At 45.5% G+C, this 136,734-nt stretch overlaps 18 protein-coding genes across 30 annotated transcripts; 9 read left to right on the plus strand and 9 right to left on the minus strand.

Annotated features, from left to right (window-relative positions):
• Positions 1–1,772: 1,772 nt before the first annotated feature.
• Positions 1,773–6,049, plus strand: LOC117186492 (salivary glue protein Sgs-3-like). The gene is made up of 3 exons (XM_033387373.1): positions 1,773–1,947; positions 4,871–5,730; positions 5,798–6,049. The coding sequence occupies exons 1-3, from the start codon at positions 1,773–1,775 to the stop codon at positions 6,047–6,049; spliced, it is 1,287 nt and encodes a 428-aa protein (XP_033243264.1).
• Positions 6,050–7,706: 1,657 nt separating this feature from the next.
• Positions 7,707–13,214, minus strand: LOC108153455 (myrosinase 1). Its single transcript, XM_017283475.2, has 4 exons — positions 13,002–13,214; positions 12,143–12,344; positions 9,059–9,952; positions 7,707–8,391 (listed from the first exon to the last, which is right to left on the minus strand). Exons 1-4 carry the CDS (start codon positions 13,040–13,042, stop codon positions 7,897–7,899), a joined length of 1,632 nt encoding a protein of 543 aa, XP_017138964.1. The 5' UTR covers positions 13,043–13,214; the 3' UTR covers positions 7,707–7,896.
• Positions 13,215–15,861: 2,647 nt separating this feature from the next.
• On the plus strand, positions 15,862–18,433 carry LOC108152885 (probable ATP-dependent RNA helicase Dbp73D). Its single transcript, XM_017282524.2, has 3 exons — positions 15,862–16,160; positions 16,214–17,049; positions 17,109–18,433. The coding sequence occupies exons 1-3, from the start codon at positions 16,138–16,140 to the stop codon at positions 18,341–18,343; spliced, it is 2,094 nt and encodes a 697-aa protein (XP_017138013.1). The 5' UTR covers positions 15,862–16,137; the 3' UTR covers positions 18,344–18,433.
• A 427-nt stretch (positions 18,434–18,860) lies between these two features.
• Positions 18,861–19,633, plus strand: LOC108152886 (peptidoglycan-recognition protein SB1; the record flags this gene model as incomplete). Its single annotated transcript, XM_017282525.2, has 2 exons — positions 18,861–18,972; positions 19,045–19,633. Coding segments are annotated over 2 exons (630 nt in total), but the record flags the coding sequence as incomplete, so codon positions are not given.
• LOC108152887 (peptidoglycan-recognition protein SB2) lies at positions 19,558–20,301 on the minus strand. Its single transcript, XM_017282526.2, has 2 exons — positions 19,906–20,301; positions 19,558–19,834 (listed from the first exon to the last, which is right to left on the minus strand). Exons 1-2 carry the CDS (start codon positions 20,267–20,269, stop codon positions 19,650–19,652), a joined length of 549 nt encoding a protein of 182 aa, XP_017138015.1. The 5' UTR covers positions 20,270–20,301; the 3' UTR covers positions 19,558–19,649.
• Positions 20,302–20,628: 327 nt separating this feature from the next.
• LOC108152888 lies at positions 20,629–21,259 on the plus strand. The gene is made up of 2 exons (XM_017282527.2): positions 20,629–20,727; positions 20,793–21,259. Exons 1-2 carry the CDS (start codon positions 20,719–20,721, stop codon positions 21,156–21,158), a joined length of 375 nt encoding a protein of 124 aa, XP_017138016.1. The 5' UTR covers positions 20,629–20,718; the 3' UTR covers positions 21,159–21,259.
• Positions 21,260–21,335: 76 nt separating this feature from the next.
• Positions 21,336–21,899, minus strand: LOC108150901 (cuticlin-2). The gene has a single exon (XM_017279210.2). It carries the CDS (start codon positions 21,859–21,861, stop codon positions 21,421–21,423), a length of 441 nt encoding a protein of 146 aa, XP_017134699.1. The 5' UTR covers positions 21,862–21,899; the 3' UTR covers positions 21,336–21,420.
• A 1,429-nt stretch (positions 21,900–23,328) lies between these two features.
• On the minus strand, positions 23,329–24,707 carry LOC108152337. Its single transcript, XM_017281599.2, has one exon. The coding sequence runs from the start codon at positions 24,612–24,614 to the stop codon at positions 24,183–24,185; it is 432 nt and encodes a 143-aa protein (XP_017137088.1). The 5' UTR covers positions 24,615–24,707; the 3' UTR covers positions 23,329–24,182.
• On the minus strand, positions 24,613–34,282 carry LOC108152336 (protein disabled). 3 transcript variants are annotated; one of them, XM_033386283.1, is made up of 9 exons: positions 33,326–33,968; positions 32,570–33,216; positions 31,873–32,518; positions 30,685–30,951; positions 27,204–30,504; positions 27,020–27,117; positions 26,139–26,951; positions 25,943–26,072; positions 24,613–25,863 (listed from the first exon to the last, which is right to left on the minus strand). In XM_033386283.1, the coding sequence occupies exons 1-9, from the start codon at positions 33,444–33,446 to the stop codon at positions 24,639–24,641; spliced, it is 7,248 nt and encodes a 2,415-aa protein (XP_033242174.1). In that variant the 5' UTR covers positions 33,447–33,968; the 3' UTR covers positions 24,613–24,638. The 3 variants fall into 3 exon arrangements, with proteins under 3 accessions (XP_033242174.1, XP_033242175.1, XP_017137087.1); XM_033386284.1 differs by lacking the exons at positions 30,685–30,951; positions 33,326–33,968 and adding an exon at positions 34,246–34,282 and having other exon boundaries at positions 24,639–25,863; positions 27,204–30,156; XM_017281598.2 differs by lacking the exon at positions 30,685–30,951 and having other exon boundaries at positions 24,639–25,863; positions 27,204–30,156; positions 33,326–33,446.
• A 3,161-nt stretch (positions 34,283–37,443) lies between these two features.
• On the plus strand, positions 37,444–64,714 carry LOC108152450 (LIM and SH3 domain protein Lasp). 4 transcript variants are annotated; one of them, XM_017281809.2, is made up of 7 exons: positions 37,444–38,070; positions 52,690–52,784; positions 61,184–61,316; positions 61,431–61,566; positions 62,664–64,025; positions 64,186–64,448; positions 64,511–64,714. In XM_017281809.2, exons 1-7 carry the CDS (start codon positions 38,002–38,004, stop codon positions 64,688–64,690), a joined length of 2,238 nt encoding a protein of 745 aa, XP_017137298.1. In that variant the 5' UTR covers positions 37,444–38,001; the 3' UTR covers positions 64,691–64,714. The 4 variants fall into 4 exon arrangements, with proteins under 4 accessions (XP_017137298.1, XP_017137299.1, XP_017137300.1 ...); XM_017281810.2 differs by having other exon boundaries at positions 62,727–64,025; XM_017281811.2 differs by having other exon boundaries at positions 37,447–38,070; positions 63,234–64,025.
• On the plus strand, positions 64,674–66,145 carry LOC108152452 (POU domain, class 3, transcription factor 2). Its single transcript, XM_017281813.2, has one exon. The coding sequence runs from the start codon at positions 64,697–64,699 to the stop codon at positions 65,105–65,107; it is 411 nt and encodes a 136-aa protein (XP_017137302.1). The 5' UTR covers positions 64,674–64,696; the 3' UTR covers positions 65,108–66,145.
• A 662-nt stretch (positions 66,146–66,807) lies between these two features.
• LOC108153669 (coiled-coil domain-containing protein 13) lies at positions 66,808–69,203 on the minus strand. Of its 3 annotated transcripts, XM_033386324.1 has the most exons (4): positions 67,688–69,201; positions 67,229–67,605; positions 66,930–67,166; positions 66,828–66,897 (listed from the first exon to the last, which is right to left on the minus strand). In XM_033386324.1, the coding sequence occupies exons 1-3, from the start codon at positions 69,056–69,058 to the stop codon at positions 66,935–66,937; spliced, it is 1,980 nt and encodes a 659-aa protein (XP_033242215.1). In that variant the 5' UTR covers positions 69,059–69,201; the 3' UTR covers positions 66,828–66,897; positions 66,930–66,934. The 3 variants fall into 3 exon arrangements, with proteins under 3 accessions (XP_017139272.1, XP_033242215.1, XP_017139273.1); XM_017283783.2 differs by having other exon boundaries at positions 66,808–67,166; XM_017283784.2 differs by lacking the exons at positions 66,828–66,897; positions 66,930–67,166 and having other exon boundaries at positions 67,551–67,632; positions 67,688–69,203.
• Positions 69,204–69,923: 720 nt separating this feature from the next.
• On the plus strand, positions 69,924–71,200 carry LOC108153371 (coatomer subunit zeta-1). The gene is made up of 4 exons (XM_017283341.2): positions 69,924–70,033; positions 70,092–70,459; positions 70,527–70,617; positions 71,005–71,200. Exons 1-4 carry the CDS (start codon positions 70,016–70,018, stop codon positions 71,050–71,052), a joined length of 525 nt encoding a protein of 174 aa, XP_017138830.1. The 5' UTR covers positions 69,924–70,015; the 3' UTR covers positions 71,053–71,200.
• Positions 71,201–73,319: 2,119 nt separating this feature from the next.
• Positions 73,320–80,100, plus strand: LOC108153522 (guanine nucleotide-binding protein G(f) subunit alpha). 2 transcript variants are annotated; one of them, XM_033386325.1, is made up of 5 exons: positions 73,320–73,497; positions 77,885–78,094; positions 78,167–78,335; positions 79,009–79,106; positions 79,181–80,100. In XM_033386325.1, the coding sequence occupies exons 1-5, from the start codon at positions 73,475–73,477 to the stop codon at positions 79,878–79,880; spliced, it is 1,200 nt and encodes a 399-aa protein (XP_033242216.1). In that variant the 5' UTR covers positions 73,320–73,474; the 3' UTR covers positions 79,881–80,100. The 2 variants fall into 2 exon arrangements, with proteins under 2 accessions (XP_033242216.1, XP_017139069.1); XM_017283580.2 differs by lacking the exon at positions 73,320–73,497 and adding an exon at positions 75,068–75,468.
• A 1,209-nt stretch (positions 80,101–81,309) lies between these two features.
• Positions 81,310–82,566, minus strand: LOC108153688. Its single transcript, XM_017283812.2, has 2 exons — positions 82,341–82,566; positions 81,310–82,271 (listed from the first exon to the last, which is right to left on the minus strand). Exons 1-2 carry the CDS (start codon positions 82,507–82,509, stop codon positions 81,385–81,387), a joined length of 1,056 nt encoding a protein of 351 aa, XP_017139301.1. The 5' UTR covers positions 82,510–82,566; the 3' UTR covers positions 81,310–81,384.
• Positions 82,567–83,272: 706 nt separating this feature from the next.
• Positions 83,273–89,546, plus strand: LOC108152216 (ATP-dependent RNA helicase dbp2). Its single transcript, XM_017281392.2, has 4 exons — positions 83,273–83,395; positions 83,617–84,968; positions 87,574–87,752; positions 87,832–89,546. The coding sequence occupies exons 1-4, from the start codon at positions 83,388–83,390 to the stop codon at positions 88,675–88,677; spliced, it is 2,385 nt and encodes a 794-aa protein (XP_017136881.1). The 5' UTR covers positions 83,273–83,387; the 3' UTR covers positions 88,678–89,546.
• A 3,884-nt stretch (positions 89,547–93,430) lies between these two features.
• On the minus strand, positions 93,431–99,014 carry LOC108152217 (mediator of RNA polymerase II transcription subunit 15). 5 transcript variants are annotated; one of them, XM_017281394.2, is made up of 6 exons: positions 98,692–99,014; positions 96,677–97,404; positions 95,198–95,381; positions 95,073–95,130; positions 94,103–95,017; positions 93,431–94,031 (listed from the first exon to the last, which is right to left on the minus strand). In XM_017281394.2, exons 2-6 carry the CDS (start codon positions 96,753–96,755, stop codon positions 93,804–93,806), a joined length of 1,464 nt encoding a protein of 487 aa, XP_017136883.1. In that variant the 5' UTR covers positions 96,756–97,404; positions 98,692–99,014; the 3' UTR covers positions 93,431–93,803. The 5 variants fall into 5 exon arrangements, with proteins under 5 accessions (XP_017136883.1, XP_033243456.1, XP_033243455.1 ...); XM_033387565.1 differs by having other exon boundaries at positions 93,431–94,034; positions 98,796–99,010; XM_033387564.1 differs by having other exon boundaries at positions 93,431–94,034; positions 98,692–99,010.
• Positions 99,015–108,810: 9,796 nt separating this feature from the next.
• LOC108152218 (zinc carboxypeptidase) lies at positions 108,811–110,436 on the minus strand. The gene is made up of 5 exons (XM_017281396.2): positions 110,257–110,436; positions 109,688–110,203; positions 109,458–109,551; positions 109,099–109,395; positions 108,811–109,039 (listed from the first exon to the last, which is right to left on the minus strand). Exons 1-5 carry the CDS (start codon positions 110,404–110,406, stop codon positions 108,846–108,848), a joined length of 1,251 nt encoding a protein of 416 aa, XP_017136885.1. The 5' UTR covers positions 110,407–110,436; the 3' UTR covers positions 108,811–108,845.
• Between the last annotated feature and the right edge of the window lie 26,298 nt (positions 110,437–136,734).

The following is a 136,734-nucleotide window of genomic DNA, read 5'->3' on the forward strand; positions in this document are numbered from 1 at the left end:
TAATGTCAGTACAATAGACCCGCTTCAACCAGTCGTTCGTCTTTCTGTATTTTATGTAAGCCCAGGTCTGAACAAAAGCTTGACTTGGGCTGCGCTCTGGCAGCTGCCTCGTGTGATATGTTGCCTGTTCTAACGATACATCATTGTGATATATATGTATTCGTATAAGCCACGAGGTGTGTGTACCTTTAGGTGTGCCATAAATTAACACTAGATGTCCCAGTGGGCGGTTCTTTTGCCTCATAAATGCAGCAGTGCCAGCGAAAGGAGAAAACAATTAACCATTGCATGTAGGACGGACTCTCTCTCCAGCCCTCTCTGGTTCTCTCCGGTGGTCAGAGGGTGCGTGAGATCGTCAGTGGGTGATAATCACCGCATGGGCATTGGGTTACAAATGAGGCGATCGTTTATCTAAATGGGTTACATGATCATGAAATGCGTTTATTGCAGACGAGAGGAGAGTGAAAACTAAACAAATTTGGGTGTAAATGGGAGGGAAATTTCAGATGTAATATCTTCCCCATTCAGATCCCATCTAAAGCTTCTTTTGGTTAGATTTTCGCTCACATTTCTCATCTGTGAGCCCTTCCTGCCACAACTCTCGCTCTTAAGTCCAATAAATCTTCAAAACAAATCTCTGGATAAGCTACAATAGCAGTTAAGTGTGGAAAAACATGCAAAAAATCAATGAACTTGATGTGGTTTTCCCTTTGGAATCAAAATTTACAAAAAGTAATACAAATAAGGGAACATTTTGCTAATGGTGAGAAGATGTGCAGTCCACAAAAATGAAACCCGAGTCCCGGACTCTAGAGTCTAGAGTAAATTGCTGCCTATTTCCCAGGCGATGATAATCGAAATGGTAGTAGCTAAGGGTTGATCCAAAAAGCTACCCTCCGCAATGAGTAACATTAAAACTGCAATTGCACTAAAGGAGAAGCAACCCCCGGAATGAAGTAAAAGCAGAAAAACCCTTGGAACAATGACCCATCCCATCCCATCCCATCCCATACCCATCCTTCGCCGCCCTCCTTCGCCCCTTTTGTTGCCGTTTCTGCTGCTGCTGCTGCTTCTGCTTGATGGTGGCGCATTCTGGAATGACAAACAACAATAAAAATTCGATATCGAGTCGATCGATCAATAAGCAGTTACATACACACGCACACACACACACACTAGACATCCCGCTCGCTCTCCATTGCGTGAAATTACAGACAAAGAGGCGACACATAATACCCGTAGAGAAGGAGACAGACAGATGGAGTGCGTCGTGCTCCCTAGATTTGGAGAGGTAGGAGTGCGAGAGCAGCAGCAGCTGCGCAGGCGCCACAGTTGTCGCTTGGATCAGACCAGAGTCCAGGGTTGTCATCCCATTCGGGAGTAGCTGTGGCAGCAGCAGCCTCCTGCATTTGGTGGTGGATTGAAAACAACCGAACCCCGAGTACAGTAGCGCACGCCATCAAATGGAGAGTTTATGCGGACATAATGATTGAGATTTGAGCAAGAAGATACGTTCAGAAAATCCGGAATGAACAGCCTTTAAAACACATTCAATTCATAAAGTTCAAGATAATTACAATATAGCTAGTACTCAAGGCTAAACTTGAGAGGAAAACCCTCAAAAAATCCCCAGAGTAAGCTTGAACTTCTCTTCATAGTTTCCCTGACGTGCAGAGTTCTGGTAATCTCCAAACGCATAAACATTAGAGCCTCACGCACAATATCTCGTCCTCATTGCATTTGAGTTTCAAACATTTGTCACTGTCTCAAATATGGCCTGTGTGATGGCTCTAACTGTGTTTTCCATCCTTAAAAGGGGTGACATGCGTCGTTTGTCCAATTTGTTGCGCAATCATGATGGCAGGCCGCACAACGCCTGCCACTGCCTGGACTACGTGCCCCAAAAAGACCATGCAAGTCCATGTCCAAGTTCCAGGTCTTTTACTGGTAATTGGTTTGTCATTATAGCTTAAACAGAGACGGGGACGGAGACGGAGAGGCAGAGAAAGCCATGGAACGAGAGAGGACATTGAACCCTAACTTTAAGGAGTAAGATTTTGATTCGAAGAAATGGTTTTTCAGCTGCCGATCTTGACACGTACTACGCAACGGGAAGGGAGAACCTGAAGGGAAACCATCCCTTTCTTTTACCTTTCACACCTTTCATTCCCGAACAATATTTTCTGGCTAATTTATGGCTTGGACCACAGCTGACGATAGGGAGTTCCTTTCTAGAGTTCCTTTCTGATTTCTGGCAGTACTGTAATTATAAGGGGTACGCAGATCTAAAGGATCATTTCCGATACACATATTCCCATGATTTAAATGAAAGATTTATGTGAAAACTTTATCTCATTCAATGGGGGGCTCTATAAACCATTTCCATGCCGAACAGTTGCATTTCTAATGCGATGAGGGTGCCTCCTTAAGCTTTTGTTCTCGTAGCCAATTACTAAACGTCACCAGGGGGAGTTCGTAAGAGGGGGAATGATGGTTCATTCCATAGAACTATCGACCCCACAAAAAGCACAAAATATTCAATGGATTCAATGATACTTTATCGCCAAACTTAATCTACTCTTGAGGCAATGGGGGAATGGACTCTCATGACATGTGGCAAGTGGCATGGGGAACGGAAGGGAGGAATGGCTGATGTTGCACAGAACCCAACGATGAGGGCAACGATGTTTCAATCAGTGCGCAGCATTTTTATGAAATTTCTATTGGAATATGATGTAATTTAATATTGATTTCAGAAAGGGTTAAATCATTTGTTGGCTGCTTGTAATTGCAGTGTGATATACGGGAAGGAGGGGCTATAATTAATCCAATCAAGAAAACAGTCGAAGGAGCCTCCCTTTGAGGACCTCTCCGAGTATTCAGGATATACATACATACATATATCATCTAAATGGCCTCTCCAGCATTCGAAGGCTATTCCGATTCGTTTACCCGCATTCCCTGAAATTGTGTTTTAGTGTTGTTGTAGAAATCTTAATCGAATTAACCACAGGGCCACAGAAATCCGTGTACACATTATTCATTTGATTTCCATTTGCTTGATTTGTTGCTATTGAAATGTAATTTTTCTCAATTAAAAGGAAAGTATATGAAATCTGATGATGGGAAATACCAGAAATATATTGATTCTAAGGGGAAGTGGAGCTTTAGGTGAAAGGTACCTACTTTGCACAGCCATAAATCTTTTGCTGATTTCTGATCAAATTTAGCAATCGCATATTGTTATTTAATCCTTTTTTTCATCCACAGACAGATGTCTGCTGAGTTTATATCCCCCTCTGTCTGCTCTAAATGCCTTGTTCGCGGGATTATCGTTAGAGAAGGAACAGAGATGGAGAGAGTGAGAGAGAGAGGGGTGGATATATGGGAGTGGGAAGCCGGGAGCATGTGTGCTGATTTCTGCACTGTTGTGGGATTTAAAGCCGTATTAATTTTCAATAAGTGCAATGAGCTCTATGAATTGTTTGATAAATGGCACAGCGGGTTAATCCTGGGCTCATTGATGCGTATGGGAGTGTGGAATCGGGAGAAAAAAGGCTGAAGATCTCATCAAGCACGTGTTTGCCACGAAACTACAACGTGACAAGGCATATTGAACCACAAATTTGTTAATCTATGAGTTTGAGGGAAAAGGGTAATGGTAGATCTATTAACTATGAATGGAATATACTCGTACCTTTACCGTAATTGAGATTTTGGCTGCCGATCATTAGGCTGGATGCCTCATGATCCTGGGAGAGTATCTGATCATGAGATCACAGCACACCCAACTCGGCCCACAAATAGCATAGCAAACAAGTTTCATATAATGAAAAAAATATCCTTCATCCTTGATCTTTGTTAAACATACTATGAAATGAGGAATTTTCTTCCAATCACAGGCAGAAAATCAGTACAGAAAGCTAAAATAGTTCACATTTGAACTCCGCGCCTCAGAGATGACCTGGGATCGATACCATTCCATACTTAAATAAAAGACTGATATCGAATATTTCAGGTTCCATTTATTGCCGCCATTAGTGGCGCCATTTATTTTCCGTAGCAAAAGTAGGCAACATCATTTTTTTATTGATTTCAGCCTTAGCCAAGACAGCCACCGCGGAGTTGATCATTATATAATTATTGAATGAATGAATGAATAATCTCTGATCTCTCCTGATCTTCAAATTAAAATTTCAACAACATTCAGAATGTGCTCCCAAATGGTCTCTCAGTATTACGGTGTCTCTTCGTCCTCCAGGCATCTCCTCGATAATTCATTTTCTACTGTTTCTTGTATTTTAGGTAGAAAGTGTGGCCATAAGCAGTCCTGTGATGACCGAAAGATAGTTTGATTTTGAATGAGCAATTAGTCTCTTCTTTATTTTTGTTCTTTATTCTGAGGGAATGAGTGAATATTACAGGAAATCATTGCGCTTCCAAAGTACATAAACGTAAAATCTATAGCTGGAAAAAACGTTTTGGTGCCTCATTGATAAGAAAACAATGCCCTGGGAAAGCTGAGCTTTCTTCACTTACGGAAATACCTTTCCTTTATGGAATTTTAGTTGCACAGACGTCTTAAAAACTAATCTTAAAGGCATGTATGGCTCCATTCAACCTTTGTTGAACCTTAATCTTGAACCATAGACAGAGCTTATCAGAGAAATGACATACCAACTCCCATGGCACTTCCTATATAAGCACTCGGCTTGAGCTCAAGAAATAAATCGTTTCTCTGAAACCGTCCCAATGGTAAGTCAGGAATCCCTCGCATAACGACACTATATATCCCCTCCTTTCCTTTCGCAAATATAGAATATCCTGAGAAGTTTGCTTTTTCTTGCCCTGCACTGTGCTGCCCATGCAGATCGGGAAGGAAGTGGCGCTAGGCAAATCGTTGACGAGACGGACACGGCTGGCATAACATATCCATTCTATTGTGCCCTCGAACCTTTCCTGCCGGGATGCCCACTGGCTCCTACAACAGCAAAGACAACTCCTGAACCGACAACACCGACAACAACAACCGTGGAGACTACAACAGTAAAGACGACTCCTGAACCGACAACTCCGAAAACAACCACCGTTAAGACTACAACGGTAAAGACAACACCTGAGCCGACAACTCCGAAAACAACTACAGTGAAGACTACAACAGTAAAGACGACTCCTAAACCGACAACTCCGAAAACAACCACCGTTAAGACTACAACAGTAAAGACGACTCCAGAGCCGACAACTCCGAAAACAACTACAGTGAAGACTACAACAGTAAAGACGACTCCTAAACCGACAACTCTGAAAACGACAACCGTTAAGACTACAACGGTAAAGACGACTGCAGAGCCGACAACTCCGAAAACAACTACAGTGAAGACTACAACAGTAAAGACAACTCCCAAGCCGACAACTCCGAAAACAACTACAGTGAAGACTTCAACAGTAAAGACAACTCCTAAGCCGACAACTCCGAAAACAACTACTGTGAAGACTACAACAGTAAAGACAACTCCTAAGCCGACAACTCCAAAAACAACTACAGTGAAGACTACAACAGTAAAGACAACTCCCATGCCGACAACTCCGAAAACAACAACAGTGAAGACTACAACAGTAAAGACAACTCCCATGCCGACAACTCCGAAAACAACAACAGTGAAGACTACAACAGTAGAGACAACTCCCAAGCCGACAACTCCAAAAACAACTACAGTGAAGACTACAACAGTGAAGACAACTCCGAAAACAACAACCGAAAAAACAACGCCGACGACAACATCTGGGCTCCCCACAGATCCGACAACGTTACGACCAACCACGAGACCATCAACTTCTACTACTCCTAGGGGCCAACATGACATCCATAAGCACCATCACGTTCATTATCATGATTCTTATGATCCTGGCTGGCCGCTCCTTCCGCTGCCAGCGCTTCCTCCTCTGCCAGAACTTCCTCCTCTCCCAGCGCTTCCTGTTCCACCATTTGCGTTGCCTCTGCCTCTACCATTTCCTCTTCCGCTTCTATTGCCGCTATTGCCAAAGGTAAACTTAACCAAAGTTGAATTGCCACAGGTTTCATTACCAGAAGTTTCATTACCCGCTTTTCCTTCTTTGCCACAATTGCCGAGTCCCTTTGGTGGATTTCCAAGCTTTTTTTGGAAATCGGAGCCAAATGAAAACTAAGCGATAGATATCTGTAATCTACCTATGGATGTCTATATGTTTATTCTGGATTTCTCTGTTCGAATCACGCTCTGACCTTTTTCCAAGAACAAACACAACACATTCATCATTTCCCGCATTGCAATTTCGCAAAGTTCGTGCTGGGGGAAACTCAACTCAAAACTTTGGCTGATGCAATGCCCTGTAGAAATTACATCAGCAAATAAACAGAAACCTCAGGAAAAAAAACATCGGAACTTTCAACTCCAGAAGTCAACACCCCCTTGTGTTTGTTTGTTTGTTGTTTTCGCAAAGTTATAACATTATTTGTAGAGTTTTTTTTAAGGGAATTGCACTTAAAACAGTGGACAGTGGCAGTGTCGGCAGTGTCAGAGGGGTTTCCAATGCTGAAACGGATCTGTTTATTATTATTATTTTATATTCTCATAGATTTGATTGACTTTTGTTCACTCATTAGGCAATCATCAATCATAGTTAATCAAATTTATGACGCTATTTGGTGTTAGAATGGTTTATGACTTTGGAGAGGCTCTCGAAAGTTTAAAGAACTTTAAATTTCTAGAGATACGAGCCGTAAGCATCAGTGTTCAGATCTCCCCAGACGATGGCTGATAAATTATGAATGCCCTGGCACTGGGGCTCGTGACTCAAACAGGTGCAGAGGCAACTCTATAGACTGGAGACTAGACTGGAGTGGAGTGTGTATGAGCCTCCTCCCCTGAACCGACATGGTCGTGAAATGTTTCCTACAAAAGCACTACACAAAAGTTTAATTTATTCAAGACATTTCGTGTGACGACTGGAAGGCACTGCTGAACCGAAACAATAAATCCAAGTAAATGCATAAAAAATAAGTATAATTAAGGAAAAAAGCATTACCCAAAATGAAAGGTAACTGGTTCTGAACACGATATATATACCTGTATATTCTAGACATAAGTTAAGCCAACTTTCAATTCCGTTTCTGTTTAGAGGTTCGAGAAGCGGATATTGTGAGAAAGATACTATTACTATTGCTATTCTGTGATCATGTTATATGCATAAGCAAATGAGATAATCAGGGTGATTACTAGGGATTTTAATATTCAGATTCATGCTGGAACCACTAGACTAGACCCCTACAATTATCAACCAGCTGCTACTGCTGCCTCTAAATGAACCTCTACCACATCCCATGATAATGGTGATATAATAAACAGAGGGAGATCTCTCAGGCATCGGGGCTCATTGTGCTCTAAAAAGATCATTGGATCTCGGATCATTGGTTCCATTGTGTGGATTTACTTGCGGAAATATCAACATCACAGACAGCTCAAGGAATTGGTTCGGTTCGGCTTGGCTCGGTTTGGGTTCCTACTAGATGTAAATGTCACAACGATCTATACAGATCTGTTGATCTGCTTAACATTTGAATGACTTTGGAAGTGAATGGAAGTTTAGTTCTTCCATCAATACAAAAACCCTCCACAAGGTTATCTTTTTTAATATCACAAAATGTTTTATTCAGGTTTTGAGTCTTTAAGTTTAAGTACAAATTAGAGTTTTTATACATATAAGTAGATTATATTAAACTTTTAGACAAAACTTAGGGACTACGAGTAGCAACAAAAAAAACGTTTAGAAAAGACTTAGGGGCTACGAGTAGCAAAAAAAAAATACATGGCAAGCCTCCACTACACTCTACACCCTCTTTTTCTCTCTCTACTTCTCTCATCTGAGAAAAGTCAACAGAACGATGGAAAGCAGACTCCAGCCTACAATATTAGAGGCTCCACTCGATCGAGGATCTAATTCTTCAGCGGGTAACTGCGCCAAGGCCACCAATTGCTGATCATCGAGTGTCGGCCGGTAGCTCCAGTCGATCTCATTCGTCTTGCAGATCTGGGCAAATACTCGCGCTGAAATCTTGGGCGTACGCGTGCGCTTCGGCGATGTAAAATCCACATGATAGAGCCCGAACTTCTCCGTAAAGCCAGCCTTCCACTCGTAGCTGTCCATCAGGCTCCAGGCAATGTAGCCACTAATATTAACACCATCCTCGATGGCATTTAGAATGGCATCTAGATACGAATTGTAGTAGTCTACACGGGCATAATCATCCAAGCCCCCACGATCGCTCACGCCATTCTCAGTGACAATTATTTCGGGTGCATTGTACTCGCGGTGAATCCACTTGAGCAGGTTGTACATGCCCTTGGGATACGCCTAGAAAGATAAATAGAAATGGAAGCCACATGTTAGTAGAGTTCGTTGAACCACCTGTGTCAGAGCCAACCCCCCATTTGATTCCTTAGACCATAATTCAAACTGCAAATGGGATAAGTCACCCTCGAGCCTCAAGCCGCAAACCTCACTTCTCCCCCAGTTAATTACCTCATCCCCAGACCCTGCGGCCACAAGGGGGTTCTCATCTCCAGAGAGAACAATCAATTTGCTCAACTAATCCACAAAAAATTACTTTTCTAAGTTTAGAGAAGTTTAACGACTGATAGATACTTACTAAGGCCTGGGTTTTATGGTTCTAAGAAGTATATAATCCTAATGAAACTTGGAATTTAGGTGGAAATAAGTATGATAAATTAATCTTCTAATTTAGAGTGATGTATCTTCATAAGTATCCAGTCGTAAGTAAAGTTAGAATTTAATTTATAATATTGTACAAATTTTAATTTGGAAAGAATTACTATAAATAAATTGATCTATGAAATTTAAGAGCTTTATCTTTGAAAATGTGAAAGACACGGGCATTCGAATGAAAGTTCCAATTTAGGTAGAAATCCTTCTATCAGATTTGAGGCCTAAACGAACACATGAACATATTTATCTACATAGATTCGGTAAGGAATGCCTTCAGTAATGAACTAAAACTTACCTTTAGCCAAACAGAACCCGAACCGGGCCAATCGACACCCTCCTGACTCTCCACCACGCCCATGTCGTGATTGAACGAAGGCACTGGGAACTTTCCTGTGTTATTGTGACCATTACTCGTGACGAGATTACTCGTGTAGGAGTTAATGCCGAAGAAGTCGGCTGTACCACGGATGCGGCGGATTTCCTCTTGCGTGAACTCTGGCAGGCGGGAGCGGACACCGAAGCCCTGCTCTTTGCTGAGATTGCGGATGCGTTCGATCATCACTTTCGGATAGTTTCCATGCTTCGAGAAGATGGGGTGACCGAACCAACCCACATAGAACTGCATGGCACGCTCGGAGGCCTCGCGATCCTCGGCGGAATCGGCATTCTTTGGCTCTGGCCACGAAGTGTCCAGGGTGATGCCAATGCGTCCCTTCTGCCGCTGCTGGAAGAGATCCCGGTACATGTGCACTACCTCCGCGTGGGCCTTGAGCAGATTGTGACCACACAGGTAGGCGGGAATCCCCGGATAATTGAATGATGGTGCCATGTAATCCGCACCATAGCCGTGCTCACATACGTGCCAGGGCTCATTGATGGTGGTCCACATCTTCACTCGATCCCCATACATCTCCATCACCAGTCGGGCGTAGTCCTTGAACAGGGGAATGATCTCCGGATTGGTCCATCCACCCAGCTCCTGCAGCCGCTGCGGCAGCTCCCAGTGATAGATCGTCACCATGGGAGTGATGTTGTACCGCAGGAGTTCATCTATCAAATTGGAGTAGTACTTGATGCCGGCGGTGCTCACGTGATTCATATATCCGCCAGGCATTATTCGTGGCCATGACAACGAAAAACGGTACGTCCCCACATGGAGTTCTTTGGCCATTTGGACATCGCGGCGCCACTGCAAAACAAGAGAGCAACGAAAAATGGTTAAAAATTTGGAAACCAGTTGGAAGGCAGAGAGACATTCCATCGTTGCGGCGGCCTCCGGTTCTCGGGGGGCTATGACTTTGGACATGGCTTCGGGCTAATTGTCGTATGACTTTGGACATTGAGAACGATTCGGGGGCAGATACTTCTACTTCTAGACTGTAATGCGATCGTTGGGAAGGAAGGGGCGTTTAGCGTTGTATGGTTGTTCCAACATTTGATTCATTTATCAAGCCGTCTGACAACAATACTTGTACTCGTACTCGTACTCGTACTCGTATTCGTATGAATAACTAGATGGACAACCACCTGCCACTGACACTGCCACATGCTGCCACATTCAGGGGCTGCCTAACACCTGTAGTTCGTAGTTGAGGCTGTCTCCGAGTCTCTCTATTGATTGGCATTAGGTGGCGAATTATGACACAATTAATGTACGAGTATACGTACAAATACTCCAACACATGCTAATCGATAAATTATATCTAAATTATGGCAAATATTTCAATGCAAATTCCTTTTAAATAATTTCTTGGGGGAGGGAGAGAAAAGAGGAGCAACTACAGAAGGATAGCAACTAAATTAGATGTAGATTTAGATTAATATAACTATGAGATATCGATATATAAGCACTTCTTCTACTAGAAGATAAACTAAACATTTGCCAGCTTAAACTTTGATAAAGATAACTTAAACATCGATTGAGAACAATATTTTCCATAGAAGGAAAGCACCTAAAAGATCTCTTCTCTAAGCATTTAACGTTCCTTCAAGTTTAAAGACTTTTTAACATCTTAAATATCAACAAATAGGAGAAAGAAAGATCTGACTCTATAGACACAAAACCTTATCTTGAGACGTATCTTTATCGACATTATAAAAATATTTATCTTGAAAATGGGTCAGCTGTGCAGCCATTGAAGCCTTTTTTGCATAGATAACAAACAGCTCTCAAAGGTCATACTACCGAAGAACAGATCTACTCACAGCAGGTTATTCCAGATCTATATGCAAAGTATCCACAATAAATACTAATAAGAATAAAAAGATATTCCACTAATCTGAATCTGAATGGAATCTACGGCAGTACCCGAGTTCCGTTTAGCATTTAGTCACCGGCACGCCCTTAAAGTCTGCCCTTTGGCAGTGTCAGATCATTAATTAATTAATAAATTATAAATAAATGAAGAGCGATTAATCATGGCGTTAAAGCCTAGGCGCTGAAAGCGACAGATGGTAGACAAGTTGATCATGTCACCTGTAGAGGCATGGCATCTACTACCCGTAGAAGTGGTTATCAAACAGGTGGTGCTGCTGGCCCCAACCATGATCATTCATGATTTATGGAAGTCTCTGCTTGAAGATTTGTGGCATGAACTATGCAAATTAGTTTGTAATTGGAGGCTACTATGAGTGCCGTGCCAGTGGTGGCATCGCATGTCCACACTTGTACGCATTACCCCAGTACCCCTGCTCGTACTCTTAATCGTATTCGCATTCGCGTATCAATATGTTGTATGGCTACTTAATATGCTTAATATTTATACTGTAATTGCTTCAAGTCATGCCATTAAACATAATTGCCAAATGATCTTGGCTTTAAAAGTTATTGGGGGCAGAGGCTAGAGATCGAAGAAGATCTCTGGTAGCGTTCTTAAACTTCAGTCAGAGAAGGGTCTATTGAAGAGATAAATATCTAATAGATTGATGTGTTCGTAATCCAATCCTAAGAAGTAATCAAGTTTTAAGCCTCTGGATCTGTTAGTGATCATATTTCTGTTTGAAATAAAGCTATCATAGATCTCTGATTACTGATATTTTAATGAAGTACTTTAGGACTTGTCTTTAAAGAGATCCTTTGACCTAATACACTTGAAGGTTAGGACCATGCCGTACCCTTAAATGAGAGAAGACTCTCTTCTAAATCGTTCTGTTCAAACTCGCAAGTAATTATCCATAAATCCTAACATCGGAACCGACATCAAAGTGCATCGACTGTAATGTGGTCATATATTTTCCACGCGATTACCTCAGCGGTTTGCACCGTCTGTCTGCCTGGCTGCTTGTTTACTCAAAAGATCTTGAACTCTTTGCATAACTTCCACTCAAATGGTGATTCCACTCGATTGGGGATTGGGTCTGCTGTGTGCTGTCTGCTTACCTGATGATAGCTATCCGCAGTGATATCAGCACTCGAACCATCGACTATCTTCTCGGGATGTGTGTGGGTGAGAAAGTCCCAGATGGATTCACCCTTGTCGTCCGCATTCCATCCTCCCTCGATCTGATACGAGGAGGAGCCAACGCCCCAGAGAAAGTCATTGGGGAAGCGGCGATTGTTGCTCACTGGACTCCCCAGACATCTGCAGAAAAAAAACGATATGCCAAAGTGTTAATCAATATTATATTGTTTGATTATCTTCTGCCCCTCGCGAATCTCCCGCTAATCAAATGACATTCAAAACGTTGGCAAATATTACGACAATTTTTGTGAACTTTTTGGAGTTTGTTTAAATTTATACGTATGATCTAGTGATATCTACAACAATTACTGATCGATCGATCTGCCCAAGGTCTTCCCCAAATTAATCCAATTTCGGGGCTTTCTTTAGGCCAAGTTTTTGGGGAGTTTTGGCAGCTCAAGGCACTCCAAATGCTGTTTTTGTCTGGTAGCTGTTTTTGTCGCTTGTTTCTTATTTCATGTCTGTTATTTCACGCGTTTCTATAGCTGTTTTTGTCGTTAGTTTTCTCTGGTTTTACGTGCGCTTTGTGTCGTTGGGTTGTTTCGTATTTATTTAAATTAATGTCAAAGTATTTTTAGAACGATTTTGGTTATGAAGTATTTTAAATTTAACTACTGTTTTTATTGTTTCTTAAAATGCTACGCGTTTCTTGAGCTGCTTTTGTCGCTAGTCTTTGCCAAATTTTTGAAGTGTTCCCTTGCGACTTTTATCGCTTATTTTCTTTTCGTTTTTCTTTGATTTTTTCCATAGTTTTCCACCATTTTATTGCACACTTACGAGGCAATTAACACAACTGCAGGCAAACAAATTTTAAACATTTTTCTTATATCCTTAGACACGAAACTAGGTATTTTTTTTGTTATTGAACGAAAACTTTGGGCGTTTTAGGCGGCCTTAAACTTTTTCGTTCCGTTTCAAACTTTTCGCGCGTCTTGTGCGAGTTTTCTCGCGAGCGTTTTGAGCCCGATCACAAAACGTAAACGTTGGCAAATGAACGCTGGTCGCTTTAAGTCCTAGCGTTATAAAGCGTACGGCTGCGGAGCGGTTTCGAGGCCTCAGCAGCAGCAGCAGCAGCGGCGGCAGCGGCTGGCTGTCCGAGTGGCGGCGTTAACGTCAGCGTGCGTACCAGTCATAGACGTGTTCTTACTCTCCCACTCTCCATCTTTCCCTCTTTCTATTCCTATCTCTTGGAGAGGCTTAGCAGGTGTTGCAATCAGGGTGCATTTCGGGTGGGGTGAGGAATGCAAATGGACACAATTTCAGACCTTCATATTCCTTGGGATCGTCATAAATAGTACCCATAGAATTAAATCTGTAATGATTTTCAATTACTAAGTAATAATAAATACCCCACCTACTTCTTTATTATTATCTGATCAATCTTCATTGATAACCAATTATGAGATCGATATGCGTGAGGATGCAGATGATATTTTATCGTTTAGAGCACTCGTTGTCGAAGCCTTACCTTATCTGTTATTCACCTTGGTGTTGTTAAGATCTCTGTTTTGTTTTTTTGGCTTTTACCGGTTAAGTACGAACTTATGACAGATGGAACTTTTTGCCGCGAGAAGAATTCCCCTTCTTATGACGCGCACCTATATACGAGCACATACGAGTATATCACGCATTGGGAATCATGTCTTGGCAAAAAGTATTCAAATTTGTAGCAATCAACCGCTGGATAATGATAAATTCCAATCCCAATACCGATTGTACCCAATGAACCATAAAATATGGCCACAAAGGGCACGATTAGGCCGTAAACAAGTCGAAAATCGCTTTTATTTATAAGTATAGGGCGGAACTATTCCACTGTTACGAGCACATACTTTCTTTCAAGAGTCTTTTCAATTAAATTTCTACAATCGATGTCTGTTTAAATACAAGTGGAAGTACAAACAACAAGATACGCTAGGCGACTGTCTTTCCCAGAACAATGATAAGGAGAGAGTTCCTACAAGGGGGAAGCAAAGAAGCGATAGAAATCATATAGTATAATTAGATCGAAAATAACAGATAGCAAACTTTCCAGTTATAAACGTCAGTTACACGAAAAAACTTTGATTGGATCTGCCATCAGAATCGAAAGCCACCAAAACCAAAAACTCGTTCGGATCTTGGGGAATGCCCTCAAAAAAATAGAACAATGACTGTTTTGCCTTACAATAACCATTTTTCATATCCGCAATCGTTTCATACGACCCGAAGCCCCGGATCCAGTTCAACGTTTATGATATTTTAAGCCAAATATGTGCTAAACGAAAGAACGCGGACTGAAATGATCCGATGCGAATGGAACTGAAAGTCGTATATACTATATACGCAATACGTTCCAGCGTTACGAGGGAGTGTCACCATACCAGGTGTTCAGGTGCTACTGCTGCTCCTAAGAGGTTCAGAACTGGACCGCACTGAAAGCAATACATAAAATTACCACAGCAATTACCACATTTTACGATTAAAAATACAAATTTACAGACGGAAATGCTTTGGAAAATAATTAAAACTCTCCAAGACAGACAGATAGACAGACTCTCGTTCTCATATTATCTTTCACTTCATTTACATGATTCATTTTTCGAGCAGAACCAAGTTTCGGTGTTTTCTAGCAGCACGATGAAACGCATTGAACCGGTTTTGGCTCATAATCATTAATTATTTTTGTGTGGTTTGATTTTTGCATTTCTCGCTCACGTGGACTGGAGTGGGTCAATTGTGTGAATCACTGGCAGGCTTCAAGTGTAAAAATCCCCAAGATGTTGTGGGGGCACTTTGAATACGCATCAACGCATCGCATCGCATCTGTCTGGAAACCGAAACCCGACCAAAAACCCAGGGGAAAAGAAAAACCCCCGCAAGGAAACTGGTATTTGAAACATGACTATTTCCGTTCTTGATTTATTTGCTTTTGCGGTTGGAGGAATATTTGTAATTATTCCATAGGCTAGGGAGAATTGAACCTTTTCTGGTATTCATTTGAATTTGGCGCCCTTTTTGAAGTTGCTTCAGAGATGGAAGATACTGTTTAGGTATTTTTATGTTTTCCTGATCTATTGCTTCTATAAAAAAAAGGTTAAGTTTGTAATTTTTTTTTTAAATTTAAATTTAGTTTTACATCTCAATGTAGTTGCTACGTAGCAATGAATGGCACAGTGGCGCTTCGCAGCATCTTACGAATTGCGGACAAAGGCTGAAATGTATGAAAGTACTATGTATATTTTACATTTTACGCAAAACGAATTTTTTACATATTCGTTTTTGTTAACTTTTTGCCAGTTCAGTTCTAGCCAGGGATTTGCTCTCTATTTTGTGATGGGATATCCTCTCTTCGTGGAGGGACTTTTCCTCGCCATGTCCTTTTCAGCTCAACGTGTTATTTGTTTGACCTTTTTCGTTAAAGCGTTTCTTTAGACAAAATCCAATAAAAGTAAGTATTTAAATGAAGCCAGTCAAGTAGGAAATTGATTTATTAATCGGATAAAATTATGTGGGCATGGCTAAATGTTCTATATGGCTAGTAATATTCGACGGAATATCAAAAACAAGGAATATGTATGATAGAACTTGAATTTGTCAGTATATTTACGGTACATTTCTAAAATGAGACAGTATATTTCGGTATATTTCTGAGGGTCGGTAGTTCGTGTAATTTTATTTGTTTTTGATTAAACATTTAATTTATAATCGACCAAATGAAAATAAGTGCTTTAAATTGGCAAATCTTATAGAAAATTTGATACATTTAACGAATAAAATTAAACGATCAGTGGTGAGGGTTCTAAGCCGAATACGAAAACCGCAATCATATGTGATTCAAGAAGAAGAAGAACGTCAACAAATATTTGGGTGTTGGGGGCAACACGTGCGCCTCCTTTTTCGACGACTTATTGAATAAAAAACAGCTAAAACAATGGAATTGTTCACAGTTAATCGGTGAGTTATATAGCACACACAACAAACTGTGATATTAACCCAAAAAACCGCAGATATACAGAGGATCTAAGGACTCCCAAAGACAAGGAACAAAAGACATCAAATGAAGATGAAATTCTGCAAAAACTGCTCCAAAAGGCAGCCAAACGGAAGAGGAAACATGAGAAAGCTGAGACCAGAAAGCAGGAGGAAGCGCCTCCAGAAGAGAAACCACAAGTGGAGGACACAAAAGTAGAAGAAGAAGAGCCGGCGGCAAAAGAAACTCGAAAAGAAGAAGCCACAGCAGTGGAGGATCCAACTAATTCACAAGACTTCAAAATACTTGGCGACGATGTTTCTGCCATGCGCAAGAAAGTGACAGAGGTGCTGCCCCCCTGGCTGGCATATCCCACGATCATCGAAGGGGGCAGCCTCCTGCCAGACGACGACTTGGAGGCTGGCAAAGACGAAGCTTCCATCGAGAATCTAAGCTACCTGAAGGATCACACACGACAGGCCCTTAAGCAGATGAAGATCAAGCGCCTGTTCCCCGTGCAGCGGACCGTCATACCATGGATCCTGGAGGCACAGGGCCAGCCGGCGCCCCTGCGCCCACGGGATATTTGTGTGTCGGCTCCCACGGGTAGCGGCAAGACCCTGGCCTTTGCCATACCCATTGTCCAGCTGCTGAACAACCGAGTACGTTGCAAGGTGCGCGCTCTGGTGGTGCTGCCAGTGGCCGAGCTGGCGCTGCAGGTCTTCAAGGTGATTCGTGCGTTGTGCAGCAAAACGGAGCTAGAGGTCTGCCTCCTTTCTAAGCAGCACCGCCTGGAGGACGAGCAGGAGAAGCTGGTGGAGGTCTACAAAGGACAGATCTACAGCAAGGCTGACATTGTGGTCACAACACCAGGTGGGGGATTCGGAGTCAATCTTTAGAGCATCTTTTATTGTTCATCTCTCGCTTTGCAGGTCGTCTGGTGGATCATCTGCATGCCACCAAGGGTTTCTGCCTGAAGAGCTTGAAGTTTCTGGTCATTGACGAGGCGGATCGCATCATGGATGCCTTCTTCCAGAACTGGCTCTACCATTTGGACAACCATGTGCGGGAGACCGCAAATCAGCTGCTGGCTGGCACACAGCCTCCACTTTGCCTAAAAGAGCTATATGCCACTTATGGGAAGGTGCCCCATAAGCTATTATTCTCTGCAACGATGTCGCAGGATCCCGAGAAGCTGCAGAATCTGAGACTCTTTCAGCCCAAGCTCTTTACCACGGTGTTTGCACTGCCCGTTCCCAGGAGTGAGGAGCAGGCGGATGGAGACGAAGAGACCACTCCAAACACTGGACACTTTGCGGGCAAATACACCACTCCGGCGGAGCTGACAGAGCAATTCTGTGTGACGGAGCTGCGCATCAAGCCGCTGACACTGTTTGCTCTCGTGGAGAAGTACCAGTGGAAGCGATTCCTCTGCTTCACCAACAGCACGGAGACGGCCAATCGATTGGCATTTGTGATGGGCAAACTCTTCTCCACGGGCCCCACCAAAGTGGCCGAGCTATCCGGCAAACTGTCTGCCCTAGTGCGGACCAAAACCCTGACGGACTTTGCCAGAGGCCGCATCAACGGCCTGATCTGCTCCGATGCTTTGGCTCGTGGTATCGATGTGGCCGATGTGGATGTGGTGCTCTCCTACGAGACGCCGCGTCACATCAAGACCTACATCCATCGTGTGGGTCGTACGGCTCGTGCCGGAAGAAAAGGCACAGCCGTCACATTGCTCACGGAACAGGAGCAGGCGCAGTTCAAGAAGATGCTCAACGAAGTGGGCAAGGCGCTGGGCGAGGAGGTCAGCGTTTCCGCAGACACTGAGGTCCGTCATGCGGATATCTACAAGCAGGCAATGGAGGAGCTGCGCAAGCGACAGGAGAAGGAAAAGACCATTAAGATTGTGCAGAAGCGCCGCGTGGCCCAGCAAACAGTGCTCCACAAAAAACAAGAGGAAGCTGCCGTAAATCCCAGTCGCCCTCTGACTTTTATGCAAAAGCTACAGTTGAAGGCAGGAGGAGCACGACATGTTGCGGATGAACCCCACCAGAAGGAGAACAAATCCAAACCTACAGCGCAAAAGGGAAAAGGAAAATCAAAGCCCAAGGAGACCAAGAAGCAACGTTTGGCCAAGCAGCGAAAGGCCATCGAGGAGTGAACTTAAGCTTAGAAATGATTGTGTATATAGGTCTCTATATTATACGTTATATATGTACCCGTATGTGCTTCTGTATGTGGGTTTTTTCAATTTGTTTGTTGTGTGCTTTAAGCGGGAGCAGTGTCTTATCTCTTTGGGGGCGCTAGTGATTCCCCCGAGGGTTCTTCACCGTGTTGTTTGTTGGTTTACTCTCACTTGAGGGCACAAACGACTTGTGAAAGGCTTTGAATTGTAATTTAGATGGGAATTTAGAGGATAATCTAGGCATAGAACAGACTTCCATTACTAAAAGTGAGAGTTGAAGGATTAAGGCCATAGATGGAAATGTTTTCCATCGATTCAACCATGCCTCGACATCAAGATATCCCTATAAAACCACACTAATCCAAGGTATGATGTCCCGACCTTGTAGACCTCTTAAAAATGCTTTATTTATGGACAAATCCTTTTGACCTTCTCCTGCAGTGAGTGTATCTCCAGCTTCGACTAGCCATCAGTCCACGAATCTACTATTTAAGCAGCTTCCGAGTGCCAGAAGATCTCACAGTTTAGCGAAAGATCGAAAGAGCAGCAACATACGATGACGACAAACAAGTTTCTGGCAGCTCTAATGGCACTCTGCGCCATAGGTAATCATCAATCAATCTGTGACAAAAGTGTGCTTGGAGATAACCTAATCGTAATCTCTCCCTCCTTTGCAGCTCTCTCCGCTGAGGCCCTGAACATTGAGCCGCGCAGCAGTTGGGGTGCAGTGGCTGCCCGTTCGCCGGCCAGGATAAGTGGCGCCGTGGATTATGTGATCATACATCATTCGGACAATCCCAATGGCTGCTCCACTTCGGATCAGTGCCAGCGAATGATCAAGGCCATACAGACGGACCACAAGGGCAGGCGAAACTTCAGCGACATTGGTTACAACTTCATTGTCGCCGGCGATGGGAAGGTGTACGAGGGACGAGGCTTTGGCCTGCAGGGCTCCCATGCCCCCAACTATAATCGCAACAGCATTGGCATTGTATTTATTGGAAACTTTGAGAGCACCAAGCCATCCTCGCAGATGCTGCAGAATGCCAAGGATCTGATTGCCAAGGCCAAGCAGGGGGGATACCTAAAGGACACCTACACGCTGCTGGGACATCGCCAGACCAAAGCCACCGCCTGCCCGGGCACGGCGCTCTTCAATGAGATCAAGACATGGCCCAACTGGAGGAGCATTTAAGAGGGGACTCTCATCAGTTCTTTATTAGTTTTAAGTTTTCTGCTAGAATACATTTTGTACAAAGAGAAGCACTCGGATCTCTCTATTCTATGGCTTTGGCTGCCAGCGCGGCCACTTGCGTAGTTCGTCCAGGAGCTGGCGCCCTGGGCAGGCAGTGGCCTTCGTCTGGCAGTGGCCGACGAGGGAATAATTGGGCAGGACCTGGCGCCGCTGGACTGCAATTGTGATGAGTGTACGCGCTGCCTGTAACATCTGTGGCGAGGGCAGGGTGCCTACAGGAAGGAGAAGAAGGAGTATCAGAGATTAGCGAGAGCCTCAATGGGAAGAACCGATCCCAACGTACGCTGGAAATTCCCAATGAATGCCACGCCTATCGACTGGCTGTTGTAGTGCGGTGAATGCTCTCCACGAATGCCAAAGCCCAGGCCCTCGTAGATGCGTCCATCGCCGCCAATCAGGAAATTGTAGCCAATATCCCGGAACTTTCTCAGCAGATGCCCCGTTCGGATCTGCTGGAGAGCCGCCTGGCAGTGCTGGGGCGTGTAGCAGGGCGCACTAGCCGTATGATGGATGATGATCAGGCGCACGGGCACCGCAAGACGTGGCATGCGAGGGGACAATGGCTGCCGGCACCAGGCTTGCCGAGGGACAATCTGAGCAAAGGCACAGCCAGCGAAGGAGAGCAGAAGAAGGAGTGGGAGCTTCATGGTTGCTTCTTCATTGATTGATGGAAACGGGAATCGTTGCTCTATTTATACTCGTAGTAGTACGCCCCCCAACAGATTCGATTCCCTTTTGTTGATTCAGCTGCTGCTTTCAATTGCTTGGCAGCTGCCTTCAGTGGTTTCAACAAAATGCAGACGCCGGAGCTTTTGTCTTCGTGTGGATTCCGCTTGCGTCATCGTCATCCCTTTCAGAGCCCATCTATAATCGAAAGGTTTTTGCATTACAAATCTGCCCTTGGGCGGTCGATCGGTGGGTGGTGGCCCAAACATGGCATCCGATCCCCCTAAAAGGGCAACTGCATTTGAAATTCAAATCCATCGAGCGATGCACTGTGCAGTGGGTGGTATATAAGCCGCTTGGTTGAGGCACGAGTGGACAGTGACCAGCGATCGAGTGGCCCAGGCAGTTCCTCCATCTCACAAAACACACCATGAAGATCGTAAGTTGGAAGGATATATCGAAAAGATCTAGCCCTGATCTACCTCCTTATCTATTCTCTTTCAGCAATTGGTATCCATTTTGGGGTATCTCCTGGTGGGATGTGCTGTTCTCTCCGAGGCCAGCTTTGTTCCTGCCACTACTCTGGGAGTTCCCGCTGCAGTGGCTCCCGCACTGGTGCCACCTCCCACCAGCTATCAGTTTGTGGCACGCAATTGGAATCGTTTCTATGTGCCAACATCCACTGGTGTGGCCACCTATCACCCACCAGCCACAACGTACTACAAGTACAGTGGTGGCTATCCAGCGTATCCAGCATATCCTTCTGTCTATCCATCGGCCTATCCCTCGGTCTATCCTGCGGCATATCCCTATGGCTATGGCTATTACCCCAACTATAATTATGGCCATGGCTACAAGAGTGTCTGGTGATCATCGAGGAAGCATTCATTGATAATATTGTGATAATATTCAACACCAAATCAACGTATTATAATACAAATATACGAGTATAACCCATCTATTACACACCATACGAGTGATGACTGTACTGTTGGGCAAGGGCCAGAAAGCCGCGACCAAACCAAAGGCAAACGTGGGCCTGCTCTTGACACCATTGTGGAATGTGGTTAACCATTTTGTACTTTTATTTGTTACGGGGAAAATCTATGAAATGGAAATGAGTTTTACCAGGTTAAAAGAAGAATGCGCCTGGAGCAATCAATCGTGTGGGCTGGATCTGGAATCGAGAAGCTGGAAATGGTGGAGCATTCAGAGCAGCAACTCCCGCAGGACCAGCGGCCAGGAGACGTCCGGCAGCAGGCGGACCGAAGGCGGCATTGAACTGATTGAAGTAATCCAAACGCTGACTGCTAGAGACAGCCAAAGGAGCAGCACCCAGAGGAGCATTAACCAAAGGAGCAGCAGCACCAAATGGAGCCCCAGGAAAAGCAGCGGCTCCAAAGGGGACACCAACAAAGGAAGCGGCGCTACCAAAAGGACCACCAAACGGTCCATTTGTGTAGGCAGCAAAGGGAGCAGCAGCAGATCCAGGAAACACGCCAAACGAAGAGCCAGACGCTGCGGGAAACACTGCAGGACCCACGGCTGGCATCGCTCCGGCACAGGCCAACATCAAACCCAGCGACAGAATCACCAACTGTGGAGGCACAGAACGAAGCCTTTAAGTTCTAGCCGGGGGATTCCGATGACAAAATCCCACTCACCATTTGCTGCATTTTGATTTACTTCTGCGTCTGTGAGCACGAACTGACTTATGTCTGGGACTCAATCGATGGCTCGGTTTTATAGTTGGCCAGAGCTTCAGACCGAGAAGGAGACCAGAGAGCTGGCTAATTGCCGCTCCAAATTGTCACACATTTGGCTACGAAAATGGGCCCAAAATTACATACATGCCCTGGCAAAGAGGTAACAAAATTTGCATACGATCTGATATGGCTATACGTGTTGTGTTACGACATTCGGATGTGGCTTTGCACAGATATTGGGGTTTGTGGGTGAAAGATATGGTGTGAAAAGTGGGAGAATTATCAGAAAGATGTGAAAAGAGATTTTTCATTCTTTCCTGAATCAATCAGAATATTATGTAAATGCTAAATAACTAGCAGACCCGGCAGAGCATTTGCCACAGCACTATTGCCGTGAACTATTCGGATTCATGAATGAATAATGAGCGCATGATTTCAGGAACAGGTTTGAATCTGGATCTGTGCCAATGAGCAAGCCATTCAACGGTTCCGGAGGTGTCTCAATTATAGCTAGCTGTACTTTTTCCCGATGAGTTATGCCACGTTGTGACTTAGTTTAAATTTAAGCGCATGAAAATGTGAACATTCCTGGTCCACAGCACAAATCATTAATTTTGGATGAGCGGAATATTCAATATCTGGTTCGTACTCGAATGCGAGACGAAGAAAAGAAGCGGGTTTCAATGCTCGATGTATTTGTTGGCGTTATCCAATCCTCCGTTCCAATTGTCTTTGTTGATTTCGTTCACCTCGTGCCATTTGTGATTGAGAATCACCCAATTGCGACATGCTCACACGCACATTTTTGGTATCTTGTTGGATTCGTTCGCATGTTCTTTCTGCTCTACCATTCCGCATGTTTCTTGCTTTATGCGTTCAACCACAAAACCCAAGGACAGGAGATTCTTCTGTATGAGATACGATGCTTTAAGCATCGCTGGAACTATGTGGATCCCTGAGGGAATTCAATGATTTGTATCTTGAGATCTTCTAGTTATTTCCACAGCAACGAAAAATGCAAAGGAACTTGAAAAGTACCAGGAACTATTAGAAAGATACTACGAGAATATTTGATACTCTTTCGTTTCTTCTAAGAGAATTATCGTAAATGGCTTCTACTCGTATAATCTTCCATACGTTTCTGATAGATATTAATAGGAATCTTCCATCATTGTAAATGTTTAACGATCCTTCAATCCTGATAGCGCTTATCTGAATGATTGTCGCGTGACATGCCATAGTGCCCCTCGGTTGGGATACGCATGTAGCAAGCGTTGGCTTCTCACCAATTCAATAGATACATTTAGACGCAGTAGAGAGGTTGATAATAATAATAACTATTGTATTCGTATAATTGCATTACATATAAGTATGTATTAATATTAATATTAATATTAATTATGGTTTAGTATAATATGTACGATATAGCTGCTTAGGGGTTCCTGGGGGGAAGGACTTGCTTGATCGTTCAGTTTGTTGTCAGTTTGTTCGTTCAGTTACGTATAAATATGTGTGTAATATGTATGTAGGATATCATATATTAAAAAAACCCTTCTGATGTGCCAAATCGAGTGGACATCAAACTAATTTTAGTCGTTTTTTAGTTATTTAACTAGACACTCAATCGAATCATACGATTTATACATATATGTACGAGTATGATGTATAGGATCGTATTATTTCTATATCCTATATGCACTTTGGATAAACTTTATACGAAGGGGAGTGGGCTAAGGGGGGTTAAAGGTTTAACGGCTAGACATTTAGCATAGGCATTTGTTTAGTTGCTTTTCGTTAGTAAATCCATCGATTTATTGATGATTAAAGTGCCTCCTCTGAGTATTCTGCAATTTGTTCGCTTTTTTTTTGTTGGAGGGGGAGGGGCGTGGGGCGGTTGTTTATGGGAGGAGTAACATTAACAAACGTTTTCGTTTCTTATATACAATCTCTGGCTGGGCATGGGACATGGGACATGGGGCACGGGGCACGGGGCATGGGGAGTGAGCCTCAAAGCATAGTCCCTAGAGGGTAGGGAGAGACTCTAGCGAGATTACAATATTTTTGTATGGCAATTGGGAGCTTTTGACTAGATATATAGCATGTGTGTGTGTGTGTGTGTGTGTGTGCGTGTGCGGATATATCGTTACTGGCGATGCTCCTACTCCTCCCTCTACTCCTCCTCCTCCTCCTACCACAGCACATCGTAGTCGAGGACATGCTCCGAGGAGGCAATAATCATCACCTTTACAATATCATCCACGGCACGGGTTACCCTCCACTTTTTGGGATTCCTCAGCACTTGTAATGTGGGCTTGCTTTTGGGCGGATCCTCCTTGGGCTCATGCTCATGCCAGGGACTCGTCGAAGTGGCTGTCGTCTTCATCTCCGGCAGGGAAGGCATACCTCGGCGTAGGGCATTGAGGCGCTGCTCCTGGTAGTAATTGTTGAGATTCGTTAGGTAGCAAAAGTCCGAGTCATTGACCACATCGATCTCTGCATAATTGTGACCATCGATGCTGTCCCGCTCTGGCTCTCGCTCCCGTTCCTGTTCCCGCTCCCTCTTCTGCTCCTGCTCCACGCCAAGTCCCAGACCCAAGTCTGGTCCCATCTTCGGGGCCATGGCCTGGGCAAAGAGTTGATCAAATCACATATTTTCATCGAATTTCGCAAAGTTCTCATTCTCGTTCCATTGGAATTTATTGTTCGCAGTGACTGCGGCCTCTCCATCATTGTCCTTCTGCTGGTCCTGGTCGGGTGACTTGAAGAACTCATCATCCTCGAAGGGATCCTCTTGCTTTTTGGCAAATATATTAACAGATTCCGATTTCTTGATGAGCTCCTGCCGCTGTTGCAGCTTTGTGGTGCGCATATTTTGTTTTCTGGTCAAAGCAACAGATCCTCCAGCTGCTGCTGTGGCGCCACCTCCTCCTGCACTCGTCTGCTCCTTTTCAAAGTCAAACGAGGCCTTGGCAAAATCGTCCTCAAAGGCAGCATCATCGAACTGCGAGATCTTGACATTATCATCGAATCGCAGCTTTTGGGTTATGGGTGGCGTTGAAGTCGCCGGAGGATCCATCTCAAAGTGCTCCCTCTTCTCGCCGCCCTTCTCCGAAAAGTCATTGGAGAAGCGAAACAGAGACTTGGAGCCGCCACTGGCCACGCTGCCACCCGAGATGGGGCCCGCGGGCGTTGAATTACAGCTGGAGGCCGTGCCAGCGGGCGCTGGCGGTGGGGAGCTCTGATTGAAGTCCGATTCGAAGCCATCGTCAAAGTTAAACTTGCCACCGCCAACGCCTGCAGAGGACTCCCCGCCGCTGCCCAGCATGCCGCTGCTCATCAATCCGGCGGGCGTGCTGCTGGCATTCGATCGGGGCGTCGGTGTGGGCGTCTGCTCGTAGCTATCCACAAAGCCATAGTCACTGTTGACCCCCGGGGGGGCTACGGCACCTCCGCCGCCGCGAGAACGATTCTGCGTTGACTGCAGCTTCGACAGCGTGGGATGTCGCTCCATTTGACGGCGCTCGCTCTCCAGCATTCGCTGGTGCATCTCGTGGCGCCTGCGATTCAATCGCTCGAACTTATCCTCATCCGTAGGCGGCTCATCATCCGCATAATCCTCATCATCGTCATCGTCGTCGTCGGCCACATCGTCGTCGTCCACATCCACATCTTTGCGCTGCTGCATCTGCTTCTGCAGCTGCTGCTGATGGCTGCTCATATAATCGTAGTTATCCCGAATGCCACGCCCACTGCCGCCCACATAGCGAGGGGGTGGGGGATTCACAATCGAGGAGGAGCCAGAGCCAGGGCCAGGGCCGCCAACAGAGGCCAAGTCTTTGGCACTGCGTGCACGAGTTTTCTTGCGGAATCTAAAGGGGGATAGAATCATATGTTTTTAGGCCTTCTCTCTCTCTCTCTCTCTCTCTCTCTCTGTCCCTGTCTTGTTACCTTCTCTCTTTTTCCCCATCGGAGGGGGTCTGTCCCAAGGCCACGGCCCGACGACTCTCCGCCAGACGTCGCTCTGTCTCGGCAGCACTTGCCGGACGCTTCCAGGACTTTTGGCCAGGCAAAGCAGGTTCTGCAAAATGGAAATAAAACGATTTTATGAGCCCCGATGAACGAAAGCTTTGGGGAAGGGACGTACCCTCGCCATCCCAGGGACTGGAGCCACTGCTCTTGCGCAGTCGCTGGGAACCGCCAACGCCGCCACCTCCTCCTCCGCCGATGGGCAGCACCACGTCGGCTCCCAGCTGACTGGGACGCTGCAGACTCCTCACCGATGCACGCTCGCGCTGCTGGAAGTCCTGCTCCGAATCCTGTTCGTAGTCAATGTCCCCGCTGATGCGCAGCTTCCCCGAGGTGGTGGTGGGCTTCCTCAGGGAACGCGTCTTCATTTGCTCGCGATCCCGTTCGCCCCTGTCGCGCTCTCGGTCCACGCCCCCACGATACTCGTCGCGGCTGTCGAGGCTTCCGTACACATCGTTGCCGCTGCCAAAGCTACGTCTGCGCCGCGTGGCGCTCTCAAAGGACTCCAGGCTCTCGCGATCGAAGGACTTGCGATCCCTGTCCCTGTCCCGCTCCCTCTCCCTCTCGTACAGATAGTCGCCTCCTCCTCCGCCGCGGCCACTCGATTTGTAGGCCATGGGCGAGCGTCCACCGCGCTGCTCCTCGTACACGTTCTCGTAGTCAAAGTCGTAGCTGGGACGCGCATAGTCCCTGTACTCGCGCTCCCTCTCGCGCTCTCGATCGCGGTCCCGCTCTCGCTCCCCCCGATACTTGCTCCGCAGCTGCTGCTGCTGCTGCTGTCCGCCCCGCTTGTCCGCGTACATGGGTGGCCCATAGCTGGAGCGCTCGTAGGCGCTGCGCTCAAACGATCGGCCACTCGATCGCACTCCTTGTTCGATTTCCTGCGGCGACCAGGTGTGATGTGTGGGATGATGATACCAACTGGGGGAATCTATAAGGGGAGAGGAGCGGAAAAGGTTAAGGAGGATAAAGGAAGAATCCTCACAGACGGAGACTCACCCAGATCAAAGTTATCCCTGCTGCGGGAGAGGCCATGCTTGAACTTCCTTTGCTGCAGCTGTTCTCTTTCCCTGCGAGCCATCAGCTCTGCATCGTAGCTGTGCCAAAGAAAAGGAAAAGGAATAGGAAAAAGAGAATCCATCAGTAATCCGCAAAGAAAAGGCATCGATTGCCCCGCACTCACTCGTAATCCTCATCGCAGGAGTTCATTCTTCTGGCATGCCTCATATAGTAACCATGACGATCCGTCTGCGGCTGTACCTGCGGATGTGGCATTTGCTGCCGTCTCTTCAGATACTCTGGCGTCTCGTCGTCCCAAGGACTCAGATCCCTCGACGAGGACGAAGTCTGATGGCGCTCCTTCTTGGCCCAACGGCGCTGCTGCTTCGACCAGCCATCGTCGCGGGGATCCGAGCTGCACGGCGACTCTGCGGTGTCCTGCTGCGAGGTATTGGAGGCAGGCGGCGGCGGCGGTGGCAGCGTGAGGCGTGCCTTGCCCTTGCCCGTGGCCTTGGGGGAGTCAAAGGTGGCCCACGATTGTTTCTCTCTTTCGCGATCGCGCTCGCGTTCGCGTTCGCTCATCATCTGCTTGGTGGCGGTGTCTATCAGCTGAGAGACGGCCGACAGATGCGATGGCACGGGCGAGGGCTGCAGTGCAGCTGGCGATTGCGATTTCTGTAGCGGAATGGGCGAAGTGCTGACATCGTTGAACTGCTGCTGCGAGGGCGTGTGCACGCCCAGACTCTGTGCTCCTCTGGAGGGTGCCGCCGAGGAGGTGGCCGGAGAGAGGCGCTCCCGCGAGTCCAGCGACAGATTGGAGATGGCGCGATGCATCAGCTCATCGATTTCGATGTCATCTTTCGCACTGCCACTGCCACTGCCGCCTCCTGGGGGGGCCGTCAGCACAGACAGGAACTTGTGATCCTGCTTGGGACAGCGGAGAGGCAGCGGAACGGAGGAGGATTCCTCCTCCAAAAGAGAAGCAGGAACCACTGCATCCAGCTGCTGTGTGGAGGTGGACAGCTTCTCGTACTGATCCTGTCCGCTCACCGGCTCCTCTCCGTCCTTTTCGTTGCTGTCCATGCTGCTCTCTCCCCCCGCATCTGCATCCTCGTCCTCGTCATCGTCGTCCACGGTCAGAGCAGAGGACGAGGGCTCTGCGGGGAAGCCGCGACTGTCCACAAGGCCGTGCCGATCCTGCGGATGCTGCTGCTCGGCGAGTGGCAGGTCCATGATCTGCCGCAGGTCCTGATCCTCGTTGAATTCGTCACTGAATTCGGGAAAGTCCTGTAGCAGATCCTTCTCCGGCGGCGCCTTGGAGGCCTGCGCCTGCGCCGGCGGCTGCGGCTTGTCGAAGAGATTCTCCACCAGAATGATGTCCCTGAGGGCGGCATAGCGATCCTTGGCCTGGGCCACCACTTCGGTGATTTTTGTGTCGATCTTTGGCAGCGGCGGCGGCGGGGCAGACGGTGGCGCGGTTCTCGTGCCAATGGAATCGATCAGCGGAATCTCCGTGTGCGCCTCCAAGCCCAGGCCCAGGGAGGACGGCTCTGGCGCCGCCTCCTGCTCGTCGACGGGGGGCGGCGTGAGATCCCCCATGAGATCCGTTTCCTGCTGCTGCTGTTGCAGCTCCTGGTCGATGATCTCGCGAAAGACCGCATAGCGATCCGCCGAGGGCACAGCCACCGCTGCAGCCGCCGCCGGTATCGGAGCCTCGTTGAAATTCGCAAAGTTCGCCTCAAAAATGGGCGCCTCCTTGGGCGGCGAGGACACTCGCGCCGTTGCTTCGTCCTCGCCAAAGGTGTCGTCAAAGGAGGCCACAAAGGATGTTTGCTGATCGAAGCTCACTTTGAACACCGCCGCAGAGGAGGAGGAGGAGGCTGTGGCGCTGGCGGCGGCGGCGACTGTGGCTGGTGGTGGGGCGACAGGAGCCGGAGCCGCGGGGGCAGCCAGGGATTGGCTGGTCTTCTCGCTGGACGACAAGTACTCCGATAGGTAGGACGTCAGCTGCACAAGGGTCATTGTGCTCAGCTTTGTGGCGGGAACATTCAGCTTCACGGCCAGATCATCAATTCCCAAAGTGAGCAACTGCGTCAGCGTGATGTCAGGAGCCAGAGCGGGGCCTGCCGGGCCCTCGTGGGCTACTGCCTGCGCCAGGATCTCCGCCTTGTTCTCGTAAATGTCCTGCGGCCTTCCCAGCGATTGCTGCCGCTGGGGACGCGCCCTGGCCGTGGACGATGATGCTGCCGATGATGCCTGATTCGGAGGCGGCAGCAGTGGTGGCGGCGGTCCCAGCGGCATCATATAGTCATCCTCCGTCTGATGGGGCTTCCTTGGGCGGCCGGGACCCGGAAAGCAGGCATCCGTGCGTCCCACGCGACGCGAGGGCAATGGAATCGGCGGCGCGTCCGGCAGAGAGTGCGCGAGGGTGCGTCGCGTCGAAGAGGAACTGCTGTTCAGATACTCATACCGACCGGCAGTCGGCGGAGCGGGACTCGGCCGGATCACCAGGTCGCTGAACTGTTTCTTGGGCGGCAGTGGCGGTGGCCCAGAACAGGGGGCCGAGTCCGGACGAGGCGGGGGCTCCGGGGCAGCCTCCGTTTCGCTGAGGGAATCGCTCTCCTGCAGGCGCCGCATATTGACGCTGGAACCGATCTCCGAGGAGGAGGAGTCGCCGCGCTTGGAGAAGCCCCTCGCCTGGCCAAACAGATGCGGCATCTTCTTGTTGCTGATGCTGGAGATGACATCCAGGGGTCCCCCTCCTCCGCCTCCGCCTCCGCCCAGAGGATTGGGCAGCGAGGAGGCGGAGACAGTAGGCCGATTCCTCACGGTGCTCATCTGCTGCTCCCCTTTCTCCGGGGGAAGCTGCACTTGAAGCGGTCCATTAAAAGCGTTGCTCCTGGCTCCGTCGGGTGCAACTGGGACTGCGGCGGCCACTGCGACAGCCACGGGGGCAGGTGCATCGAACTCGAAGGCATCCAGCTTGGCGAAGAGATCACCCTCCTGGAAGGGATCCGGGTCGCTCTTCTTGCGCGTCGGCGAGAAGGGATCGGTGTCGCGGGGCAGCAGCACCGGATTCGCCGTCTCCTGATGATCCTCCAGCGTCGTCGTCGCGTTGATGGAGGACGGCAGCGGTTCTGTGGTATAATAGGTGGACCCACAGGTGGGGGGATAAGTGGGTATTGGCGGTGGTGGTGGATTAGTGAGGGGCGATCTTCTAAGCAAAAGTTTCAGCTTTGCGGACGAAAAGTCTTCGGCGCTGGCGGATAAAATGGGAAAAGATAGAGCGGACGTGGGAATGGGAGCAGGAGCAGGAACGGAGGTGGGATTGGTTGTGGGTGTGGGTGTGGGTGTGGGTGCGGGACCGGGAGCGGAAGCGGCGCTGGAGCTGGTTAGTAGCAGGTGGTGATGGTGGTGCTGCTGGTGGCTGCCGCCCAAGCGGCCACTGGTGGCTGCAGCGGTGGTTAGTAGCGGATCGGAATTCCCTGCGGCGGTGCAAGTGCATTGATTAGAGTTATTCTGTGGCTGTGGCTGTGACTGTGACTGTGGCTGTGACTGTGGCTGTGACTGTGGCTGTGCCTGTGACTGTTGCTGGTGCGGTGGATCGGTGGTGGTGGTGGTAGTGTTGGATGCTAGTGTTTGATGGTGGTGGTGTTGGTTAGTACCTGCTGTGATGTTAGTAGCTGCTGTGGTGGTGGTCATGGTAGCGATGGCAGTGGTGCTGCTGGCACCACCCGCACCCGCACCCGAACCCGTTTCCTCTTCCGTGGAAAAGAGACTGCCGGTGTCCAAACCCAAACCGACGGCACCCGCACCACTGAGCTCCTTGAGCAGCTTCTTGGGTGGATTCTTAAGCTCTTGGAAGAAGTATTTCTTATCGACATACGGCCGGGTGCGACCGGTGCCCAGCGGATCCAGATCCGTGAATGCATCTGCAGCAGTAGCATAATGGAATAACACAGAGAAAACGGATGGAATACAGACAGAGGCAGAGAGAATGCATCTCGAATGCACTGGGAGGCACAAGACTCCTCCTCCTCCTCCCCGAATGGAAGAAGGCAGACAAATCATAATCTTTGAGAGGGGGAGATCTACGGTGCCAGAAAGTAAGTTTTCTACCAAAAACAAAATCAAAAAAGTGGTTCGGGAACACAAAAGATCTATGAAAAGAAATCACAGAGAAGGAAACTCTATCCTGCCTCTTCTGCTGTACGATTTAAGGTTAGATTTGGCGGGATACAAGGATACTCGTATGGAGCCACGGAAAGAGCTGCCTGTGCGACGATAGGGGAGATAAAAAGGATCATATATGTAATGTGTACAGGCTAAAAGGAGGAAAGAATAACTTAAACCAAGGATTTCAATCATTTTTGAATACATCTGTGAACGAAACAAAGGCCTGGCAAGAACCTAAACTAAAGACTTCGATCAATTCTTTGTGGTTCGAGAATCGTACATCTCTGATCTATGAAATGCATCTTTGACAGAGAGACAGAGAAAAGGCGACAGATCTAACCTTAAACCTACTCTACGAAAAACCTAAAGTTAAATCCGATCTATGGGGAAGAGAAAAGCTGCCAGACGTATTGCAGCCCATAGATTAAGTTTCAGTTCAATTGATTTGACCCTTGAATTCTTTCCGATTGTGGCGTTCCCTTTTGTGGCGGCATGCCATCGCTTGCGAGTACAGCATCTGCCCATTACAGCCACTCCCATCGTGCCTCACAGACAGCTCTTTCATCACTTTCAATGGGGATGACGACATACAAATCCTACAACAAAGCAGAGGAGAGACACTCTCCTCTCCTCTTGCTCTCTCTCTCTCTCTCTCTCTTCTCTCTTTTGGGACTCACCCAGCGACATGATTGCTGGCTCCTCTGCTGTTGCTGTTGCTGTGCCCGTAATGCCCGCCAGTCCGCCCATGTCGAGATCCGCCAGAGACGCAGATGCTGTAGCTACTGCTGCAGCGGACATTTCCGTTAACTGTTGCGTGGGCGTGGCCGTGGATTCGCTGGCCGCCAGAGGAGCCATCGACAGGACAGCGGCCACCACATTGGTGGTGTCAAAGACATCGTTCTGCTGGTCCAACTCGTTCAGCCAGCTGTCGTCGTCATTGTCCACGCCAGAGGCCTGACTGGCAACGCCCGGGGCTGGGGAGGAACGCACCCCGGGAGGAGGAGGCGAGAGGATGGCATCCAGGGCGGCAGCAGACTCGGGTGTCTTCTGGGGCTTGTGTCGGTTACGGCCCGATTCAGGCGGCGGCGGCAAGATGCTGTACGATGGCACACAGATGAAGGAGTCCCCGAAGGGATCGTCCTCGCTGGCGGATTTGGCCAGGCTGCCGGGATGCCCGCCGCCGCCGCCGCCACCTCCGCCGCTGGAGGGATGGTGCATGCCCGGCTCGCTGGGCGTAATCCTCTCCATTTGGGTGATGCCGCGCTGCAGGGAGGTCAACTCCTGCTCCAGATCCACCAGATCCGCCACAGATTCGGGAGAGATCTACAAGAGCGGGGCAGATTAGTAGAGATCATGGACATATGGAGTGGTTACTTCTTTGGCTGCTGCTCCCGAAGTCTTGGCCACGTCCAGATTGACGCCCAGCCGCGCGGTTCCATTCGAGTAGGCATCCTGACCGCAGAGGGAGCTCAGGGTGAGGGAGTGGCCGCCACTGGCGAGATCTGCATGACCCGCTGCTCCAGCTCTCAGTGCGGATAAGGAGGCCAGCTGGCTGGCGTGCTCATGCAGGGACTTGCCCTGGATCTGCTGGCGGGCCATCTCGATCTCCTTCTTCTTCAGCTCGAAGACAACCTGAAAGAGGTCGCGCATGGCCAGCACCACCTGGCTGGCCGCCTTGTCCGTCTTGATGCCAAAGAACCGATGCCCGCTGTCCGGCGAGCCAAAGATGTAGCCGAACGCCCGCGAATCGGTCATGTCCTGGGCGATGAAGGATATCTTGTGCACCGGATGGTGATACAGCGAGTCGCCTGTTTTCTCGTCCCGCAGCCTCAGCCCGTCGATCGTCACATGGATGGTTATCCGTTGCTTGTGCTCCCCCGCCGCACGGATGGCCATCTTGAGGTCCTGCAACGCCTCCTGGCACATGCGATCGCCCCGGGCCTCGCCCACTTCCAATATTCCAATGAGTTTGGCCTTGAATTGAACGCCATCGCCGAAAAATCGTCCCGGATCATTGCGATCTGGAAAATAGAATGCGCACAAGCGTATATGTACATATATAAGTCACGTGTGTGTGTGTGTGTGTGTGTATGCGATTCAGATTTTTGTTTGCTTTTTTTTTGCGCTAACGTTTTGCGTAATTTGTTTCCTCTGCCGCGCTGCTGCTGTGGCTGCTGCCGACGCCGAAGGTGCTGGCCAGAGAGAGATTTGAGGAGGCTGTCGACAGCTTGGAAACCAGAGATTTGACCATCTTCTCGGATCGAATCCTGAAGGAATCGCTGATCGCACACTAACACAGCCTCACAATCTTAGCCAGAATCTGCATGTTCATGTGATATTTTCATGGCCCACACACACACAGACACACACGAAATCAAGAGCGGGAAGAACAGAATAGGACGGGACGGACGGGTGCACACAATGATTTTTCGCGACTTTATGTATGTTGTTGCCATACAATTAATTAAATTCAAAAAAACAACAATATAAAAAAAAAAACAAGAGACAACAAATAATGACGACACACACACAGAGGCAAACGAGAAGCACCCGCCGCTACCGAAAACGATCCGTGATCATGGAATGAATGAGAGCGATTGAGAGAGCGCTGCCCAGCCGCTGTTGTTGCTTTTGGACTTTTGCCGCAATTTGTTTAACAAATAAACAAACACAAATTTCACTCTATTATTTTGTGATTCTCATTCAGAATGATAAAAAACACGACAGTCTCTCAGTGTCACTCGGACGCTCTCTTTGTTGTTGTCTTGAGCATCGGCTACCACCTGCCAAGGTGCAGTCAAAAAAGGTGAGGCTCAGTCACGCTCTCCTGGGGTGCCTAATTTGGCTTGGCACTCCAATGGCCGGCTTTTTTGAGAGCGCACTCGTGCAATGACGCACCCTAGGTAGAACACACTTTGCACCTAACGAGAACATTGACGGCGCAGCAGCTGCCAGGGGGACTAGGCACGTTCAATCCGATCGATCATTCATGATCACAAGCACCATTCTCACGTTGAATTTTTAAAAGTTATACACTCGGGACTACTCACATTTACAAGGACTCGTTTTCTTGCGCAGCGTCTGCATGGTGCTCACAAAAAGCAGATTGGCATTCGGAAGACGTCTAATGCTGATGATTGTGCCTGCTCCTTGCTAATAGGAGGGGTGAGGAATTTGAATCTTCTTCTTCCGTTCGTTACTTTCCTATCGAACGCAACTGTAAAGCTCTCGTTCTCTTTGTTTACACTTGTATTAATCGTATCCTTTGCTCTCGCACGTTTTGTTGTTATTGTGCCACTCGGCCGATACTACGCGCCGGCATTTAATCGTAGTACACACACACAAACACGTACAAGCCTCCCTCCCACCTAGCCACCCACACAAACACCGAATGTGATTATTGATTTTTCAATTGTGTGGGTGTTTTCATTTTCACTTTGCCTACTTTAAGGCGTCGCTAAAGTCCTGTAAAGCATACATAATGGTAGCATGATTTTTAAATTTGAGTTCTCCCCACTAATTGGAAAATGTCCCTGTCTAACCACAAAAATTCGCCAGAGAACAAAGACACACTGAAACACTTTCGTTTTTGCTGGTGAAAACCACACTTTTTAAGATATTTCCACTAGGAACCTTAAGCACACACGCCCGGCTTACTAACTAATCATTTGCTTTAAAGAAATCGCTTAAAAGAAAATTTATTCACTCCTACGCCCTGGAAGCAGGAGCAGAGGAACACACAACACACACCAAAAACAAAATTCGACTGTAAGGATACCACCGTAGGGTAAAGGTGGGTGGGCGGAGGGTGGTTGTTTTAGGGTGCTTTCTAACCCGATATCGATATCTAGCTATCGATGAGTCAGTATCGATGCGATATCTGACAAAAGCTCGCCGCCACATATAAGCTATCGGTTTGTCACTTGACAAAAGCTGAAATGTATAGATGATCGATAAAACTATCAATAAATTATCGACGATAATTCTGTCGATAACCACTTTACGTTAGACATGAGCACAGCATCAAGCAACATTGTCCCTCAACATGACGGATTAAGGATATTATAGAATTGAGGAAGTGTTTGTCATCTAAGGCGCCAATATATGCTCTGTTTTAAAGCTACTACAATTTATTGTCTCTTTATAGATATTTGATTTCCTTTATTGATTTCCTGTATATATACAGGAAACCAATCAATGCATGAATGGGTCTTGAAATATTCCACGGAATATCAAAATTGCGGAATATGAATAATTCGTCAGTATATTTTCAAAATGAGACCGTATATTTCGGTATTTATTTGAATCGGATCGGTTGACAACAATCCTGGGGGAAATGGATGTTATAGAATTGTGAATATGTTTGTCATCCCAAGCTCCAAAGAAGTCTCTGTTTTAAACATATTTCAACGATATTTGAAGCTTATTTTTTTCTTACAGGGACCAAGAATAGGTATCAGGATCGAGATTTACATATATATCCAATATCCTAATAATAAACATGAATATGTCTAAAAAAATGTCAATTTGAGAAAAGGTCTTTATTAGTTACGTTTTATCTTCATATGAATATTTATACTTTCATATAAAATTAACAAAATAGGGTATACAAAGACCTATACTACGGCTTACACGCAATATAGCCACTCTTTTTTTGTTGAACTTTTTCGTTTAAACATTTTTTTACAATAAATAAAATAAAAGCAAGGATTAAAAACTATCCAATCTTGTAGAAAATTCATTCATCAATGGGATAAAACTATGTGGGCATTGCTAAAAGATTTAGTTAGTCAGCATTATTCAATGGAATATCAAAATTGAGCAATTTCCTTTTTCGTTTGTTTTGATTGACCTATTTCGCTACTTGTTTTTTGTTTGACTTATTTCGCTAAAACCTCTTTTTACGCAAAATGCAATAAAAGCAAGTATTAAATAGAAAATTGATTCATCAATCGTACAAAATTGAGTGGGCATGGCTAAATGTTCTATATAGATAGTATTATTCAACGGAACAAAGAATATGAGGAATTGGTCGTTTTTTGAATCGAATTTGAATTCGCGGCAGTTCGCTTTTGCAACAATGAGTCCCATTCCATACACAAACATGTTGCTAATTCCATGCACACATACCCTGGGGAAAATGGATGTTATAGAATTGGGGAAATGTGTTTCATCCCATGCTCTAATTAATGCAGAAACAAGTCAGTATCTATTTTAAACGATATTTTGCAATTAGTGGTCTTCTTACAGAGACAAAGAATCGCTACAGGGATCAGGTTTTATAAACAAATAACTAATCAAATGCATGAAAAGACCAAAAAAATGCAATCTAAAACAAGGCCTTTATTAATTACATTTGAAAGCAGCTTGGAAAACAGTATCTTTATATAATATTCACGAAATAGGGTATACAAACGCCCATACCCTGGTTGACAAGAAATGAGTCTGCAAATACCAGCAACATTGACGTCACAACCTGCGACTATTGAACATTTTTGTTGAAATCGTGTTTTTGTCAAAACAAAAAACATGCAAGTACTTAAAAATAATTAATCTTGATCAAAATTGTTTCAACAATCATATAAAATTATCTGGGCAAAAATAAGAGATCTATATAGCTGAGAATATTCGACGGAAGAAAGATTAACCAAGAGTTAGTCGTCATAGCCGGTTCAGAACAATGAGTCCCATTCCATGCACACATACCCTGGGGGAAATGGATGATATAGAATTGAGAAAATGTTTGTCTTCCAAGGCTCAGTAGGTATCAGGATCGAGATAAATATATACAAGATACTAATAATACACATGAATAAGTCAAAAACATATCAATTTGAGAAAAGGTCTTAATAAATTGCGTTTAAACTACATATAAAATTAACGAAATAGGGTGCACAAAGGCATATACACGCATCATGTCTTCAAATACCAGCAACATTGCGACTCTTTTTTTGTTGAACTATTTTGCTTAAACCTTGTTTTAGTCAAAATACAATAAAAGCAAGGACTAAAAACTAACCAATTGTGTAGAAAACTTATTCATCAATGGGATAAAATTATGTGGGCAGTGCTAAATGTTCTATATAGCTAGTAATATTCGACCGAATATCAAAAACGAGGAATATGTATAACAGACATTGACTCGTCAGTATATTTACGGTATATTTTTAAAACGAGACGGTATATGTCGGTATATTTCTGAGGGTCTTATCCATAAGCGGCGGCCACACTGCTCCCCATTTTTTTCCGAACGGTCGCACACTGCTTGATTGCCGCCCAACTGCCCCCCAATTGCCGCCCAATTTTTTTTCCGAACGGTCGACCTCGCGGACAGGCGTGAATTTTCCGGGGAATACAAGCAGAAAACAGAAGACACAAGTGCGTCTCTGCGCGCGTCGCTTACCTGCAGCGCAGTCTCAACAGCCGTGGAAAAAAACAGAATTAGAGATTTGTGACTAGTGTCAGAGCTACGAAAATTTCAGTTTCGATTAATCAGATTTGAGCCTTGAGCCACAACACAACATATTTTTTGTAATATTTTTGTTTCATATCCCCTGTAATCGGTGATGCCGTCGCCGCTACCAGCACCAACCGCCTAGATCGTAATGCAAAATTGAGGGGAAGTTGAGTGGAAGAAACGTGATAGAGAGCTGTGCAAAATTTCAGAGTTTTCCAGCGGTCCTGTGGCTCCATAGTTCGGTGTAAATAAAAGTGCTTATACATACACACAGCCCCGCAAATCGGTTGCTGGATCGTCGAAAGAAAGAGAGGCAGTAGGAGAAGAAGAAGCAGAGCGAGGATTGAAGATGAATAAAACCTGTGCCCGTTGCCAGAAGGTGGTGTACCCCATCGAGGAGCTCAAGTGTCTGGATAAGGTGAGTTTTGTGTTTTGTTCAGTTATTTTCAGTTTTTTAAAGGAAAAATGCATATTTTTCCATTCCGTTTTTCCACTATTCCGATGCTGTTGCTCCTTTTGTTTTATGCCGCTGCTTCTTCGCACTTGTTAAGGTGCGGCGAGCGTTAGAGCGAGACGGCTATCTAGCACATGGCGAGCTGGATCTGATCTCTCTGTGCTCTCTCTCTCTCTCTCGCTCTCTACCCCCCATTGATCATGCGTGCCTTTTGCTCTGTTTTCGGTTTATTATCCTATGAATTCGTAAAAAAAAAGCTGTTGGTTTGCCTTTCGCTTCTTGGAAATAACGGCACAGCTGCTGTCTGTGTGTGTGTGTGGGTGAAGCAACAAATTTATTCGCCAACTCAGGAAATTGAAATTTGCTGCTTCCGCTAGCAGAATTATGCTCCCTCTCTCTGGCGCCCTGTTTTGTGATCTTTCTGTTGCTTTTCTGCTGCTGCGGCTGCTTGGTCGAAAAAGAGCAACAAAAGCAAATCCGTTGACCGACCTTGAGCGCATATTTTTGAGCGAGTCTTGGGACCAGTTTTGTTTTTTCTTCTACTGCGTTCTCACTCACACTCGAACATGAGGGGGGCTTGCTTTCTTTCCCGTCGTACCGCTTATTGGTTTATGCTTAATTCCAGTTTATTTTTATTGAACTGTTGTTTGTATTTCTCTTGAACCACCATCACCCCACCGCCCCGACTCTTCTTCATTTCTCGCCCTTGGCTTGTCGGCTGTCGCTGTTCCATGTTTTGTTTAAATTTCGACTCTGCCGCTGATAACGGGAATACGAGACGCCGCAACCAGACACAAACATTTACAGAGCACAACCGCAGCGCCGTCTCCCCCTTTTTTCGAATCCATCATCAGATTCCAATTGGCATTCCGCCGCCTAGTTCTTGTTGCAATCAGCCGCTGGAACGTGTCAATCTCGAAACCAGCCCCCTCCCGCTCTAACATCCTAATTGTGGGAAAGACACATCTTGTAGAAGGTATGGATGTCTCGATCTTCAGGTTTGCTACTGCCTTACCTTTTACTTACATACCTTGAGTTTAGCGCTACTCTCTGGCTAGATGCTGGATCTTTACAGCTGCTGCTTGCTCGCTCTCTCCTACCTACATATGTATGTACATATGTATGAGAGGTACCTCTCCAGCAGATTTTTTTCTTCCTCCCCTTCCCACACGCAGCAGCTTCTAATTATAGACAATGGAGTAATAGAGAAGACGAAATGAAGTCAGTTATAAAATATTTATGCTATTCTGTCTCCGTCTGGTGCGTATGTACTTACGGGTGTGTGTGTGTGTTTTGGCTAATGGAAATGTTGAAACCTGTAAATACACAAAACAGCAGACAGGCCGACGGAGGAGATAGTGGGAAAAAGATTGGAAGTAAGTGTAAGAGATAGTGGGATTGGGTTTGGGAGGGGGAGTGGGAGGAGGAGGGGGATAGCTAGACGTGTTTACCTTTACATGAAATTGCATTAGTTTTCTTCTTCTTTTGCAAGACGTTGCGTGTCTTGTTAGGGTGTGTCATGTGCACCCCGATTGCAAAATATTAATGTATGTACACGAGCTCTACTCGTATTTCATAATAATACGTAAAGAAAACGTTGACCAATAGGAAAGAATAACAAAATGATTGTTTAGCGGGGGAAGGGCAATCAAAGCTTAATTATCATGTGACTTGCTTGCTGTGGGATATTTTTTTAGCTTTGAATATTAGTCAGAAATCATTAGCTCATCTAAGTCTGTTTTTTATTCAATAATAGTTGTAGTAAGGCTATTATTTCGAACAATTTTCAAAAGAAACACGCTAAACAAAAAAATACAAAACAAATTATATTATCTTTATAAGGTAGAATCCCCCTAATGTTAGAGAATAGACTGGGGAAGGGAGAGCGGTGCTCTTTCCATTAGGATTTGCTTTGGTTCCTGTTTCCACTGCTATCTGCACGTGACACATCCTGATATAGAAATCGATACGCCTGACAGCAATAAACGGGCATTTTATACCAATTATCGTATCTCTGGTATCTCTGTCGTCTTTCTACACACACACACACAGACGATGTGGCACGCGAATGCATTTGAAAGAAATGGCTTTTTGAAATGTCCCGTTAAAGTTTTGCGGCTCTGTGCCGCCGCATCGCTGCCGGCGCTTTGTTAATCGATTTTTGATACCGAAAAATTAAAAAAAAATAAAATGAAAAGTAGAAAAAGAAGCAGAAGCAAAAGCAGTAAGAGAGAAGTCAACTTGTTCCGTTTGTAGCTGTCGCTGTGGCCTGTCGCTTCTGTTGCCAATTTCATTTATCTCTGAGTTTTATTTGTGTGTTCCTTCCTGTTCCTGTTCCTTTTCCTGTTCCTTGTCGTCTGTTGTTCTTGTTGCTGATGTTGCGGCCTATACCCTATAATCGTAAGGGGGAGAGCCTGTGGCTCAGTAGATTCTCCTTCGACACAGATTATGGGCTCGTTCATAAGAGAGATCTGCCTAAATTAAAGGGTATCCCTATATATGTAGATACTCGACCAATCATAGCACTCTTCTTTGTTGTTGCATTTGAGTTTTATTTTGCACGAAATTTGTGGAGTTCAGTTTGACTTTTGCTTTGGGCTGGCTGGCTGGCTTTGTTTGGGTTTCCAGCCACACTTCGATGGAGGATGAGTGGCGTAGGGCAGGGGGCAGGGGGGCAGTAAGGAAAGTAAATGACCTCTTTGTTGCTTTTGTTGCTGCTGTTGTCACGTTGTCATGGGCATCCGCCGTGGGGAGGGCAGGGGGATCGGTTAAGAGAGAGAGAGAGAGAGAGAGAGAGAGAGAGACACATAGGAACGTGCCAGTTTTTTGGCCAGCTTTTTCTGGCCAATTTCGTTGAGCACGAGTCGTCGTAGTCATCGTTGGCAGCAGGCAGCAGGCAGCGGCAGAGATGCAGAGAGCGACACAATGAGAGGCAGCGAAGCATCAAACATAAAAGCCGTCCGCCATTTGACTTGGTTTTCCACTTAACGAGAAGGGGGGGTCGCGGCCCCCTTCCGTCCGTCCGTCCTGTCATGGCACACATTTTGCCACCAAAATGGGCAGCACTAATGCTAGAGCAGGCAGGCATTGCCCTCTATTGCTATTGCCCTCTTAGTGGTATTAATTTTTGCATCCTTTCGAGTGACAAATGACTACAGCAACAAACTTTAAAGAAAAGAGAGAGAGAGAGAGTGAGAGAGAGAGAGCGCTACTGTGAGGCAGGGAAACCTCTCTAGAGGTATATTGCGGTACCAGGTGAAGCAGTGCCGCCCTGCTTGCTCCAAGTCTGGCCCACCTTCTCTGGTTAATATACCTTTCTGTGGCGCATCTTCTGGGAGGAAGGAGAACAAGTAGAGGGCAGACGAAATGGAAGAATGACAATAACTTTATATGTATTTATTTATTTGCATACTCGTATATTTTCTCTTCACTCTTGACTGAGCGCAAGCAAGAAATGGAGGGACAAGGAGAGGGAGGGAGCCTCAGCCTGAGCCTCTTCACCCCACTCACTCTGTTGAAGAGACAACTTCAAAACTAAAGTTCACTTTTGCATGACAATCAATTTTTCACTCCGCTGCTGTCGGGGGCATGGGCTTTGTGCAGTCGGAACGGGGTAAGGGTGGAAAACTGACGTGAGGAATATGCGAGTGGAAGGAGAGAGGGTGCATCAAGTGAGGCATGAAAATAAAAGTGGTCAAGAAGCAACAGCAGCAGCGGCGGCAGCGACAGTGGAACGAGTGACAGATGGGAAGGGGAGAGAATCATGTTTTGACTTATCGCTGTCTTTGCATCTCCTTATCGTCATTTCCTTTTCTTTGCTGGGTAGAGAGGGTACTCCGTACTCCTCTCTCACTCTGAGAGAGTGCCCACTTCATTGTCTTTTTTTGTGTGAGAACTTTTGTGGCCTGCGGGCCTCGACGATTATGCAATTGTCTGGGACGACCGTCGCTCCTTCCCTCTCCCTTGACTCACTTTCGTTTTACTTTAATCTCCCTCTGCCCTCCGCCCGCTCCCCGCTCCACTCACTTTCGTTGCAGTCTAATCTGCCGTTAGTTTTCTCTCTCTTTTTCTGCTCCCATTCCACTCATTGACATAATGTTCCAATTAGACGTTTGGCTTTCATGAGCTTTTTGGCTTGCCAATTGGGAAGATGACAGAAAATCAAAGGCAGAGCCAGAGCCGAAGCCGAAGCCAAAGAAAGAGAGAGACAGAATTTGGTCTGCTTCAAGATTTCGCTTTTTTTTTTGTACCAAAAATAAAATCAGACTCGACTTTTGTTCAATTCTGAAAGTGGATTGTAAGTTGTTGTTGGGAAACTTTAAAAAGAGCTTCTGGCTGTGGCTGTGGCTGTGCCTGTGGCTGTGCTTTCCCTCCAATTAAACGTTTCCTATTGTTGGTTTTTGGTTTTTTCTTCTTTTTGTGTATTGTATAATTAATTTTGATGCTTAAATTTTGACTAATGACCGAAAGAGGGAGACGGAACACAATGATTGAAGAGCGAGCTCTCTTTTTGGGGTTAGTTGCTGTTTTTTCTCTCTTCTTCTACGTCTTCCTTTGCTCTCTCTCTCTATGCCTCGTCTCTGTCCCTCTCTGATGGCTTCCTGTCGCATCTTTAATTGTGTGTTTTGCCGTCGGGAATTACAATTCCATTTATGTATGTAAATGCGTATTTTCTTGTAATTTGTTGTGCTCTCCTTCCACCCCATCTTTTGTCTCCACCTCTTCCTTTGTCACTTGTGATCACAAGAGTGGGAAGAACGGACGATCCAAGCGACAGCGACAGCGACGCACTTACTTGACTCTCTCTTGACCTCTTTCCAGATCAGAGAGCACTCCAAAAGAGAGGGGAGACGGTGCCGGTGCCGGAGCCTCCTCAAAAAATTGCTTTGTTTAAATTCAATTGATCTTTATTAACTCTTCAGAGCGCGGGGGGAGAGGGAGGAGGATCACTCAACGACTCGTGTAATGTCCGCAGAGGGGAAACAACTTGAACTCGCTCGCGCTCGCGCTCTCTTCTCTTTTGCGTTCTCTTCTCGCAGAGAGTCTTGTGATTTGGCGTGGCAGTCGGCCGCCAGGGAAGGAAGTCGGAGATGGAAGGGTGTTTATGGTTTCGGTGCAGCAGCAATGTTATTTTTATTGGAACCATTTGCATGGCATGACTTTTCGTCATCAGCCAATTGATCCCTGCATGGGGTTGCAGTGGGGCAGGGCTGGCGGGAGGGGGATAGATGGGTGGGGATATGCGTGTGGCTATGTTTAGCTCTTTTATTGCATCTGTCTTTTTCTATGGATCGTGAGAGAGGGAAGGGAGTTGGAGAAGTTCAAGTGGTTGCTTGACTCTTGTGCTGCTGCCTTGCACTTGAGGTTCCCCCCCCCTCTCGATACCTCTCTCCTTTTTTTTTTACTTCCTCCCCTCTTCTCTTTTGCTCTAGTTGTCACTTAAATAGCGCTTCCTCTTGCAGCGAAATCTCTTCTATTATTCAGTTTTGCTCTACATTTAACCTCAAGCCGCATTCGGTTGCTCTCTGTGCTCCACATCCAAAAGTTTCGCTTGTTCTCATTGTGTGCTCCCCCTCCGCTTCGCCCTCCCCTCTCTCTGCGCTCCTTCTCTGTCCTAATTAATAATTAAATGGCAAGCTTTATTCCAATATTAAGTTCTCTGATTGGATTGGACAACTTTTAACCACTTTGCTAATCTTTTGGGCAGAATTCAAATAGGTTCCTTCGGAAGGAGGTGGAAAAGAGGGCAAGGGACAGTCTCTCTGCGTGTGTGTGTGTGTGTGTGTGCGCTTCCAGGGAAACATGTGACAATCCAATTCGAAGTTTGAACAGAGATAGAGGCCACGAGAGGCAATGCAAATGTGTGAAGTTTTGACGTTTATAAATTAAACAAAACAGAATGTTGAAACGTCAGCAGAATATAGAGAGATACAGAGAGAAGAGGAGCACAGAAAAGCAAAGCCAGCGGACCAGCGGACCAGCTACCAGCGGCATTTAGTATTGACTTTGCTAATTGAGTGAAGCGAAGGGCAAATGTGCGATGGTGTGTGTGGAGGGCGAGAGGGGCAAACCACGTTTCTGTATCTTGTGGCCGTGCTCTCCTGCACTCCCGCTCTCTTGAGCGATCCCCCAACAATAGTTTTGAAACACAAATCACTCTCCAATTCGGCTTTTCCCCCCCTCATCTTAGACTCTTTGAGTGACTTCTTCTATAGAACTGTGAGAGGAACAGCATATGGTATTCGTTAGACTTTTGATCCGCCTTCACAGATGGAGTATGCATCCATCCATCCATATATCAATATGCCTCTGCTGCGAATGAAACAAGTTGGTAATTCCCTATTTGAGTAGCGCTAGCGAGAAGAGCAAACAGACATCATTTGATTGCAAATGCAGGAGGAAGGGGCTGCCATCGAGTCTGTGAGAGTGCATTAGAGTATGGGGGGGAGGAGTGATTTCCTCTCTATGTCTGTCTCACTCCCCCCACGTGAAATCAAAACCCACTTGCATTTGGCAGCTGCTGCTGTCGCTTCTTCCTCTGCACACAGCACTGCTTCGTCCCATGAAACTGCTTCTTCCCATGAAACTGCTTCTACGGCTGCTTCTTCCCCGTACACCCCCTGCCCACATATCCATTGCTTTTGCCTCTGAAATGGCTTCTTCTTTTACTCCCACTCCCACTTTTGCCTACTAATGACGCTGACTGCGATATTTGGAAGTTGTAAATGATGAGGGTAGGCGGGGCACACACACACATGCACACACATACGCTTGATAGGGGAGCACAGCTGATGAGGCGGAAGTGAAAGCGACCAAGCAGAATTAAACTGCTTCTTCTCGCTCTTAAGCTTAAGCTTTCATGCCAAAGCTCTCACACACTGCCATCGCCACTGCTGCTCTTCTCTCTCTTTCTCTTCTTTTGTTTTTTTTGGCATAAAGTTCAAGTTTTTGGTCAATTTAACACGCTCTGAATGTGGCTTTGGATCTGCGCCTTTCCACGCTCTGCTTGCCACACGAATCTCTGCTGTATTTACCACAAGTCTCTACTGACTGTCTATAAGGTCAAGGTGGGACACGCACGCACACATATGCACATAATATAAATATAAATATAAATGGAAATGGGAATGTTTTAAAATGCCAATTGTCATTTCACTGGACGGTGGAATGAGTGTGCAGTAAACGGTAAAGCAGAGTTCAGTAAGCAGTTCACTTGGTGACTCATGCAGTTGATCTCTCTCTCCCTCCCTCTCTCTCTCGCGCTTATTCTTGTCTGTTTGTCGCACATTTGCAATGCCAGACGACTGGCTATCCATCGGTCTCTGTCTCTGTCTCACTTTCACAGCTGATTGATCTGTCGCTCTGTCCCATTTGCACCGCCTTATATGGTGGCCTCCACACACACATGACATAATTGTCATTATCAACAACAATAGCAATAACAACTGTACTTTTGACGAGCGTTGAGCAAATGCCTGAAAATGGTTTTAATTGTTGGTTTTCCATGAGCAGACCCAGACCCCGTTTTGCCGTTTAAAGACCAAATTTGGTCAAAGTCTCTAATTGAATGTTTATCTAACATTTTGTTCGAATAAGTGTGTGAGTGCGAGTCGAGTGTTTGCTTATGCAATTCCCTTGCTCTTGCGGCTCTTCATGTTTTCCCATTTTCACACGCTGGCTGGTAAATGCGGGAAACGGAAGGGAGGAGAGGTGCAGTAGATCTTTCCATTGATGGGGGATCCGATCCGATTCGATCCGATCCGATCCGTCCATTTCATTCAATTGAGTTGTTTTTCGGGGGTTTTTCTTCGGGAGGGGGGGAGGAGTGCCTCTTTGGGAGGGTGTCATAAATTGAATTTTATAGCCAGACAAAGTTTTTGGCTCGACTTGGGGCCCGCCTTTGTCTTTCGAGTTTGAGTTTGAGTTTGTGGAATGAAAACTGGAACTTTTGCATGTGAATTTGTGCAATTATTATGCACATAACAACACTCACACACACACACACACACAGACAGACAACACCCAACATTCATCTACATCTCCATAGAAAGAGTACAGACAGTCGCTCGTCATATGCATACAAGGCCTGGGCCTGAATCAAAAAAAAAGGGGGGGAACAAAAAGTGACGCAATCCCATACAGGCAGCGGAGAGATTAACTGCAATTGGAGACACGGGAAACACTCGAAATAATGAACAGAAATCAGTGGGGGGATTGCTTATAAGGTGGGTCCCGCAAGGCGTTGCAATCTTATGGATTGGAAATCCATCGTTTTTGCCAGACATTCCTCAGATCTTGGAGTCCCGTTCCCACTTCATAATTTCTAAGAGTTCTCAAGTAAATCTCACTTTTTATTTTTCTGAAGAATTTCTAAAGTTTATTTAGTACCGAGATAAAAGATAAGGCCATTCGAGAATGTGAAATTATTTATTATATCATTTATGATGAAGGCTAGGATGGGTTGGGTATGGCGCAAAAAAAAAAAGAAAAAAACATTCCTAGCATCTGAAGTCATTCCTCGAGATAAAGGTCTCTTCGTATTGTGTGCTGTGGTGGTTCCCAAGTAGAAAAATCTCCATGAAATGAAAACATATGTATCATGTTCGCCTTCAACCTCATTCCACAGTCCACATACACTCCACACTCCACAGTCCACCCCTCGCTCTGTCACACCACTCTAGCGGTAAATGAGATATAAACAAAAGCAAAAATTGATTAGAATCGCATGGCTTTTTTGATGGTTATTATTGTTCTCTCTCCCCTCCCCCTCCCCACACATTTTCACATTTTCGCGCACTCGAATCGTATCTGAGAAAATAACCAAATAATTTGTTTGTTTATTAATTTCGTGTATTGTTTGTTGCCCAGAGATGGGTAGAGGTGGGGGTAGAGCAGCGTCTCAATTTGCTTAAGATTCGCTTTTTTTGTGGCTACTTCTTGATTAGAGAGCGAGTCGCAGAGCGGATGATTCACTCTCCAGCAATGCTGCTGGTGTGCGTGTGTGGAAGGAGGGAGTGGGAATTGTTGTTTTTAGTCAATGGAAATGGCGACAACTTCGTTTGTTCTTTGCCTCTGCTGCTCTCTTTCGACTGCTTTCTTTGTGTGGTAGCTGTTGCTGCTCTCGCTCTCTCTCTCTTTCCTCCTACTGATTTGATTGCCACTTTTTCTACACTGCTTGTTCTTCCTACTGCTTTACCATATACAGCTTCGCTTCTGCCCACTGTTTTGACTGGCACTGCTCTTGCCTCCCTCTCGCTCTCCCTCTCCCCTTTGACCATTACCATGGCTGCTACTTCTTTCTCTACTCTTCTCTCTTTAACTGTGTCTTCTGGCTGTTTTCATTAGTCGCTCTATTGATGCCATGGCTACGCATAAAAAGAGAAAGAGGTGAAAAACAACAGGGAGAACGACTTTAAATCATGATTAATCTCGCATGTAAAGTTGTAGAGAGGAGATTCAACTGCTTGCCTAACCCCTTTCGCCTGCTACTGCTTCCACTTCATTCGGTTGATGTGGTTCATAACGGTACCAGCTATACATAACAGCATTTTAAATGTTGTTCTCTACCCCCCCTCCCCCATCCCCACTCTCCACCAGCGCCATCGAACGTCAAAGTTTAATTTGTGCTTAAAGAAAAGTGGGAATTCGGACAATGGACCCATTCCTCTGCCTCCTCTGCCTCTCTCCCTCTTTAGTGTCCCGCTGAATGGCCATAGAATTCTTGTCTTTTCTTTTGTCTCCCTCTCTTGACCAAACAATAAAAGAACAACAACTAGTACGCCGGGAGAGTACCTAACAATGCGAATCCTGGACTTGCAGTTTGCTCTCGTGTCTCGTGTCTAGTGTCGTGTTTGCCATTTTTCCATTTGAAATGTTTATTGTCTAAAAAGTTTGGACAATTCGCTTTAGGAATACCCCTTTTACTCGCGGGTATACTCGATTTGAGAGGACCCAGAGCCTGATCAGTGGGGGAGGAAAATCATCGGAAATGTGATATTTAGTGGATTATGTATTTTTGGAAAGGGCTTTGCTTTTGTTTTTGGGGTTTTTTGTTACCTATAGGGTATTTTTCAGCTGTCATTCTTCTCTTGTGCCTGCTCCCTGGAACAATCGATTGTGAAAACCATTCAGGAGACAAGACAAAAAATAGAGTAGCCTTCAATTGCACTTCAAATGCCACAAAACGGTTAAAGGACAAAGGCCAAAGGGCACAAGGATTTATTGCCTATAAATGGTGTTGAAAAGGTTCTTGGAAATCGTAAAACAACAAAACATGAAACCCTTTACGAAAATCCCTCTCCTCGGAGTGGAAAATCTCCATCTCCACTTAAAGGTGCAGATACTTCCTGCCTCCACCCCCCGCCTTCTCCAGCGAAAGGTAGTACTTCCTACACTATGCCTTTTGCTATGCCAAAAAGTAGTTCCCATTTATCACCAAAAGTTCATCGGCTTCCAACAACAACAAATGAAATCTTTGCTCCCATTTGGAGGTGTTTTTTGTTGGTTTGCTCCAGTTCCCTGTTTCCTATGCAAATTAAAGAAATCACTTTGACACTTGAAGAGTCTACGTTTTTTTTATTTTTTATTTGGACTTTTATAAATAGGTTTTTTTTTTTCTCTTTGTTACCAATTTTTGTGGTTTTTTCTGTGGTTCCTTTTGTTCGTGTGCCTCTTGTTGTTGTTGTTGTTGTTGCTGCTCATTGCCCTCATTTGTCATTCGGTTTTCTTTTGCCCCGCTCCCCCTCCCCCTACCAACCGCAACCCTCCCTCCCAAAAGGTAGTAATCCGAGCGTCGTCAATCCGGGCAACCCCCCGCCCACCTTTCGGGCCATTGTCTTTGACCATTCCGTCGTGGCTCATGCCAATTGTTTTTATCATTGTTGTCCGCCGTCCGCCGTCCGCCGTTGAAAGCGTGCAAATTCGAATGCAAATTTAACACCTCCTCGTCGTCGTCGTGGCTGACAAAAAAAAAAAAACACAAAAAATGTAACGAAAAACACAACAACAATAGCCCCAAAAGAGGCAACAATAACAATTGCAACAGCAATCCAACAACAGAAATACAACACCCAAAACGGGACGAGTAGCGAAGCATTTGTTACCCCGTTTTGGGACAACAGGAAACCGATGAAGGAAGGCACGGAGACAGACTGTTTCTCTTGCAGATTACTTCCTTGGGAGATTCTTCATTCCTAGGAAGATTCTTCCTTCCTGTGGAGACTCTTTCCTCCTTGGGAGATTCTTCCTTCCGGTGGAGATCCTTCCTTTCTTGGGAGCTTCTTCCTTTCTTGGGAGATTCTTCCTTCCGGTGCAGATTCTTCCCTTCTTGGGAGATTCTTCCTTCTCCTCAATCCCTTCCTTTTTCTGAGATTTTTCTTTAGAATATACTTCTTGATGGAAATTATACCATTAGAAGAATCTTCCAGCGGGAAATATTCCTTCAGCAAATGCTTCCATTCCTCCTCCATTCCTCCTCCATTACTCCTCCATACCTCCTCCATTCCTCCTCCATACCTCCTCCATACCTCCTCCATACCTCCTCTACTCCTCCTCCATACCTCCTCCATACCTCCTCCACTCCTCCTCCACTCCTCCTCCACTCCTCCTCCATTCCTCCTCCATTCCTCCTCCATTCCTCCTCCATTCCTCCTCCATTCCTCCTCCATTCCTCCTCCATTCCTCCTCCATTCCTCCACCATTCCTCCAGCATTCCTCCACCATTCCTCCTGCATTCCTCCTTCATTCCTCCTTCATTCCTCCTCCATTCCTCCTTCATTCCTCCTCCATTCCTCCCCCATTCCTCCCCCATTCCTCCTCCATTCCTCGATGCATCAAAATCATCATACCCTGCTGCCAGTGCAACGAAAACAGGGTATTCCAAGAGTAAAAACAGCACAAAACATTTAACTTGTGTGAAAATTGAGCCGCAAATTGAAAATCAAGACGAGAAGCACAAAAATGTTGGGGCACAAAAAGTGGGTTAAAGCGAGCATTGAATGCATCGGAGGGAGACGGGGAGACAGAGAGAGAGAGGGAGAGGGATAGAGATGGAGATAATACCCTGTAACGACAAGAGGGTGTGCCGTGGGGGGGGGGGGGGGGGGGGGGGGGGTGGGAGTGAGTGACCAACAGCCAAAGCGATTACCTCACTGCACCCATGCATGCACACACACACATGCACACTCCTACAAATGGAAACGATAATGTCATCCATCTGTATCTGTATCTGTGGGGAGGGGGAGGAGGGGGGCCTGTGACTGTGACTGCATTTTGTTGCGTTGTGAAAGTGAAAATGAAATTGAAATTTTCATGTGGTCAAGCACCCAGCAGCAGTAGCAGCCCCACCACCACCACTAAAACGAGAGAGAAAGGGGCAACAGTGCCATGGGGTATACCCTTTGGAAAGTGATCGTTTCTATGGGATGTATAAATGAATGGTAGATGGGTTTACCCGGTTTCTCTTGCGATCTGTATGAATGGTTAGCGGGTATATGGATCATAATTCGATCTATCGCTACGATTGTGAATATTCTTCGAAGATTCCTCCACTTGGAGGTGATTTGTTTCAAAGATTCCTTTCCTTCTTTCTTCAGCGATGAATTCTTTGAGAGATTCCTTCTCCGTGGATTGTTCCTTGAAGACATATATTCCCTTTAGGAGATTGCTTATCCGATTTATATCTAAAATGCAGGGAAATTGTTCAGATTTCTGTTGCAAAAAAATGCTGGAACGGAGGTGGACTTTTCACCTTCAAAAATTCCCCCCATAAGGGGATTCCTTTTATTTCTTTCTTTCGAAATTGTGTCCTCGTTGATTCCTTAGGCGTTTGTTTCTTCAGTCCTTTTCCTTTCGTTTCGGAGATGCTTCTTATTAGATTGTTTCTTTCTTAAAAATAAACAAAGTTTTACGAATCGAAATGCTCGAGATATCAACTGTAGAGCACTCTCTCTGTGGCAGGGCATGCGTTTCTCTCCCTCGCTCATTCTCTCTGTGGAATTCCCAACGGTAGTTGCCTCATATTTAACCCCTGTTACGCATGCGCCGAGCCCCTGAGCCCCTGAGCTGGAGCCCAAATCTGGAAAAGAAAAGAAAAATCTGATGATTTATTTGTGGGGCTCCTCGACGTTTGGCGGAGTGGAGGTCAAAAGATTGTTTCGCTTTCAGCTTTCTGTCTGTCGGCAGGGGGCCAGGGGGCTGTGCGGGGGGAGTCTCTTGCCCCTGGGTGTGGAATGTGGAATGTGGTATGTGGCGGCCAGCTTTTGCTTACTATCAAAATAACAATTAACTATCACATGGGGTTTTTTTTTGTTTGTGGTCCACACTTTTAATTGTGGCTTAAACTGGTTTGCTGCCGTTTTTTTTTTGCGACAGCTTCCAGACAGAGAGCCGCGCGTTGAAAGCCAATTAGGAAATATATCTTTCTCTCTGTGGCTGCCACTGCCACTGCCTCTCTCTCTCTCTCTCTTTAATCCGCAGACAAGTTAATCGTTTGTTGACCTCCCATCCCCCCCCTCCCATCTAGGATCCAATGCGGTTTTCGAGAGTGTTTTCTTTGGCAGAAATTTGCATAACGCATTGCACAGGCAGCAGTTGCCGCATGCCACATGCCACACACTACATTCAGGCCAAGAACTCCATCAGAATTATCTCTCTCTCTCTGGCTCTCTCTTTGTGTGTGTGCCAGTTGTCGGGCTCTGTGGCAAGTTCCTTGGAGATTCATCTGCCAAGAAGTCACCACAAATCATGCAACATACGACTGCGCTTATCTGAACAGTTATCTCAATGGAACGGTACTACTGTCTGAGACATCTGTCTTACGGGAATGGGTAGATGGGTAGGGGTACTACCATCTCGGATGTCTGCCATGAGAAGTACTATCTGCTGCTGGTTAGCCTTTTACTGGCTGTTTCACACCTTGATCTATGCCTTATCCAGGGTCTATACACCATCCAAACATCTGCTTGTCTAAGGCTTCCGTTTATCTCCACTCTACTGAAGGTTACAGCCATAACTACGGGCTTATCTGTCTTTTATCTAGAAGCCTTGATCGTAGCTGAACTTGATTTTGGCCAAACTCTGCTCGAAGATGCGCCTTCAAGGGTGTCTCCTTGCTGAAGCTGTTGTTGGTAGAGTCTGGCCCTGATCATTTTTGATCTCTGGGAAAAACGTTTCCCCAGATGAAAGTCTGGAGACTTTTCTGTATGGTTTCACTCACTCTTTCTCTCGTTTTTCTATTCTACTCCCTTCTCTTCTCCTCTCCTCTCATTTCGTTTCGTTTTTTGCCAATTAAATTTTTGGAAAAATATACCATTCGAGTGGAGTTTTGTTCTTCTCGAGCTTCTGGCGCTTCTTGTGCTTCAGAGTTGGCTTTAAGTTTGCGCCAATTTGGGCTAACAAGCAGCAAAACGGCAGAGACGGCAGCTGAGACGGCGGTGACGGCGGAGGGCCCAAAGCCAAAGCGAAAGACTAATAATAATATTGCATTGCATTCTCATCAGTTTCTCTTCTTCTGTTGTGCTTTTCTTCTCTCTTTCATTTCATTTCATTTCGTTTCATTTGTCCGTTTCTTTCTTTTTCTTTCAGACATGGCACAAAACGTGTTTCAGATGCACAGAATGCGGCATGACGCTCAATATGAAAACCTACAAGGGCTACAACAAGATGCCCTACTGCGAGGCGTAAGTACAGCACAGAAACGACCCCCAAATCCCGTGAAAACAGGCTCCCCCCCCCCCCCCCCCTCCCCCCCCCCTGCCAGCACAGCCCCCAAATCAACACCACGCCACACACACCGTTGGGGCAATCACGTCCTCCAGCCCCCGAGGGTCTTCTTATCGCCCGGGAATGTGTCACAAGGCATGGGGGTAGGGGGTTGGGGGGAGCGGCCTTGATTTACTGTACCTCCTCCATGCCTTTCTGCCTTTCTCCTCCCCCCAATCTTCATTAGTGTCGTTTATCTAATCGCTAAAGAGAGAGAGGAGGAGGAGGAGGAGGTGCGAGGGCTGTTGGGGGAGCTATAGAGGTGGCTACAGATAAGGTACCGACTGAATTCGCTGGAAAATTGCAAAGCCCAACTCTCCTTCGGGCGGGGGGCAGGCGCCTCCTTCAGCAGATTGTTCACCCACAGTCGGAGAGGGAGAACTCTGTGTGGGAGTGACGGTGATTGGAATGCGGAAATGCAGCTGTTGAGATTCGAATCTAGAGAGAGACACAGAGAGAGAGAGAGACCGCTTGCCTGGATTTTGGAACGTGTGCCTCGACAAAAACGTTGTGGATTCCATTCAAATGTACTTTGGAATGTGTTTTCTGGATTGATTGCAAATGGAATTTAAAATGTCATCGAATCATCGGATCCTTCCGCTTGCAGGAACCGTTTAGGGACGGTCTTGTGGTCTACCATCTATCCTAAAGATCTGTGCTGTTCCTCTCTTATAGAGTATAAAGAACTAGTTCCGCTCTTTCATAAAATACAGAGAACTAGTTGTTGAGTGGGCTTCCCCGCCCTCAGTCGCTGAGTTTTCACACGCGAACAGCAGGGGCTTTCCCGTGACACACAGAAGGCGGATTTTCCTGAAGGAGTGTTTCCCTTGCTTCCTCCTCCTGGTGCTCCTCCTGCTGCTGCTGCACTTTTCAAATCGCGATTCCCCCCCCGCTGGGAATGTGTGCCACATGGGGAGTGTTCTGGCTTGCCCCCTGCTCCTCGGTCATGTTTATTGTTGCCACACACACTCGACTCACGTGCCGTCCTGGACACAGCGACGGGGGCAAGTGTTTTGCTTTGTATTCGGACAAAACTTTGACTCTGGACTCCTTTTCCTCTCTGCTTTTTTCCCCCTTTTTTTTTTTGCTGCAGTGCGTGGCAGTTGCTGCTGCATTTGTTGGCCTTGAGCCAAAGGCCCGAGGGGGGCTAGGGGGGGGGCATGACGACCAGAAATTGGTTGTATCCTCCTGGGAGAGAGGTCCTGCCACCGATCGCTGCTAGTCCTCCTCCTGCTGCTACTGCTGCTGCTACTCTAATGCAGATTTATTGTGGATGCCACCGCTGCGGGAATAAAAATTCCATGCGGATTGAGTTATGCGTCCGTTAGCTCCATTGCGCCGCAGTGTGTGCCCCCGCCCCACCGCCCCACTCTGTGTTTGTGCAACATTTCAGTGATGTCATCGCCTGCTGCATAAATTCTGCAATGTGGCTGGCTGGCAGGCAGGAAAAGCTTGTGGCCGCTTTGGCGGTAACGCCCCATTTTCCGTTTGGCACTTTCACTGCATTTCCTCGAACCGCTTTGCACCTTCTATCAACCGAATGTTGTCTCTGGTGCATGCCCCACAGAGGCCCCCTCTCCCCCTCCCTCTCCCTCTGCCCCACAGAGCCGCTTCTTCGCTGCTCCCCGATTACGTGACGCCACGTACACACACCACTCCACCGTCTGTCCGTCTTTCTTCCTGTCTTTCTGTCTTCGACTTGCCTCTTTTTAACCGCTCTTCTGGCCCTCGTCTGTCCCTCTTCTGTCCCTCTTCTGTCCCTCTTCTGTCCCTCTTCTCGCCCTCTTCTATCCCTCTTCTATCCCTCTTCTTTTCCCCATATCTTTGGTCTAGATTTTCCCTGGAACCGAACCGAACCTGCAGCCCAACTTGGAGTTGCATTTCGGTTTGCATTTTATAATTGCTGGAGAAGTTTCTTCTTCGGTTCTTCCCGCTTCTTAAGAGATTCCAATTTCCAAGCAAAGTTTTCATACTTTTCCATACGTCTCATGGGGTCAAAGGGGTTCACAGAGGGGGACCGGGCCGGGCCGGTCCGTTCCCTTTGGGGATAACACGATGGCCATAAATTATGAACTCTATTCGCAGGATACGAGTAAATGAGGGAAACATGCAATTAAACTTTGGGCCACACACACACACACACACTCGTACCTTGCCCCTTGCCCCCTGCCCCCTGCCCCCTGCCTCCACAGAAGTGCCAGCAGACGCTACTGTGATTGGTAATTGGATTGAAGATGGATGGAAGACAGTGGACAGCAGGAAGATGGAATGGGAGGTGCCCGAGGAATAATAGAATGCAAAGGAAAGGCACTGCCTGGCGCGAGGGAACAGGGAAGCCTCCTCTTGGATGGATAGAGGCGGGAATAGTGCTCGAAAATTTGTGAATATTTTTTTTTTTGTATACATTTCGAGCGAGGAAGAAAAAGATTAGAGTGGATTAGATCCTATGAGTGGCGACTTTTTGCCATTGACTTACCTTGGAAAATTCCAACAGAATCTACTCTTTCTTTGGAGCCTTCCTCTGGAGCCTTCCTCTGGGGCCTTCCTCTGAGGCCTTTCTCTAGAATTTTCCTTTAGAACCTTCCTCTAGAATCTTCCGTTTTTCCCGTAAGATCTCTGAAATACTAAAACTCCTAAAAGATCCTACGGACAAACAGTTTCCTTCAAACTTTATCCAAAATTTTACTCCAGAATCTTCCTTTAAACTCTTCGAGAGTTTCTCCTTTAAACTTCGACCTCAAATCTCTAGTTTGCCGGCTCATTGTTAGAGAAAGATCTTCGTAAAGATCGCTGAATAAAATATAAAAGTACAACCAATCAATGTATATTGATAATTCCACCAAATAAATCATAAATCTCTTGAGACTACTGATTGGATCGTATTCCCTCCTAATTCCTCAAGAAAATGCCAAAAAGACCATCATTTTCTTGGCATAAAAAATCCTTCAAGAACTCACAAAATCCAAAGAAAGGCTTTGCCCATTTTCCGGCAATTGCAAAGCAACTTTGAACTTTGAACATTAAACATGTGATGGATCCGAAATTTCGTTGTCGTTTTCCAACAAACTAAACTTTCTCTATGCCCCAATTGCATCTTGAAGCCACAGTCCGAGTCGCAGAGTCACAGAGTCTCGGGGGCTCCAGAGTCTGGGAGTCTCGGAGTTTCGTCTCCCAAGCCTAAGCCTTTTGTCAGTGTTTTGTTTGTGTTGCCACTTGAAGAGGGGCACGGACGGGGCAGGAAAGGACATGCCCGGACATGCCAGGAACACACACACAGAGGCACACACACTCGCAGATGTGGCATTCATTCGGTACAATATATTACATTACATTACCTTCGAAAGGGGGTAGGGGGGAGGCAGGCCACGGCTGAGAGGCCACCTCCACGTTTTAGTTGTGGAATTGAACTAGAAAATAACGAGTGACGGAGGGAGGGGGGGGGGGGGGGGGAGGATGAGAGCGGAAGAGACACAGATGTTTACAATGTCCTCTTTTTCCGGGCCTTTCATTGGGGGAAAGCCCAAACACAAAAAAAAATGGAAAAAAATGCAGGAATAAGAACATGAACTCTTTTTTTCGAATGATGGGTGGAATCCTACATATATCATTGGCATTTATTTATTAACATAAAAACCCAGTGAACCATGGTCAGGCCCCACCCCTTACCCCTTCCCCCTCCCCCTGTGCCACATTCCTTGTCTTCTCTTCTGTTCATTCATTTCATTTGTGGGGGGATATTTTTTTTTGTTACTTTCGTTTTGAAATGCGGCTTAAAAGAGCCACCAAACAATGGTGTTACGAGGTCTATGCATGTGTCTGTGGGATATGTGTATTATATAGGGTATTACCTATATATTCGCTTGATTACTTAAGCCTCTCCCTCGCGCTCCCCCTCCCTCCCTCCCTCTCTCACTCTTTTCAATTACCCAAAAAACCGAAACCGAAACAGAGACAGGGCTTTGTCTTTTGTTTAATTTTTGTGTTTTTGTTTTTTGTTGGTTTTTTTTTATGCAAAAATAAAACGAAATTTGTAGAGTGTCGTCGTCGCTTCCGAAATATTGAAATGTGAGATGTGGGAGTGGTCCGGTCCGACGGGTCGTGCCTCCTCTTTTTCCCTTTCTTTAAACATGCCCCCCCCCCCGCACTCCAACTTTTGTATTCACTTTGATTGAGTCTCCTGCAACGGATTATGAATACAGAATGAATGAACCCGACGATGATGAGGTTTTATGGATGCGTTGTTGATGGGCCAATGCCAAAAAAAAAAAAAAACAAAACCAAAAACTTTTTGCACACAAAACGAGGGGGAGGAGCGGGAGGGGGGGCTCGTGGAGCACTGGATAATCGCATTGGGGAATGGACATGCATTTAATTTTCAATTTTGAACGCTTTTCGCGTAAATTATGTGTGAAATGATTTCTCTTTTAGTTATGCAATGAGATTCGTGAATGGGAATTAAGGGAATTAAGACAAAGGGGGGGATACAAGGGTGTGGAGAGATTGGGTGAGAGAAAAACATTCTCCACTCATTTCAAAGAAGTTTTGTTCACTCGCGCGTCATGCAGCAGCTCCCCTCGGTCATTATCCACTAATTGAAATGAATTATAGCCGCATTCCCTCAACTTTTCTTGGCCAGAAACGTGGAGTAGTCCAGGAGACCCTTCGTTCCCCTCTTTGGTGGTAAATCTTTTATCATTAGATGGTCCCCTCCTTCCGCTCCTCCCTCCGCTCCACCCTCCCTGCTGCAGTTTAGATGTTGATCCCTTGCACAAGAACAATGACAACAAAAGACTGTCATGGATGGATGGATGGGGGGTCCGTGACCGGGGGGGTTATGATAACTGGTGTGGTAACTGGACACCAATCGGGATTGTGTTCCACATGCAACAACAACAAATAAAAAATAAACTAAAACTGAAAACTGAAAACTGAAAACTAGAAAACCAGAAAAAATATGTTGACATCCAATGAATGTCCAAACAGTTTTCATTCCCCACAAGAGGCGTAAACGGGGCGGGGCGTTGGGTCTGGGTTTCCGTTTGGATGGATGGATGGATGGATGGATGGATGGATGGATGTTGTTCATGGTGTGGTCTGCAACCGCACCACATGATGTAGTCTGTCCAGCGCTTGCTTGATGGGGAATCCAGGTCTGGTCTCTCCTTCAAACATCAACAGCAATTTGCGTTGGGAAATCATTAACAGGCCGGTCGGTAGATGCAAATGGAAATGCTAAAGATTGCGAATAGATTGGACTACGGAATACCCTCGAGAGGAGGGCCTAGTGTGCCCCCTAGTATATATTGTCCTTCTCAAGCGAATATTTCTTCCAGGAGAGGGTATTCTTGGGGGAATGAGAGATGGGAAGACATTGTACACAAGGATTTTCTTCCAAGCACATAGGACCGTATTTATGTCCTTAAATGCGTGTCCGCTGGAAGGAGATGTTGGAGAATATATGTATGTATGTACATATTGCAAAACAAACACAACAAAAACTGTTGTTGTTGCTCTTGTTGCTTCTCTTTCGTTTCTCTTGTGCTTTTTGTTGCTGTGTCCATTGTTTGTGTATTGTTTACAAATAAATTAAACTTCTTTTGATAATAAAAAAAAAGAAAAAAAAAGGGGAGCAGCAAAAACAATTGCATCACACACATGGACACGCCTCTGCTGTGTCTGTGGCATGAATGCATGTTGCACCACGATGTGCCCGCGTTGTTGCAGCAGCAGCTGGTTGATCTATTGGGAACGTGCTGAGACATCCGCTGCTGCTCTTGCTGCTGCTGTCCGCCAATGTCGCCGGCGGGCGCTTAAGCATTGTTATGTCATCATTACCAGAGTTGCCACCAACAGCAGCAGCAGCAGCAGCAGCAGAAATGTGTGCCACAAGCAGCAGCAGCAACAAGAACAACAGTGTGTGACCGGACCAAATGTGCAACGGCAATGCGGCGGACGCTGCACTCTGCGGTGGCTACTGCGTTTGGCTTTGTACTTATTTATGCCCCCACCCCGCCACTCCACTCCACTCCACTTACCAATCCCCTACCATCTATGGCACCCCTCACCATATCTTGTTCTCTCTCCTTCTCTCCTTGTTGCTCTTCTTGGTACTATTAGAGGGTAGAGCAGGGGGTATCTGTGCCTTGTAGGTACGTGCCAGGGTATCAAAGCTTCGACTATTCGAATCTTATATGGTTGGTCTCTCTTTGGCCCCTCCCAGGCCCCCCCCCTTTACCACTGCTGCTGCTGCTCACACGCTTTGGTCACATTAAACGGCCTTGTACTACAATCCACTATCTATCACTGGTCACCTTTTGTGGTGCCATATGCGTGCCATACACGTATCTCTGTATCTGTGTGTGTGTGTGTGTGTCTCAATGTAATGCCTACATTCCAATGCAATTTCAGCTTATTGTCTCGCCCCTACCTTCCGCCGGTACTTCTCTCCCCCTCCCCTCCCCTACTTATCAGCAGCACTTGACGACGCTTAGAGCGGCGCCAGCTGTGGCGGCGATTAGAAGAGAGAGAGAGACGGAGAACTTTGGTAAAATAGCCATAAATATTATATAAAGCCAATTGACTTGCATGCAATTACGTTTACAGTGCGGCCTAGCGGGGGTGGCACGGGGCATGGGGCATGGGGCATGGGGCATGGGGGTGTGCGTTCACACAGAAACAAACACTCTATAAAGGTTTATCAACCTCTCGGCTGGGGCTGTGTGTGTGTGTGTGTGTGGCTATCGTTCTGTTCAGTTATCAGTTCCGTTGATTTTGTACTTTTTTTTTTTTTTCTCTGCAGCAATCGATCGATCCATCGATCGATTAGACCACTGATGGGTTAAAGTACTCTCTGCATTCGCGCGCACAGTGGGGCCCTCGAAAAGAACAAAACAAAAAGAAAAACAGAAAGAAAAAGGGTCGGGTCGGGTCTCGTATGAGTGGATGAATGGCCTCTGCCTGCATGTTCGTGCATGTCGCTGCTTGCATGGTGCGTGCGTGTGTGTGTGTGTGTGTTTGTTTGTCCATTATGATTACTTTTGTATAACACATGCGAAATGCTGCCCCGTGCCCTTTGCTGCGGCTGCCACTCTGCCGCTCTGCCACTCTGCCGCTGACAATAACAATAATTAAATTGATGTATTAGTCTGTGGGGCCAATGCTGTTGTATTCTGCGTGTGTGTGTGTGTGTGTGTTTGTGTGTGGCACGCATAAAATATCACAGCTTTTGTGCTTGTACGTTTTTTTTCTCTCTCATCAATTTCGATTAAGATAACAGTAAAGTAAGTAAACAGTAAACACACAGTGTGCGCTAAAAGTTTATGAATTATGGTGCTATCTCTGTCTTTGTGTGTGTGTGTGTGTGTGCTAAATGATTGTAGCATACTTCTGGGAACACTAGAATGTCCATAATTTAGTTGTAATTAAAGTGCAAGTTAATGCGTTCTCGATTTCCTCTATCCCCTGGGCCGCCCTTGAGTTCACTCTCTTAGCTTTTTAGCTTTTAAGCTTCTCTTCTGCCAGACACCGCTTCCATCGCCTCTCTCTCTCTCGCTCTATGCTGATCAAAAGAGAGCCACAAATGCAAGCAAAACCTCACAGGTAGCGCTTTCCTCTCTTCTGCTTGCTCTTGCAGCTGCACTTAAGCTTATCTTCTCTCTCTCTCTCCTTTTGTCCCTTTTTACTGGCTCTCTTTGATTGGGCACTCCTCCTGCCGCTCCGCTCTATTCGAATAAGCTTCTTCTGAGACATAATATCTCTGCAGATCTTGGCTTATAGTAAAACCTCAAAACTATTCTACGGTTTTGGTTGTTGTATTTTTTTGATAAATTCCAATTAGCCACAGGGGAATCTCTGGCATTGGGACCGTTATTAGCCAGCGGGTGAAAGAAGTTCAGCATCAAGCCACACAAAAATTGTGGCTGTTGCTGTTTTAATTGATAAAAAAAAAAAAACCTTCTCTGCTGTGGCAGCTGCTGCTGCAGGGGGGGGCTGGGGAGCAGCGACTATGCGCAGCGAGAGGTCAGAGGTTTTCACACGAATAAAACAGAAATCAGAGACTAGCGAACGGAGACCAGATGGATGGTCTCAAGCCCCGGAGCAGCGGACTGCAGGTCCCCACTACCATGGCTCTGAAATCCGAGTGAATCTCCAGCTGCATAGAAAATTGTTCAGCGCATTGGGATGATTTCCCCCGGGGGCAGAATTCCGAACACATTTTATCTGTGTGGCATGCCACAACAGTACACAGTAACAGCCCACATCCCAGCCCACTTTATCATTCTCCTCCTTCTTTCTCGCTCTCCATTTCGGACGACAGGCATATACCCAAGGCCAAGGCAACGGCAATCGCTGATACGCCCGAACTGAAGCGCATTGCGGAGAATACGAAGATCCAATCGAATGTGAAATACCATGCGGACTTTGAGAAGGCCAAAGGCAAATTTACACAGGTACCTCGCCCCCACATCCAGAGTATGAGAGGTTTTAACTGTACTAATTGTTGCCCTGTCTCCCCCCATCTTCCATCTCCCATTCCCATTCCCATTCCCATGAACCTCTGACAGGTGGCCGATGACCCGGAAACGCTGAGAATCAAACAGAACACGAAGCACATATCGAATGTTGCATATCACGGGGATCTGGAGAAGAAGGCTGCGATGGAACGGCAACGCGGCTCGGCTGAGGTCTCCGATAGCAGCAGTAAGTACCGTTTCGTTCTTCTCTCTCTTCCTTCCTTTCCTTCCTTCCATCCATTATCTATCTCTATATATATATATATATATATCTCATTCACACACTCCCAGTGTTCCTGTATCTGTATCTATCTACTAAATGCTTTATTCTTTGTGCCTGCTCGCTCGCTCACTCGTGTGCAATAATAATTGTTTGTTAGCTTAAGTTTTTCTCTTGGAATTAATTTATGTTTGGAATTCAATTGATTTAATGTGTTTATAATTGTCAATTGACGTCATCTGCATGCACAAGCAATGCACTGAGACATAACTAATGGTTAAATAGCAATATAATAGAGCGTTACAGTGGTTCAAAAGTGTTCAAAAAAAGGAACAGTGTTCCGGTGAGAATCGATGGAAAAGTGTCTTGAAATCCTACAGATCCGTGGTGCATGAGTTCAACACTAGTGTTATTTCCAGTGTTACAAAATGATCAAAATTATTGAAAGTTATTCCTGGTGTTCGATAAAAATTAATTGATTATTCCTAAAATTATGCCCTAAACCTACTCGTTTTCCAACTTTCCAACACTACTTTTGCACATTCACTAGGCAACACTGTACCTGCGTTTCTCATTTGTGGTTCTCTCATCATTGCACCACTGTTCAACACTCATACACGCATATCCCTACTGTATGTGTATGTGCATTTTGCAACAATGCAATGTATCTATCATTTCCATCACAACTGTCACACATTGTAAAAAATATTAATTATAATTATGTTTTATTTTTTATATATTTTTTTTTTGTTTTGTTGTGGATTTTATTGCATATCATTTGTTGTGCCCCCCCACCTCCCATCCATCCATCCATATCTACAACAACAACAACAACAACAATCATCGAACAACCACCGACAACTGTCGCATAATTTGTGTGCTTTTCTGAACTACCGTTAACCCAACGACAACACACGCACACGCTACACAACACTACACTGCATTATACAACACTAACAAACAAATGTGGAACTCTGTGTGGAACGTACATAAAAACCCAACTAAAACAACTAAAAAAAAAAAAAACGAAAACAAAAACAAAAAAAAACCCATCGAAATCATAGATGAATCGGAATATTTCTCTGAGCAATTGGCAGCTGAACAATTCTCGCAATATGCACCCACAGCCACATCACCCATACCGCCAGCAGTAGCAGCAACAGTGCAACACCACCAGCAACAGTTGCAACAGCAGCAGCAACACCACTACCAGCAACAACAGCAGCTGCAACACCAACAGCAGCACCAGCAGCAGCTGCAACACCAACAGCAGCAACAACAACACTTTCTACAACAGCAGCAGCAACAGACACTGCCACCGCCACCCATACAACATCAGCAATACAATACAGCGGCCATAACGCCCACATACCAACAGTTACAACAACAACAACAACAACAGCAACACCAACAACAGCTGCAACAACACCAACAAAAACAGGGCAACAATCAGAGGCAGCAACAACAGGCACAGGCACAAGCACAGGGACAGGCGCAACAACAACAGCAACAACACGATCCCTATGCACACTACCAGCAACCACAGGCACTGCGCCAACAGCAACACCAGCAACAGTTGCAACAGCAACAGCAACAGCAAGCCATTAAACAGTCGTCACATCTGTATCCCACAGCACAATCGCAGCAACAGCAGCAGCAGCCCCAACAGCAACAGCAGCAGCCACAGCAGGTGAATCCCTACAATGAGATGCGCTCGGCCATACTCCAGAATTCGCATCATCCCAGTGGCAATGCTGCGGATCAGGCGGCACAAATGCATCCTCAGGTGCAGCAGCAGCACCAGCAGCATCACCAGCAGCAGCACCAGCCGCAGCAGCAGCACAATCCCACTCCAGTGGCAGCAGTGGCTGCTGTGGTGCCACAGCATAGCCACCTGAATAATAATCCCAGCAATGGCAGTGTCACCACCTATCATAGTTTCAATAGCAACAACAACGGATCCCAGCAGATGCTGCCACCGCAGATGCGTCGACCGGGGGCCAACACTAGTGTCTACGATGGCAGCACCAATACCAACAACGACATAGGCCAACAGCAGCTGCCACAGCAACAACAGCAGCAGCAGCAGCAGCAGCAGCAGCAGCAGATGAGGAGCAAGCACAGCGGACCGGCAACTGGATCAGCAGGGGGAGCGGGATCAGCCATACAGCAGCTGTATTCCTCGCCCAATTATCAATCGGTGACGCCCTCGGAGAACGCCCTAAATGTGGTCAATGGACACGTGTCAAATCATCAGCAAAAGATGATCCCTGGAGGCAGCGGCAACATTGGAAAGATCGCCGACTATGATCCCCTGACCGATGGCCCACGGGTGGTGCAGGGCTCTGGGCGATCCAGTACCACTCTGGTCTACAGCTCCGATACGCAGCAACAGCAGCAACAGCAGCAGCAGCAGCAGCGAGGCGGTAAGTAAACGGCGACGGAGGCGGCGGAAGGCTAGCTGGTAGTTCAATAGTCCGCTTGATGTGTGAACCCATCATCTCAGTCATTTGTGTCCTTGTCCCAGACAGACTCCTCTCAAAGAACACCCTTCAAATCACAACATTTGTGTATCTTTATCTGTAGGCAACAGTGTGTATCCGAAGAGGATTGGCTCTGTGACGGACATTGATCCTGCAAACGGGATCTATGGTTCCCTGAGTGGCGCCGAGCAGGCCCATGCCCAGAAGCATCAGCAGTACTACGCTCAGGTGCAGAAGATGCAGCAACAGGAGCAGCAGTTGCAGCTGCAGCAGCAACAAATACAGCAGCAGCAGATGCGCCAGCAGCCCTCGTACGATAACTCGGTGCAGGCGAATCAATCGCGCCAGAGCGCGGCTTCAAATTCTGTAAGTAGAATCTCTTCTAGAGGAAGCGAAAAGAAATGTATCTTAAATGTATTCCTTTGCAGCGTCTGTATAAGGCCATCTATGACTATGAGGCGCAGGACGTCGATGAGGTGAGCTTCCGCGAGGGCGACATCATCTACGAGGTGGAGTCCATCGACTCCGGTTGGATGACGGGTCGCGTGGAGCGGACGGGAAAGACCGGCATGCTGCCTGCCAACTATGTGGAGCATGCGGTTATATAATAGGGAATGTTCTACTACTGCTGCTGCCGCCAGCAGTTTGTGGTGATCCTCGTCTGCCTGCTCTACATCCTCCTTGTACTCGTGTTCTTTGTGAATGTGTTTCTCGCCGACCGGAATATGCACACCCATCTCATGATGAAGAATGCAGGACACCACGGACACGGAGGGCATGGAGGAGGGGGAGGAGGAGGAGCGGGTGCGGGTGCGGGTGCGGGTCCGCCTGTGGGAGGACATCACAATCCCTACGACATGCATGGCTATCCACACTACAACAACTATCATCCGCAAATGGATCCTAAACAGCAGCAGCAGCAGCAGGAGCTGCTACGGAAGACACCGCCCAATCCGAACCAGCAGCAGCCCGAGCAGGACATTTACTCGTATTTCAATCACGTATTCAGGCGGCGACGTCGATGAGGAGGGAGAGACGACACAGAAGTAGGAGCGACGCTGATCCTATCCAAAATTTGTACCACATTAAATTATTATTCCGATAAAACATGAATATATATAGATTATATATACAGCCAAAAGCAGATTGTGTAAAAACTGAAATGGAAAACGGATCAGACCAGAACCACGAGAAAACAAGAGACAGAGACATGCAACAATAAAAGCGAGCCACAGCTTTGTTTCAGCTATGAATCGGGCGAGGGTGGATATAAATCTATTCCACACATTTGATCCGATTCCAATACGATGCGGAACTTTTTTTTGTAATTTCTAAAATCTAGCGAGCGACCAAGCCACGAGCCAACAGTTTGCATTTATCTACAGCAAATGAATCCCTTCAACGGAATCAGAAATCTATTAGATACAACAGATATTTATTGATCGATATATATACAGCTGATTAATCAGATAATTAGATATGGTATATGGCCAGCCCAATCAGCAAATGCAACAGATATCACCAGATATATCTACTATATAGATAGCTAAAATAATGCTTCGGTAAAGAAAGCAAAAAAAAAACTACAAATTTCTAATAATTCTAATTTAATTAGAAATTCTCTTAAAAAAACAAAAATGAAAATAATCAAATAAAAATGTTTTTCCCTGGGGCTTTTTAAAAGCTTCGTCTTTTGCTATATGCTATAGCCTGATCGTTCAGATTGCGCATATCGTTATCCCTACAATTTTTGTCAATTTATCCGAAAGAAAAAGGAAAGCAACGGATAAACCTGTTCTTGTTTTTCTTCGTGTTTTTTTTTTTAGTAATGGGATAAATGTATGTTTTGTTGAGTATATAAATATTGTTTATGTTTCTATATACTACACATTATATATATATATTTATATGTATATTCCGATCTACGAGTATATGTTGTATTCTAGTATTAAAAAAGTGTTGCGTTTCACATGAGAAGAAGAATATTTGAAGAAGTGCCTTTAATTTGCTAAAAGATGTTTTTTTAGATACAAACCAATTTACTAATAAATCAATTAAATATATATATACTATACCATAGCTTATACAGACCATAAATCTACATATATGCTACATAGCATCGATAATACGAATTTTCAATAACGAAGCGAAACAAGAATTCTGTATACGAAATACAACAACTTTATCCATGTGATTTGAGAAGAGCAGCAATTGGAGTCACGCTACATATTTATACGATGCTGATATACAGATACAGATACAGATATTTGTATTATTAACGAAACTCACAAACAACACACCACAACACACATGAATAGTAGCTATAGACAGCAACGCAACCATTAAAACTAATAACAATTTCATACATACTACTCGTATATGCTTCGGAGAGAGACAGAGAGAGAGAGGGAGAGTCGAAGTATCGCCTAACAATTAAATGAATTAATCTAATCGCAAAATGGAAATGGAAAGCGGAAAGCAGAAGCAGAAGCAGCGCCAAAGGCTTCCTTTTTATTGTTTGTGAATGTGTTACAAATCAAATAAAAATCTATACAAATAATTGAATATTTTGTGCTATTAATAATTCAAAACTATGCCTTCTGGGTGGATACATACCCTTTCAAATGCCCCACAGGACAAAAGGCGGCAGCTTCTTCATTTAACGATAACCAACCGAGAGGTTCTGCTGTATAACCGAACAAGAAAGAAGGAAAATTGCAACACTCGGTGTTTTTTTTTTGGCTTCCAACATTTTCTTTCATTTTCCCATAAACAGAACTAAACAATCAAACTAAAGAAATCATGTGGAGGTCTCCTCGTTTAGAGGCTACCGCTGGTGGAGGTCTCCTCGTTTAGAGGCTATCGCTGGTGGAGGACTCAGACAAGCAAGCCATCAGCTTTTGGGGTGCTCCAACGTCTCCACCAGAGATGGTACCCTCGTGGACACTCATAATGGTCTCCAGAATGATGGTCTTGGAGTTCTGCATGGTTTCCTCAAATAATTTGGCATCTGCTATCTTTTCCTCGGTGATATAATCAAGTTTCTCCGTCAACATGGCGATCTTCTCTTGGGCGAGCTCCAATCTGCACGAAAATGAAGCAAGGATTGGAAATATAGATGATAGATGATGCACTGATACACATACTGATTCCTCAGATCCTCGGTCTTGGGTTCCGTGTAGATGTTCAGGCTGTTCAAGGAGCTAGCCGATTGATAGAGGGATTGGTTGTCGAAAGAGAACGACCCGATGGATCCGTTAAGAGAAGTGCGACTCAGCGAATTGGCATACTCGGCCATTCGATGGGTGCGCTTCTTCTTATCGGACTGGACGTCCAGCTCCTTCTCCATTTCCCGGATCTTCGCCTCCATGCGGCTGAGGCGGGCCTTGAGCTTGACATTCTGCTCCTGGATGCCCTCGTTCTTGGTACGCTCCACTGCGATACGCTCGTTAAGGCTCTTGGTGAGGAGCATTAGCTGATTCTTCTCCACCTCCAGGGCATCCAGAATGCCCACAAATTCTTCCTACCATCAAAGAAACAGATTTTAGAGCTAGCAGATTTAAGTTAGCAGAGAGAAAGTAACATAGCGGGAGAGCTGCGATTACCTTGCGAAACTCGCGACATGAAAACAGGAATCCCCCGGATAATGCACGCAAATCCATCTCCAGCTTCTTTACCATATCCTGAAGACTCGTCAGAGCCACGTCCTTCTGCTTGAGTGTAGTCTCCAGCTCCAGATGCATGCCACTCAGTTCCTCCAGCTGTCGACGGGCATTGTCCCTCTCCTCCGTCATGCGTGCCAGATCTGCGCGCATGTCGTCTAGACGCGTCTCGTACTGGAATCGCTGGCGGTCGAGTTTCTCGCCCATGGTGCTGATATTGATGCCATTGTAGTCGGTCTGCTCCTCCAGCTCCGAGGAGCGCATCTTGTACTTGACCACCTCCTCGTTCAGCGTCTTGTTGCGCACCTTGAGGGCCAGGGTGCGGCTGCGCTGCTCCTCCAGCTGCGACTGCAACTCTATGATGTTCTTCTCCAATGCCTCCACCTTGGCCTGGTGCCGGATCTCGTTTTTGCGTACCCCAGGCGTGAAGCGGTCAAAGGTAGCACTACCGCAGAGGCCATCAACATTGAACCTGCTGGCGCTAGTGCTGCCATTGACCGTGCGTGGGGTCCGCGAATAGCCAGAGGAACTATCCAGCTCCAAACCTACTGGAATGGGCGCATATTCGGAGCGATCGGACACCCGTTCCTCGTAGTACTCCACGCGGGCCCGCAACTCCTGCACCTTCTGCTGCAGATTGAGAATCTGCTGGGCCCGTCCGCGCCAATTGGCGTGATTGAGATTATTGGCCAGAATGTTGATGTTACAGCTCTCGCCGATCTCGTGCTGGAGACACTTCTGGGCGAGTTTCAGTTGGTTCTGCAGCTCTGTGTTCTTGTTGCGCGACTCGAAAAGCTTCTGCTGAATGCCATTCATCTTCGCCTGCAGTTCTTCCGCCGAGCTGCACTTCTTGAGCAACTCCTGGTGGTGATGGATCTTCTCCTCGCTGGCCTTGAGCTCCCGCGCCATCTTTCCGATCAGCTGGTCCTTCTTCTCCACCCGATTCTTCATCTGCTCCAACTCGGCGCGCATCTGTCGATTCTTCTTGCTCAGTTCCAGTATCTTGGTGCCGGCTATCGAGGAGTTGCACCGTAGTTCGTCAATGGGCACCGAATTGAGGACATCGTTGAGCGAGTCCACGGATCTCTTCAGTGCCGTAATCTCCTTGTTTTTGTCACTGATAGCCTTGTTCAGCGACTGATTCTCGCTCTCGAACAGCTCTAGTTTTTTCTTCAATTTTTTTGATCCTTCCGTTTTGGGCGCTTTGGGCTTCACGGGCGTTGTGGCGACCACCACTGCGCAGTCCATTGGGCCACGCGGACGACGCAGCTTGCCGGGTGGCTCCTGGGCCACCGTATCGGGCAGCGTGTCCATGGCGCAAATCTTTTTATATAAAATATATAAACTTAAATATGTCTGTGTCTTGGGCGTGTTACGAATATTCTTAATTTTGCTGGCGACGCGACGAAAAGTCGTTTCCTATGTTTACAAAGTACGTTCTCCTTAAAATGAAGTTTACGGAACTTTCATGGCAAACCAACTTTCACAATTAAATTCAAATTCAAACAACGCTCGCCGCCAGCTCCCAATGGTTCGCACGGAACCAGTTCACTGAGCAGATTACAGCTTCCAGCACAAGCCGAAGCACAGATGTGAAACCTCGATTTTCAATGGAACTGGTCGACAATGGGTTAAGCGTAAATCATATTCCTGGATTTTTATATTCGTTTTAATATTAATAGTTAGCTGAGATCCTCAGCACTGAATATATAAATTATTCGACTAACAAATCACTTTCCTACAAGACTTGCTAATTTAAAGTTCTCATCTTTATTGGATTGTTTATAAAATAAGGTTTAAGTAAAAAGAGGTGAACAACAACTTTCACAAAAACTTCAAAGATGACAAGATTGAGTCATCCTTCGATATTAGTATGACGTCCGTTAATAAGATGTTCCATGATCACCTAGTGTTAATAAAAAGGTGAGTTTGCGTTGGAAACCACACAATTTAAAAATCGATATAAAAAATGCTGTTGTGGAATTGAGGAAAACGAGGAAAATACGGATTGTACTTTTTATTTTTGTTGTTTTTTTTTAAGTAAAGATGAACAAGAAGAATTTAACGTATTAAACTAAGTAAATAAAGGTGGTTTAAGACGGAATATCAAAAACGAGGAATATGTAAAATATGACTTGAATTCGTCGGTATATTTTTAAAATGAGATGGTATATTTTGGTATATTTTGGTATATTTCTGAGGGTATATTTTATCGATAAACATAACTATACATCTCTAATTGTGACGTGTAAAACACGAAAACAAGCAAAAATGAACGGATTTATGATGGTAAATGTTGAAATAAAGCAAATAATTGACTATTCCTAACAATGCCGGTGTGCTGCAGGACATTATTAAGGGCATGTGCATCATGGACAACGACGGCAACCGCATTCTGGCCAAATACTACGACAAAAACATTCTGTCCACGTTGAAGGAGCAGAAGGCCTTTGAGAAGAATCTGTTCAACAAGACGCACCGCTCCAACACAGAGATCATTATGCTGGACGGCCTCACCTGTGTCTACAAGAGCAACGTCGATCTGTTCTTTTATGTGATGGGCAACGCCTACGAGAATGAGCTCATTCTGCTGTCGGTGCTGAATTGCTTGTACGACTCCATCAGCCTTATACTGAAGAAGAATGTCGAGAAGCGCCTGGTGCTGGAGAACCTGGAGATCATAATGCTGGCCTTTGACGAGATCTGTGATGGGGGGTGAGTATAATGCATATAAAAGTAGCTTCTGCTCAAGCGAAATATGGCTAATGTGTCTATATTTTAGAATCATCCTGGATGCGGATCCCTCGTCGGTTGTAAAACGCGTCGATCTGCGCAACGATGATATTCCCATTGCCGAACAGACCGTTGCTCAGGTAACTAGCACACTAAATGGTCTTTTTTGGTAGCCCCCAGACCCCCTCTATCTCTTAGTATCTCTATTAATTAGTCTGTAGGCTCTTCAAGCAGTAATCGATCAACCAAGAACTCTAATTTGCTCGTTATTTATAAGTAGTATGGGTACAAGTCGACTATATTTTTAGTTTCTTTATGTTTCAACGTTCGTTGCAATTCCTTAAAGTCCCTAGATATTTGCCACCCTTGCGTTTGTACTTATGATCAAATAAATATTGTTTTTAATGTCTTGAACTTTTGCTCATTGGCTCTGTGAAGTGAATTTTTGATTTCATTAGCTAATTGATCGACCATTCTCTGTATCTCTGTGTATCTGCCATTCTATATGTGTATGTGATATCTTTCAGGTACTGCAATCGGCGCGCGAACAACTCAAATGGTCCATTCTGAAGTAAAGGGGCGCGCGGGAGGCGGAGACGAAGGCGGCACTTCCGCATCGTGTCTGTCGCAATACATTCGATACGTTCCCCCCCCCCCCCCCCACAATTTTTCCCGCCTAGATGTAAAGATACTATAATACAGATTTATATATTTAACTACAGAGTCTTGTGCATGTTTTTAATGGGATTCATCTAATCGAAATGTTGTAGTACTCCTGGCTGCGGACTGCGGGCTGCGTAGTTATTAGCTTAAAAATCGCTGTATCATAGTAGACCATTAAAAGTAGAGCTAACCAATGAATTATCAAAGCTATAAATCACATGTAGTACAAGGCTTTCGCTTTAATAATGCTCTCATGTAAGGGGAACCCCTCTTGATACTCATCATTTGTTTAACATAACTTAAAGATAAAGTAATACAGATATTACTGTTCTGGCTGGGAGCGACAAGAGGCTAATATCCTCTGATTACATGCTTATCATTGGGCGCTTGAGAAGGCGCATTCTTTCTTGGCTTTATCTAAAGGTATCGCATGCAGTTAGCCAATGACACAACTGACCCAGTCGCAGTCCCGTGATCCCAGCCATCATTATCAGCACTAGTATCTCTGAATGCAAATTGCAAATTGTGTTGTGTGGGATGTTGTAATGCCATCTATCATTGGCAGTCGCATTTATGGCACTCGTAAAGTAAATCTTGCAAACAAAGCCCAGAAGTACGTCATAAACACGTGACCAGACGATGCCGCCATATAACAATAAGTAATCCTGAGCGGTATACAGTGCTCTCCACCATCTATACGATGTGTATGGCGTGTTTGTGTGTGTGAGGCGATTATAAAGCGATTAAGTATTGATTATCTCGAAATCTTTATTATGCCGCATTTTAATACAAGAAATTTTTTTCCGAAAACTTTTTCAACAATTTTGTTTTTTGTCCAACTCGAGATCATGAGTGCAATGCCATTACTTATAGAAACTGCTGGCTTAGGTTCAGTAGCAGGGATTAGTAGTAGTCACCTTTGAAACGTTTGCTTTTGCGTCTCAGAAATTGAAGTTATCGAGAAATTTGTTGGTTTGCGGACGTACACCAACGGAAGAGGAGGAGGACGAGCCGCCATTACATCATCATTCGTTTCGGACTCCATTTCGCAACTCCTCAAAATATTTTTGATATCTATGATTCAGTTGTTTTTTTGCCATCCAGCCATCCAGCCAGCCAGCCAGCCAGCCAGAGCATGGCAATCATTCAACTTCAACCCGCTGCTCATCTATCATTAGTACCTTGTACATACCGCCGTACCACCCATGAACCACAGACGTGCTCCACCTATACTCTGGTCCGCCCACCCCGCATTCATGTACCACCCTCCCAATCGCCAGCCACTCTTTAATCAAATGCTTGTCAACATTTTAGTGCAAAAAATAAAACCAGGAATGAACCAGGGTACCTTCAGAGGACCGAGCCGAAACATTTGATACCCTTGTGCAGCGATCGTTGAGAGGAGATCAACCAACGATTATGAAAAATCGAATACAACTATAATCTGATGTACGAAACCTAAAACTCCTTCGTTCTGTGTGGATTATCTCGAGAAGGAAGAGAGTGTTCAAACATTTTTACTAATCCGATAATACCCACACTCTTTGAGAGTATAACAACCAACCCCAATATTAAGCTCGCACCCACTTGGGAGTTCGTTCAGGTTTATCTGCTCGTATTTTGTTGTTGAATTAGACAAACAACAGCTATGTGAAGAGCAGGAGCTATAGAGCTATATCTATCAGGTGTACACTGTTCATATACATATACGTACTGTATGTGTTATGGTGATATCATGGCCAGAGCCGTACGTGATGGATTGCCCAGATCACGTTTCAGTCAAGACGCCGGGGATTCGGGTGCTGACGTGGTTGTTTGAATTAGTTCATCCTAAAACTGAAACCCAAGATAGGGAGGGCCTGTCATGCTATGCCTATTGTTAAGAATCCAAAAGTACAGTTGGTACAGTCGCCTTCTCCTACTAATTTATACCCGATATCGGGTTCTGAAGTATGCGCCAAGTATTGTATTATCAACAGCAGATTACTTGGAAAGGAATGAAATGTTCCACATGATTAGCGCCACCGATCGCTCCGCGCGATCCACATGCGTTCCAATCGAATCACAATTTATGATCCCCTCCGAAATCAGATTTATATAAGCCCAAGAAATTGCCATGTGTTGGGGGAGGACTCTATTCGGCAGTCAGTTGTCGTTGTCGCCTCGAACGATACGATAGATTTGTGTGTTGTTTTTGCCTCGAAGTCTTCCGTTGGAGCCGTGAGGGGAAGTCGAAATTCCAGACGGAAATCAGCAGAACACACCACCGACGACATCCGTCTGATCTAGAATCCAATATCAATATCAATATCAAATCGCGACTGATACTGGGAAATGAATGCACACTTGTTTTTCGGGTCTGTATATCTGTACATCAAGTCTCGATTGGCAGGAATTCTTTGAATTCATTCATCTCTCTCTCTCTCTCTCTCTCTCTTTCTTTCTCATGTGGTTATTTCTCGTAAACAAAATGGTTAACATTCCATTCTGAAAAATGTCAACCTAAGTAATTCTTCAGTATCGCTTGAAAGTACATATTGTTGCAAACTAATCGAGTTATTGGGAAATGTTTGTGGTACAAAGTATCATGCTTTCTTTCACTGTGGCGCTTACGTATGGTCGTGTGTGTGTGTGGGGGGGCTCGATCCATAAAACCGCTTTACGACTCTCAATTTGTAGGAAAATTTTCGCTGGCAATTTCGCTGACATGAGACAGGGCCATGCCCAAATATCACACTCGGTGACTCCTACGGTGTCTCCCTGCCAGACGGTTGTGCAAACAAACAAATAAATCTATAAAGTGGGTCTCTATAGAGAAGGAGAAGTAGAAATCAGAATCATAATCACAGAAATCAGCGAAATCAGAAAAATCATACTCGTGCGACTGTCCGATAAGTGGGTGGCTCGAACAGTTAACGACCTTGGGGCTGGCAGAAGGGGGGCGACTTATGAAACCCACCCCCCCCAGTGACCGTAGGGTTCAATGTTTCAAGAACAAAGATGGCCACGAACTCCCTTGAACCAGCCCCATCCCAAGAACCGGCCGCAGGCACAGCTGCATCCTTTGGGTTCCCGTAGCAACAAACCTCTGGAGATCTCTGGTCACCGGGTGCCCTGCTGCCCTGATCTATCGACAAAACCCTTAAGCTGGAACACAATTTACGAGCCCCAGCCACAGGGAGTGGGTCAAATCCCCAGTGGTTATGAGCCATCAACATCATCGAAGGTTGATAAGAGTTCGAATGGGCTTAAGTAGTGGCGCTGTTTTTGGATGAGTTGCTGGAGTTTGGGAATGGGAATGGGGATGGGAATGGGAATGGGGCATTGTATTTTAATTACATGTTCACTCGAGTGTTTTGTTTGAAGTGCTGGACGGTGGGGGGAACCCACTGGTTGCGTGGTCGCTTGGTTGCAAAACAGTTGCCGCAGCAGTATGCAAACCGTTTACTGCGTTGCACTGCTTAGCTCTCCCGATCCTTGACTTGTTTGTCAAATGGAGTGGTGTTTGGGTTGTCAAGGGCTGTCCTGGTGAGAGGCCCTCAACAAAGGGTTAAATTCCATTTGACAGTGACACAGAGGTGTGTGAGAATTGTGCACTTGATGGTCATATGATGTACAGTGCATTCCACTCTTTCGCTTTTAAGAGCTTCCAGTTTTCTCTTAGCTGGCTCTCTTTGTCGCGTGTGTTTTTTTCGTGTGCGACAGGGAGTGTGCGTGTCAGGGTTCTCATGGCGCTATCTTATCAATGATATTGTACATTCTTACTTTGAACACCCGTACAAGCAATTAACAAACGATTCGGACTGCCATCGGCTCCCACCTCCCACCTCCCACCGCCCTCTCTCTCTCTCTCTTTATCTCTCCCTCTGTCAGTATTATCGCTCGTACCGCTCTCGACAACGAACTGATATTTAAGAAATCGCTCCATTCGATTCGACTTTCAGTGCTGTGTGAACCATAAAACGGTGTTAGACGTGTTCGGAACACCTTTAAAAAAGAAAACAGAAAGGGAACCGCATCCCAGATCCCCCCAGAGTGACAAATGGATATTATTTTTGCAGTGACAAGAACTCAAGTGCTCGATAAACAGTATTGCAGATCCGAAGAGCTGCTATCAAGAACCAAAGGAATTCAAAGTATTTAACAAACACAACAACAACAAAACCAATAGTACCGCTAATCGTATCGTGCGTGTGTGCTGCAGAGAATCAACAAATCGCACAGAAATCGCACAGATATCGTACTACCGTCGTCGTTACCGCAGACACTGTCAGCGGAAACATAATCAATCGCACAATTGATACAACACTCAGAAACATGAAATTAAGGTTAGTATTAGTTAAGTTCTGTTCTGGGAATCCGATTCTTCCCCCATCCTGTCCTATCAGTGGAGACTTTCCGTGCCAGTTGCCGCAAATCTAAGTTTCCCCAGGCCCCAAAGCCCAGTGGTGGGGCCACCAATCAGTATGATTAGCCAAACAGAACCGAACCCAGTCAACCCACTAAATGAGCTCTTTCCATTAAAAAAAAAAAGCTTTCTGACTGTTCGTACTGCTATCAGCGAAAGGAGTACGTGATTAATGATATCGTGTCGATGTTAATATTGGATATTCCCTATTCCCCCCAATTTCTATATTTGGATTAATCACACTCTGCTTTTAGGAAGTCCCCAATCAGTCTGCCAGTCTGACTTTCTGCCAGTTAGATAGCGGAAATTAGCTTTTTGGATGGAGTGGGAAGTGGCGAGGGAAGACCATCCATCAACACCGTTTGACCTTTTCAAAATCAATTTGGTGTCCAATATATGTCCATATGAATTTAATTCTATTAAAGGCATATTATCTTTATGACTTGATGGCCCGCCAAAGGTCAGGGCTTATTGAGACTACACTGGGGGCATGTCCTTTCGCTAGCGAAGGCTCTTCCAACCACGATCCTTTCTCTGGCCGTCTCATATCTTTTTGCTGATGCAATTCCTTCTTTGTTGTGCTCATAATTCCATAATTGCTCGCCTCCCCCAACTTAATTACTTACAGCTGGCGTGTAATCTCTGAATAAATTATACCATTTTATGGTTATTTGCCTTGATTAGCAGCCCACGTTTCCCCGTTTCCACGCTTCCATGTTTCCACGTTTCCAAGTTTCCATTTGACACCTGTCACGACGGCCAGTGTTTATTTGTTTCCCTTCACGGCGATGGATATAGTGTTCTGTTGCCAGGCAAGCGCATGGGTATGAGGTCAACGGACCACCGATTGGGTTTCCTTTTTCTGGTTTGTCTTTTCTTTTTTCTGTAAACAGCCATAAATTCGCTATTGGCTACATTTATGAAGGCCCCCGTTAAAATCAAGTATGAAATTACAGTGAGTACCGTAAAGATAGCCACACCAACGCCCACCTAGAAATTCCCAATTTTTCCCTGTTTCCAATGAAAGTGGGTGGGGGCCGATATTTATGATTCATCAGAAAGATCGACCTTTTTGGTGGATAGGTTATGGTTAAATTAAACATACAAATGAAGGAAGGTTTCATCATGCATCGCGGAGCTTGTGGGTCGGATGGGATGGTGCATTCGATGTCGAATGCCTTGATAACGCCTTGGGTCCCGTATCTCTGGAGTGGCGGGCGCCTTGATAAGCTCGAAATCCATCCAGCGCCAGAGCCAAAGCCATTGGTCTTGAGTAAGTTTTGGCAATCGCCCAATTAGAATTGCCCCTCATAAAATTTGCAAACGCCCTGCCCAGCCATTCCCCAGCCACATCCCTCCCCCAATGAATCGAATCGATTCGATTGTGGCGTGAACGATTTCAACCTGACTCAAATGGCGCTATATAAACCAGATACTCGTATAATAATGCTCTGGTGCCAAAGTGCGTCTGGTTTTTGGGGCTTGCAGAACGTTTCCACTCCACTGCCAATTACTGCAATTAGTTCCCCAAATTAAAAGTGGATATGGGCCATGTTTTTTTCGGGGCAATCTGGCTGTCTGGAATGCGAACACCGCACTATTGATACGAGTATCTTCATTCATGTTCAAGCCCCAATCGTCCCAATTAATCACGAGGTACGCTAGATGCTGAATTAACTTGATTCTTGTATTATTTCATCATCGATTCCATGTGATTTGTAGAAGAGACTTTGTTCAATATCCTTTTCGATATAATAATGCCTGAACGCTGCTCGTGAACACTCGAGCTTCAGTATCTATATCTTCTGATCAGCACCCTCTTCCTAATTAAAGTTTGTAGTTCTGGTTCTCGGTTCTAGGGGAGGGAATACTCGCATTGGCAAAAAAAAGCCGCCGCCAATGCGTCAGATTCGCTTTCAGACCGTCACTAAGCAGCAGCACCCACTCCGATTCGGGTCCATTGCGGTTTTATCTATTGCGTATTCTCCGTCGGTTGTAGCACCGCACCGCACCGCACCCCACCGCTCCGCACCATCCAGCAGTATCTGTGTCTACTCTGTATCGGCTCTGTGTGCTTTTAATTAAACATACATCAGGGCCAAGCGCATCGTTAGAGCCCGTAGTTGGGGGAATGGTATGGTATGGTATGGTATCGTTTGGGTATCTGTGTGCCTCTTTCGGGGTGTATGCAAACATTTACCATTCCTATATATAGATCTGTTCTTTTCCCGCTAGCTAGCACTGATCGTGTTGACCGTGTCGCGTGTTTTCCTTAGAAGTCGCAAAACAAGTCGCTAAGTAAATTTGCCTTCTGTTTTTTTTTTTTTTTTTTGCAGACCTCTCCGATGGTTGCGCCAGCCGTCGGCTAAGCAATCAACCGCCCAGAAGGAGGAGCTCCAAGTGGTGCGCAATCACATGATCAAGGACATGCAGAAGCGATTCAGTGACTCCCCCGTGAAGATACTGCTGCTGGGTACTGCCGAGTCCGGCAAGACCACCATCTTCAAACAGATGAGAATATTGCATATCAATGGCTTTACGGATGAGTAAGTTTCTCCCTTGATTCTCACTTCTACCTAATGCTCAAGGATCTCCTCTCTCTCTCTCTCTCTCTGTAGTGAGCGTCGCGATCGTATCCCTGAAATCTATCAGAACATCCACGACTCGATCCACCAGCTAGTGCTGCAGATGGGCCTCCTGGGCCTGGACTTTGGCAGCTGCACCAGCGAACGCAGTGCCGACTATATCCTGTCGCTGCCCGGAGGTGCTCCGGAGTACATGAATGAGGTGAGCAGGCGGCGTCTGTCTTAGGTGGCCTCAAGTGGGGGGCTTTGACATGGGGACTGTCAAAGTGCTAGTGCTGTATCTTATCCCTGCTCGCTGCACTTCAGAATGTTTTGTCGCAGTTGGTATCAAGCAAACGACTTTGACGGTGCCACAAGCAATAGACTTGCGTCAAATCTCCTCCAGCTCGCTGAATCGATTTTTCTGTTATCTCTCTCCATGTATCTGGCGGTGTGATTGATTACCATTACCATTACCATCCATTAAGTTGCGTTCTGGAATGTCTAAAAACTTTCCAAGCAAGTGTTTCTGGTGTTTGTCCGATCGAAAAATCGGACTTCCTCGAAACGACTTTTGATTTTACGTGAATAGCGGCGCACAGCTGCAATTGTCCGGATGAATGGCCTTTGATCATCGCCCGCCGGCTGAATCATCGTCGTAGTCCACTGTTAAGAGAGCGAGAGCCAGCGTCTATCTATCTTTTATTCTCTGGTCATTATATGGCTTATACGATACGATACGATAAGATTAAGACAAGACTTTTTTGAGGGTAGTGGGTAGTGGGTGGGCGGGGCGTTTGTTGGAGGCCACATGCCAGTCATTCATGGTTTTATGCTTTACTCAATGACTAATACCAAATATGTATACTAAAGCAAATTGTTTATTTGCATTTTAGGAGTACTGTGACCACGTCATGACTCTGTGGAACGATGTCGGTATCCGTGCCTGCTACGATCGCTCGAATGAATTCCCCCTGCTGGACAGTGCCAAATAGTAAGTTATCTTCAGGGCCACAAATCTTAAAGGATTATGCCTTACTAAATGATTATTTTCTCTCCATTCTACAGCTTTCTCGACAACTTTGTGAGGATCAGCGATTGCGAGTATATACCCAGCACTGAGGACATCTTACACAGTCGGAAGATCACCACTGGCATCTCGCAAATCACCTTCCGGGTGCCCGTGCCCAAGAGCTTGGGCGGGGGCGAGCAGGAGTTCCGCATGTACGATGTGGGGGGACAGAGAGATCAGCGCAACAAATGGATCCAGGTGTTCGAGGGCATACAGGCAGTGCTGTTTCTTGTCTCGTGCAGCGAATTCGATCAGAATCTGCGCGAGGATCCCAACCAGAACCGCCTGGAGGAGGCCCTCAAGCTGTTCCGGCGCGTCTGGCAGAACCGTTTCCTCGCCTCCGCCGGCCTGATTGTGTTTATCAATAAGTACGACATCATGGAGCGGAAGATCAGGGCTGGAAAGCACATCGTCGACTATTTCCCAGAGTACGAGGAGTTCTGCAAGCGGCCGCAGCAGGATAATTGCTTTGATGAGTGCGACTGGACGAAGATGTTCATTAAGCAGAAGCTCGTGGATATCACCCAGGAGCCCTTCAAGCGTCATTCGCGCAACAACAGCGATCTGATCACCTCCGAGCGGGAGTGCTACTACCACTTCACCGTGGCCACTGACACACGCTGCATCCGCGAGGTATTCAGCGATGTCCAGAAGATGATCCTCTCCGAGAATATGGCCGGATTGGGTCTATTCTAGAGCGGAACTCTCTCTACCGCACTCTCTCTCTCTCAGAAAGGGGGTGGTGCTCCCTGTACCAACTGTGATCTTGCTTAAGTAGGAATTTAGAACCTTAGATCATACGAGTATGACTTGTAGTCATTATACGTTAATTGTATAGTGTGCATATAGCAGAGACAGCTTTAATATGATTATTTTAAAGGAGTATAGTATTCCTAAGTAAACCCTATAAAACACACATTTAAAAACAAATGCTCTCATTATTCTTTCAACTAAATTACCTCTCAACATGTAAATTATATGTAAGAGTAATAAAATCAAACCCCCTACCTAGAATGTCAAATGCAATGTGGTACTGTGTGGCATGTTGGATTTCATGCTCACGACACTCCATTGGTTCCATGGATGCCGTCTGCCTTCGAAGAAGGGGGGAATCGGCAAAGCGCTTTGAAACTTTAGCCTTGCCAATGGACCCGTACCCTCAATCATCGTTTTAGTCGAGTCAGCTCCTCATCGATGCTGCCACTCCTCCCTCCCATTGGGCTTTATCCGAGCAAAGATTGCTTAAGTCAGCAGTATTGTGGGAACAACAAGCAGAATCTGTAGGGAATCTGTTAATGTTTCAGAGCAGAAATTATTTATGGTATGTTTTCTGTGATCAGCATGAATATGACATCGGATTACGCCATGTCCGTAGGTTTCTGCATATGGGCATTTCCGCCAAAAAGTCCACCAGGCCAAAAAAACATTCAAAGTCAATAAAAACAGATTTCCACATACTTTTGTCCTGATGTTTTATTTAAATTTATTGAAAGTAAACTAATTTACCGAATTTACACATAATTGTCTTAGAAATTCATTCAAAGCAGCAAAAGTTCACTTTTCGGTATTTTATTTTTCGTATTTTTCTCGATTAATTTATACTACAAGAAAGATGATTCTTGAGAAAAGATTTTTCACAATGTGTCTCTTACATATTGAATTATCTGAAAAAATTGCCAGAAAATGTACCTAATCTCCGCTAACGTAACTTTTTTAGGCGTATTATTTCTTCATTATCTTCTTATTATCTCCACAAAGGTTCGCAGTACCTGTTTATCGATTGCTAACGTTGCATTTATAGTTCGGGACATCCCAGAATATACTTAAATTGAACAAAAATTCGTCATAGGGAGATCGAAAGCGCATGAGCATAGAAATGGAGACGTTTGACTGTACAACCTACATAAGTAGTCTTATCAGTATTGAAGCTATTTCCATAAAATGTTCCTTATTATTATTTAATTAATAGACAGATCATTCGTGAATCGGTCTGATCGGACCACCATATGAAACATACATCTGGAAGGGTATTAGACGCTTCGACCCCCAATGTGAAGAATTCTTTCGTGTTGATAAAAGAAGAAACGAAGCTGGAAAAATAAGCTGATATTTTGCAAGGCAAGCATTTCCGGCGAAGATATGAATTTATTTGGAAGAATAGAACACAAATACAAAATGTTAAATGTATACAAATGTTGTCTTAATCAAAAACTTTAAAGAGTTTAGCGATTTCGTCGTAGTTTCCATTAAGATTGACATAATGAAGCTCCGCAAGTAAGCCTGAAGCTGTAGAGTAGCACGTGTGGACTTCCCCACGACTCATCCGATCAAAAATGTTATGGCCACTTGCCAAAAAATAATTCATTTCGCCAATTAGTAGATAAGCTACCAAACAATTCCACATCTTTATAAAGAGAGTCGGCAAATCCATTGTCCATTTAACTCTTCCCAGTTGATGGAGCAAGACAGTTTTTATCATGTAGCTTGATAGATGAGGAAAATCGGTCGCGTGAGCGTCGCGCAATCCCTTCATCAGGCGCAACACATTTTTGAAGTTATCCATATCCTGCGTTACCTGGCGTTCCCAATGGGGGGCACATACCATAAAGGTTCGCTGATCGTCCCTTAAGCCCGGCTTGTGTTGCGGTACAGCGAACCATGGGAATATACGCATATTTTTCTTACGGCTGTTATAAATGCCTGGATTGCCGCACGGCCACTGGGCCGAAGCGAACTCGAATGCTGGCACCATATCGAACGATATGGAACGAGTCTCCCCCTCAGCTTCAATGGTGTGGGCACATCCGTAGCCCTTGGCCGTGTACATTACGTCATATACCTCTCCAGTCTGGCATCGAAGACTTACTTTTGATTTGAACGCCCTATCGAATGCAACGCGTAACCAATCTTGAAGATTCTTTCGATTTATGTAATTGTCGGCTACGATAGGATGATTGTGATAATTTGCACACAAGAGCACGAATCCCTTCCCGTCATTCTCCGGGGTGATTGGGAATAGAAACTTCAGCTTCATATGCAAATCAAATTCATCAGGAGTTTTCAATTTCACCCTATCCAAGTAGCTTCCTAGAAAAAAAGCAATTATTACTCATTTGGCTGACAAACCCTAAGGTTTCCGCTAGCCCCATAACCTACCTCCAAGACTAAGTCCATCAAATGCCTTGCGGAAATTATCGTCTGCCAACTTTAATTTCTCAATCACATGATTTTGGATTTCTATAGCATCCTTAGTGTAGTTGGCGCGATCACTGTCGGAAATACGCAACTCATCCAAAATATTTTGCAATTCCTTTGCAAAGCCCATGATTCATCAACGTCTGAGACAGCAGTCGACTGATCGAAATAAGAACAATCTGTTAAGCTTTGTCGAACCAATCAGAAAATAATATTCGTATGATATTCGAACGATTAATACTGGAAAAGCAACCGATGGTATTTCCTGGGAACGAGCACTAACCATACAGTATACAGTATATTGTATGGTTAGTGGAACGAGCAAATATAAAAATATTCGATCTTTCGTCGACGAACAGCAGGAAGGAAGCAATCGATCAAGTGCCAGCCGGCTAAAAATCTAATCAATCGAATGAAAGCCAGTTATATTTTAATTTTATTAATTGATAAGGAGATAAGAACATGATGTCTATTGTAGTCCTCCAGTTCCACAGCGCCCGCACATGATATATTCCTGCTTGATATCATACAAAATTTCAATTTCTAACCGATTTTATTCGTAAGCAAGCAAAAAACAGTGTAACCCTAGAGCATGTGCACCTGGTCACACTCTGCCCCTAATTAAATTTTTCACACGTTTAGTCGACCGCATATTTCGTCGATCTGAGTACTGGGCTTTAAGAAAAGAGAGGGGTGGATATACAAGGAGAATTTACATACAGTATCATTTTCCGTTTTTTTTTACTGAAGATGTTCACCTGTTTAAATAGAGGGGGGCTAAGTGGGCTAAGTTCGTTTTCCCCATCGGTATTTTTAGGTATATTCTCAAAATGACACGGAATATTTCGATATATATCTGAACGTCCGGTGGTATATTTTATTCACAAATCTGCGGGCACACTTCATTTACAAGGCTGGAAAATTTTGTGAAGTGAAAACGCAGAAAAAAAAACGTACAATAAAAATTTATAATTTCGCGAAGAATTGTACATTAAACATCACAAAACCATGAACATGTAAGTGCACAAGTATTTCCCAAGCTAGTTTTGCGTTTTTTACGCGTTTTTTCGGACATGCGGCGGCACTCGGCGAAGCAGTCAAAAATCAATAAATTCAAAATGGCAGTAAATCATGAAAAAAATTACATAAAAAAAGAACCTTTACATTTCTTTTCAAAATTTAGCTTTGAATTGTAAGGATCTAAATTTGTATTCATGATAAACCACGATCGTTCCAGGTATAACGGACAGGTTAATGCCTACGGAGGAGGGGCAGGTGCAATAGGCGGCATGCCCCCCAATCGCATGGGCGGCCCCGGCGGCGGAGCTGCTGGCGTTGGCATGTTCCAGCGCAACCGCTCTGCCCCTTATCCCGGCTTTGCCGGACCCAGCAATGGCGGGCCACGTCGCATGAACGGCACTGGACAAGGTCCACGCATGGATCACGGCTTCGGCGGCAACCAGAATAACCGCACCTCCACACACGGCGCTCATCTGCCGAAGATAATCTGGTCCGAGGTAAATCTGACTCCGTTCCGCAAGAACTTCTACAAGCCGTGCGATACGGTTCTAGCCAGGACACAGGGGGAAACCGAGAGTTTCCTCACAAACAACGAAATCACTATCAAGGGGGATCAGGTGCCTACACCCAGTATTGACTTCGAGGAGGGCGGCTTCCCAGACTACGTGATGAACGAGATCCGTAAGCAGGGCTTTGCCAAGCCAACTGCCATCCAGGCCCAAGGTTGGCCAATCGCCTTGAGTGGACGCGATCTGGTGGGTGTGGCCCAGACTGGGTCAGGCAAGACCCTGGCCTACGTGCTGCCCGCTGTAGTGCACATCAACAACCAGCCGCGCCTGGAGCGTGGTGATGGACCCATTGCCTTGGTTCTGGCTCCCACTCGCGAGCTGGCCCAACAGATACAGCAGGTGGCCATTGAGTTCGGCAGCAACACCCATGTGCGCAATACATGCATCTTCGGTGGAGCCCCCAAGGGACAGCAGGCCAGGGACTTAGAGCGTGGCGTGGAGATCGTGATTGCCACACCGGGACGGCTGATCGACTTCCTCGAGCGTGGAACCACTACGCTGAAGCGATGCACCTACCTGGTGCTGGATGAGGCCGATCGCATGCTGGACATGGGATTCGAGCCTCAGATTAGGAAGATCATGCAGCAGATTCGTCCGGATCGTCAGGTGCTGATGTGGTCAGCCACCTGGCCCAAGGAAGTGCGCCAGCTGGCCGAGGAGTTCCTCACAAACTACATACAGGTCAACATCGGGTCGCTCACGCTGAGCGCCAACCACAACATACTGCAAATCGTTGATGTCTGCGACGAGAGCGAAAAGCTGGGGAAGCTGATCAAGCTTCTGTCGGACATCTCGGCCGAAAACGAGACCAAGACCATCATCTTCGTGGAGACCAAGAAGCGAGTTGACGAGATCACTCGCAATATCTCGCGTCAGGGATGGCGTGCATGCGCCATTCACGGCGACAAGTCGCAGCAGGAGCGCGACTTTGTCTTGTCCAGCTTCCGTAATGGACGTCACTCGATCTTGGTCGCCACAGATGTGGCTGCTCGCGGACTGGGTGAGTAGACATATTTTGGTCGGCACTGAGCCACCTCTTGTTTCTCTCTCCATAACCAAGCAATTGTTGCCTGTGGATCGATCAAGCATCCCGTGGGGTTTCTTTCATTATTTTGTGATTCGTCGTCGACGCCTCCTGGTTCGTCCCAGAGCATCCGTCAGCGATGAATCGGCCAACACCGACCCAGCCTCTTGCTCTTCCTTCACGCTCTCAATCTGAATCTGAATCTGAATCTATTACTCCATCTCTTGTCTCTCACTTGTCCCGAAGTGAGGGAGCTTGACCTTTTTGCATTTATAGGTTAAGTTATTTTTACGTTTATATGTTGCATGTTAAGTTATTCGACTCTCTTCCAGCTTCTGTTGGCATCCGAAGCATCCAAAGTCCAATAATCCCAGATTATTATTATTTAGCAGGGATGCGAGCTGGTCCAGACCAGGTTTATATTGTACTCCGGCTACAGCTTCAGCTCCGGCTGAGACGGAACCAAAATCTAATAACAGATCCGAGATAATCAGATCATTTGTTATTGCGATCATTTTTGTTTTTTGTTGAACGGTTGTACGGTTCCACGGTTCCACGGTTTCACGATTTCACGGTTCCTTCCGAGGCGAGCCGCCGCTTAGCATCCCGATTCGCGATACACCTCCAAATCCGATTCCTCATCCGATTTCAATTCCCTAGAAGACCTAGAAGACCCTTTGCGAATGTCAAAGGGTGTGTGAAGAACTGGTGTGGGCTCAAATAATGAGGGGAATGTGTTTGCTCTCCATGCATTGCTGGTTATATGATGTTTGATTACTACTTTTAGTTCGTTAGTTTGTTGCTCTCTCTCTCTCTTGCTCATAGTCTTTAGTTGTGTCTCGTCGAATCACGTTTTGAGTAACCCTAACATGTACTCGTAATGCAATTTACTGTCAGTCAAGGAGTCAGCGGCCAGCAAAATACTCTAAAACCAAACAAAACTCGAAACTCGAAACTGTAGTGACTAATTCCAGTGCACCTTCAAATCTTAAATCAAAGAACAAAATAATCCCTTAATGCAAGGAAACAATCTTTAAACTCAGCCTAAAAAAAATATCTATATATATATATATTTTGTTGAATTTTTTTTTATTGTTGTTTAAGTTATTTAAATAATCAATAACGTTGAGTAATTGCAACATTTTGCTGCGGCCAACGAGTTTTTTGACTGATGCTAATTTTCCTTAGCTTATTTATGTACCATAAAGTATTCTATATTTATATTACGTCGCTCCTTACTCTATGTATAAAACCGAAATTTGTGTGTGAACAAAAATATCATCAGCACTTTACGAAATGGACTTCGATTTTTAAAAATGGCAAAAAGAAAATGAACAAAAACGAAAAGAAACAAAACTAAAAACTAAAAACAAAACGAAAGAAATGAAAAGTTTAAAGTTGAAAAAGTTGAAACATATACACAAAGAAGATAAAGTTAATGAGAAAAAAGCTATACATATATACAAGTTGAGGGTTGAGTTATTAAGTTTCTAGCAGATCGGAGATCGGCGACCCAGTCCAGATAGCCAGGACACGGATAGGCACAGAGATAGCCACAGGCACAGGCACAGGCAGAGTCACAGGCAGAGGGACAGGATCAACAGGGACACTCACTTGAGCGTAAGCCTATCTATCTCTCTAACCCAATCTAAACCCTAGGTCGCTGTCAGGGTAAGTACTAGGCTAATTTAGTGCTTCCTAAGCATAGCTATACGATCCCCTTCCTTCACCCTTCAACCGTCACCCTTCACCCTTCAGCCTTCAAACTTTAAACTTCACCCCCTCCCCCAAGAATCCATAAAACCCCAATTCAGCCCCCACCCCGCACCCCTTGAATAATCATTCCCAGTGAAACTAATCAAATCCAGAGAGCACCCTCTATCTATCATAAGCTTATAACCATACCGTACCCAAGCCGTATGCCGTATGTGTGTTCCTTATATTAACTATAATCATAATTTTTAATCAAGCCGTCTCTCTTGTATGCATTAAGCTTTAAGAAAAACATTTATATTACGATTTGTGTATTGAAAAGAAAGAACATAAGAAGAAACATATTTAAGAATGATGAGAAGACAAAGGTCGAGGTCCACATTTCTGCAGTATAGAAAAAACATATATCTAATTGCCAAAGATGTATAGTTATTAATATACGCTAATAGTATTGATGGCGAAATTTTTGTTCAAAGTACAAAACCAACTAAAAAAAAAAAACAAACAAAAAAGAAAGAAAGATAAAACAGAAATACAGAACGACAAAATCCATTGACCGATTCGATAAAGTATGTATTTTAAGTTCAATTAACCAACACACTTACACACACACACATACACACACTATGTACACTCGAACGGACACAACAAACACACACACACACACAAATAGACTATAACACACACACACACACACACATGAATAAGTTTCCGTTTTTGTTAAATAGTTTTTTGAGTAAATATTGAGAAAGAATCCTATTTTCGCCCCCGCATATTGGAAAGATTCGATATTTTTAACATTTTCTTTCATACTTCTTCAATTTTCAAATTCGAAATGAAAAATGTAAATGAAATGAAATGAAAACAGACGTTGACGATGTCAAGTTCGTTATAAACTACGATTATCCTTCGAACTCTGAGGACTATGTGCACCGCATCGGGCGCACCGGAAGATCGAATAACACGGGCACAGCATACACCTTGTTCACGCACTCGAATGCCAACAAGGCCAATGATCTGATCCAAGTCCTCCGCGAGGCCAATCAGGTGAGTCTTCTTGCATTGGAGTTGCATTCTCGTTGCATTTGCCCATTTCTTACACACTTTTCGTTCAATCTCTGTGCAGGAGATTAATCCAAAGCTGCTGAGCATGTCCATGAGCGGAGGCTACAAGCGCGGAGGTGGAATGGGCGGCGGTTACCGCGGCGGCAATGGCTATCAAGGTCGCAATCAGCAGATGGGCGGAGGCTACAACGGCGGCAATAACTACCGCAACAACAACGCCAGCAGCGGCAACATGAATCGCAATGGTTTCAACGGCGGCGGTGGCGCCCCACGCTTCGATCAGAAGCCGCGCACATCGCCACCCAATCCGGGCAGCAATGGCGGCTATCGTCCCCAGGGCTACCAGGGGTATCAGGGACAGCAGCAACAACATCAGCAGCAGCAGCAGAACGGAGCTGCCTTCTCGCGCTTCAACCCCAATGCCGCTTGTTTCGAACCGAAGGCACAGAGCGGCCCAGGTGCACCGCAGCAAGCAAATCCACAACAGCAGCAGCAACAGCCGCTGCTGCCCGACGCAGTTGCCCATGCAGCCATGGCAGCGGCTGCCAACTACGGCATTGACCAGAAGCGCTCCCGTTTCTCGCCGTATAACATGAACTTCTCCAACATGCCGCCGCCACCAGTGAACCAGCAGCAGCATCCGCAGCAGCAGGCTCAGCAACCACATCAGCAGCAACAGGCAGCGGTGGCTGCCGGAGCCGCAGGAGGTATGCCTCCTCAGGCGTATGGACAGTATTCCTCAATGTCCTCCAGCATGGCGACAGTTTCCCTCAACGGCGGACCGACAAGCATGCCCAACTCCTACCGCCCCCAGTATGCTGTGCCCACACAGGCGGCACCCTACATGATGGCCAACAGCGGCGACATCTACGCCTACCCTCCGCCACCGTTGCCCGTACAAAACTAAATCACACAGACAAAGCCATTTCTAAAGAAGCTATCAAAACGTAGACCCGGCTCTGCTGTATTTAATTTAGCTTACAAACACACACATTACAAACAAACAAAAAACACCAACACCCCACACATCCCCCACACACAGAAAACCACACCTTTTTGGAGGACGCACACTGACCAGAGATCCGCGATCCAGAGATTCTGGTCTAGAGCGACGACATTGATACGTTCTTCTGTGTAGATCTCCGCCCACGTCTTAGCTATATAATATGGTTTAAACTGAAATCAAACACGCTTTTAATTTGATAAATCTCATCGTTTTCCTTAACCCAATTAGTTGATAAGATTTTGGTTTAGTCAAATTTGTAGGGCATTCGAGTGCCGATCAGCAATATTGATGGCATTTATATTTCCACGGCCCTGGGCGTGTTTGATTTCAATATACAATTCTCGAATATTGTATGTAACATTCATTCGACACTACACACACCACTCACTGCAAGCAAATGTTTGCAATGCTCTCCAAACAACCAAAAACAATCAACATACAAATTCGGAAAGGTTTATACCCACAAGGAACTGGGTATAAACCGAAGACATTAACAATTTTCACACTCACGGACACAAAACAAAAAATGTCAATTTCTTAGAATCAAACGCGTATTATATCATCTTAAACCATATTATGTGACTAGTCTAATTAATTGCCTATCGGCGTACTTCAAACTAAATAACAAAATCAAATAAAACAACTAACAACAAACAGCCACAAAATGAATGTCTAACACCCAATAATACAGAATGAAATTCCATTTTATGTGAGCCTTTGAGCAAGAATTGATTGATACAACAGATATGAATAAAGGAATTAATTAGACATTCGAATGCGTTCTTCCTTTCTCCTTTCTCCGATCGATCCCACTGGCAACAAACTTCATAAAAATTAAAGGTATGTCTGCTTTCCATTCTCTTTAAGGTTTAAACTTAATTGATTTTCTTTTATTTTTCATTTAAATATACATATACATACAATATATATATTCATATAAGAAAAACTATTATACATCCAAAATTATCATAATAATCAATAGAACTAAATTATACAAATATTACAAGACAAGACAGCTTCATACGCTAATGGTTAATCATCTCCAACGAACGTTCCATCGCTGACACCATTTCGAGAATTGGACAGAAAAATATTTGATCGGTAAAAAATTACACCATGACAATTATGAATAACAAAATTTTTGTATGAGACTGTTTCATTGCAATATAGAATTATTTACTCGTACTTTGTATGATTTGTGTTTGCTTTGTTCTCGGGGGCTTCCTCTCCCTTCATTTGTGGCATTTGCATATATTGTATATCGCTTTATGACGCTATACTCGATTCCTAAATCTATTAACCCCTTGCGCTTTCTCCTACCCTATCCTCTTCTTTAATAATCCTTTGGCTGCCTCGTGAATATTATTTTTTGTCTAGTTTTAATGCTTGTTGTATTTGTTGCTTCGCATAAGTTTAGTAGTTGTTTTCACAGTTGCCACTTGAAATAGGTTTTGGAGACCAAAAACTGACCTTTCTTGAGCCGCTTTAAAGCCACGATACCTTTCTCTTCGTCAAGATATCGGTTGCCGAACATTTGTCTGGATTTTCACGATCCTGGGAAAGTATCAATCCCCATAGAAAAGGATATTTTTGGGATTTCAGGAAGCCATGGACCGCCCAGATCTCCAAAACAGGAAATGGTAGAGAAAACTTAATATGTATGAGGGGAAGTATTTTTGATCCTTGATAAGTAATCCTTCAAGGACATTCTTACGATTACAGGAAGCCAAATCAGCCCAAGTCGGCACACACATAGCAGAGAAGATTTCATATGTTTGACTTGGGAAGAAAATGTATCCTTTACAAGGACTCTATAAAGGAAAGGATGTTCTCCACGTGACAGGAAACCATAGAACGCCTGGATCGGGCCACAAATAGCAAAAAAAGAAAATGTAATTGTATTACTGGGTCAAGTATCCTTAGTAAGGACTCCATCAAGGATAATCGCCTGGTATCGCCCATTTGACGTCAGATTTAATTTTTTCTTTGGCTATATATCGACTATTTATGAGCCGATCGGCGCGTGGCATGTCATTTCGTGACCGGGAGAGTCCTGCCAAGCGATTGGCACCAGAAAAAAGGACATCCGAGTCCTCACGATTTTCGCAAAAAATCATGATGTAACCATCATTAAATTTGCCAAAAATCGACCCCGTCTTCCTAGTCGAGATTTTGATGCCGTTCGACGGGCTGGATCCTCGCGATCCTGGAAAAGTTGGTCCTTCACCGATCTGACCCTATTTGTCTAAGATATAGCCTTCCGAAGATTTGGATTTACACATCATGCAAATAATGGTTTTTTCTGTTCGCTATATTTGGACTATTTATGGGCCGATCGGAGCGTGGCATGTCATTTCGTGACCGGGAGAGTCCTGCCAAGCGATTGGCACCAGAAAAAAGGACATCCGAGTCCTCACGATTTTCGCAAAAAATCATGATGTAACCATCATTAAATTTGCCAAAAATCGACCCCGTCTTCCTAGTCGAGATTTTGATGCCGTTCGACGGGCTGGATCCTCGCGATCCTGGAAAAGTTGGTCCTTCACCGATCTGACCCTATTTGTCTAAGATATAGCCTTCCGAAGATTTGGATTTACACATCATGCAAATAATGGTTTTTTCTGTTCGCTATATTTGGACTATTTATGGGCCGATCGGAGCGTGGCATGTCATTTCGTGACCGGGAGAGTCCTGCCAAGCGATTGGCACCAGAAAAAAGGACATCCGAGTCCTCACGATTTTCGCAAAAAATCATGATGTAACCATCATTAAATTTGCCAAAAATCGACCCCGTCTTCCTAGTCGAGATTTTGATGCCGTTCGACGGGCTGGATCCTCGCGATCCTGGAAAAGTTGGTCCTTCACCGATCTGACCCTATTTTTCTAAGATATAGCCTTCGAAAGATTCTGATTTTCACACCATTAAAATACTGGTTTCTTCTGCACGCTATATCTCTGCCAAATGGCATCCTATCGGGTCGTGGCATGTCATTTCGTGACCGGGAGAGTCCTGCCAAGCGATTGGCACCAGAAAAAAGGACATCCGAGTCCTCACGATTTTCGCAAAAAATCATGATGTAACCATCATTAAATTTGCCAAAAATCGACCCCGTCTTCCTAGTCGAGATTTTGATGCCGTTCGACGGGCTGGATCCTCGCGATCCTGGAAAAGTTGGTCCTTCACCGATCTGACCCTATTTGTCTAAAATATAGCCTTCCGAAGATTTGGATTTACACATCATGCAAATAATGGTTTTTTCTGTTCGCTATATTTGGACTATTTATGGGCCGATCGGAGCGTGGCATGTCATTTCGTGACCGGGAGAGTCCTGCCAAGCGATTGGCACCAGAAAAAAGGACATCCGAGTCCTCACGATTTTCGCAAAAAATCATGATGTAACCATCATTAAATTTGCCAAAAATCGACCCCGTCTTCCTAGTCGAGATTTTGATGCCGTTCGACGGGCTGGATCCTCGCGATCCTGGAAAAGTTGGTCCTTTACCGATCTGGCCCTATTTGTCTAAGATATAGCCTTCGAAAGATTCTGATTTTCACACCATTAAAATACTGGTTTCTTCTGCACGCTATATCTCTGCCAAATGGCATCCTATCGGGTCGTGGCATGTCATTTCGTGACCGGGAGAGTCCTGCCAAGCGATTGGCACCAGAAAAAAGGACATCCGAGTCCTCACGATTTTCGCAAAAAATCATGATGTAACCATCATTAAATTTGCCAAAAATCGACCCCGTCTTCCTAGTCGAGATTTTGATGCCGTTCGACGGGCTGGATCCTCGCGATCCTGGAAAAGTTTGTCCTTCACCGATCTGACCCTATTTGTCTAAAATATAGCCTTCCGAAGATTTGGATTTACACATCATGCAAATAATGGTTTTTTCTGTACGCTATATTTGGACTATTTATGGGCCGATCGGGGCGTGGCATGTCATTTCGTGACCGGGAGAGTCCTGCCAAGCGATTTGCACCAAAAAAAAGGACATCCGAGTCCTCACGATTTTCGCAAAAAATTATGATGTAACCATCAGATATCTCTCGGCATCCAATCGGGGCGTGGCATGTCATTTCGTGACCGGGAGGACATCTACTTTTCAACTACAGCTCCGCCCAAAAGTATGCCAAGATTTCTGTAATCAGTAGCAATCATACTTTACTAGCGCCATTAGAAGGCCATTCTGGGCGTGCCACGACTTCTTGTGATCGGAAAAGTATACTTGATTGCTTGGGTTCGGATGAGACCTCAAGTTATTTAAGGACTTATGCTTAACAGTGAAAGAGGAACCCCAAAAGTATGCCTGATTGTTTTTTTTTTGTGTTGCTTTTGGAAAACGAGCTTGTTAAGGATTTCATAGAAATGCCATGGGACCAGCCTCGAATTTGGGGTCGATTGACTTCTTTTTGGCATCAGAAAATAGGACATCAATTTCGCAAACGATCATCATTAAATTTGGTAAAAGTCGACCTCACATTTGTATGTCGTTATGGCTGTATTGAGCGTTCTTGTGATCGGTGGAAATATTGGTATCGATTGACCGACATTATACCTATAAAACGACGTTTTTATAATAGCTTTTGTCATTGTACAAAATCTTTATGTAATAATATCGAATTAAAACTATGAATAGAAGCAAAAAAAAGGGACCATTTGGTGGAAAAGTGGGCCAGCGATCAAAAAGAGGACCAGTTTTGGTGTTTTGGGACTAATAGTGGCAACCGTGGTTTTAGTAATTAATACGCGTATAGTTTTGTCGTATATGGGGGGCACAATCTACCCGGTTCGGGAGGGGTCTGAAACATCGAGTGCAGTTTTACAATTTCTTAATTGATTTTCTTCGATTTTTTTTTGGCTTTTCGCGTTTTTTTTTCTTGTAGTATTTTATAGTTTTGGTTAATTAGTTCTTCCTGTTCTTTGGCTGCGGTTTATCTAACTCTGATTCTGTTCAGAATGTGGTTTTATCCTTTGCTACGGTTGCGTTTGCGTTTGCTTGCTGTTTGTTACATATATAGATATCACGATAGTTCCTGCGAGAACTGGGTCTCCAGGGTGGGTCTAGTTCTAGTTGGATTTCTGCTGGGATTGCGTATCGGTGGTCCTGGGCTGCCATAGCCCGCGGCATACAGCTGCGGGCACGAGTCTTTTATGAGTTCCTGCGTCTCGCGCAGCTGCCGCTGCACTTGCGGCGCCAATCGCTGAACGCTAATGGCCGCTGGAAACTTGTATTCCGCAGCGGGTGCGGCCTGCTGGGAAGACATACAGAACAGAAAAATCTATTAGGATCTATTGTGAGTTAAGTTCGTTTTGATCCTACCTGCACTCCGTGCATGATCTCGCCGTAGTAGCCACCCGGAGGCGGTGGCGGTGGCGGCTGCTTTTGCTGTTGCTGACTTTGGCTGTGTGGAGCGGTTTGTATTTCGTACGTTTCGGGGGCATTCAGGGAAGCCGATGTCGCAGCTCCCTGTGGGGGAGTGCTCGGTGCGCCGTAGTAGGCCAGCTGCAAAGGCGCTCGTCCTACTCCCACTCCCACCCCGCTGGCGCCGGCGCCATTGAGGAAACCCGCTGCACCCGGCTGCTGCATGAGTTGGGAGCCGGCTGTGATATACTGAACGGAAGGAGGGGCTGCGGATACAGGGCAGGAGCTGATCGGCGGCGAGGGCGCCGCTCCATACATCAGTCGCTTGGGACTGACGCTCTGCTGCATGACTCCGGCGGGAAGGGACAGCATATACTGCTGCTGTTGTTGGTACAGTTGCTGCTGTTGCTGTTGGAGCTGCTGCTGATGGATCTGTTGCTGCTGTTGGAGCTGCTGCTGCTGTTGGAGCTGGGCAAGCTGCGCTGCGGCTGCAGCAGTGGACGTATGGACGATGTTGGCATCCATCTGGGGCAGGAGGATAAGCTGCTGTTGCTGCTGCTGTTGTTGCTGGTAGAGAACGGCGGCCTGCTGCTGGTGCTGCTGTTGTCGCCCCGCCAAAACATGCTGAGGTAGATACTCCGTCGCGGCCATCGTACCACATGCCGCTGAGGGCTGGAGTAGGAGCCCTGCGCTTCGCGGTGGCTGCTTCAGCGGCACCTGCACCTGTCGGATGGGCGTGGTCTGCAGCGAGCGGCTGGCGGAGGAGCAAATGGAGGCGGTGAGGCTGGCGGATTCCCAATGCTGGCGCAGGGCATTCAGACGTGCCTCCTCCAAGGCGACTTCCGTCTCGCTGGCCGAGTCGTAGTCGGGACCCTGCAGGGGTCATAGGTTACTAGAGTGTTTTGCCGGAATAATTTGCAGTACTCACCTCATCGATCTTTCTGTCCAGCATGCGGAAAAAGTTCTGTTGGCTTGAGGATATTTCCCTGGAAATGGGGAGAACATTGTTAGCGGGGCATTCAGAGGAGATCCTTTCGTATAGGAATTGCTTACTGGCTTTGCAGCAACGATAGATTCTTGGCACGCAGCAGTGACACGGCCACATCCTCGTCAGAGTCCTGGATATCCTTATTGCTTTGCTCCTCGCTCTCCTCGTGCTTCTCGCGGTCGCGTTGCTGTGCCTTCTCGGTGTCCTCGATGTGGCCTTCGTCCTCATCCGTTTCGGCATCTGAATCGGCTGCGAAGAGACCAAGGACCAGAGAATATTATAGAAGATGAGTTGGCAATTCCGAGAGTGCCACAAAGTGGCAAAACTTTAGCAATAAAGTGAACTTGCGACTGCTGTTCGTTCGAGAACCCGAGACCGGGTGACACACATTGATAGCAGCACTTGGCGCTCTCCCAGGACATGGTGTGGCCTACCACTTCGAGAAAGTTCCATTCATCTTTCATAACATTCGGTCAAGACCTGCTTCTATGTACCTAATATTTCTTTGTGCCTCTTCTTTAAAGATGGCCATAAATTTAATTAAAGGGAGTTATGAATTTTAATGCAAATCCAACAAGGAGAAGAGAGAAATCCAAAGCCACGAAACGAAGGTTATTATGAATAATTAATCTAGGATCCCGTACGAAACGAAGCGTAAGCGTAGCTTGCGCCTACGAGAAACAAGAAATTTGGGTCGTTTATGGCACAATGGCGCCTTTGTGTATGCTACACATTTTGGCTTGAACCCTTTTCCACACACACAGCCACAGACACACATGAAAAAAGAGAAAGAGAGAGAGAGAGAGCAGGACCCTTGGGGGCAGACCACACCCACCTTATCGCAGCGCCCATTGCAACAACAAGTTGCTTTTTTAGCAGTTAATTATACACAAACACACGCACACATACAAAGAGAGAGAGAGGGAGAGAAAACACAAAGGAGAAAGAGAATAGAGTGAAGGAAGCAGACGAAGTGGTGATAGGGAAGGAAGGTGAACATCGTTGAACGTGCAGTGGAAGTGGGGCATAGTCAAAAGTTTGGCCCATGTAGGTTAGATTTTTACATTTTTATAAACTTAAGAGCAAGCACACACACGCACACACACACACACACACACACACATATGCACGTGGTGTGTGTATATAGTATATATATAGACAATGGGGATTTTTAAATGGGGGTTTTAAAAATGTAGGCCTTTATTACTTGGCTGAATGCATGGGTCCCCTCTCGGGGAACAGCAGAGGTCTTCTCTTTCTCTGTTCTGCTGCTAGTGACATATTAATCAATGATGTCCTCATTGTGTGGAAACAGGTGGCTCACACAGATACAAGCAAGCACACACTCGCAGAGAGACAGACACACACACACACACGCATACATGTATGGCAAGATTGAAGGCAAATTGATGTCGTCATGCGTGTAAGCTTTTGTTATTGGAACTAAAGGGAAGGAAAGGGAAGGTAGCTCTGTAGCCTCCCGATCGACCTCGACACCTCTATATCCTCCCTCCTTCTTTCACCCGCTTTCACCCAACACTCACCATGTCCTCCTTTCTTGCCATTAGCTTTACTCTTCGATTTCCTGGGATACAAATGTATCTTGCTCTGCCCGCAGCCCATCTTCCGTCTGTGCCTCTGGCAACGTTGTTGCTGCTCCCGCGGCTGCTTCTGCTTCTGCTTCTATCGCTGCTTCGGATGCTGCTGCTGCCTGTGAGTGTGTCTCTGCTACTGCGACTTTTGTTGTTTTCTTCAATTTGTGTGTTTCTTTATTTTATTATTAATTTGTTGCTCGACACGTTCTCCTCGCCGTGCCGTGCCGTGCCGTGCCGTGCCGTGCCGTGTCTCGTGGGGTCGTGTGTGGCGCAGAGCCAGCGGGCGGTTGTCTCTCCAATCCGCAGTGCTCTCTCTGGCGGTTTCTCCTCCTCACGGGGCTGTCTTCTCTCCTTGCGATTTATTCTCACTTTGCTCTTCCTCTTCCAGTGAGGGACTGTCTGCTAACTTCCTCCCACACGTTCTCTGGAGCTGTCTTCTCTCTAGCGTTGCCTCCTCTTGGGGTATCCGTATCCGCACGTTCTGTGTCTGTCTCCCCACTTGCTCGCACGTTTTCTGGCGGTGTGCTGCTCTCTTTCACGCACCGCACTGTCTCTCTCAGGCAGAGACTCTTTTATTTACGTTTTCTATCAAAACGTTTCAGTGCCTCTTCTCTTCTTGTCTCGTCTCGTCTCTGTCTCGTCTATTCTTCTGTTTTATTCAATTTTCACTAATTTAACTATGTGTGTAAATTTAATTTATTTAATTTGTTGTTGAGATTGTTGCCGCTGCTGTTGTCAATTTCGAAAGATTCCATAAGAACAGCAGGAACAGCAACAGCAACAGCCAGAATTCTTAGTGGAACTCTGACACCCAGCCACCCATTTAGGCAACCACCCACCCCACCAAGCACCTCTCCCTCTCTGCTCCACCACCTCTATCCAGTTCAAACCAAATAGAAATGATTTTCCTTATTTTTTCATTCTTTTTTTTGATGGTGGTGGTGGTGGTGGGGGTGGCTGATACAGCAACGGAAATTAACTTGGGACCTGCGTCCCCCTCTATAGATAGCACTCTGTCTGTCAACCACTTGTTCCTTGTTTCTTCTGCTGCGTGCGGCACAAATTCAATTTGTAGCAAAACTCGTAATTTGTTGTAAACAGGATATCAGAAAGGGTTTGGCACCAACTTTTGCACCAGGGACCAAGGACCAAGGACCAGGCACCAGCTAATGCAGGGTATGCGAATCTGCTTTAGAGTATTTTTTGTTAAGATAAAAGAGGAGGCTGGTCCGCGCGCGTTTTTGCCTCCTGCGTAGTTTGTGGCTTCTTTTGGCGATAATTTAAACAAATAATAACAATATTAAGCACAACAAATGGTGCAACAAAAACACTTGAACTACGAGTAGATTCAATTATTCTCTCGATGGCACAACGGCACAGGGCAGAGGCAGTGCCAGTGGCAGCCACTGGTTCTCTCGCACTGGACTTATAATAGACACAAAGACAAGCCCAAGGCGTATTTTGTGCAGGGTAAGGTGTATCCACTCTTATTTGTGTTTGACAATACATGAGATTGCGGTGAGATCTGTCGCAAGTAAGGCCCTCGGCCAGACCACACACAATAGATATCAAATAGAAGATAAAGCATGACACCCTCCAGCAAATATACCTTGCACACATACAAACACACACACAGGCACCACACTTGCGCCAAACAAAAAAAGAGGGAGCACGCGCGTGTGTGTGTTGTTGGGAGAGCGAGCATAAGAGTGCTCTCTCTTTTTGCTGGCTACAGCCGCTGCCGCTGCTGCGTGCGAAATTGATTTTTCTATTTATAAAAAAAAAATCAAAATATATCCGCTCGGGTTCGTACGCTTTTGTTGCTCGGCATTTTCATTCCTTTTTGATGGTTTTATTTCTGCTGCCAGCAAAACATAATTTATGTTTTATTTATGATTGCACGATGTCTTAAAGATTTCCATTCGCACTGCGGGCCCCACTGGGGGCCGCGTTTTTATACATACGTTGAAACTTGTTTGATTTATCCCATCGGACATTTGGGCCCATTTGGACTCCGAAAAAAAAAAAACAAACACACAGCACACCGTTTGAGACTTGCAACATTTACCGCTAACGAATTAATTCACACCGATTTCTGCTTAGATCTATGAGCTAGGAACTTTGAATTTTTCTTCAGCTTCAGCTTGATTTTGTTTCAGCGTATTTACACTCGATTTTCCTCCGGAAAAGTTGCCGAAAATTTACTCGACGCGTTGCTTGTGTGTGGAATTTTGTATGCTGAAATTTATGCTGCTTGACACTCCTCTTTGTGTCACACACAGCACACAAGAGAGCGAGAGAGAGCAGCTTGACGGCATACCAACGCACACAGAGGCAGAGAAGCATAGACGCTTGTGCTCTTGTCCTCTCTGCTCTGCTCTTCTCTGTAATGCAGGGGTGTGTTTTTGGGCGAAGCTTTTGCACAAGGGTTCATTATGCGTAAGCTTGCAGCACGCTTTTAGGGGGTGCAAATGAATGAATGATTGAATGAATAAATGAATGAATGCATGAATGAATAAAGCTTTTTAAAGCTAAAGCAGCCCTTGGAAATTAACTTGGATCAGAGCTTGGTGCTTTTATTTCATCTTTTCTGCAATGGTTGGCAACGCTTTCGCGAAAGCTTATTCCAAAGCTCTCGGAAAGGTCAAAGGTTATGTCACTGGGGTGCTACACTCCACACAACTCTGCTAAGCTCTGGAAAATTGAAATGAACTTTACAGCTGGTGCGCAAGCTGAAGCTTTTCGAACTAAACATCATAAAAGGATAACTCCTGGAGGAATTCTAAATGGATACCGCCAAAAAATGCAAAAAATTCCGCATTTCAAAAATGGGGTCCCTGCTAGATTGGTCATTTTCTCCACTGTTCAGAGAGATAGAAAAAAAACTCACTTTGTCATGTTAGGGCTCATTAATTTCCACAGACGCGAATGCTGAATGCTGACCATTCAGCTCCGCTCTATTTCCGCTGCCTAGAGGACCAGGACCACGGCCACGACCCTTCATCAAGAACAACCCTCTGCATTCTCGCCCCTCTGAATTATATTATACGAGAGACATGTAGATGCCATTATTTATTGCATAATAATGAAGTGAGAAACGTTACAAATCAAAACACTCGACAGCATCTAGATAAACTTTTGTCCGTTCCCAGTATTCTGCCGTTTGTCTTTTTATCATTATAATATATACTATATATTTGGGGCAGAAACGATGGCATTTTTTCCGTGCATTTGTCAGCCGCAACGGAATTGAAACGTTTGCGCTTTTATTACCACGGACGTGTGTCGTCCAAAGGGGCTGGCACAGGGCATGTGGACAGGGGATGGGGATGGGGATGGATGTCACACGAAATGGTGGGAAAAATATGAAATGTATATGGCAATAGTGGACAGGAAGCAATATACAACAAATGCGAAATGATATCTTTCCATTGATCTGTTGGACTGTGACAAAAAATGGGGTGGCAAGAGTCTCTAAACGGATGCTGGGGGATGGGAAGCCATTCTGAAGCTGAAATATACATACTAGTAGCTTGAGAATATACCTATTCCAAAATATATGCGAAGTATACAGCGTAAGCCACCTCCCAGACCCACCTCAAATGCTCCCACAATCTGTGATCCATTGCGAATTATGAGACTCCTGTCAAAGGATTGTCCCCTCGTTTAACTGTTGATGATGGCAACATATGTTTCTGTCACATTGTTTGGCTTTTTTTCGCCTGCTGCAACAATTTGGGGCAGCTTCCGATGAACCTGTTCCCATTTCCCATTTCCCATTGTCGCTGCTGGGGGAGGCCTATAAAGCATTTAGGCAAATTTTCGCACTCCTTTCCTTTTCGCCCGAAAAACAATTTACATAATTTTCAACGATTTTCCGTTGCTCCTTCCTGCTGCCTGATGTTTATCCTTCCCGCTGCCGCTGAGTGATTGGCGCTGGCAAAGGAGTCCATCAGCCATGAATGACGTTTGATGCGGTGGCAACGTTTTGTTTAAATCTCGGCTGCCGATTGTGACTATCATGAAAGTGGGCGTGTCCCCCAGCCACGTGACCGCACGCGTTGCGTTGAATTTAACACGGGACGGAAGGACCAAAGGATGAGTCTTGGGTGCAATGCAAATGGGGTGCGGGACCGGGAACCGGGGACCGGGGACCGAGGACGGTGCTACAAAATATTTTTTAAACTTTTTTTTTGCGAAGGACAACGACGAGTACGCCGTCGCCGTCGCCGTCGCCAAACCCAACGCCAACGGACGCGTGCAGCCAATAAGTCCTTCATCACTTCCGCTTCAGTTCAGTTCCGTGATTTTGCACAAATAATGTTTTGATTGCGTGGCAGCGTGACGTGTAATTATTATCGCCGCACACAATCGACAACAACAAAGACTAAGGCCCGGGTGTTGGCCAGGGATTGGGTATTGCAGGAGGCAGGAGTCAGGGCTCGAGAGTGGCAAAGCAATTAAAATGATTTGCCAGATTCCCAGACAGATAGAAGATAGAAGATCCTCCTATGAGCTGGCCGAATAGCGATAATACCGGTGTGACGGAGGGCTGAGAGCGACTAATCTATGGTACATTTAATTATATCTAATGGAAGCGATGACCGGTCATATAATGAATGTCTGACTCTCAGGCTATTAAAATGATTTTCTGTAGGCATTAAATCACAAGAACTGCATCTTTGAATTTTTCTACAAAAGCTGCTCAATATTGGATTGATAATTATAGAAATGCTCTCACTGTTTCGAGCTTGATATTTAAGAAACTGAAGACATATGTATATATTTTTAGCTCAAGCACGGAGCAAAACAATGAAACAAGTACAAAATAATCGTCTTATATTATATGCGGCAGCGAAAAACTTAAGGAGATGCATTTTTAATGGTTATTTTTACAAGAATCAAAGAATCTAGTCAATACTAATGGATTATTCAACAAAACTCAACAACTAGTTAAAGTTGAACCTAATATGGGCAGTAGGAGTGGGCGTGGTCGGATAAGGAAGAAATTTATCTCAGTCCTTATGCACATTACAACCAACTGTACTCAAATTCAAGTCTCTCCTTCGAATTTATGCCAAAATATCGGCTGTATGGCCCAATGTGAATTGAAGGGTTTTGATTCTGCCCCTCTGAAACCCCCAGCAAATAGTCGTATATCATTTAAAGCCCAAAAATATCATAAATTACTTGAATTAAAAAGAGGCTCCCACACAGGAGCGAAGTTTCGGAGAAAAGTTCCTTAAGGACACGCACTCGACTGCGCGAAATCGCAAATTAAAAATGGCTGATAAAAAATTATGCAAATTGTGGCGGGGCCCCGCCCATTGCCACGGCCCGCGACCAGAAGCAATCCTTTACAGGAAAGCGGACAAAATTTCATTAAAAACAGCAGCCAGAGAAATCTTTTGATGAAAATTAAAAACTTTTTGCTGAAGGACAATTGACAGAAAAAAGATGACAGAACGAAAGAAAGAAAAGAAAATAAAGGAAAACCAAAGGGAAAGCCAAAGCTGCAGAGATTGTGAAATCATGAAACAAGGAATTAAAACAAGCAATAATAAAATATTATGACAGCGTGGAAATGAACGAAAAGCAGGCGTAGAAATATTTAAATTGCGCCAAGCAGCTTTCATATAATTTTAATGTCCCTTTTCCAGAGCCTCTTAAGGTCCAGCCAAGTGGAGTGCGACTGGGCGGCTGTTTTGCATAATTATATTCATTGAAAACTTATTTTCTTCAAGTTTTCCACAGCGGAAAAATATTAAAAAAAGAATATGGCCAAGGAGGAATCAGAGGGAAAAGAAATCTCAGAAATCTGAGAGTGGAATTGAGTTACATTGAAAGGAGAAGGCGAGAAGAGAAACAGTTTTTGACATTTAATTGCTAGAGAAGTGCACAGGAGCACAGACGAAGCGGGGGACCACGGAGGACCATGGAGGACCATGGAGGAGAGCTGCTGTGCTGCCCAAATGTCCGTCACTCCACTTGGAGAAACTTGTTTCAATGAAGCTGGACCTGAAGATGTTGCCACTGCCACTGCCACTGCTGCATGAAAGAAAGAAAGAAAGAAGGAAGAGGAGGAGCCCCAGATGAGAGGAGAAGAGAAAAAAATGTAACATGATTTAATGACATGAATTATTTATGAGTTTCCTGTCAATCAAAAACCACGTCAAAGCATTTTGATGGCGATGTCAACGCGCCACTGAGCAAAACACACGACGATGCAGAGGCTGAAGCTGAAGCTGCGGCTGAGGCTCCTGGCTCTGGAGCGTAAAAAATACAAATAAAAATGCCAACCGAAAAAATGAAAAATATATAAAAGCAAAGATGTTGTCCATATCCACATCCACATCCACATCCCAAGGTAGCGCAGCTACAGCTAAATACATAGTTGGTTAAAGGCTCCGCAGATGAAGAGCCTCCTTTCTAGCAGCTCTTCCTAGCCTCCTGCTATCCCCCTTGCAGGCAATCAATATATTTATAATGTACGAGTATCCAACAAATAGCTGCACAAATGATATGCTAATTTCTAAGCTTTTTAATCAAGCCAAAAAAAAAAAAAAACCCGAGCCAATTTGCATTTTGTTTGCTTTCTTCTCTCCATTCTCTCCATTGTTTTCCCAGCGCCAAAGTGTGTTCCATTCTGTGCCGATCTGTTCTCCGAGCACTCGTATTGTTGCCCCTTCGAATGAAATCAATCATGTAATTTATGTTAGGATAATATGGCCAACCAAAAGCAACAGCAACGATAACGGCAACAGCAAAGGCACAACCGACAGACACAACCAGACACCCCAAACTCCCCTTCGCCGAAATGGACTGTCAAGAAATAAATATTTAACAATAATTGATTTAAAAGTCGCATGCAAATGTCTCCACCTCCACCGCAGGACGAGGCCTGGCGTGGCCTGTCTTTCCTTTGCCCGATTCCTTCCTGGTTCGTTTTTTAAGCCGCTTGGCACGTGGGTAAACCAACGGCTGTTTCCACCAGGAACCAGGAACCAGAGGGGAGTACGAGCACCGTTTTTTTTCAATTTCCTCAGGCCGCTAAGCAAACAGAGTGAGGGACCATGTCCTGGATCCTGAATCCTGAATCCTGGATCCTGGTCCCAGTCCTGCTTTCGGACTGTGCGCCTTTTAAGCGTGAAATTATATAAAATATCCTTTAAAAAGCTTTTGATTTCGCTTCCCTGTCCCGGACAGGGCGTAGTATATGCAAATGCCTTTTCATCTGCTTAGCGCAAAAAGTTGTTTTCTTATTTTCCAAGGCGACCCAAGTTGGTCCTCCCTGTCCTCCTCGTTCCACCCTGTTCCTCCTCTGGCTCTCTGGTAAATCCTATTTGCATGCCTTTGTCTGAAGTTGACCTCGTCGACGGTGTCGTCTCTGACGACTGCGTCAGGTGTTGCCTACAGGATACTAATGTCCTCCTGTTAACGCTCTTAATGGCACAGACAAGCAAGCTGCCTGCATAATGGAGTTCTCCTCCATCGCCATCGCCATCCCCATACCCATCCCCACCCGCATCCCCATCCCCATCCGCATCCGCATCTCCACCTGGAACTGTCTCCATCTGTCAGCTGCATTCATTCACCTGCTCTGGAGCTCTGGGGTCTTCCTCCCTGTCTAATGTTAATGACATCTCCTGGGCCAATGCATCAGACCATTTTGGGTAAGGCCTGGTGGGGACCTTAGAAAAACTAGCTCAACGGCTAGCTGAAGTGAAAGGATACCAGGAGGAAGCTTCAGTAGAAGGAACACTCGACAATAGACCTATAGCTACCCTATCTTGAGCTCAATTAGTGGGAAGCTGCAGTGGGAAACTCCTGAAATGTCTGTGAAACGATCTTCTTGGTGCCGGAGTCTTTAGAGAGCCTTCCAGATCCCTGTAGAGCAAAACGATCCCCAAAAGACAATCCAAAAAACACATATACCCTAAGCACAGGTGGACAGCTTCTACAGCATCTACAAGCTGCCCCCTGCCGTACCCTTGCTCTCCATTTGGGTAACCGGGTAGACAACAAAATTAGCATTACTTCCGAGTGATCACAATCTGCGCATACTAATTGCTCTCGACTTCGACTTCGACTTTGCCTTCGACTTGGGGCTCTCTGGATTCATTCATTCATGGGGGCAATCATTGAAGGAAGGCCTCCTCGCCAAACTTGGCATTGCCTGAATGATTCTGCTGTGATTTTTTCCAGCCTGTCTAGACGCATCGTATAAGGCAACGGCGACGCAATGAGAGACTCCACTCGAGTGGAGACTCCACTGGATTCGACGCAACGCAACGCAACGCAATGCGATGCCATATGGACTGAAGGTAGAGCGGGTTCTCCTCTGGTCTCTGGTTGCGATTCACGGGAAAACGGGAACCCTTGGCTTTCTTTCTTACGAAACGGGCACAAAACACCAATCATCCACATCATTGTCAACACGCCGTCGTCTTCGTCTTCGTTGTCTTTGTCGTCAGTCCATAAACGGATCGGATGCTTCGTTTTGCCATTTAAGGATCGCAGCAGCTCTGTGGCCTGTCATAACTCTTGGTAGGCGTACGAGTACGAGTACGAGTAAGAGTACGAGCACCATGGATGCTTTTGCCCCACGATGCTGAATCTGAGCGCCAGCACACGCATCGCATCGCAGCGCATCGGTGCACTATGCGATCAGCCCAACCATCTCATCCCATCCTATACGATCCTCTTCTCTTCTCATCTCATCTCATCGCATCTGTGGCAGCATTGCCAAACGTCCAAAAAAGGCGCAGACGCCGCAGCTTCATGACGCGCGCTGGGAATATCCAAGCATCGTCGTCATACTTTCGCTGCCAGTCCACTCTTTTGAGAGCGCAATCCAATGCAATCCATACTCGTATACGTATACGTATGTCTTTCCATACCGAACCACCGATCCACCGGCCAGCTGTCTGTCCGGACTCCGGACTCCGGAGCATTGAGCCACTGATCTCTCTCGAGCGTTCTCAAGCGTTCAAAGTGTCAAACGTCAATTGCCGTTGAAGTTTATTGCCTTGGCAGCAATTAAAGCATTTTTTTCGGCCTCTGGCTCGGGCTCTGGGCTCTACTCTTTGCTCCGATTCGGGGCTTGGCCCAATGTGACCAAAATCAATCCATTTTGATTTGATTTCTTGATTGGTTGTCAGGGGAATTGCCATGCAGAATTGAATTATCAAATTAGAAGCTGACTCTCGGCAGTGATATATACGACTATAATTGATATCCGGAGCGATAGGATAGGATATGAATCACAGCGATATATCTGGCAACTTTCAGTTTTTTTAAAAGAATTTTAAATAAATTCGATTTTTAAATGTGTTGTTTTTTGTTATAAACGATGATAAACCTTTCAATTCCGCTCAAATAATGCAGTTGTAAATGATGTAAATAATGATATCTTATGAGAACATAGTCCTCTATATATGTACGTAGGCTGGTAGTTAAGTTTCTGGCCTATTTAGCATATTTTGTCAGTATGTTTGACACTCGAAAGGAAGTAATTTTAAAACAAGTCTTCAACAGGTGTCGAAAATCGTAGACCACTCAATTTTTTTTTAAAGCTGGGAAAAAATATTTCAGTAGGTGTGAGGATATGTTTGCAAGTCAGCGGACCCCTTGATTCCACATTTTGTGGGTTCAAAAAATCTGTTGACTGAGGCGATGTGTGGGAGCTCGGATTGTCGTAATAAAGTACAATCCGCATTTGGAGTTTGGTTTTTCTCAATTAGCCAAAAGCTTCGGTCCAAAATATTTTGTGTAACAATCAGAATTTATCTTCTTACTTTTCTCTATTAAAAAATGTGTTCCGTCTGGCTATAATAATGATCCGATCTGATTCAGACTCTGCAGTCTGGAAGATATGGTTGTTCTCTATGGTTCTGCATTTTTGGTTTGGTTTAGAAAGACAGACAGGGAGCCATGGCTCTATCGACTTGGCTATTGGTACATGTACTTTTTGGGGTCCTTCTGGGCGTTACACACATCCATTTTTCGCACAAATCGAATATACCCCTATACTCTTTTTGAGTATCGGGTATAAATCAGACGACCATTTGGTTTGAAAAAGTTTCTCAATTTGTGTGTCATTTGATTCGCTCTAAAACACGAATACCGTCAGATCAGAGTGATGTACATATGTATATGTTACGATGTTAAAAGCTTACCCTGAGTGATCGTGGCTGTATTTGAACGATGTCTCCGCATCAAGGACCAATCTTCAAATCACTTTTTCCACTCCTCTGAAACGAGTGTTTTTTTTAATGAATGTCAAATTATGAATGTTGTATCTTACGACAAAAATTCTTCTTGATGGCCAACAGTCTTCGTGCAAGGTTGAATGTATGTTGGTCGCTCTTATGCGATTTTTTCAATCCCGAACAGTATCTATTTTTTCCGATACAGAAACCGTTTTTGGACGATCCTCCCGAAATTCGATCTGCAGCCAGGGACGTACACTACTGAATTCGTTTTACCAGTCTTTCGAAGTGGCAATGAATGGTGCTTCATCAGCAAAGGTTGAACTAAGTTCATCGAAGCATGCTTGCATGTGATAATTCAATTTTCTCGAAAGATCAATTTTTCTTTTCTCATTAAATGGAATAAAACGCGACCTTAGAAGAAAGAGTTCTAGGCATGATTTTTGGCCAATAAACTTTTAATGTGGTGGTTCATACAAAAAATATCCAAGGCCACGGACATAAAAGGGAGCCCTGGCAGCTTAAGAGATCATAAGAAAGAAGATTTTCAAAAGATTCTTTAAAGTCACAGAACTGTGAGTCAAATTGATTCCATTGTAGGGTTATTTTAGGAACCAGAAAATAATCACAGAAGAATCTAGACATTGCAGATTTTACAGCATGAAAAAGTTCGTAAAAATTATATTACACAAATTAGAAATTTACACTTTGTGTCGCAAATTCGGGGCTTATTGCAATTTGGCTAAGTAAGTTTTTATTGCCACCGTTTGGGCTTCAGTTTTGGGACTTCCCCTGCCACCCACTGCACCGTTCTGCCCTATAACTCAAAGGGAAAAATTCATCACCGCAATATGCGCAGCATACATATATCTAAAAAAAAAAACGAAGCAAACGAAGGAAAAAAGAAGTGGCACTGGCAGTGGCAGGAATATTGTCATAAAGGTGCAACTGACAGCCAGAGAGAAAGAGGAAGCGAGGATAGTAAATTTCAATTTATATGCAGAAAGAACAGTGAGTGAAGAGGCAGACACAGGACACAGGACACACACACACACACATATTGCAGGGGGCAAGGAGCTCCAACGGAAAAAGTGTCAACGTTATATTTTCTCGAATTTCCCAAGATTTTTCGTGGCATTTTATTTCTCCTCCTTCCCAGTTTTGTTGGATTGCTGCGACGCAAGTGGAAAACGCAATTTCATTAGACAAATTGAAAAAAATAAGTGCAAGCGTACACAACAATACCAACACTCCCCTCTATGTGCGAGGGGCTCCTATATAAGCACATAGACACCACATACTACATACATATGTATACAGAGATATATGATGGTCCATGTATTCGAAAGGAGACTGACGCCATGTTGTGGCCAAAAGCAGAAGATTCGTTCGCTGGTCGCTCGCCATTCGTTGCGATTAGTGTTTGCCCACATTTTCCCTGACGCGCGCATACGTGTAGGAGCTGCTGCTGCTGCTGCCTCGTGGCAGGGATACACTTACATATGTATATGGAAGTGCCGTCCAACGGCGGAGCAGCCTTGTCCTTGTCCAACAGGATGCTGCGCGCGCGTTGAAAAGAGGCGGAGACTCTCTGCCCAACCAGCAGCACTTGAGGCAAGCGACGCAAGCGAGGCGCCAAGCGGCACGACAAAAAAAGCAAGGAAAGATGCAACCGTTAGCTGCCTCTTCCTTATCAAACGATTCGGGCCGGCACTCGCACATTCGCATTCCCGGCTTCGCTTTCCCCCAAAAACGATGCGTCGTTGCTGATTGGAAGCTTCGGCGCTTGCCTTTCGTTTTTGGGGCGGAGCAAAAGCTCTCGACTCGATTCGACTCGACGCAGTGGCGCCGTCAAACGGGGGAGCATTTTCCGTTGAATGGGTGGCGGGTTTGTTTTTATTTCACTCTTACAATACATCCACCTCCCGAGCGGCTGCTATCATGCCCACGAAACCCTCCGTCACCTCTCGGGCAACTGGAATAATGTCCTCGGGTGGCAGGACAAACCCGAGCTCTCCTTTGTCCCTCAGTTCTATGGTGTAGGGAATGGTGATGTTCTTCACAGCATAGGCCCATTCCTTGCCAGATCCAGAGACTTCATCTGAGAAAGAACATAAATATAATGGGGAAATACTAAAGGGTTAACAAATGGTAACCCACATAAAGTTGTGGCACTAGAACCGTAGGTGAACTCTGTGCCATATCTCCTGTAGAGTGCATCCGAGAAGCCCTTGGCTACATGCATCATCTGGGGATAGTGCTCGGGGAATTCCGCATCGGTGTGGCCCCAGGGGGAGAGCACATACTGTCCGTAGGAGTGCAGGGATATATAGATCTTGATGGTTCCCTCTGGTATTGAGTTATTGATATACGCCGTCAGTTGGCTGATCTCTGGATCGGATTCGGCGGAGGGTCCGGCATAGATCTCGGAGCAGGGATCAGCACTAGCGCCAGTCACTAATGATGAACATAGAAGCTTTAGTTTCTGGTGGATCGGTAAATGTATAGATGGTACTGACACATCCAAAGAAAATCAAAGTTGCGATTTAGGTCGGTGCCAATACACTCCCCCGTTGGATCCGAGGGCATGCGAGACTTGCGCCACAGTCGTTCCTACCGGCAATCGATCAGAAAGTTATTAATCGCAATTGATTGCCACTTAGAGTAGTTGGCGATAAGATTAGTGGCATCGTAAATGAATCGGCACGTATTTGATCTAATCGCATCGCCGGATACGACTTCCACTCACCACTTCATGTGAGTAAGCAAATCCATCCACATTCAGGACGGGTATGATGTACCAGTCCACATTGTAGGCCAAATCCCTGACCCCAGGGTTGCGGGGCACCAGCAGCTCATCGATGAAGTAGGTGATCGTCGCCGAGGTAATCCATTCGCGGGCATGAATATTTGATTCAATAAATACAGCTTTATTTCCCTCCTGATACGAGATCTTCACGCCACGAATGGGTCTTCCCTCGTAGGAGTCGCCAATTGTGAAAGGTTTGACTATATCCGGATAACGCGACTCGATCAGATCCAGCCACGCATAGATCTCGTCGAGGGTGTGGTACTGTGTCCATTCGTGGTATCCAGTGCGCTGCAAGGACCTTTGGGCATCGATGTGCCGCTGAACATTATCGATCTTGAGGCTGTAGCTTATGTTGTGCTTCAGCAGGAGACTCTCGAAGGTCTCCTCGTACTGGGGGGCCACCATAATGTCCGAGGATTCTCCCAAATGTCTCACCTCCCGCCAGCTGCTGAGCTAAATGATGGATTGTCTGAGAGATTCCTTATAGAGTGCATGTTTTTCCCTACCCTCAAGACTTTCTCCTGGGCATTGAGCAAGTTGAACTGCTCCCGATCATCGATCCGCACATTGTAGACCTTGTAGTTGTCGTAGCGCACTTGCTCTACAGCCGAAGCGATGCCGAAGAGGGCCAAAAACAGGAGTCTTTTAACCAACATACCTCTCTATCTGAGAGTCAACTGTGAACTGGGCCCAAAACCGAGTAATTGCTGGCTGATTAGCCGCTTCTTATCGCTCTGGTGTGACTGCCTATGGAGCTCATTGAATAGCTTGCCTCTGGATTCCGTTTTTATTTGGCTTTTATCAGCCATAGTCGTAAAAACTATTCAAAAGTCTAGGGAACGGGAAGACGACTTCAAGCGGACAGCTTGAACATGTCTGGGCCGAGGGTAAACCACAGCCATAGCTGGAGTTGGTAGCGTAGTCCGTCCGTACTTGTACTTAGGCTGTCTCTCAACTTTGCACATAAATTTTGTGCAACGCCAGCGCCCATTTCATTGTAGGTCATTGCATAATGAAGTTACCGCCCCGAGGCACATAAATTTCCCTCGAACTCGAGGAGATTTCTGTGGCTGTCTGCTGCTCTGCTGCTCTGCTTCTCTGCTGTGTCTTCTGTGTCTAGTGTCTTCTGTTTGACTTTTGGCGGTGCGGTGTGCTTAGTGTGAACATTTTGCTTAGGCCTGTTTTATGCCCCCCTCTCTGACAGTCCTGACAGTGTCCTGTGGCGAGCGCTTAAAGGAGCTTTGTGCCTGGGCTTTGGTCATATTTTGCGCGGGTATTAGAGGAACATGCCTTGGTCGTTGTCACCGCATGAGGTGCGTCAATGTGTGCCTTATGGCCAGGACTTCGTCTTCATTCTTTGGGGAGTGTGAGGTTTCTGTAAGTGTTCGGGGTTCTGGACATGAAAGGCGCATCAAAGTGGATTTCGCTCGCCATGAACACGGGGAATGACATGACTGTGGTGGTATCTCGCAAAAATGTTAATGTTCCGGTGAAATATTGGTGGAAAATGCAAAACTACCATACAAAAGCATTCCATCTCTTGGGGAAAAAGGTTTAACAGCCGCATTAAATCAGGGATTTACCACCACTTTACAAGCCACTGAGCTTTGGTTACTTTACAGGTTGTTTTTAGAAGGTTTCTTGGCTGTTTTATTGGTCAATAATTCTGCAAATTGACTTACTTTACTTTTAGTGTACGTTCACTAGAAATCACATAGCCTAGGAGGCTTTGGAGAAACTGAAAAGTAAAGTGGCTTACATCTTAGATCTTCAGAGTAAATTCTGTCATAGGAAAGATTTGTTAACTTTCAAATTTTCGAGCAAAAAGTACAAAAATGTTGAAATCTTTCTTGGAACTCGTGATCACGTTCTTGGCCCTGCTTGGATTGTGGTGCACACTGCTGTACCCCTCGGTGCATCCGGACACCCAGTGGGACTACCCGACTTTCGAAATAAAGATTGACAATGTTAAGGAGGCCTTCCAAGAGGCCTGCAAATATACGGCGATTTGTTCATTGGTTCTGCGCTACCGTCCCGGGACTGTGCACTTAGTGTTCGACAGGTACCCCTGGACCTACGCTCTGGCCTACATGTTGCACGCTGCCTATTTCTATGGCAAAAGTTGCTTCAGATTGATGATAATGTGGCCATTGTCAAGCCTGCTGGAATCGGAGTCCTTGAAAGAAGCTTACACATATATGGCACTGCTGTTCCTGCTGCAGCATCTCACCGCCGTCGGGCTGAACTCCATGCTGTACTACATCCTCAACTCGCAGCACCGGCCTGGGCGGCGCTGGCGTCTCTTCTGCTGAGGACGACGTCGTGAGGAAGATTTTTAGCAGAATGGCCCAGCAATTTTCAGCGGATTATTTGATTAGCCCGCTAATTGCCTGCTCGTCCTTCCGCACCATATAAATTTGTTCAACACTTATTTCTTATCAGCCGCAATAAAGGACCCAAGCACAGGATTAAAGCTCTCCCTTTCCACGCGCCCACTCTCCCGTTCTCCCACTCCCAGTACATAATTCTCTCTCCACGGATTACACAGCCTGTGGCGAAAACTTCCGCGGAAACTTTCAACACCTTGTCGTGGGTCTCGGGGCGTGGAAATTGCGGTGAAAACTTTTTAACCAGCAAAGAAGGAACGAACCAGAAAGGAAACCACCAGAGCCAACACTTGTCCTGGCGCGTGCGATAAGCCAACGCCGCATTTTTAATTGCCAAAGTCCTTGAAAGCCTTGGAGCCGTGCGGAATCGAGGGAATCGCTTAAAGCAGCCCAGACTGGCCCAGCACAGCACAGCCCAGCCCAGCCCAGCCCAAGGATGGCTGTCAGCGGTCTTTAAAGTGTCATAAATATCACCAGGCAAACATTTCCGGCCTCACAACTTTTTGTTAGACACTTTTAATTGTGTAGTCGTATATGTAGCAGGTCCTGTGACAAAAAATAACGCTGCCATTACATAAATCTTGGCTCTTGAGGCCGGGAGCACATGTCGTATGCTTAATATTTTCCACTCAACTCAGCGGCTGGAAAAAATGTCAATGCCGGAAAGTGTTTAGCATTCGCTTTTTTCTTGCCCCGCCGTGGATTTAATTAGCCTCAAAATGTCTCGAGGAAAATGGCAACATGGCATGCCACATGGCCTCGCCACCGCTGCCCAGTCGAGAGGGTCAGGATAAGCCAAGGAAGTCACCAAGTCAAGGAAGGAAGTTGCATGTTTGGCCTCAAGTTCAATTTGCTATTGCTTTCAGCAACATTTTTCGACAGGACAGCCAAAATGGAGAGGGAGCTGCCTATGGGAAGCGATAGGCTGCAGAGAAGAGAGGTATTTGCAGAGGTTATTGTAATCTAAAACTTACCCAAGATGATGCATGTTCTTTGGCCATTCCATCCTCTCTGCTGAACCGCTGAATCGCTGATTGTTATCATCATAATTACGACTACGAGCAGTATCCCCTGCCTAGAGCGGGTCTATTGTTAATTTGACTTCATTTCCAGGTGGAACATTCCACGAACAATTGCAGCAAAGTGGTTCGCTCTTCCATGCGTTCGACACGCCCCACTGGATCGGCAATTATTCGTAGAGCAGCAGCAGCAGCAGCAGAAGCAGCAGGAGAAGGAGCAGGAGCAGGCAGGCATAATTAATGTGCCGGAGTAGAGGTGGAGGCCTTTCAATCTAATTGCCGAACGGGCACACGCACGTGTGATCCGATCCACTCCATTCGATCTTCAACAAGTGCCACTTGTGCACCTTGGGCGTGGCACATGCCAAACATTATTCCGTGTTCAGTAAGCGATTATTTTTTCAGTTGAGCATTTCTTCCATCGATTGTTTTCTCTTCGTGTGTTTGCTTTTTTGAAACGTCGTCGCTGGCAGCTATTTATTGTTAAATGAAGCGATTTGTTTGTTGTCGTTATGCGTCGGAGCGTTAAAACATTTTCGCTTTATTTTTTCTACTCTCGAAAAGTTGTTTTTGCACTGCCACAGAACGAACGTAGAACGGTGGCGATACGTACGGGGAGAGCACGGGCACGAGTACAGGTATAGCCTCAGGTTCAAGTGGTTGGGATTTTTTGGCACATCGTTTGGTGGATCAGGTGGCAGGGCGAGTGGGGTGTGGGGTGTGGGGTGGTTGCCTTCTAAACGCTGCTGTCGATGTGTGAATTGCAAACAAGCTGCGGCAGCTGTTGAACATCCACGAAAGCAAGAGAAAGGGAATTGCGTTAGAGAAATGTACAAAAATGTGTAGGAATCTTTTTTTTGAAATTCCTATAAGAAAAGCTGGTGGGGAGACTGGTAAAGGAAATTCATGCATTTCCTTCTATAATTAAAGAGTATGCAAGGCGCAGATAAATGTACCAATAATCTCATGAATGTTTCCCAGAAAAGCATTAATCATACGGGCATAAGTCCGCTCCTGCCACAATCCCACATCATTGACTTGATTCCACCTTGACATTCCTTTACCTCGAAAGCATAGAACCCACATCAACGATCTCAGACATGCTAACTAAGCCCTTCACCACTCGCATACTCGCATACTCTCATACTCTTATGGGAGTACGTATGTACGCAAATGCCACCGTGGGCGTTTGTCTCCGCCTAATCCGCTTTTAAAGTAAGTGAACACAAGTGAAAAAAGTCAAAAAAAAATACAACCGAAAACCGGAAATCACAAGTCAAGTTGATGAACTGTCGCTCTGGCTTCGTTGTCCTCGTCTGAAATCGGGCAGACACACATCGTGGAGAGAGGAACACACAAAACACATGGATGGCACCTGCAAAAAAATGCAAAAAACGGAGAAAAAAAACTTTGCAGACACATTTACCAGGCAATCCCCAATCCATGGTCTGTCTCCACCTTTCGCTGTTAGAGATTTACGCATTTATTTTGCATTTTTTATACTATGCCCCACACAAAACATGCGCGCAGATTTAAGGAAATATCACATCACAGTAGAGAGACAGAAACCAAAAGGTTTCACAACGAGTTGAGTTGGTTAGAAACATTTTTCGGTTCGGTTGTCGATTTGCCTTGCGTTGACATGACAAAAGGCGCAGATCTGCATACATTTGCATGTCATTGGACGGCACGGGACGGCAGGGCAGGGCAGGGCGGGCGAGTGGAATGCATCATCAGGCAAGGACACCGAAATCCCCTTAAGACATTGGGGATTGGTCCAAAACATGCCGTTTGCCCAAGTTAACAATATGTTAAGTTGCCTTAAGTCAGCCCCCAGCTTCAGCTTCAGTTCCCAGTACTCAGTACCCAGTCCCAGTTCCAGCTCCAGCTCCAGCTCCTGCCTCGGACTCAACGAGTTAATCGCTTAATGTCTCCCCAGCCTGTGCCTTTCAGTCATTTGTCAGCTGTCTGTTCGGGGCTGCTGCTGGAGTGGGGTTCTGGGTTCTGGGTTGGATGGGAGCCCGGCCATAATTGCAATTTGTTTGAATTAACTGGTGAGATCTACGAGTAACGCAATTGGCAGGCCAGTCCTCCAAAGAGCAATAGTCACCACACCACTTGAAAATCCCAAATTTATTGCCGAGCTTATTGCTTTCGTTTGGTCAGCACTCGAGGCTAATGTCCTCTCACTATCGAGTGACCCCCGAAAAGGTACGAGTAATAAATATCAAAAGCACCCTAGAGGCAAATATTTACTTTAAAATTGAAACCCCCAACCCCACCACCCTTTCTCCCACTGTTTGTTCAAACTGCGTAAGTGCGTGAAAGGGTTGCCACGAATGTGGGAAAAAAAGTATCCTTTAATGGCCTCGCTTTTTGATGTTTCCTGAGCCGAACCGAGCAGAGCAGAGCCGTGGGTGTTGGCAGGCTGAGGCACAGGCACCCAGGCAATTGGCCAACTCCCCTTTATCGACACACACACACACACACACATGCCCACTTCCGACAATTCCTCTACGCGTTCGAGTATCTTAGCCTATGGCCTTATCGATAGATAAAAAACGAACGTAGCATGCTTTGCTGAAATTCAATTTGAAGCTATTTTCAGAATTTTTATTGCTTACTAAATTGTTTTTATAGGCTCTTCTAACAACCAGCAAGAGAGCAGACCTCTCCTCTCTAACCCGGGGGGGCCCGGCACTTTAATTTCTTTATTTCCACTGTCTGTTATTTTCTTTTCTGTTTGGTTCGGTTTGGTTCGGTTTGGTTCGGTCTGTTGTATCTGCCTGCCACGGCTCTGCTCTTCTTGTTGTGGCAATTGCCAGACCATAAAAATTAACAATTAACAGACCGCTGGAAATGAACAATCGCAAATCGCGGCTTACAAAATAGCCGTGGAAATGCCATGATATAGAACTGGTAGAAAACCAAAAAAATAGCGTGTCACAGTGAGGGGAAAATGGAGCATAAATTGATAATATGAACTAAGGAATACTCTGCCTGCAGAAGGAATTGTGAGTGGAGACTGATGAATGGAAATCGAAGGTTTGAGTGTATGGAAATTGGGGACTTGAAAGTCTAGAAAATACTTGCCTCTGAGGATCATCACCTCTAAGGCTGCTAGGATGTCCTTAGGTTGCTTAACTCTTCCAACCTCTTCATTGCGCTAATCTACCCTTTCACAGGGCTCTATGTAGAGCATAATTATGAGACGGAAGACTGGCAGCGTTGCCCGACTGTCGACCAGCGGACAGCACACCGACAAAAAGGGTTATGAATGTGAAATTGTCATGCAAGAATTAGCCATGTTCTATGTTCTGCGCACGTTACGAGTATTTCGTTACATTTTATATTTATTTTTTTCCATTTTCCATTTTCCCTTTGTCTTTTTTTGTTCTTATTTGCCTTTTCGTTGGTTTTGTGGCTAACCGTCACGTCAAGGGGTTTTTTATGGCTCCATTCGGAATGGAATGTCGGCAATTATTTCCGAAATGCTGGAAAAACATTGCTAAATGTTGTGCCTGACGCTCAGGAAACGTAAACATTTAGTGTAGTCGATTCAGTGTAGGTGCTCCTGATTTTCCCTATCCACATCCCCATACCCATTCCCATTCCCATTCCCATCCCCATTCACTATTCCCTATTCTGGAGACCCTCTCCACTCGGGTCTCACTCCTTCGTCTCATATGCATTCATAACTAACACGACGGAAAATGCATTTTAATGTGCGCAAAAATCCAATTTAAATTCAGAGCATTTTCCCTTCTCGCTTGCAGCTTCGCAGACGCAGCATGCAATCACAAAATTAGTTGACGACGAGATAAGAATTTTAGTGCTCACAAATAAAGAGACACACACACACATACTCGCAGACTGGTATGCTGGTATGGCCCAAGTATAAGTATAATGCGTATAAATCAACGAAATATATAGAAGTCTAAGGATGAGAAAGCAGCAAAAGCAGCACCAGCAGCTGCAAACAAATTCCAAATAATTCCTGTGAGCGACGTGGAAAATTCATTTGACAAAATGTACAAAAAAGCAATTTCAAGCTGCAGACAAATTGAAAATATATGTAAGGAGCAGGTGGGTGGGAACGAGCGGCTAGTTGGGCGGTGGTTTGGGGCTGTGGATGGTTCGTAGGGGCGTGGTACTGCAGTGACAGTTGAGTAAATAAATATACATAGCCCAGCACACACACACACACACACACACAAGCATACAGAGGAGACCGAATCCTCGTCTATATACGAAGATGCAGCCACCACCTAAAAGTATGCTACGAAAATAGTCGAAGCTGCTGCTGCGCTGCTTCTTCCGCTGCTGCTCCCACTGCGGCTGCCTCCGTATGTGAGTGGCGCCTACGAATGTGTGTCTGTAGATGTGTGTGTGTGTATGATTGTGTGTGTGTGTGTTGCGCTTTGCCATTCGCGCGTTGAAAATAGGAGGAGCTGAGAAAAACTTTCCATGCGCAGTTCAAAGTGCAAAAAAAATAGATAAAAATTGGTGCAAAATATATGCGCAAAATTCCTTTAAAATAGTTTATAATTTAGCTTAAAATTGTTGAATTCTATGAATTAAATTCCTTAAAGAATAAATTATAACATTTTAAGGATATCAAAGTTAAGAAAATTCCCTTTTAAATTAATTTAAAATGATTTGCAGCAGAGGAAAATCCTTGTATCTAACTAAGAAATCATCAATAATTTTAACTTTATAATTTATTCTACAAAATCGGACACAGAAAAGGTGGCTACTCTTCCTTTAATCTTTTGAATTTCTTTTGAAATAAACTATTTTGTTTTCAAAAACTATAAAACCAATGTTCTTTTAGAGCATTTTGAACAGACCGCTTTCAATATGTGTCAACTTTTTTCCAACATCGAATTTAAAGCAGTTTCATCCAATGTGAAATTCGGCGAACCCTTTCTTTGTTTAGTCAACCTTTTTTCCGTTTAATGCGCAAAAGGCGGATCGCTTTGCTTGTCATTTGGTTGGGTTTCCGCTTTCCTCCGCCTCCTCCTCTTTGGGGCACCCCAAGGCATCATAGTCCTCGTCCTCGTAGAACATGTAGCCAAGTTTGGCTGTCGTTTGGCTAGCACTTCCCGCTGTGATATATATCTCCGACTATTAGCACAGCAGTCAGGCGGCTGTGGGCCAGCGGCAGCATTCGAAGGCCCAACAGGCCGTTTAGCGCCATCAAACAATTCCCGCTGGCTCAGCGGCATTCACGCGTGCGCAAACGGGTTCCACAGGAATCGAATCAGAGATGCCAGAGGAGCCTGAGGATCACGATCCGATGCCAGCTGAGAGGAGCGAGCACCCAACAACAATCAGTCGATTGTCACAGATATTTGTCATGTTTCTGCGGCTGAACTGAACTTTCCCTGCTGTTCTCGCTTGGCCCCGAACGAAGCGACGTTCCTTGGCTACAACGTTGTAAAAATGTCAATTGCGTTTTCTACCTTTTTCGTTTATTTTCTCGCATTTTTTTCCATTGGTTTTTCAGTGGGTTTCTGGTTTGTGCCAGTGGCCCCATGTTCATCGATCGGATTTCATGTAATTACATTGTTTTCTGATTCATAATTAATTTGATCTGTTCTCCGGGCTGCCCGGTTGCCCGGCTGCCCGGTTGCCGGGCGAGTATGCTGTTGGCCTCAACTTGCATTTTTCTGAGCACTCGAGCACTGATTTTTACATGAGCTGCGGGACGGAGGGCAGCAGGCAGCAGGCAGCAAAGCATCTGTGGCAGACCCAATCGAACATTGATAGTTACTGAGTGATGATTTAATGAGGCAAACGTGGCATGTTGTGAATGAAATCAATTTTCTGTATGTGCAGAATGGCAAAAACAATGCCACCACATGATGAAAACATCTCCAAGGAGCATGGGCCCAGGAAACGAAGGAGCAGAGTATCTACATTGCTACGAGTATCGTATCGGAGCTGTGCTGCTGGGTGTTGTAATGAGAGACTTATGAATCAATGCAATGTTGATTGAGGCCCAGACTTGACTCTGCGGCAAGTGCAGCTGCCGATGCGTTTCCCTTATTAGCAGATCTCAATGGATATTACTACAAGCCCCTGAAAGCGCTCCAGTTATGGTTTGAGAAAATATTTTCTACTAATTAAAAGTACACCATGGAGTGCAGTGCCTCCCCAAGATGAAATGGAGGACTCCATAATATATTCATAGTATTTTTGCAAATTTTTAGATTTCCATCTTAGATTCCAGAGCTAACGCACGACTTGTGATTGACAAATTAATGCGGATCACAAATCAACACCTCAACAAGTTTATCATATCAAAAAAAAGGCGCAAACGGAGGAAGACCCTCAAAAGTGAAACCCTCTTTTACAGAGGCAAAAGCCACAACCCCTGGAAAAACAAAAATTAATTAAAAACATCAACAGAACGCGTCGAGATTTACAAATGTCGTTCCTCTGGCGTTCCTCTGGCTCCTGTTGGAATTAGTTGGGATGATTTCCATGCCCATGGATGCGGCTGGGAGTGGGTTCTGGGAATGGGTTCTGGGTGCGGGCTTAACTCTTGTCTCTCTTGTGGGTGTCACACCTTGCCGCTGATGGCTTGATAAACGATGGCCCACAGCCCACAGCGCACAGCCGCAGCAACCGCAAAACGAAGCCATTCATTCATGGTTCACGAAACCGTGAACCAGGGCTCTAATCAGCAACCCTTTTGTGCAAGAGGGCGCCCTGAAATTGGGTTGGTTTGCCAGTTCTTTTTCTTTTTTTTGATATGCAGATTCGGGGCGAGCATCACGACGATGATGATGTCATTCGGTGGCTGACAAAACGCTTGACTGATTACACTTGTATCTGTTTGTGTCCTGGGCTCAATATGCTGAAGGATTTTAAATTGTTGTGGACTCCCTTGATCCCTGACTGTCGACTGTCGACTGTCGACTGTCGCCTGTCGCCTGCTCTCTGCCAGCCGCTTAGATTGTGTGATAAATTTGGTTTATTGAAAGGCGTCAGTGCGTGAAATGATGTGTGTCAATTGCATGAATGTGCCCTGCCCCTGCCCCTGCCTCTGCCTCTGCCTCTGCCTTGCCCCTCAAACCTCTGCTCCTCCATCACGTCTGGGTTTCCCCGGGCTTTGTGTTGTGCGGAGTTGACAGCGATTATGCAAATCGTTTGAGCCGGAGATAAAACTGCATTAATTTCTGTGTGGTTTGCCTTTGTCCAGGTCTTAAGCTCTACCTCCATTCTCGTGGGATACTCGGGAACTTAAAGTTTTTCATTCTCGTTCTTGGCCAAAAAAAGAGGAAAACTATGTACATGAAAATTTGCATTGTTGCAAAATGCTTTCCTTTGGCTGCAAATTTTCAATTTATATGCTAAGCAAAACGTTCCCAAAAAGCGGCAAAGAACACTTCTTCTCTTTTGTAGTTTTAATAAGCAATGGAGTGCATCCTCCATCCTCCATCCGCCATCAGCCATCCTCCATCCCCTATCTTAATTGCTCTTTAAATCACCCACATATGTGCCATTCATTACTGCTGTTAACAGAAGCTAATTTATTGTTTTCATTTGTCGTGTGCCCCAGAAAATCAACCGCAAATTGCCCAACAAATTGTTCAAATTGTTTAAAACTGCATCGACTGTCGGCCTGTCGGCATGTCGACTCTCATCACATCATATATCTAAAGCACCACCTCAACGCCTCATTGCACACCCCGATCGACTGACCCTCCCTCCACTGACCACTGCCTGCCCGAGGGGTGCATTCTAATGTGTGTCCACTGGCCAGTGACCATCGATACTCGCACTCCCCCGATACGCAGGTCAATGCGACTCATTAAAATAATTGATACGCTTGTTCGAACAACGCCTTTACACCAATTTAATTGATAGCTGTCCGATGTCCCCTGTCCCCTGCCCTCTGCTCCCTGTCCACTGTCCACTGTCCCCTGTCCGTTCATTGAGCGTGTGTATGTGCGTGATTTAATTTTATTGGTCCCCCGTTTTGTCCCTCTTAATTAGTTAATAGATTTCGCCTTTCTCTTTTCCATTATGATTTTTCTGACGGGGGCTCTGTAAAATTCCTTCGAGGGTTGGTTGTGGTTTATGGACGCTCGTAAAATGCTTGCCAAATTTGTTGACAAGTCAGCAATTAATTGCCAGATAAATGGGATAACAGAGAGTTGTCTTGTGTCCGGGGATTGGCACAAACAAGTGTCGACTTATGGATGCACTTGCAGAAGGGAGATTCAGTTCAGGCAAGTTTCAATGTAACAACCATGCTACCATCAAACAGGTATATCGTTTGTGTTTATTTCTCTAGATTTCTTGCACTAAAAACGTGGTGTCGCACCCCTTCACATTTCTCAAGTTTCCTTGTTTCCTTTTAATACAAAATGAAAGACTCATCCATAATACCCTTTCGACTTGTGACTGGCTGGATAAATCTTTGATAATTTCTGCTCTCCAGTAAGTAATTTCAGTTTTATGTCGGCTCCACTGAGGCGGAGCCATAAAACTTTTTCCAGCTCTGCTTTTTAATCTCTGGCTCCTGCCGAGAGGAGAGTGCTTTGCTCAGTGCCATTCCTTGCTTTTCCGCTTATCAGTTGCGTGTAATTGTCGTATAGAAATTAACAAGAGCTGAAACAAAATGGCGCTGGAAACGACAGCAAAGGAATCGCAGGGTGACGGCGGATTGGAGAGGCTGAGAAGCTGAGATGCTGAGATGCGCTCAAGTGGCGAGATAAAAGAGCACTCGACTTGAGTTAATGACTTCCATGCGCCGTTGGGGGCGACTTAGGACGCCATCTTTATACCAATTGTCCTTTGCTTTCTGAGGACTTCTTGGCCCTTATCCTGCTTTCCTTTTTGGGGTCCTGGTCCTGCTGTCCATGTTGCCAAGTGAGCGTGGCAAATGTTTTAATGGCGAACGTCGCGACACTCGAGTGCAGTCCTGCCTGCTGCTCGACAAACCAGGGCCTGAGAGCTGAGAGCTGACAGCCATAAGGATATGTATGGGCTGAGGATAACGCAAGGAGCAGACATCCTGCCGTGGAGCACCATTCGGGCTTTGATTTCGTTTGCTAATGAAATCACGTCCAGCTGCCATTCCGGCCACGCCCTGAATATATATTTGTGTTTGATATTTCCCCAAATATATTTCAATTTGAATTTTAATTGCATACAAATATGCTTTTGCCCCGATGTCCTTTCATCTCTCGTGTGCGGTGCACGACTGGCACGACACCCATCAATCATGATCGATCAGCGGGGATTTGCCTGATGATGATTGTGCCCACAAATCCTCAGGCATGCGGCATGCCGCATGCTACAAGCCGCATCCCGCATGATAAATGCCTTTTTAAATGCATTCTAATGCGGGACGGGTCCCCAAAAAGCGAGCTATGGAAAGGAGTGAGTCCTGTCCCGTCTCGTCTCGTCTGAAAGGCATATCAAATGGTCTGCCATGTGTCATGTGTCCTGCATGTCCTGTAAGGGTCTCTGCGAGCACTCAACAGCAACTTGCAAAAATTATTTGCATTTCCAACTTTTGTTGATGACATTTTTCATGAAAATTTTAATGTGTTTTTTTACTTTTTTCCCGCCTGCCGAGCCACGGTTTCTGCTTAGGATTTTCCATACCATACCTGGCATTCCCATTCACATTCACATTTACACTTTGGAATATTAATATATGCAGGGCCTGGCTTTTAACACACTCATGCCCCATCTAAAGAGCGGGGGGAAAAGGTGTCTGAATGGTGGGAGGCGCCTCAAAACTTTTTCCATATGGAGGATGCGTTTTGTAATGAAAGTTGTGCTGCTGCTGGAAACATTTTCAATATTCATGTGCCGCTGTGTGTGTGTGTGTGGGCGGGAGATGTAAATGTGGCTGTGAAACTTTTAACATTTGTATGAATATAATTTAGAATAAATTTCATAAAAATATTTTCCAGAACTGCGTCCAGTTTGAAGCGAAAAGGCCAGGAAAAAGAACCAAACCAAATACATTAAAATTCCATTAAAAAGGCGACACTCCACTCTTCACATATGAGAGGCAGGATACGAGTGTGTGTGTGTGTGTGTGTTGTGGAAAGTCCTTGGCATTTACTCTTAAAATCCTAAGCAGTGCTTCGCGTTCCCCGTCCTGGTGTCAGTCGCATTTGTGGTCGCTTCTCTTTTTGGTCCTTGTCACGATTATTGTATAAATTAACGTCACAAACAAATGTTACGAAAAGTCGCCAATGAAGTGGAATGATGCGCGTCCAACCCTCCCCGCCATGGTCTATGGGGGTCCCTCACCCTCTTAGCCGCAAATGTGCCTAATTTTTCGTTGTTATCCTTTGTTAGTGCCATCCTTGGTCCTTAGTCCTGTCTCTCGGTCTGTCTGTCTGGCCGTTCGACTGACTGGATGTCTCCTAATAATGCGTAAAATTTAATGCACCATTCCGAAGGTTTTGCTCTCTCCTCAATCGCGACAAGTGATTCCCAGATTTACGACTTCTTTGGCCTGTTTTTAGGGGATGGGATGCGATGGGATGGTGTCTTTTTTGTTGTGCTAATGTTTGGCGTTTTTATGGCTTGCAGCAAATTTGATTTATTGGCAGAACTTAAGCGTTGAGTTGTCCGCAAAGTTGTAAAAACTTTTGCCATAGGATAGGAGAGGAGTGGAGTGGAGTGGAGTTCATCATATAATTGATGCGATTTGCGGTTCATAAAGTGCAATTGCCTGTAAAGTTGACAAAAGTAGAGAAAGACAAATGTTCTCACCCATATGGGTAGATATTTCTTTGCCCCTTCCTTGAGATCTCATCTATTTAACCAACCTCAAAGCTGGCCCCAAAAGATGATCTACTAACAGGAGTTCAATGTACATGTGCCTAAACTAGATCAGATCTCCCTTCTCCAAGTCGAAATGGAACAGTGCAAAATGCTGATACATTTCTGTTCTTTCAAGAGATACCTATTCTCATTTCCCATGCCAGACACAGCTACAGCCACAGCCACAGCCAGAGCCAGAGACGACTCTGACGACGACGAGTCGCCCTCATTAGGTGACCCAAAGTGTCCGAAAACTATGCAATTTACATGCACAGAAGCCCCTCCGCGATAGAACCCACGAAACCCAATAGACCATGGAAGATAACAGCGGAACAGAGGCCGCCAGACAACAGACACCAGAGACACCACTAGACACTGGCGACCGAAAACGAGTCCCAGGTAAGAAGAGGCAGGGCCAAATGGCGAGCGAATTATGTTGTACGAGTGTGGGGGGGTAAGGTCCGAGAGATCGTTGCGGGGCGATACATAAAATTTGAATGCGTTTTGCATACATTAACCCACTGTGGTGGCCATCGTCGTAGCCCCTAGGGGTGACCATTGGGCCCCCCCTCCCTGCGCCCCCGTCTCACCGCACGACTAGAGCGGTAACGGTCATCGTTGGACGGCGACCAGAAAATGTGTTTATTAAATTTTATGATTATTGGCCTGCAATTGAGCTGCTCGCCTTGGGAATGTGTCGCTGGTCGCTGGGTCTCAGTTTCAGTCCCTGTCCCATTCCCAGTCCCAGTCGCAGTCCCCTGGTTCCGGACTGCGTTTCGATTGTGAAATTGAAATTTTATGCGCACAAGAGCCATTCCATCAAAGAATGGGATAGAAATGTCTAGAAATGGGCTGAAATTCTCACGCGTAACTGGAGCATTTGGTGGCTGTATCTGTATCTGTATCTCGCTGTATCCCATTGGAGACTTGGAGTCGGTTACCTACCATTTGTGTTGCTAATTCAATTTACGTTTCTGAAATGTTAATTAGCTCAAAAAGTTCTCGTCTCCACCGTGCTGGAGGGGTTGGGGCTTCTCCTTTTGGCTGTTATTTTTGGGTGTTTTCTGTGTTTTTTCTTTGTTTAGTCAACCTTTTTTCCGTTTAATGCGCAAAAGGCGGATCGCTTTGCTTGTCATTTGGTTGGGTTTCCGCTTTCCTCCGCCTCCTCCTCTTTGGGGCACCCCAAGGCATCATAGTCCTCGTCCTCGTAGAACATGTAGCCAAGTTTGGCTGTCGTTTGGCTAGCACTTCCCGCTGTGATATATATCTCCGACTATTAGCACAGCAGTCAGGCGGCTGTGGGCCAGCGGCAGCATTCGAAGGCCCAACAGGCCGTTTAGCGCCATCAAACAATTCCCGCTGGCTCAGCGGCATTCACGCGTGCGCAAACGGGTTCCACAGGAATCGAATCAGAGATGCCAGAGGAGCCTGAGGATCACGATCCGATGCCAGCTGAGAGGAGCGAGCACCCAACAACAATCAGTCGATTGTCACAGATATTTGTCATGTTTCTGCGGCTGAACTGAACTTTCCCTGCTGTTCTCGCTTGGCCCCGAACGAAGCGACGTTCCTTGGCTACAACGTTGTAAAAATGTCAATTGCGTTTTCTACCTTTTTCGTTTATTTTCTCGCATTTTTTTCCATTGGTTTTTCAGTGGGTTTCTGGTTTGTGCCAGTGGCCCCATGTTCATCGATCGGATTTCATGTAATTACATTGTTTTCTGATTCATAATTAATTTGATCTGTTCTCCGGGCTGCCCGGTTGCCCGGCTGCCCGGTTGCCGGGCGAGTATGCTGTTGGCCTCAACTTGCATTTTTCTGAGCACTCGAGCACTGATTTTTACATGAGCTGCGGGACGGAGGGCAGCAGGCAGCAGGCAGCAAAGCATCTGTGGCAGACCCAATCGAACATTGATAGTTACTGAGTGATGATTTAATGAGGCAAACGTGGCATGTTGTGAATGAAATCAATTTTCTGTATGTGCAGAATGGCAAAAACAATGCCACCACATGATGAAAACATCTCCAAGGAGCATGGGCCCAGGAAACGAAGGAGCAGAGTATCTACATTGCTACGAGTATCGTATCGGAGCTGTGCTGCTGGGTGTTGTAATGAGAGACTTATGAATCAATGCAATGTTGATTGAGGCCCAGACTTGACTCTGCGGCAAGTGCAGCTGCCGATGCGTTTCCCTTATTAGCAGATCTCAATGGATATTACTACAAGCCCCTGAAAGCGCTCCAGTTATGGTTTGAGAAAATATTTTCTACTAATTAAAAGTACACCATGGAGTGCAGTGCCTCCCCAAGATGAAATGGAGGACTCCATAATATATTCATAGTATTTTTGCAAATTTTTAGATTTCCATCTTAGATTCCAGAGCTAACGCACGACTTGTGATTGACAAATTAATGCGGATCACAAATCAACACCTCAACAAGTTTATCATATCAAAAAAAAGGCGCAAACGGAGGAAGACCCTCAAAAGTGAAACCCTCTTTTACAGAGGCAAAAGCCACAACCCCTGGAAAAACAAAAATTAATTAAAAACATCAACAGAACGCGTCGAGATTTACAAATGTCGTTCCTCTGGCGTTCCTCTGGCTCCTGTTGGAATTAGTTGGGATGATTTCCATGCCCATGGATGCGGCTGGGAGTGGGTTCTGGGAATGGGTTCTGGGTGCGGGCTTAACTCTTGTCTCTCTTGTGGGTGTCACACCTTGCCGCTGATGGCTTGATAAACGATGGCCCACAGCCCACAGCGCACAGCCGCAGCAACCGCAAAACGAAGCCATTCATTCATGGTTCACGAAACCGTGAACCAGGGCTCTAATCAGCAACCCTTTTGTGCAAGAGGGCGCCCTGAAATTGGGTTGGTTTGCCAGTTCTTTTTCTTTTTTTTGATATGCAGATTCGGGGCGAGCATCACGACGATGATGATGTCATTCGGTGGCTGACAAAACGCTTGACTGATTACACTTGTATCTGTTTGTGTCCTGGGCTCAATATGCTGAAGGATTTTAAATTGTTGTGGACTCCCTTGATCCCTGACTGTCGACTGTCGACTGTCGACTGTCGCCTGTCGCCTGCTCTCTGCCAGCCGCTTAGATTGTGTGATAAATTTGGTTTATTGAAAGGCGTCAGTGCGTGAAATGATGTGTGTCAATTGCATGAATGTGCCCTGCCCCTGCCCCTGCCTCTGCCTCTGCCTCTGCCTTGCCCCTCAAACCTCTGCTCCTCCATCACGTCTGGGTTTCCCCGGGCTTTGTGTTGTGCGGAGTTGACAGCGATTATGCAAATCGTTTGAGCCGGAGATAAAACTGCATTAATTTCTGTGTGGTTTGCCTTTGTCCAGGTCTTAAGCTCTACCTCCATTCTCGTGGGATACTCGGGAACTTAAAGTTTTTCATTCTCGTTCTTGGCCAAAAAAAGAGGAAAACTATGTACATGAAAATTTGCATTGTTGCAAAATGCTTTCCTTTGGCTGCAAATTTTCAATTTATATGCTAAGCAAAACGTTCCCAAAAAGCGGCAAAGAACACTTCTTCTCTTTTGTAGTTTTAATAAGCAATGGAGTGCATCCTCCATCCTCCATCCGCCATCAGCCATCCTCCATCCCCTATCTTAATTGCTCTTTAAATCACCCACATATGTGCCATTCATTACTGCTGTTAACAGAAGCTAATTTATTGTTTTCATTTGTCGTGTGCCCCAGAAAATCAACCGCAAATTGCCCAACAAATTGTTCAAATTGTTTAAAACTGCATCGACTGTCGGCCTGTCGGCATGTCGACTCTCATCACATCATATATCTAAAGCACCACCTCAACGCCTCATTGCACACCCCGATCGACTGACCCTCCCTCCACTGACCACTGCCTGCCCGAGGGGTGCATTCTAATGTGTGTCCACTGGCCAGTGACCATCGATACTCGCACTCCCCCCGATACGCAGGTCAATGCGACTCATTAAAATAATTGATACGCTTGTTCGAACAACGCCTTTACACCAATTTAATTGATAGCTGTCCGATGTCCCCTGTCCCCTGCCCTCTGCTCCCTGTCCACTGTCCACTGTCCCCTGTCCGTTCATTGAGCGTGTGTATGTGCGTGATTTAATTTTATTGGTCCCCCGTTTTGTCCCTCTTAATTAGTTAATAGATTTCGCCTTTCTCTTTTCCATTATGATTTTTCTGACGGGGGCTCTGTAAAATTCCTTCGAGGGTTGGTTGTGGTTTATGGACGCTCGTAAAATGCTTGCCAAATTTGTTGACAAGTCAGCAATTAATTGCCAGATAAATGGGATAACAGAGAGTTGTCTTGTGTCCGGGGATTGGCACAAACAAGTGTCGACTTATGGATGCACTTGCAGAAGGGAGATTCAGTTCAGGCAAGTTTCAATGTAACAACCATGCTACCATCAAACAGGTATATCGTTTGTGTTTATTTCTCTAGATTTCTTGCACTAAAAACGTGGTGTCGCACCCCTTCACATTTCTCAAGTTTCCTTGTTTCCTTTTAATACAAAATGAAAGACTCATCCATAATACCCTTTCGACTTGTGACTGGCTGGATAAATCTTTGATAATTTCTGCTCTCCAGTAAGTAATTTCAGTTTTATGTCGGCTCCACTGAGGCGGAGCCATAAAACTTTTTCCAGCTCTGCTTTTTAATCTCTGGCTCCTGCCGAGAGGAGAGTGCTTTGCTCAGTGCCATTCCTTGCTTTTCCGCTTATCAGTTGCGTGTAATTGTCGTATAGAAATTAACAAGAGCTGAAACAAAATGGCGCTGGAAACGACAGCAAAGGAATCGCAGGGTGACGGCGGATTGGAGAGGCTGAGAAGCTGAGATGCTGAGATGCGCTCAAGTGGCGAGATAAAAGAGCACTCGACTTGAGTTAATGACTTCCATGCGCCGTTGGGGGCGACTTAGGACGCCATCTTTATACCAATTGTCCTTTGCTTTCTGAGGACTTCTTGGCCCTTATCCTGCTTTCCTTTTTGGGGTCCTGGTCCTGCTGTCCATGTTGCCAAGTGAGCGTGGCAAATGTTTTAATGGCGAACGTCGCGACACTCGAGTGCAGTCCTGCCTGCTGCTCGACAAACCAGGGCCTGAGAGCTGAGAGCTGACAGCCATAAGGATATGTATGGGCTGAGGATAACGCAAGGAGCAGACATCCTGCCGTGGAGCACCATTCGGGCTTTGATTTCGTTTGCTAATGAAATCACGTCCAGCTGCCATTCCGGCCACGCCCTGAATATATATTTGTGTTTGATATTTCCCCAAATATATTTCAATTTGAATTTTAATTGCATACAAATATGCTTTTGCCCCGATGTCCTTTCATCTCTCGTGTGCGGTGCACGACTGGCACGACACCCATCAATCATGATCGATCAGCGGGGATTTGCCTGATGATGATTGTGCCCACAAATCCTCAGGCATGCGGCATGCCGCATGCTACAAGCCGCATCCCGCATGATAAATGCCTTTTTAAATGCATTCTAATGCGGGACGGGTCCCCAAAAAGCGAGCTATGGAAAGGAGTGAGTCCTGTCCCGTCTCGTCTCGTCTGAAAGGCATATCAAATGGTCTGCCATGTGTCATGTGTCCTGCATGTCCTGTAAGGGTCTCTGCGAGCACTCAACAGCAACTTGCAAAAATTATTTGCATTTCCAACTTTTGTTGATGACATTTTTCATGAAAATTTTAATGTGTTTTTTTACTTTTTTCCCGCCTGCCGAGCCACGGTTTCTGCTTAGGATTTTCCATACCATACCTGGCATTCCCATTCACATTCACATTTACACTTTGGAATATTAATATATGCAGGGCCTGGCTTTTAACACACTCATGCCCCATCTAAAGAGCGGGGGGAAAAGGTGTCTGAATGGTGGGAGGCGCCTCAAAACTTTTTCCATATGGAGGATGCGTTTTGTAATGAAAGTTGTGCTGCTGCTGGAAACATTTTCAATATTCATGTGCCGCTGTGTGTGTGTGTGTGGGCGGGAGATGTAAATGTGGCTGTGAAACTTTTAACATTTGTATGAATATAATTTAGAATAAATTTCATAAAAATATTTTCCAGAACTGCGTCCAGTTTGAAGCGAAAAGGCCAGGAAAAAGAACCAAACCAAATACATTAAAATTCCATTAAAAAGGCGACACTCCACTCTTCACATATGAGAGGCAGGATACGAGTGTGTGTGTGTGTGTGTGTTGTGGAAAGTCCTTGGCATTTACTCTTAAAATCCTAAGCAGTGCTTCGCGTTCCCCGTCCTGGTGTCAGTCGCATTTGTGGTCGCTTCTCTTTTTGGTCCTTGTCACGATTATTGTATAAATTAACGTCACAAACAAATGTTACGAAAAGTCGCCAATGAAGTGGAATGATGCGCGTCCAACCCTCCCCGCCATGGTCTATGGGGGTCCCTCACCCTCTTAGCCGCAAATGTGCCTAATTTTTCGTTGTTATCCTTTGTTAGTGCCATCCTTGGTCCTTAGTCCTGTCTCTCGGTCTGTCTGTCTGGCCGTTCGACTGACTGGATGTCTCCTAATAATGCGTAAAATTTAATGCACCATTCCGAAGGTTTTGCTCTCTCCTCAATCGCGACAAGTGATTCCCAGATTTACGACTTCTTTGGCCTGTTTTTAGGGGATGGGATGCGATGGGATGGTGTCTTTTTTGTTGTGCTAATGTTTGGCGTTTTTATGGCTTGCAGCAAATTTGATTTATTGGCAGAACTTAAGCGTTGAGTTGTCCGCAAAGTTGTAAAAACTTTTGCCATAGGATAGGAGAGGAGTGGAGTGGAGTGGAGTTCATCATATAATTGATGCGATTTGCGGTTCATAAAGTGCAATTGCCTGTAAAGTTGACAAAAGTAGAGAAAGACAAATGTTCTCACCCATATGGGTAGATATTTCTTTGCCCCTTCCTTGAGATCTCATCTATTTAACCAACCTCAAAGCTGGCCCCAAAAGATGATCTACTAACAGGAGTTCAATGTACATGTGCCTAAACTAGATCAGATCTCCCTTCTCCAAGTCGAAATGGAACAGTGCAAAATGCTGATACATTTCTGTTCTTTCAAGAGATACCTATTCTCATTTCCCATGCCAGACACAGCTACAGCCACAGCCACAGCCAGAGCCAGAGACGACTCTGACGACGACGAGTCGCCCTCATTAGGTGACCCAAAGTGTCCGAAAACTATGCAATTTACATGCACAGAAGCCCCTCCGCGATAGAACCCACGAAACCCAATAGACCATGGAAGATAACAGCGGAACAGAGGCCGCCAGACAACAGACACCAGAGACACCACTAGACACTGGCGACCGAAAACGAGTCCCAGGTAAGAAGAGGCAGGGCCAAATGGCGAGCGAATTATGTTGTACGAGTGTGGGGGGGTAAGGTCCGAGAGATCGTTGCGGGGCGATACATAAAATTTGAATGCGTTTTGCATACATTAACCCACTGTGGTGGCCATCGTCGTAGCCCCTAGGGGTGACCATTGGGCCCCCCCTCCCTGCGCCCCCGTCTCACCGCACGACTAGAGCGGTAACGGTCATCGTTGGACGGCGACCAGAAAATGTGTTTATTAAATTTTATGATTATTGGCCTGCAATTGAGCTGCTCGCCTTGGGAATGTGTCGCTGGTCGCTGGGTCTCAGTTTCAGTCCCTGTCCCATTCCCAGTCCCAGTCGCAGTCCCCTGGTTCCGGACTGCGTTTCGATTGTGAAATTGAAATTTTATGCGCACAAGAGCCATTCCATCAAAGAATGGGATAGAAATGTCTAGAAATGGGCTGAAATTCTCACGCGTAACTGGAGCATTTGGTGGCTGTATCTGTATCTGTATCTCGCTGTATCCCATTGGAGACTTGGAGTCGGTTACCTACCATTTGTGTTGCTAATTCAATTTACGTTTCTGAAATGTTAATTAGCTCAAAAAGTTCTCGTCTCCACCGTGCTGGAGGGGTTGGGGCTTCTCCTTTTGGCTGTTATTTTTGGGTGTTTTCTGTGGGGCTTACACATGTTCTGGTCTTGTTTTGTATCTGCCTAAAGTGCCACAAATTGAAAGTCATTAAGATTTTATGGGGGACATACACGGGGGGCACGTTCTCACAGAGAGACAGTGAGAGGGAGAGAGAGAGAGAGAGAGACTTTGACATACATCAATCAGTGGATGGATGGCTGGATGGTTGGAAATCTCTCATTACGAATGCACAAGTTGACTTTAAACAGATTGTGTTGGTCTAGTTCTTAAAGATCCAGCCGAAGAGACATCTGTAGCTCTGTGGGGCCTCGCCTCACCTACGTATTGGAAAACTAATTAGAGGCAAACTCAGTGACGGGGCGTGGTGCTGCTGGTGGCGGTGGTGGTGGCGGGTACACATCGGTGGACAATTTCAACGTTCTTCAAATTGGCAACTAAGTAAACTTGAAGGCTGACTGCGGAGCAGGTCCGGTACGGTCCGGGCCAGGTCTACACGCCCACTTTTCGAGGGGGTGAGGCAGGGGGGGGGACTTTGTTGTGGCTGCTTCGTTATGCAAATTTGTGTCAGGGAGAAAAAAAGTAACCGACGACAAAACAAAAGACAGAAATGAAAATTTTGAGCTATATAGTAAATATAGCATATAGAAAATGCAAATTGTATATAAAGAAATGCCCGAAAAAGACAAATAACAGAACAAATTTAAGCGAACGTCGCGGATTTCTTCATCTTTGTTTTTTTCCCCGTCTTCTTCTCTCTTTTCGGAATGGAATAAATAATAAACGTAAACGAATTAAAAACGTTGCCCAAACGAACTGTGGTCCATCCTCCGTTGTCTGTCCCCGATGCCGCATGGAACGGGGGATGGCAGGATGAAGGAGCTCAAGGAGATGTCCCTTCGATATCTCTTGGTAGTTCCTCCCGGATTGGGGCTGTGGCTGTGGCTGTTGCTGTGGTCCTCTGGTTTTTGTTTACTTAAACCAAGTTGATGCGGCTTTCAATTAGTTTTAATTGAAATTCCGATTTGCTCAACTAAAAGCAATTTGATTTTTGTCTTTAATTAAAGTTTTTCCAACCATTGAATGGAGGCAGATAGGGAAATTGTGATTAAGTTGATCGGAGAATGAAGTTTTGAGCGGATGAAGAAGTTAAGAAAAAAGCGATTTAGAAAGCAGTCCCATTGACCCTTTTCAAAGATGATTTTTGCAGAAATTATGAAGGGTTTTTGAGAAGATACATTTGCATTTATGAGATCTGTGTCTATCTGTGGATGCTCTTCGAACTATTCGCACTATTTAAAAGCGTTCCTGCACAAAATCTAAATTTCGACTATTTGATATTGAAAACTTTTAGGCGGTGGAAAAAATATCGTTATTTTTAATTAACCTACAAATTTACACGCTAGGATTGTGCAATCAACTAAAGCTCGGCTCAAAGTAACGGAAAGGGTTGAAATATCCCACATAGGAGGGCAGAATATGATCAGAACATAATCATAAGTTGTATGCGAAAAGCATGGTACATATTTTATTTTTTTGGCAGCCAGAATATTCAAGCCCCTAGAAAACACGAGTGAACCGAGAATCGCAGAAAATTGGAGAAGAAATTCACGATGAGGTCTACCACCGATGAGGTGCCACTTTCGTCTGTCTTCGGGAAAATTGAACATGTTAAACTTAAGAAAATACTCTAAAAAATATATGAAATCTATGCCGATCCACCTTGTACAGTCAGAGATATTTAAAGGATTATATGGAGTTAGAGAAAACCTGATCAAGAGGATCAGTAAAGGAAGGTAACAGTTTTTATAATATTTTGTATGCAGCAGATCCTTGAGGGTTAGGACTAAGAGCTTCCTTGGGTCTAATGTTCTTTAGCTTCCAGTGGGAAATTGTGGCACTCTGCAGTCTTTGTGTATTTTTTCTATAAAAATCCCACTTTCTTTTCAGTTTGATTAAGTAATTCCCAAGTTATTGGGAACCCTGCCCGGCAAACCAGTTGCCTGCCATATCTGTCTATAGATGGGGATATTGGCGCCCATCCTTCAGCTGGCATTAAAAGAACATTTTATTCAATTGCGGCCAACCGAGGAAAACAAATAAAATGTATTTTTTCTGTATTTTTTGGACACTTTGCGGATAAAGCATAAAATAAAATGAAATGATGCGTTGAAAGCCGAGGCCCGCAGCTACTTTTCCCCAAAAAAAGAACCAAAAACAAAAAAGCAGAACGGGGCGGGGTTCGGACCATGTGTGTGGTTGGCCAAAGGATGGACACTACAGTGGTGCTTCGAGGGTGGTGGTGGGTGCTGCATCAGTGGGTGGGGGATGGGATAACGTTTTTGGTTCAATAGACAACGCACACACACACACACACACACTCGCAGAGGTCCTGGGTCCAGGGTCCAGGGCCATTTGATGATTTTTGCGTCACCGTTGGTCAAAATCATTTCGAGCGCAAGCAACTGGAAACTGTATAAAAATAATGAAATGAAGGAAGGAGAGATGTTGGAAAACGGCAGAAAGAGAGAAAGAGAGAGAAAGGGAAAAAGACAGATAGGGATAGAGAAAGAGAGAGAGCGATACGAAACGAAACCAACTTGAAATAAATGGTCAAAAGAAATAAACAGTCCCATAAAGAATAATCATTCAGAATTCTGCTGAATTATGCATGAGGCAGACGGTCCGTGGTCCGTGGTCCATGGTCCATCGTCCATGGTCCATGGTCCAGGAGCAGCAGCAGCGGCAGCGGCAGCGGCAGCATACTGGACGCCACTCCACAAGGAGGCAGCAGCCGCACCATCAGCGGGGGGTGTGGCACTCACATATGCGAAAAACCTCCTACCATTCCACATCTTCCTCTCAGAAGCATCATTTTCCTCTTTATTATCTGTTTGTTTAGTTGGGTGTACGGGCAGTATGGGTGTGTGCTGGATTTTTATCAGCCTTCTAAGCAGTTAGCAGTTAGAACAGAATTCCACTTGCTATACCCTGGTATTTGTAGGAAAAAACAGGGCTTATTGTTCCCGTGGCAACGTATGCGACAGGCCAAATGAAGCATCTTCTTTGCATGGACAAAACCTAGATCTGGCAGATATATTGTACAATTGATATCTACAATTTACGAGATATGAAACGAAGCTTAGCCTTCAACATATATGATGATCCTCTCACAATCATTTTGATCGCATGTTGATTAAGGAACAAATGAAGTAAAAAAGCTGTAGAATGCTATTGTTTCTAGAAATTCCACAATTCCCTCTTAAATTATAAGGAATTTTTTTAGATACTCTCTCAGTAAAGGGCATCTTTTAGTCCAAGTCCCAACTGAAGCTTGATTGCTGTTTTTTTTGGGAGGTGGATAAAAGGAGTTCGGCGCTGGAGTTGGGGTATCTCTCCCGCGGAGCTGGACCTGGAGCCCCCTGACTGTTTGGTGGCGCTTGCCAAAAGTCAGCCAACATTCGCATAATTTTCGATAAAGCTTTTCGCCAAATGAAATTCAAGTGGTTACACATGTCTCAACCCAACCGCCGCCTCAGGCAGCGATTTTCTCTTTTCGGTTGGTCATTTTTCTTGGACAACCCCCTCGAAATACTCACTCTACTTCTAAGTCTACTCCTAGCCTCATGCCTCAGTCATTCTCATTTCCACATTACGAGTACGGGGGCGAGTGCGAGTACGAATGTGAGGAGTATATGCCGCATCTGATTATCTCTGTTTTTCGATTGTTTGTTTGCTTAGTTCCCTTGTTGTTGTTTTCCTGATAATAAAAGGTAATGAAGCCTATATAGAAACCTACATATGCACGTATGTGGGTTATCAATCTACCCAGTCCCAATGAAAGCGAACCCATATTATAGCCCAAATACAAATAATTCCCTAGAGAACGGGGAAACTGGGATACATTTCGCCCTGTAATTGCAAATAATTCGCATGTCTAGTCGTCGGAGCAGTGAAAACTTTCCTAACCATAGGTCTGATCTTATACAATACCATCATACATAAATACGGCGGTGATTTGTCTGGATGCCTCAGTTCGGCTCAACACTTACTCGGGCGCTCTATATAGACTGAGAAATTATCAGATAGATGGACCAGACCGCAACAATCGCTTATGCCTGCGGTCGAGTAAATTGCATCAGATGGGAATCGAAATCTTAATCGAAAATCAGTTGATCGCCACAAAAGTTCTAAGTTATCAACTTTTCCAGGCCTTTAAGCACGTTGTTTATAAATAATGTATAGTCTAGAGTATAGAGCGTGGAATGACTATTATTAGAACATTGATAGAGGTTCAGGCAGGGGTCTAGTTGGTGACTGGAATCGTGCGATCGTGTGATCCATAGATCCATCGATCCATTGGATCGATCAACCAACCCTCGGTCCACTCCATTGGGGGTAGCGATAGCGCAGTTCCATTTAAATTGCAAAAGAAAAACATACATTAATCTGTTATTGTTTACGTGAAATATACTCGTACTCGTGTTCGTACTCGTATATGGAAAAACGTTTCTAAAATGCGTCAACGAACGCATTTTCTTCTTGGCCATTGCTGATAACAGCACTCTACATAATAAAGCATAGAAAGATAGATACACTTACATAAGATCTAGTGTGGCGTCGGAGATCCAGACAGAGCTCTGTCTCCAGGGGGGACTTCAACTTTGATCTTGAAATGCATGTGCCCCGTCCTGATAAGCGCCCCTAGTCGGTCCGATTAAGGCACATGACTCGTGTTCAATCCCCGAATAGATGCTAGAAGCCGTACTACGCAAGTAA

The sequence above is a fragment of the Drosophila miranda genome, chromosome XR (assembly GCF_003369915.1).
Source record: "Drosophila miranda strain MSH22 chromosome XR, D.miranda_PacBio2.1, whole genome shotgun sequence".
In the NCBI taxonomy this organism is placed as follows: Eukaryota; Metazoa; Arthropoda; class Insecta; order Diptera; family Drosophilidae; genus Drosophila; species Drosophila miranda.

Excerpts from the sequence above, each read along its gene's own strand:
- LOC108152452 (XM_017281813.2), top strand. The coding sequence starts at position 64,697 with ATGTTCTACTACTGCTGCTGCCGCCAGCAGTTTGTGGTGATCCTCGTC.
- LOC108152450 (XM_017281809.2), top strand. The coding sequence starts at position 38,002 with ATGAATAAAACCTGTGCCCGTTGCCAGAAGGTGGTGTACCCCATCGAG. Across the intron at positions 38,071-52,689 it reads AGCTCAAGTGTCTGGATAAG|ACATGGCACAAAACGTGTTT; the intron begins GTGAGTTTTGTG and ends TTTTTCTTTCAG. Across the intron at positions 61,567-62,663 it reads TGAGGTCTCCGATAGCAGCA|ATGAATCGGAATATTTCTCT; the intron begins GTAAGTACCGTT and ends TCGAAATCATAG.
- LOC108153371 (XM_017283341.2), top strand. Across the intron at positions 70,460-70,526 it reads GACGAGATCTGTGATGGGGG|AATCATCCTGGATGCGGATC; the intron begins GTGAGTATAATG and ends TCTATATTTTAG. Across the intron at positions 70,618-71,004 it reads CCGAACAGACCGTTGCTCAG|GTACTGCAATCGGCGCGCGA; the intron begins GTAACTAGCACA and ends GATATCTTTCAG.
- LOC108152217 (XM_033387565.1), bottom strand. The coding sequence starts at position 96,755 with ATGGGCTGCGGGCAGAGCAAGATACATTTGTATCCCAGGAAATCGAAG. Across the intron at positions 95,018-95,072 it reads TGGACAGAAAGATCGATGAG|GGTCCCGACTACGACTCGGC; the intron begins GTGAGTACTGCA and ends TGACCCCTGCAG. Across the intron at positions 94,035-94,102 it reads AGATCATGCACGGAGTGCAG|CAGGCCGCACCCGCTGCGGA; the intron begins GTAGGATCAAAA and ends ATGTCTTCCCAG.
- LOC108152336 (XM_033386283.1), bottom strand. The coding sequence starts at position 33,446 with ATGGTCAAATCTCTGGTTTCCAAGCTGTCGACAGCCTCCTCAAATCTC. Across the intron at positions 30,952-31,872 it reads GCCAGCAATCATGTCGCTGG|ATGCATTCACGGATCTGGAT; the intron begins GTGAGTCCCAAA and ends CTACTGCTGCAG. Across the intron at positions 27,118-27,203 it reads TCCTGCGATGAGGATTACGA|CTACGATGCAGAGCTGATGG; the intron begins GTGAGTGCGGGG and ends TCTTTGGCACAG.
- LOC108152885 (XM_017282524.2), top strand. The coding sequence starts at position 16,138 with ATGGAATTGTTCACAGTTAATCG. Across the intron at positions 16,161-16,213 it reads GAATTGTTCACAGTTAATCG|ATATACAGAGGATCTAAGGA; the intron begins GTGAGTTATATA and ends AAAAAACCGCAG. Across the intron at positions 17,050-17,108 it reads CATTGTGGTCACAACACCAG|GTCGTCTGGTGGATCATCTG; the intron begins GTGGGGGATTCG and ends CTCGCTTTGCAG.
- LOC108150901 (XM_017279210.2), bottom strand. The coding sequence starts at position 21,861 with ATGTTGGCCTGTGCCGGAGCGATGCCAGCCGTGGGTCCTGCAGTGTTT.
- LOC108153522 (XM_033386325.1), top strand. The coding sequence starts at position 73,475 with ATGAATGCACACTTGTTTTTCGG. Across the intron at positions 78,095-78,166 it reads ATCAATGGCTTTACGGATGA|TGAGCGTCGCGATCGTATCC; the intron begins GTAAGTTTCTCC and ends CTCTCTCTGTAG. Across the intron at positions 78,336-79,008 it reads CTCCGGAGTACATGAATGAG|GAGTACTGTGACCACGTCAT; the intron begins GTGAGCAGGCGG and ends TTTGCATTTTAG.
- LOC108152218 (XM_017281396.2), bottom strand. The coding sequence starts at position 110,406 with ATGTTGGTTAAAAGACTCCTGTTTTTGGCCCTCTTCGGCATCGCTTCG. Across the intron at positions 110,204-110,256 it reads CCCAGGAGAAAGTCTTGAGG|CTCAGCAGCTGGCGGGAGGT; the intron begins GTAGGGAAAAAC and ends TCCATCATTTAG. Across the intron at positions 109,552-109,687 it reads TTGCTTACTCACATGAAGTG|GAACGACTGTGGCGCAAGTC; the intron begins GTGAGTGGAAGT and ends GATTGCCGGTAG.
- LOC117186492 (XM_033387373.1), top strand. The coding sequence starts at position 1,773 with ATGGCCTGTGTGATGGCTCTAACTGTGTTTTCCATCCTTAAAAGGGGT. Across the intron at positions 1,948-4,870 it reads AAGTTCCAGGTCTTTTACTG|ATCGGGAAGGAAGTGGCGCT; the intron begins GTAATTGGTTTG and ends CTGCCCATGCAG. Across the intron at positions 5,731-5,797 it reads CTACAGTGAAGACTACAACA|ATCCGACAACGTTACGACCA; the intron begins GTGAAGACAACT and ends GGCTCCCCACAG.
- LOC108152216 (XM_017281392.2), top strand. Across the intron at positions 84,969-87,573 it reads TGTGGCTGCTCGCGGACTGG|ACGTTGACGATGTCAAGTTC; the intron begins GTGAGTAGACAT and ends AAATGAAAACAG. Across the intron at positions 87,753-87,831 it reads TCCTCCGCGAGGCCAATCAG|GAGATTAATCCAAAGCTGCT; the intron begins GTGAGTCTTCTT and ends ATCTCTGTGCAG.
- LOC108153669 (XM_017283783.2), bottom strand. The coding sequence starts at position 69,058 with ATGGACACGCTGCCCGATACGGTGGCCCAGGAGCCACCCGGCAAGCTG. Across the intron at positions 67,606-67,687 it reads CATGTCGCGAGTTTCGCAAG|GAAGAATTTGTGGGCATTCT; the intron begins GTAATCGCAGCT and ends CTTTGATGGTAG. Across the intron at positions 67,167-67,228 it reads ACCGAGGATCTGAGGAATCA|ATTGGAGCTCGCCCAAGAGA; the intron begins GTATGTGTATCA and ends ATTTTCGTGCAG.
- LOC108153688 (XM_017283812.2), bottom strand. The coding sequence starts at position 82,509 with ATGGGCTTTGCAAAGGAATTGCAAAATATTTTGGATGAGTTGCGTATT. Across the intron at positions 82,272-82,340 it reads TGATGGACTTAGTCTTGGAG|GAAGCTACTTGGATAGGGTG; the intron begins GTAGGTTATGGG and ends CTTTTTTTCTAG.
- LOC108152887 (XM_017282526.2), bottom strand. The coding sequence starts at position 20,269 with ATGAAGCTCCCACTCCTTCTTCTGCTCTCCTTCGCTGGCTGTGCCTTT. Across the intron at positions 19,835-19,905 it reads ATTCATTGGGAATTTCCAGC|GCACCCTGCCCTCGCCACAG; the intron begins GTACGTTGGGAT and ends TCCTTCCTGTAG.
- LOC108153455 (XM_017283475.2), bottom strand. The coding sequence starts at position 13,042 with ATGTTTAAAATTTGTTTGCCTGCAGTTGTGTTAATTGCCTC. Across the intron at positions 9,953-12,142 it reads CTGCGGATAGCTATCATCAG|TGGCGCCGCGATGTCCAAAT; the intron begins GTAAGCAGACAG and ends CTTGTTTTGCAG. Across the intron at positions 8,392-9,058 it reads CGGGTTCTGTTTGGCTAAAG|GCGTATCCCAAGGGCATGTA; the intron begins GTAAGTTTTAGT and ends TTATCTTTCTAG.
- LOC108152337 (XM_017281599.2), bottom strand. The coding sequence starts at position 24,614 with ATGGCCCCGAAGATGGGACCAGACTTGGGTCTGGGACTTGGCGTGGAG.